Raw genomic sequence first — 121,896 nt, forward strand, 5'->3', positions numbered from 1 at the left:
GGGGCCCTAATGTGTGGTAAGTAGTTTGAAATCAAAATCTGTAAAAAATGGCCGGTGAAATCCGAAAGGTGCTCTTTGGAATGTGGGCCCCTTTGCCCACCTAGGCTGCAAAAAAGTGTCACACATGTGGTATTGCCGTACTCAGGAGAAGTTGGGCAATGTGTTTTGGGGTGTCATTTTACATATACCCATGCTAGGTGAGAGAAATATCTTGGCAAAAGACAACTTTTCCCATTTTTTTTATACAAAGTTGGCATTTGACCAAGATATTTATCTCACCCAGCATGGGTATATGTAAAATGACACCCCAAAACACATTGCCCAACTTCTCCTGAGTACGGAGATACCACATGTGTGACACTTTTTTGCAGCCTAGGTGGGCAAAGGGGCCCACATTCCAAAGAGCACCTTTCGGATTTCACCGGCCATTTTTTACAGATTTTGATTTCAAACTACTTACCACACATTTGGGCCCCTAGAATGCCAGGGCAGTATAACTACCCCACAAGTGACCCCATTTTGGAAAGAAGACACCCCAAGGTATTCGCTGATGGGCATAGTGAGTTCATAGAAGTTTTTATTTTTTGTCACAAGTTAGTGGAATATGAGACTTTGTAATAAAAAATAAAAAATAAAAAAATCATAATTTTTCGCTAACTTGTGACAAAAAATAAAAAGTTCTATGAACTCACTATGCCCATCAGCGAATACCTTAGGGTGTCTACTTTCCGAAATGGGGTCATTTGTGGGGTGTTTGTACTGTCTGGCCATTGTAGAACCTCAGGAAACATGACAGGTGCTCAGAAAGTCAGAGCTGCTTCAAAAAGCGGAAATTCACATTTTTGTACCATAGTTTGTAAACGCTATAACTTTTACCCAAACATTTTTGTTTTTATCAAAGACATGTAGAACAATAAATTTAGAGAAAAAAATTATATATGGATGTCGTTTTTCTTGCTAAATTTTACAACTGAAAGTGAAATATTTCATTTTTTTGCAAAAAAATCGTTAAATTTCGATTAATAACAAAAAATGTAAAAATGTCAGCAGCAATGAAATACCACCAAATGAAAGCTCTATTAGTGAGAAGAAAAGGAGGTAAAATTCATTTGGGTGGTAAGTTGCATGACCGAGCAATAAACGGTTAAAGTAGTGTGGGTCAGAAGTGTAAAAAGTGGCCTGGTCATTAAGGGTGTTTAAGCTAGGGGGGCTGAGGTGGTTAAAGAAGTAGTAAAAATAATCAAAACTTAATCTTTCCATAAACGAATGTGTATGGAGGTCTCTCCGCTCTCCCCGGATGATAAATGTCAGGAGAAAGAATGATCTTGCATGTTGGATGTTAACTTGTCGAATCCTTTGGTCTTGCAGGAGGAAAGACATTACTAAAGGTGCCTGGCAGTGGCCTATTTCCTTCTCGCCATTGACATTTTTATTGTTTTATAAATGTACGTGCCTTCTTTAGTCACCAACAATTTACTGTTTTCTACTCACCACCTTCCCTTCACACTTGGCCAGAAACATTCTTCTCTGAGGCTCCTTCAGCCATTCATGGTACCTGAAAGGCAGATAGTCGATTCTGTTGTATATCCTACCACAGATGGACATCAGTTCTTCGTGGTTTTCAGCAGTTGCAGGAAAAAAATCAATTTGTGGAAATTAATTTTCATCCAAAATGGTGTCACTATGAGATTTAGATGAGAGTTGAAGCTGAAAGAAGAGAAGAAGGGAATGCAACCAGGTAAAGTCCATCAAGTATGATACACCCTGTGTCTGCTAGAAAACATCCGGGAAAATTGAGGACCCTGCCAGACGGAGACATATAGAAAGCAGAATTCTTTACTTAGAGGATCCAGAAATAGAGGCTTTGTATCAAAATTAAAGGGGTTGGCTAATCTCGCACTTTAGTGGCATATACCTGTAACTAGAATATACCATCAATGTCTGATAGGCACGGGTCCCACCTCTGGAATGAGGCCCCAAAGTGAATGAGGGAACAAGAACGGCCACCCATTTCTATGGGAGTGCTGAAAATAGCTTGCTTGGTTCTTTTCGGGACTCCCAAAGAAGTGAACGGAAAGCACACCATGCATACATGGTGCACGCTCCTTAATTTTTATCCATTTTAAAGATAGGTGCAGGTCTCAAAGGTGAGACCTGCACCTATGGGGCATTGATCAGATGCTAAAACTCTATTCTTTGGATAGGGGATAAGTTTTAAAGGGGTTGCACATCTTGCACTTTGATGGCATATTGCTAGGATATGCCATCAAAGTGCAAGATGGGCCAACCCCTTTAAAACTTATCCCCTATCCAAAGAATAGAGTTTTAGTATCTGATCGGTGGGCGTTCGACGAATGGGACCCCAATCAATCCTGAGAATCGGAGTCCCAATTCCACCAAATAAATAGAGTTGTAGTTGTGCATGTGTACTGCTGCTCCATTCGTTCAATAATTGATTTCTTGGAATAGCCAAGTACAGAGATTGGTTATCTTCACCCATGTTACTGAGAATGAATGAAGTGGTCTACTGTCACTCCATTCATATGAGACTCCTATTCCCATTTATTTTTTGGATTGATAAGGTCCTAGTGGTCAGACAGCCACCAATCAGATGCTTATCCCCTATCATGTAGATACGTTTTATGCTTTGTGCAAACCCCTTAACCAATGAATACCATATTGTGGCACATATACCACTCCAACAGAGCCAAATACCACAGTCCGGCACAAAATACATCCCCAAAAACTTCCACTGGCTGGCAGTGATGAGGGCTCAGACGGTCCCCTGGGCATCGGCCCACCTGGAAGTTTCCCTGTAAGTTCTATGGCCAATCCATCCCTGTTAGCACAGGAGTTGCAATTAACAGCTACTCCTATTTCTCTGGGCTCCCACTGTTACTCTTATTTCTTTGTATTCTCATTCCAATTACGGTAAGTCAAGGCCCCAAGGTCTGCCATAGGTATAAACCTATTTGGCTCTTTCAGTGATACCAAATTATTAAGTAAAACTAAGTTCTGCATAACTTTGGTGCATCCACTGCCGGTCTAAATCTAGGCCAGCTTCCTTGCTGGTGTACATTTAGAACATTTTCTATGCCTAAAACAGGCGTAGAAAATGATGAATGAGACGCGCCTGGCAGGCCCACCCATTTCCCCGCCCAATAACCTTTGCGCCGCAATCTGCGACAGATATACACCAGAAAATTGGCATATATCAGTTGGTAAATGACTCTCTAAGTATTTAAAAGCATTATACATCAATCAAAAAAAACAAGTCCCTTAGTAGGACAAAAAAAAAGGAAATAAAGTTTAAATTTTAAAAAAAATGTCTCCCCGCCAAAAGTCTCCTGGTACTCAGATATCCCCAGGATTTACAGTAGCACTGAAATAAATGGACAATCCCAAGAATCATATGGCAAGTAACAAATATACAGAAGTAAACACATCGATAGATGAAAGAAATCTAATAACGTTGACAAACAGGTGACAGTTCAAACAGATGGAGGAGCCGGCAGTCAGGCAACAGAGCAGATGGAAGGTGGTCATGGTATAGAGATTAAGAACGGAGGAATAATGGTGAACAGAAATAAATCACACTAAAAGAAACTGTTGTAGAGGTTAGTGGAACCACATTCCTTTATATTCCAGAGGTGTTGCCCAGAAGGGTTCTTCAAACCAAAATACGACTTGAGAAAGGTTATATACCGAAGCACTGTTTTATGTTATCTGGATCTTAATGCCTAAGCTGGAAGGACTATATATTTTATACTGCTATCACACTGTTACTTTTTTGTGATTGAATAAAAATTCATTGCGCTATTACCTACGGGAGTATGCCCTGAAATTTCTATGCAGACCGACAAAAACTGAGCATAATCTGTAATACTACCAAGTAAGACCACAAGAGGGATCTAGGGCCCAGAAACAAATAAAGAACTGAAGATTATTATTTTTTTTTTTTACCAATTTCAGTGGTATCAACAATGAAAGGGTTAGGAAGAGCGACTGGTACCAAACTACCCTGGCACAACACAAATCTAGAGTAGAGGAAGGATACAAGGAATATTAAGGATTCTGGATACAGATGCACAAAGTTCACGCTATACTCAGCAACTAAGGAGCAGAGAACATAAATATTTTGACCATATTCAAACATACGCCTGGTGACACCCAACTTTCCAGTGCGACAATTCCACCAGTCTCATTATCGAACCAGTGAACAACAAAAGGGATCTCTGTAGACTTCCAGTATATTGGAATAAGAAGGCCACCATTAGGGACCTAATCCATTTCAAAGACTCCCTAGAGGTATGTGTCGCAGATAGAGAAAGGAGTGCCACTTCTGGGGAGGTGGGTAGAGTTGTGCCATGAAATATCATTGAGGTTACTAAAATATGTCATCCCAAAATTTATGAACATTAGGCTAAGACCACCAAATATGGAGAAAAGTGCCTATCCGGTCCTTGAATATGCAACATAGATTTGTTATAGAAGTGTTCATGTATTTCCATCTTGCTAGCGTTAATTACCACCTGGGGAGAACTTTGTGGGCTTTTTCTTGAATTGTAAAATATCTAGGGTTAGTCTTAGGAGAGCAGAGAATAAAAGCAATGCCATTTTGAGAAAATTTAAGATTTAGCTCACGCTCCCATTTCCTAGCAAAATAAAGAGAAGAAGGGGAATCAAGCGGGAGCTGTTTGTTTATCAAAGACAAGGTTCTTCTAGGTAATTGCAATCAATTCCAAAGATTCTCACACCATGTAAGATCTCTTGTCATAGGAGGGAGAGCCACAAGTGGCACATTGTCAATACAGAGATAAAGCAGGGCTCAGGACCGGCAGCACAAGGTCAATCCGGTAAACAAGCTGAGGTCGAGCACTAGAGGTCAGAACAATACAATGGCGCATCTTCACAGGACTAGACAAGCAAGAAACTATAGCTTAGGCTCCTTCATGTAATAAAAGGTACCCTATATACTTCATAGAGCACTGCCACTGAATAGGGACAGATGTGTACACTGACCATTTAAGAGCTGGGGAGAGTGCATGTGCCCCAAGGGAGTGAGCAGCAGAACAAAGGCAGGGACAGTGTCACGGATGGTGTACAGGAAACAAGACAATGCAATACAATAATGACTCACTGGATCCACAACTAAGGAACAAAAGGGAGACCCCTACATGAGACCTGCCACTCTCCCTAATTGCTCAGCCTATGCGAACACCCCAAAGGTGGATGGGCGCATATCCACGTACCTCGGCTATCTAATACCTGAAGACCCTACAATAGTGAGGGGACAAGACCACCGGCTCCCTACACTAGACACGGAGGGAGTCAGGGTCACCTGAAAATCCAGCAGACAGAAAATCACAAATAAAGGAACAGCACTTATCTTGCAGAGGACTGGGAAATAGAAACAGCAAGCACACACACTCCAGGAAGTTGTATAAGCCGCAACCTAATGCATCATGGGGAGGAACTTAAAGGGAAGCAATCAGTCCAACTGCATGACAGCTGAGATAGACACACCCCACCAGATCACCAACATTCAGGTCCGGACCAGGCACACGTCTCTTATCTGCCACACGCTTATATCTCTCACTCATGCTCTTTAGATTATCCTGAATCTTTTGCCAAATAGATGACAAAGACGAGGAGAATCTGTCCTCATCAGGTGTCACGGCTGTATGTGAGCAACAAGAGCATGCACAGAAAAGAGAGCTACTGACCGGACCCAAACTAGGGAGGATAAAGGGTGACCCCTGTCAGACCCTCAAAAGCTCTCCCTATGCTGCTAAGCCCATGCCCGGATCCAAATGGTGGAAGGAGGCATGCCCGCGTACCTAAGACTGATGACCACTGTAACCCCTACAATAGTGGAAGGGGCACGGCCACCGGTGCCCTGCTCAGTATATGGAGGGAACCGTGGTCGCCTCGGATCCAGTCAGAAAACACACAGATACACAGCAATGTCTGCACACTTAGCTGAAGGGCTGCAGCCGCAGTGAAGACGGATCCAAAGACAGGCTGGCAATATCCGGAGTACTTGCTGCAGCAGAACACAGGTCCAGTGAAAGGATAGCATACAAGGGAAGATACTCAAGCAAGAGCTACAACCCAAATGAGAAATATAATCCACACCTACAATAGGAGGAGGGGGAATATAAAGGCAGGGGAATCAAACGGAGGAGGAACAGCTGGGAGGAAGGAAACAGAAAACTCCTCCCAGCTCTAGTAGTGACATCATCACAGGGGTGGAGAAACAGAGCTGTGAGAACGTCCCAAAGCTCTGGTAGTGACATCAGGTAAACCAGAAGACCCCTCTCCCGAGAAAGTCCCAAACTGCGGATGAAACCCATATGCACCAAAAAATGGTGACTTATCAGAGGACTCCTGATGACGGTTATTTAAAGCAAACTCAGCAAGGGACAAAAAAGAACACCAATCCTCCTGATTCTCCGCCACAAAACAGCGCAGATATGTCTCCAGATTCTGATTGACGCGCTCTGTCTGGCCATTCGACTGCGAGTGGAAAGCAGAAGAGAATGACAACCGAACCCCCAAGCGAGAACAGAAACCCTTCCAGAATCTGGAAACAAACTGCGTGCCCCTATCAGAGACTATGTCTGAAGGAATACCATGCAATTTGACAATGTGGTCAATAAATGCCTGCGCCAGCGTCTTAGCATTGGGCAAACCAGGAAAAGGGATGAAATGCACCATTTTGCTAAAACGGTCCACCACCACCAGAATCACAGTCTTCCCCGAGGAACGAGGCAAGTCCGTTATGAAGTCCATGGACAGATGTGTCCAAGGACGGGAAGGAATGGGTAAGGGAAGGAGAGGACCTGATGGCCGTGAATGAGGGACTTTGGCACGAGCGCAAGTCTCGCAAGCTGCCACAAAACCCTCAACCGACTTACGAAGCGCAGGCCACCAGAATCTCCGAGCGATGAGATCCAGTGTGGCTCTTGCCCCCGGGTGCCCAGCAAGGACCGTATCGTGGTGTTCCTTAAAAATCTTGTGTCTCAAAGCGAGAGGCACAAACAACCTCCCAGGAGGACAAAGATCAGGAGCCTCTGACTGGGCTGCCTGCACCTCTGCCTCCAATTCAGGAAAAAGAGCAGAGACCACCACACCTTCAGCCAAAATGGGACCCGAGTCTTCAAAATTCCCACCTCCCGGAAAACAACGTGACAGGGCATCTGCCTTCACATTCTTAACCCCAGGGCGGAACGTGACAACAAAATTAAACCTTGAAAAGAACAAAGACCATCTGGCCTGTCTCGGGTTCAGACGCTTGGCTGACTCCAAGTAGGCCAGATTTTTATGGTCAGTAAACACGGTAATAGGGTGTCTGGCTCCCTCTAGCCAATGGCGCCATTCCTCAAAAGCCAACTTGATGGCCAACAATTCCCTATCTCCCACATCATAATTTCTCTCTGCGGAGGAGAGTTTCTTCGAGAAAAAGGCACATGGTTGCCATTTGGCAGGAGAGGAACCCTGAGACAAGACCGCACCCACCCCTACCTCAGAAGCATCAACCTCAACTATGAAGGGTAACGAAATATCAGGTTGTACCAGGATGGGAGCGGAAGCAAAACTCTCCTTGATATTAGAAAAGGCCTTACGCGCCTCTACCGACCAGGAAGAAAAATCTACCCCCTTTCTGGTCATATCAGTGAGTGGTTTAACAACCGAGGAATAATTCAAAATAAATTTCCTGTAATAATTGGCAAAGCCCAAAAAACGCATCAGCGCCTTCTGATTCTCAGGAAGCTCCCACTCAAGCACAGCGCGGACCTTCTCGGGGTCCATGCGAAAACCAGAAGCGGAGAGAAGAAACCCCAGAAATTGAATTTCTGGAACCGCAAACACACATTTTTCCAGTTTCGCGTATAATTTATTCTCCCGCAGGATGAGCAAGACCTGACGTAAATGTTCCTTATGAGTCTTGAAATCAGGAGAAAAAATCAAAATGTCATCCAAATACACTAATACAAATTTTCCCATTAAATGATAAAAAATGCTGTTCACGAAATGCTGAAAAACGGCTGGGGCATTCATCAAACCAAAAGGCATAACCAAATTCTCAAAATGGCCCTCAGGGGTATTGAAAGCCGTCTTCCATTCATCTCCTTCTCTGACCCTGACCAGGTTGTATGCCCCTCTTAGGTCTAATTTGGAAAAGACTTTAGCCCCAACAACCTGGTTAAACAGGTCCGGGATCAGAGGAAGCGGATAAGGGTCACGAATAGTGATACTGTTCAGCTCCCTGAAATCCAGACAAGGTCTTAAAGAACCATCTTTTTTCTTAACAAAGAAAAAACCAGCGGCAACAGGTGACTTTGAGGGTCGTATGTGTCCTTTTCTCAGACTCTCAGAGATATAAGCACGTATAGCGACCCTCTCAGGTTGGGAAAGATTGTATAAACGAGATTTAGGCAGCTTGGCGCCTGGGATGAGATTAATAGGGCAATCGTACTCCCTGTGCAGGGGCAAATCCTGAACTCCACTCTCAGAGAAGACATCCAAAAATTCAGAGAGGAAAGGTGGTACAGTCTTAGTAGAAACCTCAGAAACAGATGTCATGAGGCAATTCTCTCTGCAAAAGTCACTCCAACCATTTATTTGCCTCGCTTGCCAATCAATGGTGGGGTTATGTTTAGTGAGCCAGGGTAACCCCAACACTAGAGGAGTAGGCAAACCGCTAAGGACGAAACATGACACATCCTCAACATGAGCATCACTCACAATTAAACGGATATTGTGAACTATGCCCTTTAATGATTTCTGAGAAAGTGGAGCGGAATCAATAGCAAAAACAGGAATATCCTTTCCCAAAGTGCATACCTGGAAACCATGAGTTATTGCAAATTGATTATCAATGAGATTGACAGCTGCTCCACTATCCACAAAAATCTGACAAAGAATGCTTTTGCTCTCTAGCGCCACCCTAGCAGGCAGGACAAAACGGGAACTACAAGCAAACGGAAAACCTTCAATTTCCGCCTCAACCCTGCCAATAGTAACAGACGGAACATTTTTAAAAGATTTTTTCCTTTTTGTTTCTTTATTACTCCCAGAAAACTGCCTGAATCTCCTAGAGGGACAAACATTTGCCAAATGATTTATACCTCCACAACAAAAACAAACCCTCCCATGCGGGCTGAATCTTCTATTGTCAGAGGCAATCAACCCCAGCTGCATGGGCTCCTGCTCAGAAGGGGCTGACAGTGACTGAGACCCCTGCGCACAGAAAGAGACCGCTGCACTGTCCCGGGACTGAGTATGACAGGAAGGAGAGATCTCTTCTCTCTCTCTAAGACGCCTGTCAATACGAACGGCCTGAGACATAGCAGAATCCAAGGAGGTAGGTCTCTCATGAAAAGCAAATGCATCTTTCAATCCCTCTGAAAGACCATGGCAAAATTGACTTCGGAGTGCAGCATCATTCCAACCAGTATCAGCTGCCCATTTCCGAAATTCTGAGCAGTATATCTCTGCGGATTGTTTACCCTGGCATAACAGACGTAGTCTAGACTCAGCCAGAGCAATACGATCCGGATCATCATATATCCAGGGCTAAAAAGAATTCATCCACTGAACGGAGGGGCCGTGCCCCCTCCGGCAGCGAAAAGGCCCAGGATTGAGCGTTACCCCTGAGCAGCGATATAATGATCCCCACCCTCCGTTCTTCATCACCAGAGGAATGGGGAAGAAGGCGAAAATGGAGTTTGCAAGCCTCTCTAAAACGCACAAAATACTCACTACCCCCGGAGAACGTATCCGGGAGCGAGATCTTAGGCTCAGAACAAACTCCATGAACGCAAGCTGAACCGGTCACTTGAAACTGAGAAAAAGTCTTACGGAGATCAGCTACCTCCAATGAAAGACCCTGGAAGCGCTCAGCCAAAAGTGAAACCGGATCCATGCTTGAGACGGTTTTGGCGGCTTATGTCACGGATGGTGTACAGGAAACAACACAATGCAATACAATAATGACTCACTGGATCCACAACTAAGGAACAAAAGGGAGACCCATACATGAGACCTGCCACTCTCCCTAATTGCTCAGCCTATGCGAACACCCCAAAGGTGGATGGGCGCATATCCACGTACCTCGGCTATCTAATACCTGAAGACCCTACAATAGTGAGGGGACACGACCACCGGCTCCCTACACTAGACACGGAGGGAGTCAGGGTCACCTGAAAATCCAGCAGACAGAAAATCACAAATAAAGGAACAGCACTTATCTTGCAGAGGACTGGGAAATAGAAACAGCAAGCACACACACTCCAGGAAGTTGTATAAGCCGCAACCTAATGCATCATGGGGAGGAACTTAAAGGGAAGCAATCAGTCCAACTGCATGACAGCTGAGATAGACTAACGAGATGAGGAACTTAACCAAAACAAAGAAACTCAAGGAGGAGGATCTGGAAAGCTCCTGTCAGAGCTTCTCAACTGTCTGGTTGTGACAGACAGCCAGAAAGAGAAGACGGAAGTGCGGAGGAGCTGGAAGGTTACAGCCGTGTCTGGTGGGAGAGAGGAGATGCAAGCAGACAAAGACTACCGGCATCAGACAGTTGTATCAGTGGCGTAACTATAAGGGTCATAGCAGGCACGGTTGCAACCAGACCCACAAACTAGGGAAGCCCACAGACCACCTCACTACGATAACTGACCTCCTTTCTGATTTCGTTGATGGTTTGGAATAGAGCCAAAGTACTGTAATTCTGAGGCACTGAATTGGAGGAGACAGTGGAAGAATATTTATGATGACAGTGATCCCCATTGTCAGAAAGGAGATAATTAACCTTTAAATGCCAAAAGTAGCAGTAGGTAAGTATATAGTCAAGAACGGGAGGCCATGAAGAAAAATGCATATGTAGAGCTGCAAGGGATATAGGGGCACATTCATAAAGACCGGTGTTTCAGACGCCGGTCTTAATAAACCCCTAAGCTCTTTTTTTATACCTGGCGTAAGCGTGGAGAAGTTGTAGATTGCGGCGAAGCCGCGCAACTACTGTAACTGTGAGACTATATTGCATTCTATCACTACTATACTCCACCCTATCACTAAAGTTGATGTTTCATGCACTGACTGACACCAGAGAGCAAGTGCATGCATAGAACTGTACAGAAAGCACAATGTGGTGTAAAAGCCCCCTCCTTCAAACACCTTAGATGCTGCTATCACTATTTGGAAGAAGACAACTCCAGCCAGAGAATATGTAACTGCAGTTTAATCACTGGATGCTAGAGCTGCATCGATCTGTCACTTAAAGAGGACCTTTCATGGGTCCAGATATGGATATGTAGGGCATAGTGCAGGGATCTAGCTGCACTTACTATTTTTTCTGGACGCCGCTCCGTTCGCCCGTTGTGGCTCCCGTTGTATTCTCCCGCCTAGTATGCTAATTTTAGCATTGGAGGGAAATAAGGATAGTACTAGTGGCGGATGGGCAGGTGCACACCCCTCAGCACTCCCCATGCTGTGAGAGGAATTTAGGATGAATGGGTGGGGGACACTCTATATCTGGCAACACACGGACACGCCGGGTGAAATGGGTTGAGAATAATTTTATCGAAGTAAAACTAATATAAACAAGTATGCAATGGCTCAAAAAATCAATAAACTTGACGGTTATAAAAGGTATAAAATACAATCACACTCAATACATAAATGCTTGAAAATGTATAGTATGCGGCATATAGTCCAAATGGATTCAGAAAAGTAGGTTCGCATATAACATGTGGGTGGCGATACCAACAGACGTGTGCGAGACCAAATCAAATAGTGATCACTGTACACCTGTTGGAAAGGATCCTCTGTGTCACGGTAGCCAGTGCTGGTGCCTGGCAAATGAGGTGAAAGCTATTCAAATCCCTGTGGAATATAGAGTGTGCAGGTCTAAGAATATCGCGAGGTATTCGTACTCCGTAATCTGACAGTCGTATTAGAGTTAGTGTTGGAGTTTTAGACCAATCCCCACGTTTCAAACGTACTTAGGTTGGCAGTGATAACAAGGCTTGCAATAGGTGTCACTATATTTGTATTATATTAGAGTTGCATATGATATGACTTACCCCTCCAGGACTCATCGTATGTCCAAACTTTTTCGCTGGAAGTGAGTTGGAAGGTCCGGGATCCAGTCACTGCCTTGCCCTGCAACCTTGATCGGGGAACACAGGATTCACTCCTTGCTTTTCCCCGCAAGGACCTACGCGGCGTCCCAGGTGGTCCGCGGAACCCCTCGTGACGTATCACGTGACTCTGGAGGCGGGGGTAACTTTGGTCCCGTATTTGGAATAAGGTGGTTAGGCGGTAAACCCTGTTTTCTCTTGATGGGTCTTTGCTGTGGATGACCTCGGAGCGTCAATAATATTAAAACCGATATTGCTTGATCCCTCAATGTTCAGTGGCGGCACCAGCACTGGCTACCGTGACACAGAGGATCTTTTCCAACAGGTGTACAGTGATCACTATTTGATTTGGTCTTTCACACGTCTGCTGGTATCGCCACCCACATGTTATATGCAAACCTACGTTTCTGGATCCATTTGGACTATATGCCGCATACTATACATTTCTATACATTTTTATGCATTTATGTATTGAGTGCGATTGTATTTTATACCTTTTATAACCGTCAAGTTTATTGATTTTTTGAGCCATTGCATACTTGTTTATATTAGTTTTACTTCGATAAAATTATTTTTAACCCATTCCACCCCGGCGTGTCCATGTGTTGCCAGATATAGAGTGTCTGTGGCTCAGTATTCCCATATCAGCGTCTTCTTCTGGTCACTCATGCAGTAGGGCAGAATCTCTTCTACTAAACATTAGTCCCTATCTGCAGACAACTAGTGGGCTCTTAGTGCGCTTTTTTTTTTACACGGTTTCTAGCTGAACTACAACCATTTAGTGGAACGGACAATGCTGGAGAAACACAGCTTAACAGAAATATTGTTGCAGTTTCAGTCTGCCTTAGACTTGTACTGAGCCTCATTACAAGTCTATGGAAATGACTAAACAGTTTTCAAACATAAACAACAGTTTATGCAGAGCTTAACCAGACAGTCAAAAGGTCACTATGTCTGTTTTTTCCCTCTGAAACTTAACTCTGCATATTCTCCTACAGTAACTGTGGAAAAGTACTAACTTCTCAGTGCATAGATAGAAAGTCTCAAAGTCTCTCAGTATTAGTTGGCTGTGTATTAACCCTTTATACAGTGCAATAACAGTGCAAATGAACAGGTTATATTACAATACACATATAAAATGCAGTTCAATAATACAAAACAGTATAAATGAACATAACTGCATAAATCATAGGGCAAGTTAACCCTTCAAAGTGCAATAAAGTAGTGATTTGAGGGCTTTGCATAGTAGCAATAGAGGCAAATGTCCACAAATATCCATACTCCAAAGTACCCTTAATCCATGGTACTAGAATATCAAGTGTCCAAAATAACGTTAGTAGACAGAAGATGAAACAATAGGAATATGCCTGCTCCTCTAAATAACACTGATGCATCCTGAAGACCTCAAATAGGCTGGATGTAAAGGGGCTAAGGAATATAAACAAAAATTTCCAAATTGGACAGTTTTATGAAGATTCTCAATGTCTTATTTTAGTTTAGACCTTGGCAAGTAAGCTGGCAGCACCAGTTATGTGCAACCTGATGTCTTCTAAAATTGTTCATCTTTCATGCAGTGAAAAAGTAGATAATACCATGAATTTCAAACCAATGACAAAACCATCTTTGATACATTGATCAAGCTCTGCTGAGTTTGCTCATTAAATTTCTGCAAACTTTTTTGAAATACTATCTCACACGTCATTCTTTTTCCTATTGAGACGTTTCTATGAATGGAATTAGGCGACTCATGGAATTTTTATCTTAGAGATATAATGTCGGTAGGCATGGATCCCAGCCAGCATAATAGAACTGAATGGGATTATCCTGGTACATATGACGTCTTAAGATCACATGATTGGGGTAAGCCTATTTCAGCTCCATGGTATCAGAGATAAAAAGACCCTTCAGATGTAAATATAAAACCAAACTGATCATTAGAGAGAATGACGCCGTATTCTTATAAACGATGGCGCTGATTGCTCCCAGACTGATCTCAAGTGCACACAGATGTCTTCTGAAAAAAGCAAATGCATAAAACTGTTTTTTCCCCAGAGCAGTACTTCTGACTGGATTATAACAGAATTTCAATACATTTCATCTCTGTCTCAGCTCAACATGGACACTCAAGTTGTAGGATTTCCAATGAGATGAAAAATTGTCCTTCTTGTCCATAGCAACCAATCACAGCATAACTTTGATTTTTCAAGAGCACTATAAGAAATGAAAGTTGCAATCTGATTGGTTGTTAGGCAGTTTTCATGAATCTCCCCAGATGGGTCTTGGTGGTGCATGACCTACGAGACTCTCTTCTGCTGCCCTGGTCGTTCATGCTCTTATTTTCTGGGCTGTACCTTCCTGTACCTTTCATCTTTTTCATACAGAAGGACAAACACCCCATGTTTCTGTTGGAATTGCAAGGGGTTCTGATTAGTTTTATACAGTATTTGTCACGGTGGGCAGTGGAGAAAACCCCCCACCGTACGATGACTGGGGAATAAGGAAAGCAACTAGGCCTGAACACAAGGATAAGGGAGCAGGTCACCTCCTAATGCGTCCCTATACCTAGCCCTAACACCTCACCGTATGAGCGGACCTGGATGGTAGGACGGCTCATACACTGGATACCTAAGGCCCTGAGTCGCCCTGAAAATCCCTCACAAAGGAGCTTAGGAGAGGCACACTGTTCTTCCAGGACATGGAAGAACAGGAGTCTCAAAAGGCCTAGAAGCAGGGAAAGGAAAAGACCATATGCAGCAAGAGAAACGGCAGGTAAGAAAACAAGACAACACACCTACCTGCCGCTGCCACAACGACGGGAACCCGTGAATACGTACCGGAGCCCTAACACCAAACAGGACACCATACCAGCAACTCTCACAGGAATCCAGCACACCCGACTCCGCTAGGACCCCCATGCCTCAAGGTGCAAGGCAGACCTAGGTGGCACTGCATACAGGCTAGGAAGTCTAGCACCCATGCTGGAAAATATCACCAAACATACCAGACAAGGAACACCAAGCTAGACATTACAACACACCAAATCATAACCCCACACCAAACATACAACACATGTAAGGGAGGGAAGACATCGCTGGAGACCTCAATGTCCCACTAGGAGGCCCTCAATCTGGGAGATAAAATATGAAGACCAGGAGCATAACTCCAGCACACACCATGGCTGAAGTACCACTGAACCCTGGCCTCCAGCCACAGGTAAGATGAAGCACCTAGTGACCACGCCCAACAAGGTGGTTAACCCCTCCAGCACCAGAAAGAGGAGGAAACAACTGACAGGGGAAGTGCACACACCAGCATAAAAAGCTACACGTTGCCGCAGGCAACAACATGCAAGGCAACCATGTCACGGCACACACCACAAAGGCCGTGACACTGCCCCCACATGCTGAAACAGCAACACGTTGCCACAGGCAACAGCAAGCATGGCATAAGTGTCACACCAAAGGCCGTGACAGTATTCCTTTTGCCTTTGAAATTTAAAAGGCATTTAAAAAGAAAGGGCAGATATGTTACATTAGGCCCTAAAGCAATATAAGTAACAGTAAGGGCTTCTTCACATTACAGATTTTTCTTTCAGAAAGTTCCACTGAGGCTGACCTTTAGATTTTTACCTCTGATTTGCACTTTAACATTTTCACAGATTTACAAGCAGATTTCACACCACTCAATTGGGCTTCTCTATGGAGGCTAATGGCCATATTTGTATGGACATATCAATTAAGAGGCTTATATTAAAACATTTTGGTGCACATTTCAGTTTGTAAAAATCACCAAAATCTTTGTAAAATATCTACCAAATGAACATTCTCAAAGAGTATGCTGGGATATAAAATCAGACACCAGACAAGGCCCCTAAGTAAGTTTAGGACAAAGACTAGAATTAATGAACTTCAGACCAAACCCCTAATAATGTAAAACAACTCAGATATCAGCCTATAACCCAAAATTAATTCAGGCCTTTAAACCCTAAATAAATTCAGAATCTAACATCAGACACCAGGCTTGTTCTGAACAAGCAGGTAAAAAATACTTTTTTGGGAGAAGCACAATACCATATGGAAACTGATAAACAAGACAGGAGATGTGCGGCTGTATAGGGGTAGTAGTGGCAGTAGTAGCAATGGCAACTGCAGTACAGTATGGAGCCTGACAGACAAGGCATTAGACTATATAGGGAAGCAATAATGGCAGTAGTGGTGCAGCAGCTGCGGAAGTAGCTATACAGTATGGAAAATCATGGACACGCAAACCGGTGATAAATAGCCACTGTCAACTACAAATGTAACCGAGCTAATCTTGGTGGTTAACGCTTTAAGTAAACAATGGCAAGAAAATATTAATTTACTTTTCCATAGAATTTTAATGGCTTTTGTCCAGAGATAACACTGTGATGTGTTATCAGAGTCAATTTTAGCTCGGCTACATCTGTATGACAGGTTTATTCATTGGCATCAGTTGAAAGTGTGTAAAGAATTGCTGATTCATGCATTATATAGTTATGGGTTAACATATGGTTGACAGTGTTAATAAATATCGGATTTGTCATGCTTGTTTTAAATTTCAAAAACGTCCCAAATTGTCCCTTTGTCACGGATCAGAGGATATGAACCCATTGTGCCACTGACTATCAATACTCTGGAGGGGAGTAACTAAGAAACTACCCGGATTTCACTAGAGTCTCAGATGGTGAGGATAGGCTTCACCATCGGTAATTGCCAGGGGCTACTCCAGAGCGTAAACCAGTCAGTGGCAGCTGGTCCAGACAGGCAGGGTCATTACCAGGAGCAACAAGACAGTAACTGGAGGAAGAGGCAGAGATGTAGTAAGAACAAGTAATGGGTCAGGGCAGGCGGCACAGAAACAAGGTCAGACAATCCGGGTTGGCAATGGGAGAGGCGTTGCAAGCAGGTAGGGATTAGGACCTTGACTCTGAGGCGTCTGGGTAAAGGACTGAGCCACTTAAATACCTGCAGGAAAAACAGGGTAGGTTAAAGAGATCACAGGGCATGACTCACCCCCGCCCAGGGAGTGATGCGTACAGCCACATCAGCAGCCGAGTACAAGCAGTGTCCAGGTTAAATGGAAGTTGTGGAGCGTAATGTACATAGGTAATTCCAACCACACAGGCAGAGTCCAGAGCTGCAACAGAGGCTGGTAGTAAAGATCACAGATGAGCATGGCACCCGGGACCCCGGTGAGGAGTGGGGGAACAGCACCTTATTGGGGACAGATGCTTGCCGATGTTTTAGACACATGGTAGTATCAGAAAAAGCAGTGGCTTGTTCTGAACAAGGGGCCTAAAAAGTATGCCTTAACGGGGACAGAGGCCTGCTTGTGTTTATACACACACAAAGTAGTATCAGACAATGCAGTGACTTCTTCTGAACAAGCATCCAGACATTCCCCGCAGAAGCAGTATTGTATGGAACCTGATGGACAGGAGATATGTACTGTGTAGGGGTAGTAGTAGTAGAAGTACCTGCAATAGCAGCACAAAATAGAGCCTGGCAAACCAGGCATGAGATGTGCAGCAGTTTAAGGGTAGATGTAGCAGTAGTTGAGGTAACAGCAGCTGTCGCAACAGCAATAGCAATCCTGTATGTGACATGATGGACAGACTGACAGTGGCATCATTACGCCATGCAGGGAGCATGTGTTATTTCCCTCAAAAGCAGCCCAGACATAATGTTGCTGCCATTGTCACTGACTAGGGTTGCACCGGGTACCGATCTTTTGATACCCAATCAATACTTTTTGACCCGGATCGATTCAATTAGCTATTTTCCGATACTAGGCTGCACTACTAGAAAACATGTTCTCAGCACGCGCCATGTTCTCATCAGCACAGTGGAGAAGGAGAGAGTCCCTCCCCATTTTGACGCGGCAGCTGCTACCACCAGTGAGAAAAGCAGTGAGGAGGAGGCGAGGGGCTTTGGCCACTGCGCCACCAATGATTATAATTAAACCATTAATACAAATGTAGGCTGTGGGTGCCAGCTGTATCACATACCAGGTGCCCAACCTCAATGACAGGGTACGTGATCCGCCGAACCGGGGAAATTAACCTCTCGGATGCCCCCCCCCCAACCCCAATATTATAATAACTGGAAGTATTATCTTCATTGGTGGCAGTGGCCACTGGGTCCCCTCCCCTCCTCCTCAGTATCTTCATTGGTGGTGCAGTGGTAGCTTCTGATCGGAGCCCCAGCAGTGAAATCGTGGGGCTCCGATCGGTTACCATGGCAGCCAGGACGCTACTGAAGCCTTCCAAGCTCCCTTCTGCTGTTTGCACAAAGCCCAAGACAGCAGGGACAGTGTAAAATCATATTCACCCTAACATCAGGGGACTAATAGTTATTCAATAAAAAAAACAACAAAATATTAAAAGTTTAAATCACCCCATTTCCCAATTTTGCATATCAAATATATAAACAAGAAAAAAATTACATATTACATATCGCCACATCCAAAAAAGTCCATAAATGTCACGACTGTGACTGATCCAGACAGGTCTGGGAGGAGAAGGTCGCAGCGACTTGCTACTCGCGATAGCTTGTGAGTTTGCTCCTTGGTTCAGGGTATGTCATCTGGGTTTTGCCTTGTGAACCTTTTTGTCCTGACTGGGAGTTTGTAGGCATCCTTCTCAGGTGAGTCCTGTCTGCCACTCCCAGCTACTATATTAGTTTCACTTTCACTTGCAGTCATTGCCAGATATAGTCTTTACTTCCAGTTCTATTCTGACCTTTGAAGGAGATCGTTTGATGGTGTTGCTGTGGAGCTCTTGTCCGGCGTGGACTGTCGTGATTGGGATCGCCTTCTCTGCTCGTGACTGGATAAGTCTATCTCTGATATAGTTTGTTTGTTGCTGTCTTCCCCTGCTGTTCTCCTAGACATGAGTGATGGTGACTAGTGCTCCCATCGGCCTTTCCCCACTCTAGGCTTTTTAGGGTGACTGAGGGTTTAGGCAATCCTGCTCGCCGCACGGGTTCACACCCCGTCTAGGGTATCAGGGCAGACAGGTGTCAGCTTAGGGTTAGTCAGGGGTGGCCATACTATTCCCATCCGTAGATAAGGGTCCCCCTTCCCCTCCGTCTGGTGCGACACGACTGCTACTGGGGTAGCGGTCGTGACAGTATATCTGGCCTTTTAAAAAAAAAAAAAAAAAGTGACATTTCTTTTTTTTTTTTTTTTTTTTGCTTGCTGTTTTGCTTTGTATTTTTCTGTTCCACTATGGATCCGGTTACGGTTTTGGCGAATCAATTACAGGGATTATCCCTTGAAGTGGCAGGATTAAAAGCAACAGTGCTGCAGCAGCAGCCATCCTTGGGTTCCACCGTTGCTACGGGAAACCAAGGTACTCCTGAGCCAAAAGTGGCTTTACCTGATAGGTTCTCAGGAGGGAGAGACCAATTTGTAACCTTCAGAGAAGCTTGCAAATTGTTCTTCAGGTTACGCCCTAGATCCTCCGGCGGTGAGGAACAACGGGTGGGTATTGTAATTTCTCTCCTGCAAGGAGATCCGCAGGCTTGGGCTTTCTCCCTACCATCAAACTCTCTGGCCTTACGATCAGTGGAGGAGTTTTTTGAAGCCCTGGGTCTCGTATATGATGACCCGGACAGGGTCTCACTGGCTGAGTCTAAGCTACGTAGACTTCGGCACGAGAACCGCTCTGCTGAACTATATTGTTCCGAATTCCTGTGGTGGGCTACTGATACGTTATGGATCGACTCGGCCCTTAGGAGTCAGTTCTGCCAGGGGTTGTCTGAAAAATTTAAAGACGCGCTGGCGGTATACGAGGTCCCTGGGTCTCTGGAGGCTGCTATGTCTCTGTCCATAAGAATCGACAGACGACTCAGGGAGAGACTATTAAATTTTACGGAGGCCTCTATAGGGCAGGGATCGGTTTGTTATGATCCAGTCGAACCAATGCAAATAGGGGGCGCCACTAGACGGGTGAATCCTCATAAGTTCCGCTGTAGGTCAGAGGTTTGTTTTCGTTGTGGGGGGAGGGGTCATTTTGTAAAGGTTTGTCCCTCAGAACCCAAGAGACCACAAACAAAGGAGCCGCCGGGAAAACTAGAGTCCCCAGATTGTGCGGAGGATAACAGTCTGGGCGTATTCGTTTCCTCCATACGCATGTCTCAGTTTTTGTTGTCCGCTACCGTTGAGGCGGGCAATAAGACTGAGATCTGTTCCGTTATTTTGGACAGTGGGGCGGGGGTCAACTTGGTGGATTCACGGTTTGCTCAGGCTCTGGGTTTTACTCCAGAACCGATACGCAGAACTATTCCTGTTTTTGCCATCGACTCCTCCCCTCTTACTCAGAAAGAGTTAACTCAGATCATTCATAATATCCATCTGCAGGTAGGGGACCTCCATAAAGAGCATATCTCGTGTTATGTCCTGGATGGTCTTCCGGCTCCTATGGTATTGGGGCTTCCCTGGCTGGTGACTCACAATCCAGTGGTGGATTGGCAGGCCGGGGAGATTGTGGAGTGGAGTGAACATTGTAAGGACAACTGCTTGAGTAGTAGGTGCTCTACACTCTCTGTAACATATTTACCTGCCTTTCTGTCAGATTTTATGGATGTGTTCTCTGAGAAGGGTTGTCAGGGGTTACCACCTCATCGTCCATATGATTGCCCGATTAATCTACTACCTCGGGCCAAACTACCTAAAACCCGGTTATACAATCTTTCCGGCCCGGAGAGGAAGGCTATGAAAGATTATATTTCGGAGAGTTTGGCTAAGGGACACATCAGACCCTCTTCTTCACCTGTGGCTGCAGGGTTCTTTTTCGTTAAAAAGAAAGATGGGGGCCTACGTCCTTGCCTGGATTTCCGGGAATTAAACCGGATAACTATCCGAGATCCCTATTCTCTTCCTCTCATTCCCGACCTCTTTAATCAGGTTGCTGGTGCTAAATGGTTCTCCAAAATGGATCTCAGAGGAGCCTATAATCTGGTTCGCATCAAAGAGGGGGATGAGTGGAAGACGGCTTTTAATACTCCGGAAGGGCATTATGAAAATCTGGTCATGCCATTTGGTCTTACTAATGCGCCTGCGGTATTCCAACATTTTGTCAACAATATTTTTAGTCACCTTATCGGGAGATTTGTTGTGATATATCTTGATGACATCCTGGTCTATTCCCCGGATCCGGATACACATAAGATCCATGTGAGACAAGTGCTGCAGATATTAAGGGCCAACAAATTGTTTGCTAAGTTAGAAAAATGTGTGTTCGCCGTAAAAGAACTGCCATTTCTGGGGTATGTGTTGTCAGATTCAGGTTTCCGCATGGATCCAGAGAAAGTCTGGGCGATTATAGACTGGGATCTGCCTGAGAACCTGAAGGCATTGCAACGCTTCCTGGGGTTTGCCAATTTTTATAGAAAGTTTATAAAAAACTATTCCTTGGTGGTCAAACCACTGACGGACATGACCCGAAAGGGATCCGATTTTTCCAAATGGTCACATGTAGCCAAAACTGCCTTTGCATCTCTGAAAGAGAGATTCACCTCGGCCCCTATTCTCGTACAGCCAGATGTCTCGCTTCCTTTTATTGTAGAGGTTGACGCATCAGAGGTGGGGGTGGGAGCGGTACTATCTCAGGGCCTGTCCCCTGGTGAATGGCGTCCGTGTGCTTTCTTTTCGAAGAAATTGTCTACTGCTAAAAGGAACTATGATATTGGCAAGAGGGAACTTTTGGCTATTAAGTTGACTTTTGAGGAGTGGCGTCATTTTTTGGAGGGGGCGGTTTATCCCGTCACGGTGATTACTGATCACAAAAACGTATTATATCTGGAGTCTTCTAAACGTCTCACCCCTAGACAGGCTCGGTGGTTGTTATTTTTTACTAGGTTTAATTTTGTAATAACCTATCGTCCGGGGGCAAAAAATACTAAGGCGGATGCATTGTCTCAAAGTTTTCCTGGAGGGGGTGATGTTGAGGTACCAGAGCCCATTTTGGTCTCTGCTTTACACTCAGGTTTGGAGGGGAGGGTGTTGGAAGCTCAGGGGGACGCCCCGGCCTCCTGCCCCTCGGGTAAACTGTGGCAGAAAATTTACGACTGGAGATACTAAAAGAACACCATAACTCCACACTGGCAGGACACCCAGGTAGTAGGGAAACCTCTGAGTTAGTGTCTTGTCGGTTCTGGTGGCCTAAATGGCGCCAGGAGGTGTTGAATTTTGTGTCTGCATGTGCTACCTGTGCTCGTTCTCAGGTAGATCATACTCATCCGGCAGGGCGTCTTTTACCTCTGGCCATCCCCAACAGGCCTTGGACGCACCTGTCAATGGATTTCATTACGGATCTACCAGTATCAGCGGGGAAGACTGTTATTCTTGTAGTTGTCGACAGATTCAGTAAAATGGTGCACTTTATTGCTCTTGCCGCATTGCCTAATGCTAACACACTGGCTCAGGTTTTTATTGACCACATCGTGAAGCTTCACGGGGTCCCTTCCGATATTGTTTCGGATCGTGGTACCCAATTCGTTTCTAAATTTTGGAAAGCTTTTTGTTCTCGTTTAGGGGTTCATCTGTCGTTTTCTTCATCTTTCCATCCACAGTCCAACGGTCAGACTGAACGTACCAATCAAAACCTAGAGACATATTTGAGATGCTTTGTTTCCGAAAATCAGGAGGAATGGTCATCTTATTTACCGTTAGCCGAGTTTGCCATTAATAATCGTCGTCAAGAATCCACCGATAAGTCACCATTTTTTGGTGCGTATGGTTTCCATCCTCAGTTTTGTACGTTTAGTGAGGGGGGGCCGTCTGGGATTCCCGAGGAGGAACGATTTGCGTCTTCACTTTCTTCAGTGTGGCAGAGTGTGCAAGAAAGTTTGAAGAGAATTGGTGGTAGATACAAATGTGCGGCTGATAGGAAGCGCTCTGAAGGTCCGGACCTTGGGGTGAATGACTTGGTGTGGTTGTCTACCAGAAATATCAAGTTGAAGGTTCCCTCGTGGAAATTAGGTCCGAGATTTATTGGTCCTTATAGGGTAATTAAGATCATTAACCCGGTGGCTTTTCGTCTGGAGCTACCTCAGACTCTAAGGATCCATAATGTCTTCCACAGATCTCTGCTTAAGAGATATGTAGAACCTCCTGAACCATTGCCACTACCGCCTCCACCGGTGGTTGTTGATGGCAGTCTTGAGTTTCAGGTAGAAAAGATTGTTGATTCACGATATGTTCGCCGCTCTCTTCAGTACCTGGTGCACTGGAAAGGTTATGGTTCCGAAGAGAGAATGTGGGTTCCAGCATCAGAGATAAAAGCGGACAGACTCATTCGGGCTTTTCATAGCTCCCATCCTGAGAGGCCTGGTCTTGAGGGTCCAGGGGCCCCTCGTAGAAAGGGGGGTACTGTCACGACTGTGACTGATCCAGACAGGTCTGGGAGGAGAAGGTCGCAGCGACTTGCTACTCGCGATAGCTTGTGAGTTTGCTCCGTGGTTCAGGGTATGTCATCTGGGTTTTGCCTTGTGAACCTTTTTGTCCTGACTGGGAGTTTGTAGGCATCCTTCTCAGGTGAGTCCTGTCTGCCACTCCCAGCTACTATATTAGTTTCACTTTCACTTGCAGTCGTTGCCAGATATAGTCTTTACTTCCAGTTCTATTCTGACCTTTGAAGGAGATCGTTTGATGGTGTTGCTGTGGAGCTCTTGTCCGGCATGGACTGTCGTGATTGGGATCGCCTTCTCTGCTCGTGACTGGATAAGTCTATCTCTGATATAGTTTGTTTGTTGCTGTCTTCCCCTGCTGTTCTCCTAGACATGAGTGATGGTGACTAGTGCTCCCATCGGCCTTTCCCCACTCTAGGCTTTTTAGGGTGACTGAGGGTTTAGGCATCCTGCTCGCCGCACGGGTTCACACCCCGTCTAGGGTATCAGGGCAGACAGGTGCCAGCTTAGGGTTAGTCAGGGGTGGCCATACTATTCCCATCCGTAGATAAGGGTCCCCCTTCCCCTCCGTCTGGTGCGACACGACTGCTGCTGGGGTAGCGGTCGTGACAATAAAATGTGGAATGCACGCAGCTTTTTGGGGGTTTTATTTTTTCTGAGTGGTATGGAATGGTATTGAGTGTCAAAATCAAATCAAAATTTTGGTATTGTGACACCCCTATCACTGACCATGTTGCCCAGCTGTAGTTGGCAGGAAAGCATCTAGTTGGAATTTTGCTGCTTGATTTACATTAGAAATTGATCCATTGTGTGGCTTATGTCACCCAGGCTCATCATTTCTAAGACAGCATGGCAACACTTCAATTTACACATACCAAAGGAGGGAGGTGGAGTGAAAGCAACTAGTATTGGTCGAGCACCAAGGTGCTCAGGTGCTCGAGTAGAACACCTTGGGATGCTCGGGTGCTCTAACGAGAACACGAGCACAATGGAAGTCAATGGGAGAACCCAAGCATTAAACCAGGCATCCCCTGCTCTGAATTGGGGAGGGTGTCTGGTTCATAGAAAAAGGTCAGAAATTGATGGAAACACTACTGAAATGGTTCAGGAACAGCATGGGGAGGATGTCTGGATGCATCTTGAACTCCCAGGTCGCTGCTGGGAACGATGTTGTCCGAGTAGTACGCCACTTTTACAGACTGACAATAATATGCACATTCTTTCCTGTATATTTCCTTGTATATAAAGTGCATGTGCTGCCAAAAATTACAAGGAAGAGGCACTCTGATACAACCTGTATATTACATAAAGGAGGGCCTGATTCACATTGTGATACAATTGTTCAGGTAGTGGCTCTCCTACATTCAGAAAGCCTATGCATTAAGTGAAAGGGCTGCCAAAAATTACAAGGAACCGGCACTCCAATACACCCTTTATTACACATAAAGGAGGGCATCATACACACCCTTGCAAAATTATGATTGATGGCCTGCTGGTGACCCTCAAAAACTATTGGAGCAAGGGCCTGCCGATCTGACCTTCTAAAACATTAGGGTGAGGGCCTGCTGCTGATCTGACCTTCTAAAACATTAGGGGTGAGGGCCTGCTGCTGAGCCGACCCTCTAAAACATTAGGGGAGAGTGCATCCTGCTGATCTGACCTTCTAAAGCATTAGGGGCGACTGCTGCTGAGCTGACCATCTAAAACATTAGGGGTGAGGGTCAGCTGCTGAGCTGACCATCTAAAACATTAGAGGTGAGGGTCTGCTGCTGAGCTGACCATCTAAAACATTAGGGGAGAGTGCATGCTGCTGATCTGACCTTCTAAAACATTAGGGGTGAGTGCCTGCTGTTGATATGACCATCTAAAACATTAGGGGCGAGTGCCTGCTGCTGAGCTGACCCTCAAACATTAGGGGCAAGGGCCTGCTTCTGATATGACCTTCTAAAACATTAGGGGTGAGGGTCAGCTGCTGAGCTGACATCTAAAACATTAGGGGCGAGTGCCTGCTGCTGATCTGACCATCTAAAACATTAGGGGTGAGGGCCTGCTGGTGACCCTCTAAAACATTAAGAACAAGGGCCTGCTGGTGACCCCATAAAACATTATAGGCGAGGGCCTGCTGGTGACCCTCAAAAACATTAAGGGCCTGCTGGTGACCCTCAAAAACATTATGGTTGAGGGCCTGCTGGTGACGCTTAAAAACATTATGGGCGAAGGCCTGCTGGTGACCCTCTAAAAGATTATGGGTGAGAGCCTGCTGCTCAGCTGACCCTCTAAAACATTAGGAGCGAGGGCAGCCTAATAAGCATATTGATATGATGGAGGAGGAGGACGAGAAAAGGGAGATTAAACCATATACCCTTTTTTGTGGTGGAAGGGGTGCATGGGAATACAATGTATTCAATACACCATAAAAGCCACATTTAGAGTGCTTTTATGTTCAGCCGCTTTCCTCTGGTGGAGTAGAAAAGTCAGGGGCAATCCAGGCCTTGTTCCTTTTTATAAGAATCAACCGGTCAGCATTTTCAGTTGACAGGCGGATGTGCTTATCAGTTATTATGCCCCCAGCAGCACTAAAAACACGCTCTGACAAAACGCTGTTGGCGGGGCAGGCCAGCACCTCCAAGGTGTAGAGCGCCAGTTCATGCCACGTGTCCAATAGTTGTAAGGCACAGAGGGATCACTGAGGACACTGACACGGTCTGCTACATAATCTTTCACCATCTTCCAAAAATTTTCCCTCCTTGTGACAATAGGCCGTGAAACAGGTTGAGGGTGCTGGCGGGGTGTCCTAAAATTGTCCCAGGCCTTTAAGAGTGTTGCCCTGCCTCGTTGGAACTGCTGTATGTTCCCCTCGTCTCCCCTCCTCGGTTGCCCAAGGAACTACGTACTCTGCAGCCAGCGTTGTCAGGTACAAATTTTTGGAGCAATTTTTCCACAAGGATCTTCTGGTATTGCACCATTTTGCTCGGCCTCTCTACTACAGGAATGAGAAATGAGAAGATGTAGCGGGGGTTGAGAAGGGTGAAATACCAATAATCGGTGTTGGCCAAAATGCGTACAATGCGAGGGTCACGGGAAAGGCAGCCTAACATAAAGTCAGCCATGTGTGCCAGAGTCCCAACAGACAAGACTTTGCTGTCCTCATCAGGAGGATGACTCTCAATCTCCTCATCCTCTTCCTCCTATTCTACCCATCAACGCTGAACAGATGGAATAAAACTTCCATGGGTACTACCCTCTGTAGTGTAGGAAACCGTCTCCTGCTTCTCCTCCTCATCATCCAATTTGCACTGAGAAGACGAACTGAGGGTGGTCTGGCTATCACCCTGTGTACTGTCTTCCCCCATTTCCACATCTTCCACATGCAAAGTGTCTGCCTTAATTGTGAGCAGTGAGCGTTTAAGTAGACACAGAAGTGGGATGGTTATGCTGATAATAGCGTTTTACCGCTCACCATCTGTGTTGATTCCTCAAAGTTGCGTATAATCTCACCGAGGTCAGACATCAATGCCCATTTGTCACTTGTGAAGAGCGGAAGCTGACTGGAAAGACGACCATGTTGCAGCTGGTATTCCACTACTGCTCACAAAGCCTGGCCAACATGTTGAACGTGGAGTTCCAGCGTGTGCTCACGTCGCACAACAGTCGGTGAGCTGGCAATTGCAAGCGCTGCTGCAGCATTGCCAGACCGGCAGAAGCTGTCGATGACTTGCGGAAATGGGCACACGCGTGGCGCACCTTCACCAGTAGCTCAGGCAAATTGGGGTAAGTTTTGAGAAACCACTGAACCACTAGGTTGAACACGTGGGCTAGGCATGGTAGGTGTGTGAGCTTGCCGAGCTCCAAAGCCGCCGCCAAGTTACGGCCATTATCAGACACAACCATGCCTGGTTGTAGGTTGAGTGGCGAGAGCCACAGCTCAGTTTGGTCCCTTATCTCCTGCCACAGCTCTGCAGCGGTGTGCTGTTTGTCACCTAAACAGATCAGTTTAAGCTGGGCCTGTTGCCGCTTCCCCACTGCAGTGCTACACTGCTTACAGCTACTGACTGATGTCTGACGGGTGCTGCAAGATGATAAATCAGAGGTGGAAGTGGAGGAGGCGGAGGAGGAAAAGGGGGGGTTGCAGCCACAAATGTAGGTGGTAGTGGAAACCTTGATGGAAGTAGGGCCCTCAATCCCTGGCGTCGGTAGCACCTGTGCCATCCCAGGGAACAGATCGCTCCGGGCCTCCACAACGTTCACCTAGTGTGCCGTCAGGGAAATGTAGTGTTCCTGGCCAAAAGCACTTGTCCATGTGTCAGTCGTTAAGTGGACCTTCCCAATAACTGCGTTAGTCAGGGCACTGGTGATGTTACGGAATGCATGCTGGTGTAAGGCTGGGATTTCACACCGTGAAAAATATTGGCGGCTGGGGACAGAGTACCGTGGGACAGCCGCTGCCATCAGGCTGTGGAAAGACTCAGTGTTCAATCACAAGTCTAAATGGCAACATTTCTAGGGCCAGCAATTTGGAAAGGTGGGCATTTAGTGCTATGGTCTGAGGGTGGGTGGCTGGGTATTTGCGCTTTCGTTCAAAGGCCTGGGGTATAGACATCTGTACGCTGTGCTGTGACACAGAAATGGATGTACTAGTTGATGGTGCTTGCAAAGTTCCAGGTGCAGGGCGGGAAGCATCCGGACCTGCGTCTTGGACAGCGGATTGGCCAGCACATAACACAAGGGAAAAGGAGGCAGTGGTGTGACCCGCAGACACTGGTTGTGGACCCAGGCCTTCGGCCCACCTATTAGGGTGCTTTGATGTGGCGGATCATGCTAGTGGTGGTGAGGTTGCTAGTGTTCACGCCCCTGCTCATTTTGGTACGGCACAGGTTGCAAATGACAATTTTTTTATTGTCCGCACTTTCCTCAAAAAAGCACCAGACTGTGGAACACCTACCCCTTGGCAAGGGAGATTGCCGCAAGGGGGTGCTCTGTGGAACAGTTCCTTCTCCCTTTTGCCACCCCACTGCCTCTTCCAGCCTGTTGCGGTTCTGCGGATCCCTCCCCCTCTGTACTGCTGTCCTCGCTCGGCTTGCCACCTTCCCAGGTTGGGTCAGTTACTTCATCGTCCACCACCTCCTCTTCCACTTCCTCACTCTGGTCATCCTCCTGACTTATTGACCTAACAACAACCTCAGTAATTGACAACTGTGTTTCATCCTCATCATGAACCTCTTGAGACACTTATTGCGGTTGACTTATTGGCAACCGTGTCTCATCATCATCATCCACCTCGTGAAACACTAATTGCCATTTCCCACATCATCTTCTTCTTACTGTGGATGCACCAGAGTTTGGGAATCAGGGCACAAGATCTCCTCATGCCCTTCTTCAAGCGGTCTTGGCGAGAGGCCTAAATTAAGGAATGGCGATGAAAATCCGAGTGTGGGATCACTTGTTTGCCAAGACTCTCCATGGTGGTTGGAAGGAGTATCAGGGTGAGGATTCTGTTGACCAGACTCTTGGCTCCTGAGACTGGACTTTGTGGATGACAGGGTGGTGCTTAACCGACTGGAAGCATCATCTGCTGCAATCCAACCGACCACCTGGTCGCACTGGTCTGACTTGCAAACTGGGACATGAAGTTAGGTATCGTGGATGAGTGTGTTTCTTGTGCTCTGGCAGCAGGCACAGTTTCACCGCACCCAGGGCCAAATCCTCTGCATGCACCATCAGCAGCACGGCCACTTCCCCGTCCCTTACTGCTCGCCTTGTGTATATTAAATGGTATATATGCTTGCAAGTATGTCACACGTGCAGGTTTTGTAAGCGTATGCGCAAATAAAGTACACAGAATGTCACAGATATTTTTAGGTTGTGCACACGTTAAACAGGAGGTATAGCGCAGGTAATGTCGCTGTCACCACCACCTAATAAAAAATTACACTGAATGAACGTCACTGATATTTAGGATGGGCAAACGTTATACAGGAGATGTAGCGCTGGTAATGTCGCTGTCACCAGCAGCAAAAAAATTAGACTGTATGTCACTGATATTTTGGATACGCAAACATTATACAGGAGATGAAGCGCAGATAATGTAACTGTCCACAGCGGACACCGTCTACAGAAAAAGTACACTCGATGTTGCAGATATTTTTAGGCTGCGCACACGTTACACAGAAGGTGTAGTGCAAATAATGTCGCTGTCTGCAACGGCCAAACAATTGCAAGCTATTTAGCGAAGGTTGCGTTAAAAATATATATTGCTGCCACACACAACAATAGTCCTTAAAAGGACTTTTGGGTCTATAACAAGTATAAAGGCTAAAATATTCCTATTTCACTCCCTACACTATCTCTCCCTTCTGCTCTCCAGCTCTCCCTGACTAATACTGAGCCGAACACGTGTCATCTGGTGCTATATAGCACCCGATGACGTGTTCCGGCCAGCCAATCTCTGTAATGCCAGTAACCAACATGGCTACGGCATTACAGTGAATGTCAGTACTTACCAGCACGTTTATTGGCTGCGTAGTAGCCAACAAACGTGCGGTGAGGAGACTCGAGCAACGCGCTCGAGCACACATGGTATTCGGCTGAACAGCGCGATGTGCCGAGTATCGCGATGCTCAAGTTAAATTAGTGTTCGGCCAAGCATGCTCGCCTAACACTAGAAGCAACTCAAAAGATGAGGGAGCTAAAAAACTGTATGTTGGGGCCCTATATCTGGTGCTGTGGAACATACACTTTTGGTCAATAGCATAGCTCTCAATATTTCAAAAGGTGAAAGACGAATAACAGAAGTGGCACATGTAGGGCACCACAAGTAATTTAGTTCTACAAAGCCTTGCCTCTAACGCCACTCAATGCTTACCATATCTATACATGATGAATTCTACCCTGTCTCCCACATGTTATTAACTCCGCATTTGTGACCCCCCACGCTGTAGTTATTTCCACTTTTGTGACCCCCACACAGTAGTTATGACCATATTGTGCCCCCTCACAGTACTTATGCTCACATTTTGCCCGTACAAAGTAGTTATGCCCAAATTGTGCCCCTTTCATAGTAAAAATACCTTCATTGCACCCCCACACAGTAGTTGTGCCCTCATTACAGGAATTTTCCCATTTGTACTGTTACTAAAATAAAAAAAAACTGCAATAGTCATCTAGTCCCATTCCCACCATGATCGGAGTACATTCTGTGTTCCCCAGCAGGTGTGATGCCATAACACATTGCACCTGTTGGTTGCATAGGAGAAGAGTACAGGTCAATTCTCCAACCGTGGAATGATTCCCTAGGCTGCACACTCCTCCTACAAAGCCCAGTCACATCTTGCCTGCTGGGGAGTGCAGGGCAGTAAATGTTGTAGTGGGGAGCTAAAGGCTTCCTGCTTCACCATTGCATTCAACTGTATCCTGCACAATTGAAAGTGGGACATACCTAAGCCACACAGCGGTGCGGGACAGCCACTGTTCTCCGGGGCTCTCCCGCTGAATCCGGGACGGTTGGGAGGGATGTAAAAGTATTAGAGGTTAATTACCTATGTAATATTAGTCAAGTGTACTTTGGTGGAATCCATGAGCTGAGGCACTTTGTTTATGGCTTTCTACGGAGGCTATCAAAGCTAAAGTTAAGAGTACTGCCATCAGACGTGTAACAATTTTTCTTTCTATTAATTGGTAGGATTCACTGCTAATGGGGACGAGAGGATGTAAACTTGTGACCGGGCCTGTGCAAAAAGTGTGTGTTTAGTCCATGTCTACTCAGAATGGATAACATAAGACAATCTATTTCTTCCGTTCACAATTTCGGCCAACTTTAAACTGATCTTCTGTGTTGAGTTCCATGCTAATAATACAATTTGGGAAACTTTTCTGTTGTACAACACTGCCACCCCAAGGCCATTATTTCAATAGCAAAAGAAAGATGTTTTTTTAGTATATTCCAGACAGAGACTGTGAAAGCCATGGAGATTCCCACCCTGAAGATTTCCTAGAGCAAGCCCCCGACCCTGGTGTGTCGCAAGTCTCTCCTCCCCATATGGGTCAATGTGTTAGACTCAGTTTCATGTCATGCCAAATGTTCCAATTACTTAGTAATTTTATCTCACAGATGTGTACATAGATCAAGTGACAGAGAAGCTACAAGCTACGAAAGGGAATACAAAGTTCTGCAATATGGCACTACAGAGGAAGCCATATCTTCAAGCAACTGGGGAGAGAAAATAGGCTGCTGCCTAGAGCAGGCATGTGAAAAGATGCAGCAATGAACGCCAAGTCAGGTGTTCTCATATCAAAGTAGCAGGAGTTATGTCCAGGGACCTGAAGCCATGAATAAGATGGACAGTGTCAGGTTAATAGGAGCTCGTGACTAATACATAATATGGCAATATAGGACATTCACTATTGATTAGTCATTGTAGATGCCATAAGTATCCAGTAGGGGGAACAGTTGTGTCAGAGCTCTTGATAATCCAAGTCCGTACCCCCTGTTTAGTAAGTGAGTAACTCAGTGCAAGGCGATATAGAATCACATAGGCTCTTCCTTGCGGTTGATCTGCAGCTAGGTATGTCAAAAGGGGCTTTCCTTTAGTTTTAGCGATCCTGCAGGAACAATGTGTGTCTCCATATAATAGGATAGGAAGAAAACGTTCTTAATAGGTCAAATATTCTCCGGTAAACAGGAATGGTCTGTTTGGTATTCACCATGGCCCGCAATATAATAGTATTTGAAGCTATAGCTGTATTCTATATATGCTTTGCACAGTAGAGAATTAGCGATATGCCGCTCCAGAGTTAGAGCATTTGTTAGGCCGATCAAGGATTGTGTTAATGTGAATGGTAAGGTTTTCATCTACATTACCAGTCCAGATGTCCGCGGGAAGAATGTTGCCCGGCCGAGCTCTACCTGCCCATAGTGTGGCGTCCCACGTGAGCGGGAGCTACGGCGGGGTGCTTGTTCTTCAGGTTAAGGATCCTTTGTATCAAGCGGTTGGTGTGTTAAATAATATAGAAGAAATCCCAGCAGTCGTATCTCGACTGCTGGGATTTCTTCTATATCACAAGTGGAGATTGCTTCTATCCCGTGCGGCGTGCACTGAGTGAGTGCTGGCTGATCCATTCTCTTGGTGTGTTAAACAAGGCGGCCAGGCTTGTGAATGATGTCCGGTCTTTTTCCAAGGGCCGCTTGGATGTATAGGAAGCTATTTGTACTGCAGAAATACCATACGCGTTTCAAGACTTAATGCCTCTTCCTCAGTGGTCTGCAGTATATGGCTTCTATAGAACTTATATATAGGAGTTACATTTCTAAGGGTAGGGGTATCCCCGAAAAAAACAAGAGTATCCCTGAAAATGTGGAGTGGATCTTCCATAGCACGTATATGTAATAGATCCTCCGTGACACATATATGAAATAACTGGAGTTAGAGTATTCCCAGAACCAGACTTGACATATAAAAAATATATAGTTAGAGAAGACCCAGTTAACGTGCAATAAAAGGGGTTCGTGTAATTGACAAAGGTATGATTTTATATTTATAAAATTAAATTAGGTAAAAATGAAAGAATAATGTGGAAGGGTCTTGTTTAGGAACAAATACAGTACATTTGAGTTAATAATACATTGGCAGTATTAATTGGCAAATAGAGATATAGGGAAATGATCACATGGGTGCGTTTTGTGTGCGTTAGTGAAGTCCTTTAGGATCGTTTGGTGTAAATAGATAATTCAATATGTGGTAAAAGGTAAATAGGACGGAGATGGGGGCAGGTTATCAAGTGTTAATAATTGTTCTATTTTTGCATATTTTTGTGTGTATTAATATATATATAATTGAGAAAATGAGGAGGCAGCACACTGTATAGACGAGGGGTGCACGTCCGGCAGATGTGAACCCGCACCTGGGTCCAATGAATTAGAAATGAAAAATAGCCAGCAGCACTCCAGGAGATTAAAGGCAAACGGTGGTTTATTAGACCCAAAGTCAAGCGACGTTTCGACAGCTTGTTGCTGTCTTTGTCAAGCATAGTGCACATGTGACTCAAGAGCAGTATAAAAAGGGGTGTCAATCCAAAACATATTAACATTAATCATATACATAATGTTATAAATCAATATCTTACAATCTGAAGGTGATTACAAAATATACATATGTTAAAGTGCCAATGTCTGGCAAACATGGTGCATACACAATAATAGAGTATACATATAGTGTATCCTGTGTAATGTAGAAAGAAGCATAATTGGTGCAGGTGACAGTGTTGATTAAGTGAATAAAAAAACTCACTGTCCGGTGGGGAACTGTATGTTGCCTGAATCGTATGCAGTGGCGTCCCGGTTCTCACATTGCGCATGCGCGAGAGCAACAAATCTCGCGATAGCCGCAGTGGTCAAAGGCCGGGAGACAGCCTGTACCAAAATGGCCACAGCGGTCTCCCATACAATGTGCGCATGTCTGCTACGTACTGAGTGCCGCCCAGGGGAATATTGGGTGCCGCCCAGCGATCGCTATACTATCGTAGTCCTGGAGATAGATGATAAACACTAACAGCAGATAATGCGATCAGTGAAGGGAATAGGCGATACTGTCCACGGGTCCACCAGAAAAACTCACTGAGGTCACCGGGCAGACGCCGATCCATACTGTGATCGCAAATACAAGGGATCGCAAATACAAGGGATGGTGTGTCATCCAAAAGTGACGGATCAAAAATGAGAGCCATCAGTATATGAGGGAGAGATGAACGTCACCGGGATATAACCACGGACTGTCATCTAACCCTCGTCGGGGGGCGCCACCATCTCACAAGATAGGAAAGAATATAATAAATATCAAAATTGGTACAAAATGTAAATATATGAATTTAATGGGTGGACTTCCAATACTTCATGGGCAACAATATGTATAGAAACTATATAGAAGATAAATTGCATTATATATAACAAAGATAAACGGAACAGGAATAATCCACTGCAATAACGATGTATGACGTGTCATACAGAACCCCAATCACGGCAGTGAAGTTGAAAAAAACCTAAAAACAAAGGAGAATAATTTAGTATATATCTCATAGAAAAATTACTTGATTAAACATATATATATATGTACATGTGCATTAAACCCACAGCAGGAAATCGGATTACAGCAATCACAAGACAGAGACACTAATTGTGAACAGTAAAAAAACTGTGAACAGTACAAAAACCGTCACACCTTAAAGTCCACATTAAGCCCATTGGGTCTCAACGTATTTAACGTGTAAATCCAATATAATTCTCGTTTTTTGAGGAGAGCTTGGCGGTCTCCCCCCCCGCCTCCCTAATTCAATTTGCTCCAAAATGCGGAATCTCAGATCATTCTGGGTATGGCCCGCTTCCTTGAAATGTTTAGATACGGGTAGATCTAATTTCTCTTTCCTGATGGAATACCGATGTTGGTTTAGCCGTGTTTTTACATCCCACGTGGTCTCACCAACGTACCACTTCCCGCATGGGCAGGTAAGCTGGTAGACCACGTAGGATGAATCACAGGTCAGAAATTGCGTAATTTTCATCATCCCATTGGATGCCGGATTGAAGAATGTGTCACCTTTAAGCATTAGTTTACAATTTATGCAATGATAACAGGGGTAGCAACCAGTTCGAGTTGAGCCACACATTGTCCTCACACTCGCCCTGGTGCTGCCCACATCTGCCCTCACCAATCTGTCCTTCAAATTCCTCCCTCTCCTATAGGAGAACAGGGGGGGAGTTTGAAATTCAGCGACAAGGGGGAAACTATTCCCAATCAATTTCCAGTGTCTCCGAATGACGCCCGCTATTCGTGAGCTGTCAGTCGAAAAGCTGGAAATGAAAGGGATACGAGAGACCACGTGGGATGTAAAAACACGGCTAAACCAACATCGGTATTCCATCAGGAAAGAGAAATTAGATCTACCCGTATCTAAACATTTCAAGGAAGCGGGCCATACCCAGAATGATCTGAGATTCCGCATTTTGGAGCAAATTGAATTAGGGAGGCGGGGGGGGGAGACCGCCAAGCTCTCCTCAAAAAACGAGAATTATATTGGATTTACACGTTAAATACGTTGAGACCCAATGGGCTTAATGTGGACTTTAAGGTGTGACGGTTTTTGTACTGTTCACAGTTTTTTTACTGTTCACAATTAGTGTCTCTGTCTTGTGATTGCTGTAATCCGATTTCCTGCTGTGGGTTTAATGCACATGTACATATATATATATGTTTAATCAAGTAATTTTTCTATGAGATATATACTAAATTATTCTCCTTTGTTTTTAGGTTTTTTTCAACTTCACTGCCGTGATTGGGGTTCTGTATGACACGTCATACATCGTTATTGCAGTGGATTATTCCTGTTCCGTTTATCTTTGTTATATATAATGCAATTTATCTTCTATATAGTTTCTATACATATTGTTGCCCATGAAGTATTGGAAGTCCACCCATTAAATTCATATATTTACATTTTGTACCAATTTTGATATTTATTATATTCTTTCCTATCTTGTGAGATGGTGGCGCCCCCCCGACGAGGGTTAGATGACAGTCCGTGGTTATATCCCGGTGACGTTCATCTCTCCCTCATATACTGATGGCTCTCATTTTTGATCCGTCACTTTTGGATGACACACCATCCCTTGTATTTGCGATCCCTTGTATTTGCGATCACAGTATGGATCGGCGTCTGCCCGGTGACCTCAGTGAGTTTTTCTGGTGGACCCGTGGACAGTATCGCCTATTCCCTTCACTGATCGCATTATCTGCTGTTAGTGTTTATCATCTATCTCCAGGACTACGATAGTATAGCGATCGCTGGGCGGCACCCAATAATCCCCTGGGCGGCACTCAGTACGTAGCAGACATGCGCACATTGTATGGGAGACCGCTGTGGCCATTTTGGTACAGGCTGTCTCCCGGCCTTTGACCACTGCGGCTATCGCGAGATTTGTTGCTCTCGCGCATGCGCAATGTGAGAACCGGGACGCCACTGCATACGATTCAGGCAACAAACAGTTCCCCACCGGACAGTGAGTTTTTTAATTCACTTAATCAACACTGTCACCTGCACCAATTATGCTTCTTTCTACATTACACAGGATACACTATATGTATACTCTATTATTGTGTATGCACCATGTTTGCCAGACATTGGCACTTTAACATATGTATATTTTGTAATCACCTTCAGATTGTAAGATATTGATTTATATCATTATTTATATGATTAATGTTAATATGTTTTGGATTGACACCCCTTTTTATACTGCTCTTGAGTCACATGTGCACTATGCTTGACAAAGACAGCAACAAGCTGTTGAAACGTCGCTTGACTTTGGGTCTAATAAACCACCGTTTGCCTTTAATCTCCTGGAGTGCTGCTGGCTATTTTTCATTTCTAATTCATTGGACCCAGGTGCGGGTTCACATCTGCCGGACGTGCACCCCTCGTCTATACAGTGTGCTGCCTCCTCATTTTCTCAATTTGATTTCTGCACCAGAGGACGCTTTGCACCTACTATGGCTACACCTAGTGAAAACCTCGACCCAGATGTCTTCACTTACAGCAAGGAGGACGAACTGAGGATTCTACAGCGCACAGAGAGAAATACAACCTTCCTGTTCACGCCCTCATTATTGGATACCAAGAAACGTTTTGAGTATGATTCCAAACGTCTCATCAATCTGGAGCTCCATATGATTACGTTATGTGAGTACCACCAAAACCATAGGATCCCACGAGGTATGAGGTCACAGTTGCGACCGGATTTATTTCCAAATGATGCCGATTTCTGCACCAGATTCTCCCATATCTGCAACAAATTTGCATTTGACATGATATTGCTTAACATTGAATTCTTGCAGAAGGAGATTGTATCTATACAAGATTCTTTACAAAAGGTTACAGTGGCATTGAAGGCATTAATGTCAGCTGAAGATTATGCTCTATATATTGCGTCCTGCTCACCACACTTTGACAAATTAAGAAGTGAGTTGCAAGATAAAAAACGTCAAAAATGGTCACGTGACATGGAGGACTATACACGAGGCTTTGTATATGTATGGCAGCGTGATCCGAGGAGCTCTAGAGGAGGTGATAGAATACAGAATTATTCCGCGGATAAAAGATACACACGATCTCAACCTCAATCTCGCAGCAAAAGTCATAAACGGGGTGAATCCAATCTACAAGCAACATCATCAAAACCTTTTTTAGGACTGGGCATGGATCCCATAGAACCAGGAGGGGCGGGAAACGCCATAGAAAATGGCGAGGACAAGAACAAGAATCTCAGACCCCAGCGCCAGAAGGGGGTGAACAAGAAACGGACATAGTGGTAAACCTCTCTTCTTTGACATTGAATGATGCACAGCAATCCGTCTTGGACAGGGGTCTTTCTTTTTGCCCTGTGTCCAAGACTGATTGGTTCAACATAGAACTTGATATACATAGGTTCTTGCGGAGTATTAAGTTGAAAATTTGGTTCTCCACACAGAACCAGGTTGTGAGATGTGAAGGGGATAGACCCACTGAGTTGTCATTGAGCAATACAGGGCTTTATTTTAAAAGTAATTTCAACCCTGCTATAGATCACCCTGCCATTGAAGCCTTTTCTTTAGCTATACGGAGGGACCTCGATGAAATTAAACGTGCTTCTGACAATAATGATCTTAGATTTGCTAACATCACTGGCGGTGAGATCGCCGCGATGCGCTCTCTGGCCTCCGACCACAGCCTCACCATCAAATCTGCGGATAAGGGTGGTGGGGTTGTGGTCATGGACACCAGCGAATACATCCGGGAGATCCAGGGCCAGTTGGATGATCCACATGTATATAAACGTGCAACACAGGACCCTAAATTTGGTCTATTAAGGGAACTACGTGACATTTTAAATCAGGCCCGTGAGGCAGATATTATTGATGATAAATTGTTTTGTTATCTGTACCGTGATAAACCTTGTACGCCTTTATTGTACACCCTGCCCAAAATCCATAAGGGGGTGTCGCCCCCGCCGGGCCGCCCAATCGTTTCTGGCAGAGAGTCCCTCTTTTACAACGTTGCCATTTTTTTGGACAAAATGTTGAACCGTTTTGCTTCCTCCACTAAGTCGTTCATTAGAGACACGGGTGATTTTTTATCCAAGATAGACAACCTTGAAATCCCTGAGGACGCTATCCTGGTTTCGTTCGACGTGTGCAGCTTGTACACTTCGATCGACCATGAGCGCGGCCTACAAGCTGTAGGGGAATGCCTTGCCAACTCAGAATATTCCCTGGGATGTCGCACTTTTCTTCTTGCATTGCTAAGATTTGTTCTAACCAAGAACTATTTTCTGTTCCAGGACAATTTTTTTGTTCAGATGCGTGGAACCGCGATGGGGTCCAACGTGGCGCTCACTTATGCAAACATCTATATGGCCCACCTTGAGGAGTCATTTGTTTATGGCAGCCACCACTTCAGACAAGTTCTGGGGTGGTGGCGCTATATTGATGACATCTTCTTGGTGTGGACGGGCGACACGTTGGACCTCGTCGCTTTCCACGCGTTCCTTAATCAGATTGACCCCACTGTGAAATTTACCATGGTCCAGTCCAATGACAAACTTCAGTTCCTTGACACGGAGGTCCGGATCATGGGACGAGGTTTGAGCACAGATTTATTTGTGAAACCTACCGATAGGAACACCTTGCTACGTTATGATAGCCATCATCCCCGTCCCATGATCCGGTCTCTACCATTCAGCCAATTTCTGCGAGTACAACGGATAGTTAAGGACAAACAGGTGAGACACACCAGATTTGAGGAAATGGGCAATAAATTTGCCATGCGCGGATACCCTAAGAAACTAATTAGGGATAGTATTAAAAAAGTTGAAACTCAGTCTACCATCAATAAACCTCAGAGTGATCCCTCAATTCCTCGTATCCCTTTCATTTCCAGCTTTTCGACTGACAGCTCACGAATAGCGGGCGTCATTCGGAGACACTGGAAATTGATTGGGAATAGTTTCCCCCTTGTCGCTGAATTTCAAACTCCCCCCTGTTCTCCTATAGGAGAGGGAGGAATTTGAAGGACAGATTGGTGAGGGCAGATGTGGGCAGCACCAGGGCGAGTGTGAGGACAATGTGTGGCTCCACTCGAACTGGTTGCTACCCCTGTTATCATTGCATAAATTGTAAACTAATGCTTAAAGGTGACACATTCTTCAATCCGGCATCCAATGGGATGATGAAAATTACACAATTTCTGACCTGTGATTCATCCTACGTGGTCTACCAGCTTACCTGCCCATGCGGGAAGTGGTACGTTGGTGAGACCACGTGGGATGTAAAAACACGGCTAAACCAACATCGGTATTCCATCAGGAAAGAGAAATTAGATCTACCCGTATCTAAACATTTCAAGGAAGCGGGCCATACCCAGAATGATCTGAGATTCCGCATTTTGGAGCAAATTGAATTAGGGAGGCGGGGGGGGAGACCGCCAAGCTCTCCTCAAAAAACGAGAATTATATTGGATTTACACGTTAAATACGTTGAGACCCAATGGGCTTAATGTGGACTTTAAGGTGTGACGGTTTTTGTACTGTTCACAGTTTTTTTACTGTTCACAATTAGTGTCTCTGTCTTGTGATTGCTGTAATCCGATTTCCTGCTGTGGGTTTAATGCACATGTACATATATATATATGTTTAATCAAGTAATTTTTCTATGAGATATATACTAAATTATTCTCCTTTGTTTTTAGGTTTTTTTCAACTTCACTGCCGTGATTGGGGTTCTGTATGACACGTCATACATCGTTATTGCAGTGGATTATTCCTGTTCCGTTTATCTTTGTTATATATAATGCAATTTATCTTCTATATAATTTCTATACATATTGTTGCCCATGAAGTATTGGAAGTCCACCCATTAAATTCATATATTTACATTTTGTACCAATTTTGATATTTATTATATTCTTTCCTATCTTGTGAGATGGTGGCGCCCCCCGACGAGGGTTAGATGACAGTCCGTGGGTATATCCCGGTGACGTTCATCTCTCCCTCATATACTGATGGCTCTCATTTTTGATCCGTCACTTTTGGATGACACACCATCCCTTGTATTTGCGATCACAGTATGGATCGGCGTCTGCCCGGTGACCTCAGTGAGTTTTTCTGGTGGACCCATGGACAGTATCGCCTATTCCCTTCACTGATCGCATTATCTGCTGTTAGTGTTTATCATCTATCTCCAGGACTACGATAGTATAGCGATCGCTGGGCGGCACCCAATATTCCCCTGGGCGGCACTCAGTACGTAGCAGACATGCGCACATTGTATGGGAGACCGCTGTGGCCATTTTGGTACAGGCTGTCTCCCGGCCTTTGACCACTGCGGCTATCGCGAGATTTGTTGCTCTCGCGCATGAGCAATGTGAGAACCGGGACGCCACTGCATACGATTCAGGCAACATACAGTTCCCCACCGGACAGTGAGTTTTTTAATTCACTTAATCAACACTGTCACCTGCACCAATTATGCTTCTTTCTACATTACACAGGATACACTATATGTATACTCTATTATTGTGTATGCACCATGTTTGCCAGACATTGGCACTTTAACATATGTATATTTTGTAATCACCTTCAGATTGTAAGATATTGATTTATATCATTATGTATATGATTAATGTTAATATGTTTTGGATTGACACCCCTTTTTATACTGCTCTTGAGTCACATGTGCACTATGCTTGACAAAGACAGCAACAAGCTGTCGAAACGTCGCTTGACTTTGGGTCTAATAAACCACCGTTTGCCTTTAATCTCCTGGAGTGCTGCTGGCTATTTTTCATTTCTATATATATATATATATATATATATATATATATGTTTTTTATTATTTATATATTTATTCATAGTAAGTGTTATGAGTGAATATGTTGCGGAGGGGTCGGATCATCTTATATTTCACAGTAAGTATAACTATATGTGGTGTCCATATTGGTTCTTTATTCATGATATTCATATTACATTTTCTGTATATCCATCCAGGTACAAGTGTGGAGGGCTTGTATAGTGATACTGAAACTGATAGCGAATATAGGGAAGGGAGCCTGCCCAGAAGGGAAGATCAAGGTGCTGGTAGACAGCCTGACCACAAAGTTCTTGCAAAATGTTGCTGCTCGTCTGGATGCCGTCTCGCCTCCAGTTACTGCAGGGTTGCCAGTTGCGGCTACTCCGGCTATGCCCAACTTTGGTCCAAGGTTGCCTTCATCGTGTCCCTGCTGTCTGAGGAGGCCCTGGCCTGGGCAAATCCTATTTGGGAACTTGGAGGTCCAGAGACCACTAATCTGCAAATTTTTTATGGCTGCCTTCCGGCAGGTCTTTGAGGAGCCCGGCCGCACGTCCTCCGCTGCATCAGCTCTGCTACGTTTATGATAGGGTTCCTCACCTGTGGGTCAGTACGCCATCCAGTTCCGTACCCTGGCCGCCAAACTTGCATGGAACAATGAGGCTCAACTGACGGTGTTCTGGGAGGGCCTTTCTGACCAGATAAAGGATGAATTAGCTGGTCGCGACCGTCCATCTACTCTGAATGACCTGATTACTTTGGCTTCAATGATAGATATGCGTTTCAAGGAACGTTCTAAGGAGGTCGCATGTACCGGAGGACCACCTTGTGTTACCCCTTCCTTCCAGGAGACGGCCCTTCCTCTAGTGCTCAGCCAACCAGAAGAGCTGATGCAAATAGAGCGCCTTCGATTGTCTGACCAGGAGCGTCTACGCCGTAGAGCAGACAGACTGTGTTTGTATTGTGGAGGCAGGGGTCACTTCATGCGTAATTGTCCCTAGAAGCTGGGAGAACGCCTAAGATCTATTGGAGAGGTGATTCTTGCCTAAACTTTCTGTTCCGGTGACTCTCTCGCACAAGGGAGTCACACTGTCTGTGCCTGCAGTTTTGGACTCTGGGTCAGCCGGTAATTTCATTCAGCAAGCTCTGGTCCATCAGTACCAACTTCCTATCATCCATCTAGAAAGACCTCTGTATGAGGCCTCCGTTAATAGACTACCACTCCCTGAGCCTGTGCTCTCTGTGACTGTGCCCCTTAAGCTGCAAATTGGGATTCTGCATTCTGAGATGATCTCCTTCTATGTTGTCATGGAAATTTTTATTAGCATAGGATGACTATAGTGGACTTTCTCTTTAGCTTAGGAATGTTTTGTAGGTTTATTTTGTAAATGCCTCCCTGTGTAAAGTCTGACCGGATTACGGTTATAAGAGAGCGTGATCGGGTCAGGATGGTACCAGGTAAATTCTATAGATCAGCACTTGGGTTCCTACTCCCCTATGTGAAAGCTGCCACCATTGGTTTGAGGGGGATCTAATGGCTGCTGGATCTGAGAGCAAAGTTCTTAGTGAAAGCTGCCAGCGGGTCCTCATCAGCAACGGTGGGGTACAGCACGCTGATGCCGGTCTCACTAAACCATGGGGGCTCCAACATGAAACATTGGTTGGTGGGACTGGTGCCCATGTGAATGCTATATCACCTTTCTTGGTCGACCCTGTTTTAAAAGACCTTCCTCAGGGACTGATCCCCCCTTTCGGAACCATGTCTAACAGAGGTTCACTTTGGGTCAGTAGGAGATTTGTACTGGATTAAATGGATGTTGTCCAATTAGAGAGCAATATCACATGTTAAGTGATGGTGGTTTCTCATCTTCCTGTATATCATCACTTCCTGTATGTTTGTTAGGCCTCATGCACACGACCGTTGTGTGCATCCGTGGCCGTTGTTCCATTTTCCGTGATTTTCTGCGGACCCATTGACTTTCAATGGCTCCGTTGAAAACTCAGAAAATGCACCGTTGTTAATCCGCGGCCGTGATCCGTGTTTCCTGTCCATCAAAAAAATAGGACATGTCCTATTTTTTTGACGGACAATGGTTCACGGACCCATTTAAGTCAATGGGTCCGTGAAAAAACACGGATGCACACAAGATTGGCATCCGCGTCTGTGATCCGTGGCCGTAGGCTACTTTCACACAGACGGATCGCAGATCCGTCTGCATAAAAGCTTTTTCAGAGCTGAGTTTTCACTTCGTGAAAACTCAGATCCGACAGTATATTCTAACACAGAGGCGTTACCATAGTGATGGGGATGCTTCAAGTTAGAATATACTAAGAACTGTGTACATGACTGCCCCCTGCTGCCTGGCAGCACCGGATCTCTTACAGGGGCTGTGATCCGCACAATTAACCCCTCAGGTGCCGCACTGGCCACCAATGAATGTACAGTAACACAGGGGAGGGAGGGGGGGCCGCACTGGCCACCAATGAATTTAAAACTGGGGAGGGAGGAGGGTATGCCCCCTCCTGCCTGGCAGCACCTGATCTCTTACAGGGGGCTATGATACGCATAATTAACCCCTCAGGTGCGGCACCTGAGGGGTTAATTGTACGGATCACAGCCCCCTGTAAGAGATCGGGTGCTGCCAGGCAGCAGGGGGCAGTCATGTACACAGTTCGTAGTATATTCTAACTTGAAGCGTCCCCATCACTATGGGAACGCCTCTGTGTTAGAATATACTGTCGGATATGAGTTTTTACGATGTAACTCAAATCCGACGGTATATTCTAACATAGAGGCATTCCCATGGTGATGGGGACGCTTCAAGTTAAAATATACCATTGGATTGGAGAAAACTCCGATCCGATAGTATAATAGGGACTCCTGACTTTACATTGAAAGTCAATGGGGGACGGATCCGTTTGCAATTGCACCATATTGTGTCAACGTCAAACGGATCCGTCCCCATTGACTTGTATTGTAAATCAGGACGGATCCGTTTGGCTCCGCACGGCCAGGCGGACACCAAAACGACTTTTTCCTTCATGTTCGTGGATCCTCCAAAAATCAAGGAAGACCCATGGAAGGAAAAACGGACACGGATCACGGACCTACGGACCCCGTTTTTGCGCACCGCAAAAAAAAAACGGTCGTGTGCATGAGGCCTTACATGAAGGAAGTGGTCGGGTGACGGGCCTGCCCCTTTCTATTGTTACACCTTTTGTGGATATAAAATTAAGGGAAGAGACTGGGCAGGAGGAGGAGGGCTGAACAGAAGTCTACAATGAAACACCTTGTCGGACTTGAAGGGGGTTACCTTTCCTTACACAAAAGAGCTTGAAATATGTGCTTTTAAGCACAGGGGAAATTATTTGCGGTTGGCGAACTTTGGCGCACTTGTAACGCAGCTTGGAAATGTGCGTCTGATGCAAGCGAATTTCTACAACAAAGTGGCGAGCTAGGTATATCAAGGGAATAGACTGATTTTTTTCCTCTGCACAGCAGGTAAAATGGGAGAGAAAGTAAACTGTCATTTTGTCTGCTGCGTCAGAGGAAATTTCTGCTTGGTAATAGAACGTTTTCGCTCTCTTTGTGTAAGGACGAGGTAAGTGCTTCTCTGTTGAGTAATTTTTGGTGGATCTGAGTTGATTGTACAGAGATTGTATGGTGAGATTGTGATGTGTTTGCCGACCAGTACAGGGTATCGTGTTTTTTTTTCTCTGTTTGAGTGTAACTTTTGTTACTGTGATTTTGTAAGAGGTGATTTTGGTTTGTAGAGGCAGCATTTTGTTTTATTGTTTGTACAGGAGAGACAGCATTTAGAGAGAATTTTTATACTGTTAGCCTGTAAATCACCCCCAGAGTGGAGGTTTGCTCTGGTTACGAGGTTGGGGCACAGGGAATAGAGAAACTGTTTTGTTTAATTTGGTTTTTCTTTTGCTAGATATTGTAGACACCATCTTGTCTTCCTTTGTGGGTCAAGCCATGTGGTTTTGTCGGCCATCTTGTCTACCTTTGTGGATCAAGCCATGTGGTTTTGTCGGCCATCTTTGATTTCCTTTGTGTGAAGACCATGTGGCTTTAGCAGACATCTTGGTTAGTTTGGTGCTGAAGGTTTTAACAAGGAATTCATTTTAGTTTGAGCTGGTTCACTTTAAACTTTTAGTATTGGTGTCTATGGAAAGTGATTATTTTTTTTTTGCCTCAAATGTCAGTCTTGCCTAGAATAGGTATTTTGTCTTTTTGTAACCTTTCTATGTACAGTTTGATTTTGTTTGGGTAAGTTTTGTGCTGAATATCAGTTGAGTGTTCGGTTATGGTATAGCTCAGTGACCAGTCTGATAGGGGAATCATTGTGTGAACATTAGTGGCAGTTTAGCAGTGAAATTGTCCTATAGTTGATGATTCTGCTTAATGTTTGTATATCTGTGGCTGTTACACTGAATTGTAGAATTGTTTGGCATAGTTAATACGGGTACTACAGTGTAGAAGGGAGGTGCTTGTAGATCTGTGCCAAAAGTGTAACACCCCAGAGTTGTGTTACTACACGCCTCTACCCCGCTACTATCTCCTAAGAGCTGTTATATTGTCATCTGATGTAATTTACATTATGTCTTCACAAATGTGCATAGAAAACCATGTTAAATACTGTACAATTGTTTCCTTGTAATTTTCCAGGTTCACCAGCAGGTGGCAGCAACGCATTGGCGAGGTACTAGTCTTAGTTTAGTATATCTAGGCTGGAATGGATCATTCCAGCTTAGCTCCCCCTCTGTGGAGGTGTGGACTGTTCCCACATCCTGCAACATGGGTGGAGAAGGAAGTTAGAGTCAGTGTAGCCCACCCCCTGCTAGTGCTAGGGTGTGTATGTTAGGGGATCCCCTGTATAGGGAAGACAGCAAGGTTCTTGTCTCGGCTAAGACCTGATCAAATACCCAGTCTGAGCACTTTCAGCCTCAGATGGATAAAGAAGCAGAAAACTAACTACAACCTCCAGAGTTCCAGGAAGAAAGCGTCCCCTGAAAAACCATCTGAGAGTAAGTCCAGAGACCTAGGAGAAGCCATATCCTCCTAAGGCTAGTCTGTCCCCATACAGCAGAAGTTATAGAAAAGTGCAGAAGCTTAATTTCTGCCACAGTTACAGAGCTACCAAGCAGATGTCTTATCCTGCAAGCTCCCCACATATAGAGCAGAAGCATTTATTCCTGCCAATGATTGCCAAAACCTGCTGGGACCAGAGACCAAAGCTGTACACTGCTTAGATACAAGTTATCTTCAATAAAGAAACGTTTGAACTTCATCTAAAGGTCTGGACATCATTTCTGCTTCAAAATTCCTCTATTACTCCTACTATCACTACACTCAAATGTATTGCAAGTGAGCCAGGAGTCAGGAGTCCAGCCGTACCCATGTAGGAGACACCGTTGACACAATTATCACCACACTATAGAGACATTTTCGGCCATTACACCACTCTGGCATTCCTAATCTGGGACGTGCATTATAACACCTTGGAAGGGCCCTGGGGTAGTTCCCTGTGCACGCTGCAATTGGCCTTGCGACAAATACAGACTATTATCCACCCGTATCCTGGTCTACTGCATAAGTGGCGTCAGTGTACACCGTTCCTGGTCACTGCATTTTTTGGCGTCCTATGAACAGGATTGAATTGTGTGCCGAACAGGATCGAATTGTGTGCCTAACAGGATCGGATTGTGTGCCTATCCCTTCCACAAGGCCTACAGACTGTGCGAAAACCCTGAAAATTGACTATTGCCTTTATTCTGGTGCCAGAAAGCGCTAAATCGTGCACACCCGCACTTCAGGGCTTAATTCACCATATTTTTGTAATGGCGTCGCTTCTTCATGCCCTTTGGAAGCGGGAAAACTCATGAACTCCCTCTCAGGAGTGCGAAAATGATGACTACACCCCCCTAGAAGCGGGAAAACTCAAGCCTGCCCATTAAGGACTTTGCAATGTGAGCTAAGGGAGTGAAGACTCCTCCCTCTGGGCTCCACCCTCATTTCCTTCATTTCCTGCACTGATTGTGACAGAGGAGTCAAGGAAGATGGCGCAGCCCCCAAAGCCAAGATGGGACCAGATGGTCATCGGAGGCGAGCCAGTATATGAGGACCACCCCCAGAGATCAAAGTCTCCCAGCTGGTGAGGAAAAGTGGCCCCTCAGTCTTTGCCCAAATCTTGGAGGCTGTGGATACCTCCGCAGCTACTGAGCCAGCAGCCCAGCTGTCCTTCAATATGGCCACCGCACTCAAGCCTGCTCCCGCGGAAGCAGCTGCCACCACTGTCAATGCACAGGAGCAGATGACTGCATCTGCAACCTCACCGCCTGCACCAGTGACCGGCGTTCTGGCCCAGAAGCAAGCCACGACCCCTGCAGAATTGACTTCAGCTTCGGAGACAGCCGCGACTATGTCACTTACCATAGAGGTCCCCGCGCACCAGCAGGAGGCACCGAACCGGCCACCCGACCGCACCAACAGGTCGTAGCTATCCCGCTCCCTAAGGCCCCAGTCCAGTCCGTAGCTGCCCCTGCACCGCGCCCGGTGGTCCCCGACACTACTACTAGGCCCAGAGAGGCCCCGCTCCGCATGCCCGCTGGCGCGGCGTAGGCGGCCGGAGCTTTCACTCCACCGCCCAGCCGGACGGAACCCAGGCCCAATCACCTTAATCCAGAAGTTCCAATGGAGATCACCTGTCATGCCCAAAGCCAGTGGGAGTATAAGGCAGCCGTTTAAGAGTGGGTGAAAGAGGTACTGGATGATCCCCAGCCAGGGGACCCGAAACTCGACCGGCGCACAGGAACCATACTCTGGTTTTCTGTAGAGAGAGGAGTGGGCTTCCTCCAAGATAACTATTCGGGAGCCAATGTATTCGTGGGCCGCCGCTCTGTCAAGCGCATATACCTGCCGCAGGCTCGCCACAACTTATATGTGGGGGATCAGGTTGAATACACTCCAATGCGGTCAATTCAAGGCCCCTTTGTCGCAGGAGTGACCCTCCTGGCCAAGCCACAATCCCCTGCATTTACCCCTGAGACCTGTCAGGAAGACCCAGGCTCTTCCACGAGGGTGCGTTGTTTGCAGAAGACCACAGATGGCAAATTAAGGTTCAGGGAGCGGGCCCAGCCAGAACCAGAACCACTGATCCCTGACCTGGCAGCACCCCCAACACTGTGGGTGGGTCAGATAAACAATTCTGTCCTAACTTTCAACCCCAGGGTGCAACCGTACATTCTACCTTGGAAGCTCCCACAGGCACCCCCAGTTTGCCTTCCAGAGCCCCTCCAGCCGGAGGTATTGTCCACCTCTGCACCGGCTAGGGATCCAGGACTGCAGCAGGTCACCACAGTGTTCACCAGGCTGACTGCTCAGCCAAATCCCAAGAACACCACAAGAGGGCAGTGGCGCACCACAACAGCTGCAACACTTAACTACCAGAAACAAGAGCGCACCCTGATGAGCTTTAGCAGCTCAAGTAGTGAGGAGGATGTGCAAGTCCTTCTCTAAATGCCTCTTAATCCCAAATAAAGGACTATTGGGAGCCACAGTGTTGACTGGTCTTGAAGACTGAGAGACTGTTGGCCAGTTTTGTTATTTCCGTTGCCGCTAGTTACAGCCTCAGCTGGATGGCCACTCTTGTAAGGACTCCCCCCATCTTCAATAACTTTTTATACCCCAGTTTACACATTGTTTTATCCCCTTTCTGAAGTTATTTGAGAGCCTCATGGAACTATGGTTCTCATCATGCTGCTATTTCATATGTGTTTTATATAACATTTTATACCATCCTTTGGATTACAAATACACCTTCTATTGGATTACAATTAACTCTATTGTTTCCGGGGATTACAAGTGATTTTTGTTTCCAGAGGATTCCAATCCTGAAGCACCCAAAGAAAGGACTCAAACGTGTACCTGAGCTCTTTGTGATCTCTATTGTGATATTTATGCACTATGTTTTTGCACTAAAGTTTACAGGTTATGCAACGTTCAAGTACTTATGCCCATTGTGTGTATTCTTTTCTAGGTGCCGCAATATGAATTTATGCACTTTTTGTGAAACTGCACTTAACCTTTGCAGTTAGCCAGATCAGTAGAACCTTGCTTCCGTGTGCCTTGATGTACAGCTCTGTTCTCTTTATACGGACTGCCTCTTTGGACGTTAAATACTAATGGCCTATACCCGGGTAGGACAAGTGGTAAGTCCCAGGCAGGTCCAGAAACTACAAGGGTAACACCGCTGCGTCGGGAATGGCTATGGGAGTCATATACCCCTCCTTCCTGTTTGTTATATGTGCCAAGATTGGGACTACTAAACCCCCATCCTGGTGTGTCTTCCAGGAGTTTCATGGGATTATTATACCCTCCTCCTGTGACATTGCCATAAGCACATAGAGAAGCTGATACCTCCCCCTTCTGTGTTTGCCTAAAGCATTGAGCTACCCATAGTCACCATAGTGATCGTGCTAGAAGCCTTATATTTTGACTTTGGTGCAGGGAAGGGAATACAGGATAAAGCCACCCTTCTATTTGCGGGAATTTCATTACACAATTGTGGGACTAGAGAGTAAAGACACCCCCATGCTTCCTTTGGTGTTTTCGGAGCTCAGAACACTTCAAAGTTAGTCAATAGCAATTGCTTAGTGCAGACCGTTGGTTCACTGGTTATACCGAGAGGGAAACTGTTAATTTGGACACCCTACTTATGCAGGCAGGAACCTCAGGTTAGCTGTAATATGTTTGTCTTTGTTTGTCTTTATGTGTACTTCATGCAGAACTTTGTACTTAATTGGGTACCCAGAGCTCATTCCTCTTATCCTAAGCATAAGCCGAGGGCGGCTTAATTTAAAGTAAGGGGGAATGTAACACCCCAGAGTTGTGTTACTACACGCCTCTACCTATCTTCTAAGAGCCGTTATATTGTCATTTGATGTAATTTACATTATGTCTTCACAAATGTGCATAGAAAACCATGTTAAATACAATTGTTTCTTTGTAATTTTCCAGGTTCACCAGCAGGTGGCAGCAACGCATTGACCAGGTACTAGTCTTAGTTTAGTATATCTAGGCTGGAATGGATCATTCCAGCTTAGCTCCCCCTCTGTGGAGGTGTGGACTGTTCCCACATCCTGCAGCATGGGTGGAGAAGGAAGTTAGAGTCAGAGTAGCCCACCCCCTGCTAGTGCTAGGGTGTGTATGTTAGGGGATCCCATGTATAGAGAAGACAGCAAGGATCTTATCTTGGCTGAGACCTGATCAAATACCCAGTCTGAGCACTTTCAGCCTCAGATGGATAAAGAAGCAGAAAACTAACTACAACCTCCAGAGTTCCAGGAAGAAAGCATCCCCTGAGAAACCATCTGAGAGTAAGTCCAGAGACCTAGGAGAAGCCATATCCTCCTCAGCTAGTCTGTCCCCATACAGCAGAAGTTATAGAAAAGTGCAGAAGATTAATTCCTGCCACAGTTACAGAGCTACCAAGCAGACGTCCTATCCTGCAAGCTCCCCACATATAGAGCAGAAGCATTTATTCCTGCCAATGACTGCCAAAACCTGCTGGGACCAGAGACCAAAGCTGTATACTGCTTGGATACAAGTTATCTTCAGTAAAGAAACGTTTGAACTTCATCTAAAGGTCTGGACATTATTTCTGCTGCAAAATTCCTCTATTACTCCTACTATCACTACACTCAAATGTATTGCAAGTGAGCCAGGAGCCAGGAGTCCAGAGGTACCTAGGTAGGAGACACTGTTGACACAATTATCACCACACTAGAGAGACATTATCGGCCATTACACCACTCTGGCATTCCTAATCTGGGATGTGCGTTATAACACCTTGGAAGGGCCCTGGGGTAGTACCCTGTGCACGCTGCAAATGGCGTCGCGACAAATACAGACTATTATCCACCCGTATCCTGGTCCACTGCATAAGTGGCGTCAGCGTACACCGTTCCTGGTCACGGCAAAAGTATTGGGACAACTTCTAGAGATCGGTACCAGTGTCTTTTTTTGTAGCAACCATTGTGGTGTTTGTATTTCTGTACAATGGAAAGCATTATTAAATAAGTTGAAAAGTTGAAGGACACGGTGGCCATTCTTCAAGCTGTGCAGGGATCTACTGATCCATGGCTGCAGGCTCAGAATTGTGGAGCAAACCTGATCGGTACTAGAAAATCCCGCAAACCGAAAGGCAAGTATGCTATGATTTTTGCTGCTGGGTGGATAGCGGATAAATATCAGGAGTCTTGTAGGCTGAAGCTGAGTTTGGAAGGAGAAGTAGAAGATTTAAAAGTAGAGATTGGTAAATTGAGAACTCTTGTCCAGCAGGCAGCTGAAGCTAGCACTGAGTATAAATGTACTGTTAGGTGTAATACTGAGCTGCGCAAGGAGAATGCATGGTTCTCTGAAAGCCTGACGCACGCACAGGGTGCTGTAAGGGAATTGTCTGCTCTCTGCATGAGGACAGAAGTTGATCATTCTCAGTGCTTATTGCAGCCAGAGTCATTGAAGCAACCGTTAGAGAGTAATGTGCCTGGGGTTAGAGGCAATTTATGGGCTGTAAGTATGAAGAAGTCTGAGGACTGTGGGTCAGATATGGAGATGGAGATGGACAATTTGTCTGACCCTGGAGTTGGAAGTATTAACACAATGGCAGAAGATTCCTCAGATGAGTCCGTGGTAAGACACTCAATTCAGATGGTAGTATGATATCTAATCATGCTAGCATGGTTAATGTTGTGCAGCAAGGCAGATCACCATGTGCCCAGAGAAGGTATTGTGCAGGGAGACAAGCTATTCGTTGTTTTGCATGCAGAGAATTTGGGCACATTGCAAGATATTGTGACGTCGCTAATGGCAACAGACACAGGTATGTTAAGTACCCGAGAACCACACCTAGACGTAAAGTGGTTTATTCAGCAAGGTGGGGTAATGGTCCCAGACATGGTTCTTTGCAAAGGCATAAAAGCCAGGGACAGTTAAGGTCATGGATCCAGGAAGCCGATTTTAAATCCTAATATGAACGGTTCAAATGTGAAAATGTGAAGCTTGGAGAGGAAAGAGATCGGTTCATGGAATTCAGTAGAGTTTATAATTTTGTGTGCCAGAGAATGGTAAATTAAGAGATGGTCTAGAGGTCTTTGTAAACCATTTTACTGTTTGTATTTTAAAAAAATGGAGGAAATCTAAGGCCCCATTCACACGTTCGCAATTGGCATCTTTTTCGGTTTTATTTTCAGTCATTTCTGTCTATTTTTGTTTGGGTATTTCTTTGATTAATTACAGGATTAACCTTTGTATAGTGAGGCAAATTTTATATTTACCTTTTTCTGCAGTTCTATATTCGATCTTAGCATACTTTTTTCCTTCTATTTCTGTTTTCCAAGTGACAGTTCTCCACTCCAGGACTCTTTTCTCTTTAACAACCAGAGGTTTACCCCCGTATTTATTTTTACTTTATCAGCAGGAGATTTACTGGAGGAGCCACATTGAGCTGGAGAAAAGCGGGTCTCATTAATTGGGTAGCCTCAGCTGGCCAAACACAGGCGTAGCTCAGCTGTGTGTGTAAGCCCTTTAGGAGGCATAATGGGAATCCAGCAAAAGGAGCTCTGGCCTAAAGGCCCTGTGGGAGTGGAAATAGGCCGCTCTCAGTGCATGAGATTTCTAGCTGTCCGACATAGGCTGTGTAAAAGTCGGGGTCCGACAGACGTACCGTAAGTAGGAGCCGGGCGGTACCCTTCGTGTATGGTCAAAAGCGTGTCCCTGGACACAGGCAACACTTGTAATGGCTTGGTTAACCAAGGATGGGTTGTGGCAGATCCATGTTCGGGGGGGGGGGGGGAATAGTCCCCTCGTGGGGTCTGACGGCTGCTCAGTACATAAGATCTAGTTATGGGGTGAAGGCCACAAAGCCCCTTAAAGAATGGAGTAGGTGGTCCAAGGGAACTAATTGGATTATCACTCTGGAAGGTATTTTTGACGTATGGAGATGGGAAAATTGTATTACAGAGTTCAGGACAGGCTCCAGTCAGCAAAAATGTTGGAGGTAGCACAATAGTGGGATGGCTAACAGGACGCCCAATTGGTATGTTTAAATGCGGGAAATGCGTGGCATGTAGTCAAGTAAAGGTGACTAAGGAATTCACAAGCTCCAAGACCAACATGACATACAAAATCAAAGACTTCATCAATTGTCAGACAACAGGGGTAGTCTATCTAGCACAGTCTAGCTACCCACTTGACTACGTCGGAAAAATTAAAAGGGAACTAAGACGACGTATCCGTGACCACTGCGGGGACACAAACTGCATTACATTTCTGGGGATTGAGCACATTTCACAGATGAAAAGAGGAGGTGACTGGGACAATAAAATCCTGAGGAGAAGGGCAAGGTGGATCTTTAACATGCAATCCACGGCACCAGATGGACTGAATGAGGTGCTTTCCTTTAAGCTATTTATCTAACTACCCGTCCCTCCAATGTAAAAATAGCAGAACTAGGTGAGCCCTATCATTTACGCCCTATGAGCCACGGGAGTAAATTCAATAAATGAACTCATCCTTATATATGAAATATAAAAGTGAAAACAGGCACTCACCAGCTGGCAGGTCTATAAGTAGTAGCTTTATATAATACTAAAATATATATAAAATTGTACATAAAAATTACACATAAAAATACATAAATTGTTTAAAAAACATGAAATACACTGGGGACAGTATATCTGTGTATACAGTTGTATTACTATATATTCCCTGTAATGGCTGTCTAAATGGATATAATGCTCTTGGTCATTTCATACAGATGTGCAAGTATAATATATGTGCAAATAATACAAATCATACACTTATGAATGAATTGAGGTGGATATCCTGTGAAAAATAAGTGTCCTGTGAAAAATATATATCCTGTAAAAGATATAATTGTGCCGGAAACAGAAAAAATATATATAACAATCCTGTGTAGTTGGTGTTTAGTGAAGAAAGTCTTGTGAAGACCTAGTAGCAGTTCCTTAAATAAGAAGGTATAATTGTTTCCATTCGATATAGCAATTTTGTATCGATTCTTCTGTGTATCAGGTATACAATTAGGGTTAGGTACAATGTGGTCGGGTTTTTAAACTGGGGCGTCCCCCTAGTTGTTCAAACCCTCTTACCTTCCCTTGGTTGTGACTGTCCTCTATGGGGGTGCAACTCTGATAGACGCTGGATTCTTTGTGTCTCCCGGATTAACACGGGATCCGACACTGTAGAGTTGCTGCTCGCTGGTCTCGGCGTTCCACGAGGATGCTTCCTTGCGTGTCAGCAATCAGGAAGTGATCTGCAGAGTTCGCGTAGTCTCGCGATACCTCGGGCCAGCTTTGTTTGCACTAGAATCTTCCGAACTGTATAGTAATCTTCCAATGGTAGATATATTCGGGTTCAGGTGGGTAGTTTAACACTCGCAGGACCAGCCAGACGCGTTTCGAGGGTCCGCCCTCTTCCTTAGTGGCTAACTGAGGAAGAGGGCGGACCCTCGAAACGCGTCTGGCTGGTCCTGCGAGTGTTAAACTACCCACCTGAACCCGAATATATCTACCATTGGAAGATTACTATACAGTTCGGAAGATTCTAGTGCAAACAAAGCTGGCCCGAGGTATCGCGAGACTACGCGAACTCTGCAGATCACTTCCTGATTGCTGACACGCAAGGAAGCATCCTCGTGGAACGCCGAGACCAGCGAGCAGCAACTCTACAGTGTCGGATCCCGTGTTAATCCGGGAGACACAAAGAATCCAGCGTCTATCAGAGTTGCACCCCCATAGAGGACAGTCACAACCAGGGGAAGGTAAGAGGGTTTGAACAACTAGGGGGACGCCCCAGTTTAAAAACCCGACCACATTGTACCTAACCCTAATTGTATACCTGATACACAGAAGAATCGATACAAAATTGCTATATCGAATGGAAACAATTATACCTTCTTATTTAAGGAACTGCTACTAGGTCTTCACAAGACTTTCTTCACTAAACACCAACTACACAGGATTGTTATATATATTTTTTCTGTTTCCGGCACAATTATATCTTTTACAGGATATATATTTTTCACAGGACACTTATTTTTCACAGGATATCCACCTCAATTCATTCATAAGTGTATGATTTGTATTATTTGCACATATATTATACTTGCACATCTGTATGAAATGACCAAGAGCATTATATCCATTTAGACAGCCATTACAGGGAATATATAGTAATACAACTGTATACACAGATATACTGTCCCCAGTGTATTTCATGTTTTTTAAACAATTTATGTATTTTTATGTGTAATTTTTATGTACAATTTTATATATATTTTAGTATTATATAAAGCTACTACTTATAGACCTGCCAGCTGGTGAGTGCCTGTTTTTACTTTTATATTTCATACATTTTTGCTATATGGGATGAATAGGTGAATCATCCAAAAAACAGGAGCACCTTGACCATATTATCAGATACGGGTGAGCCACGATATATATACATCATCCTTATATATCTCTATCCCCCAGAAGGCACCACAGCAACTTTCTTTGCTATTGTGTCCTGCAATGGCCTCCCTATCCCAAGTGTGTATGAATGGCACTTTTAGGCAATACTATAATGTGGTGATTACTGTACTTTTGATCAGTGACATAGCCCCCCCTGTCTCAGCTGAATGAGTAGCAGGCTCACATTTACCATAGGCATTTATGGAGGATGTGATCTGTGAGCTAGATATAATATGCATTCACATAGTGAACGGCCTCAGTGGGGAGCGATCATGAGGCTATTTGTCTTTATTACATTTTGCTGAGATGAGCCCTGTGTTCTGTCCTACAGGATCGCCTCGATGTCTGCACACATATAGTTAAATGAAGGAAACAGCATAACTCAGCCTGCTGGGGACGCGCAGTCAGATCCCCATGGCAACAGGCACGCCCCCCCCATTCATCACGTCTGACACAGCAGGCAATCGCAGGCAAGCGAGCGCAGTAGTAGTAATTTACTCTGTAACCCGCCCCGGACTGCCCAGACATGACGACACAGATGGAAAAGGCGGCCGTGTATCCCTTTATAAGGTCAGTTGGTGCATTGTTACCTTGCCACTGCCGGAGAATGACTAAATGCCAAACCTAGATTTACTGCTTCCTGAGGAGGCCTATGAATATAGGCGAAATGCGTTGAAGCTATCTAGGGCAATTTAATGAGCAGGAGATAAGGGAATTGAAGTTAGGTCCGAGGTATCCTGAGGCTGGGGGTCGCTCTGTTCCCGACGGGTGCTCCGACATACAGCCAGCTAGCTATTCCCCGCCTGAAGACTAGGGCTGTTAGGGAAAGCTCTATTAGGCTAATGTATTAGATAGGAGACCGCAATATTCAGCAGAACCTCGCCTCATGAGATTGATAGCTGGGACCGTTATATTCCTCTCAGTGGTCTGAATCATTCACTACTATCTGACCTTTATTGAATTTTAATCTAAGACAAATAAAAGTTACTTTTTAATAAAAAAAAGGCATACTCAGCAATAACACTAGCACAATGGTGGCTGCAAAAGTCAATCGTGGTAATTAAGCAGGGCGTACAGAACGCGGTTTCAATCCGGAAGAACCAAATTATGTACACCTGGCCTGAGGGGAAAGCTGAGGATAGGGATACGATGCAGCAAGCAGAGGAGGCTCTATCTGGGCTGACTTTGTTGAAACAGGCCAGATCCACTAAACCTGGGCCTACTGAAACACAACCAGTACCCGAGGTAAGTGAGTCCCCAACTGTCACTTCCACCTCCACTACTGACAGGGTCGCTTCTCTCCCTCTCTCTCCCTCTCTCTCTCTCTCTCATCCCTCCCTCATCTCTCCAACCTTGAGACGATGCACCATGTTGAATCCAGCTTCTCTTCTTCCTGGTTTTGAGGACGATGAGAAGGGGGGTGGGAGTGGTTCAGAAAACAACAATCTTCAAACTTTTTACTAACCATTCTAACCTCTCAACTGTCAATCAATTTTTCGAACCTAGTTGGGAATCACGTCGAGAACCATCACGACTGCTTTTTCTTTGACGGTACTAGGGTCAGATTTTTGCAAAAAAAAAATCACGGCCGATCCATTGCCTGAATGTTCCGCTGTAGCCGTTTATTCCATCAGGGATTCCCCCAGGCAGCCCCACGGGTTATCACCCGATGTCCACCACCGGGTTCGGGAGTCTCTCCCGGACCCAGACTCAATAAGCAGTGCTCATTCTAGTCAACCAGGTGATTGGGTCATGCTAAAGAAACATCCGAGGATGGGACTAGAGCCGAGATATCTTGGGCCATTCCAGGTGCTGCTGATGACGCCAACCTCTCAGAAGTTCGAGGGATGAGACAACTGGATCCACACCAATCTCTGCAAGAAGATGCTCAACTACGTCAAAGAATGAAGAGTATCACTTTTGTTTATTTGTTTAGATTAATTTTTAGGGAGGGAAACGCACCTCAAACTAGCAAGGGCCACAAGGAGACATTTGTTGATAGAACATAACTGTCACGGCCTATGGTGTACGCTGTGACACTGTTGCCACACTTGCGGTGAGAGCATGCGGGGGCAGTGTCACGGCCTTCTGGGTGATTGCCGTGACATGGTTGCCACGCATGCTGTTGCCGGTGGTTACATGGTTTAGTATGCTTGTGTGTGCATTTCCCCTTTAAGTTGTAGCCTCCCTCTGTCTGGTGCTGTAAGGGTTAACTCCCTGACTGGGTGTGGTCACTTGGTTTATATCTTCTGTGGTTTCCTGGCTGGAGGCAGTTGTACTTTAGCTGTTGTTGGTGCTGAAGCTCTGCTCCAGTCCAGGGTGTTCCATCTGTCCAGTGAGGGCCACCCTTGTGGTCATCTATGTTATCCCGGTGTCTCTTTCCCTTCCTGTCCTTATTTGTATGGAGTGGGTTTTGTTCAGGGTGTTTGTTTGTCTAGTTTGGTGTTACATGTCTGGTGGTGTTTGGTGTCCAGCATGTTTACTAGACATTCCCCTGTCTCATGTTTTTGCAGCTATGGGTGTCTTGGGTTCTTGTGTGTTGCTCCCGGGGCTGGCGGCAGTCTTAGAGAGACATCCTTGCTCTGACGCTGTATCTTCTTACTTCCCCTTGTCCATGTCTCAGTGGTTTTGTCACTTGTGTTGTGTGCTGGCTGCATTCCTGTAGTGTACTGGCTGTGTGCTGGTTGGGAATGCTTGCTCGTAGCAACCTTGTGTGAACTGTGTCTGAGGTGGACTCAGTGTTCAGTGCGGTCTCTCTGAGCTGTATGGTTGCTGGTTTCTAGGTGGTTCCAGGGGCTGGCAGCAGTCTTTTAGAGACTTGCTTGCACTAACGCTGATTCTGTGCCCCCCCCCCCCCCGCCCTGTTGTTTTTTGGGTGTTCCTTTTAGCTTCCCCTTTTTTTGTTGGGGGGCTTTGAGGGGTGGGAGTGTCACGGCCTATGGTGTACGCTGTGACACTGTTGCCACACTTGCGGTTGCCCGCGGCAGCGTGTTGCTTTGAGAGCATGCGGGGGCAGTGTCACAGCCTTCTGGGTGATTGCCGTGACATGGTTGCTACGCATGCTGTTGCCGGTGGTTACATGGTTTAGTATGCTTGTGTGTGCACTTCCCCTTTAAGTTGTAGCCTACCTCTGTCTGGTGTTGTAAGGGTTAACTCCCTGACTGGGTGTGGTCACTTAGCTTATATCTTCTGTGGTTTCCTGGCTGGAGTCAGTTGTACTTCAGCTGTTGTTGGTGCTGGAGCTCTGCTCCAGTCCAGGGTGTTCCGTCTGTCCAGTGAGGGCCACCCTTGTGGTCATCTATGTTATCCCGGTGTCTCTTTCCCTTCCTGTCCTTATTTGTATGGAGTGGGTTTTGTTCAGGGTGTTTGTTTGTCTAGTTTGGTGTTACATGTCTGGTGGTGTTTGGTGTCCAGCATGTTTACTAGACATTCCCCTGTCCCATGTTTTTGCAGCTATGGGTGTCTTGGGTTCTTGTGTGTTGCTCCAGGGGCTGGCGGCAGTCTTAGAGAGACATCCTTGCTCTGACGCTGTATCTTCTTACTTCCCCTTGTCCATGTCTCGGTGGTTTTGTCACTTGTGTTGTGTGCTGGCTGCATTCCTGTGGTGTACTGGCTGTGTGCTGGTTGGGAATGCTTGCTCGTAGCAACCTTGTGTGAACTGTGTCTGAGGTGGACTCAGTGTTCAGTGCGGTCTCTCTGAGCTGTATGGTTGCTGGCTGCCTGGTTTCTAGGTGGTTCCAGGGGCTGGCAGCAGTCTTTTAGAGACTTGCTTGCACTGACGCTGATTCTGTGCCCCCCCCCCCCCCCCCGCCCTGTTGTTTTTTGGGTGTTCCTTTTAGTTTCCCCTTTTTTTGTTGGGGGGCTTTGAGGGGTGGGAGTGTCACGGCCTATGGTGTACGCTGTGACACTATTGCCACACTTGCGGTTGCCCGCGGCAGCGTGTTGCTTTGAGAGCATGCGGGGGCAGTGTCACAGCCTTCTGGGTGATTGCCGTGACATGGTTGCTACGCATGCTGTTGCCGGTGGTTACATGGTTTAGTATGCTTGTGTGTGCACTTCCCCTTTAAGTTGTAGCCTACCTCTGTCTGGTGTTGTAAGGGTTAACTCCCTGACTGGGTGTGGTCACTTAGCTTATATCTTCTGTGGTTTCCTGGCTGGAGTCAGTTGTACTTCAGCTGTTGTTGGTGCTGGAGCTCTGCTCCAGTCCAGGGTGTTCCATCTGTCCAGTGAGGGCCACCCTTGTGGTCATCTATGTTATCCCGGTGTCTCCTTCCCTTCCTGTCCTTATTTAAATTGTATGGAGTGGGTTTTGTTCATGTTTTTGCAGCTATGGGTGTCCTGGGTCCCTGTGTGGTTTGTGGTGTGTGCTGTGTCCTTAATGTTGGTGTGGACACCAGCACTTGTGCACGGGTTCCAGTCAGTGTGTCTGTGGCAGGTAAGTGTGTTACTAGTCTCGCTTACCTGCCATCTCCTTATGCTGTATGTGTTCCCCTCTCCTTGCAGCCTGGCCTCAGATAGAGACTCCCGTTCCTCCATTACTGGGATGAAAAGGTCGTCTCTTCCCTGCTCCTTGGTGAGGGATTACCAGGGCGACTTAGGGTTTCTAGGAATCCAGAGTATGAGTCGTCCTACCATTGGGGTCCGTTCATGCGGTGAGGAGTCAGGGAGAGGATTAGGGACGCTGTAGGAGGTGACCTGCCCCCCTATTACTCCTTTTGGCCAGGCTGATCCCCCTTTACCCTTTGACACCGCACGGTGGGGAGTTTCCCCCACTCCCCACCGTGACAATAACGATACATTCTTAGAGGGTAATATCAGCTATAGGTTTAATAGTAGTTCTGGCTCCTCGCTTGTTAATCCTGTACGGGTGACGGGCCTGCCCCTTTCTATTGTTACCCCTTTGGTGGCTATAAAATAAAAGTGAATAGACTGGGCAGGAGGAGGGGGAGTGCTCAACAGAAACTCAGGATGAAGATACCTTTGTCTGACTCCAGTTGAGTGTTACATTTCCTGACACAAAGGAGCTTGATACTTGTGCTTTTAAGCATGGGGGAAATTCTTTGTGGTTGGCGTACTTCGGCACAATTTTAGCGCAGCTTGGATATGGACATCTGATGAAAGCAAATCTCTACAACAATACTACATAGGGCAGTATACTATATATATACTACAGATGGCAGTATACTATATATATATATATATACATATATATACAGTCAGGTCCATAAATATTGGGACATCGACACAATTCTAACATTTTTGGCTCTATACACCACCACAATGAATTTGAAATGAAATGAACAAGACGTACTTTACTAAAGACAGACAGACTGTCAGCTTTAATTTGAGGGTATTTACATCCAAATCAGGTGAACGGTGCAGGAATTACAACAGTTTGCATATGTGTCTCCAACTTGTTAAGGGATCAAAAGTAATGGGACAATTGGCTTCTCAGCTGTTCCATGGCCAGGTGTGTGTTATTGCCTCATTATCCCAATTACAATGAGCAGATAAAAGGTCCAGAGTTCATTTCAAGTGGTCTATTTGCATTTGGAATCTGTTGCTGTCAACTCTCAAGATGAGATCCAAAGAGCTGTCACTATCAGTGAAGCAAGCCATCATTAGGCCGAAAAAACAAAACAAACCCATCAGAGAGATTGCAAAAATATTAGGCGTGGCTAAAACAACTGTTTGGAACATTCTTAAAAAGAAGGAACGCACCGGTGAGCTCAGCAACACCAAAAGACCCGAAAGACCACGGAAAACAACTGTGGGGGATAACCGAAGAATTCTTTCCCTGGTGAGGAAAACACCCTTCACAACAGTTGTCCAGATCAAGAACACTCTCCAGGAGGTAGGTGTATGTGTGTCAACGTCAACAATCAAGAGAAGACTTCACCAGAGTGAATACAGAGGGTTCACCACAAGATGTAAACCATTGGTGAGCCTCAAAAACAGGAAGGCCAGATTAGAGTTTGCCAAACGGCATCTAAAAAAGCCTTCACAGTTCTGGAGCAACATCCTATGGACAGATGAGACCAAGATCAACTTGTACCAGAGTGATGGGAAGAGAAGAGTATGGAGAAGGAAAGGAACTGTTCATGTTTCTAAGCATACCACCTCATCAGTGAAGCATGGTGGTGGTAGTGTCATGGCGTGGGCATGTATGGCTGCCAATGGAACTGGTTCTCTTGTATTTATTGATGATGTGACTGCTGACAAAAGCAGCAGGATGAATTCTGAAGTGTTTCGGGCAATATTATCTGCTCATATTCAGCCAAATGCTTCAGAACTCATTGGATGGCGCTTCACAGTGCAGATGGACAATGACCCAAAGCATACTGCAAAAGCAACCAAAGAGTTTTTTTTAGGGAAAGAAGTGGAATGTTATGCAATGGCCAAGTCAATCACCTGACCTGAATCCGATTGAGCATGCATTTCACTTGCTGAAGACAAAACTGAAGGGAAAATGCCCCAAGAACAAGCAAGAACTGAAGACAGTTGTAGTAGAGGCCTGGCAGAGCATCACCAGGGATGAAACCCAGCGTCTGGTGATGTCTATGCGTTCCAGACTTCAGGCTGTAATTGACTGCAAAGGATTTGCAACCAAGTATTAAAAAGTGAAAGTTTGATTTATGATTATTATTCTGTCCCATTACTTTTGGTTCCTTAACAAGTGGGAGACACATATGCAAACTGTCCACCAATGCTTTTAATACTGGGGAGGGAGGGGCCGCACTGGCCACTGATGCTTTTAATAATGGGGAGAGAGGGGGGTCTGGCCCCTGCTGCCTGGCAGCACCCGATCAGGGGGCTGAGATCCGCACAATTAACCCCTCAGGTGCGGCACCTGAGGGGTTAATTGTGCGGATCACAGCCCCCTGTAAGAGATCGGGTGCTTCCAGGCAGCAGGGGGCAGTTATGTACACAGTTCTTAGTATATTCTAACTTGGAGCGTCCCCATCACTATGGGAACGCCTCTGTGTTAGAATATACTGTCGGATCTGAGTTTTCACGATCTAACTCAAATCCGATGGTATATTCTAACATAGAGGCGTTCCCATGGTGATGGGGACGCTTCAAGTTAAAATATACCATCGGATTGGAGAAAACTCCGATCCAATGGTATATTAATAGGGACTCCTGACTTTACATTGAAAGCCAATGGGGGACGGATCCGTTTACAATTGCACCAATATTGTGTCAATGTAAACGGATCCGTCCCCATTGACTTACACCGCCAGGCGGACACCAAAACGCTGCAAGCAGAGTTTTGGTGTCCTCCTCCAGAGCGCAATGGAGGCGGAACGGAGCCAAACTGATGCATTCTGAATGGATCCGCATCTATTCAGAATGCATTGGGGCTAAACTGGAGCCTTGAAACGGATCTCACAGCCGGACCCTGAAACGCCAGTGTGAAAGTAGCCTTAGTGAAGTGCGCATGCGCGGCGCACAAACCAATCAGCACACACTCCACACAAACACAGCAGGGACCACCCAATGCACCGCGCCACTGGCCAATAAAAACACGGCGCATCACATGCAGCCCGGACAGCCTACAGCAGCGCGGCCGTCCAATCAAAGTCGCCGCCCCGACCGCCCACAATTGCGCCAGCCAATAAACACACGGCGCACCACACGCTGTACGGACCGCCCACAGCATGGAGCCGTCCAATCACACCATCCCCACAACTGTGCCGCTGGCCAATAACCGCCTCTTATGGTGTGTGGTGTCAGTTGGAGCAGAGTGCATAAGAAGCGCCGCCATTACATGCACAGTGACAGAAATTGCTCTCAGATACACACTGCAGCTGCTACAAGCAGTATTAGCCAGCACCACCAATCAGTGCCAGCAATAATTGCCACCAGTCACAGTAACAGCAGTCAGTGCCAGCCCTATCAGCCACCAGTGACAGTAGTCTCAGCACCACCAGATAGTGCCAGCTCTATCAGCCACCAGTCACAGTGCCCGCCGTCAGTGCGAGCTGTATCAGCCACCAGTCACAGTGCCAGTGGTCTCAGCACCACCAGTCAGTGCCAGCAGTCAGTGCCAGCCGTATCACCAACCAGTCACAGTGACAGCAGTCTCAGCATCAACAGTCAGTGCCAAGTGTATTAGCCACCAGTCACAGTGACAGTGGTTTCTGCACCACCAGTTAGTGCCAGCTCTATCAGCCACCAGTCACAGTGACAGTGGTTTCTGCACCACCAGTTAGTGCCAGCTCTATCAGCCACCAGTGACAGTGCCCGCCGTATTAGCACCACCAATCAGTGCCAGCTCTATCAGCCACCAGTCACAGTGCCAGTGGTCTCAGCACCACCAGTCAGTGCCAGCGGTATCAGCCACCAGTCACAGTGCCAGCAGTCTCAGCACCACGTGGCACTGCCAGTCGTCTCAGCCACCAGTCAGCGCCAGCTGTTTCAGCTATCAGCTGCAGTCTCAGCACCACCAGTCAGTGCCAGCAGTTCGTGCCAACCATCTCAGGCACCAGTCACAGTGCCCACAGTCTCAGCACCACCAGTCAGTCCTAGCAGTCAGTGCCAGCTGTATCAGCCACCAGTCACAGTGCCAGTGGTCTCAGCACCACCAGTCAGTGCCAGCCATATCAGCCACCAGTCACAGTGACAGCAGTCTCAGCACCACCAGTCAGTGCCAAGCGTATTAGCCACCAGTCACAGTGACAGTGGTTTCAGCACTACCAGTTAGTGCCAGCTCTATCAGCCACCAGTCACAGTGCCAGTGGTCTCAGCACCACCAGTCAGTGACAGCTGTATCAGTCACCAGTCACAGTGCAAGTGGTCTCAGCACCACCAGTCAGTGGCAGTCATATCAGCCTCCAGTCACAGTGACAGCAGTCTCAACCAAAAGTCAGTGCCAGTGACGCATATTACAGCTACGTATAAGTCAGTATTACAGTAAGAGAAAATATTCTAAAATTATAAAAGTACAAGCCTATATTACTTGGAATTTTTACTAACAACATGCCACCCAAAAAAAAGGACACATCAAGTAGGACAAAAGACACAGACAATGAAACCCTACATAACCAAATTCTCCTGGAGAAACAGTCAAGTCAGCAAGTAAAAATCAAAAAAAGAAAGGCTGAAAAACAAAGAAAAAAATGAGCAAATAGATCAATTCAAGAAAAAGAAGATGAGTGTCACAAAAACGCTAAAAGAGAAAGATTCAGAAGAGCAAATAGATCTATAGAAGAACAGGAAAATCAGCGTAAAAAACAATCTCTAAGAGAAAGACAAAGACGAGCAAATAGATCTATTGAAGAAAAGGAAAATGAGCGTCTGAAAAATGTGAAAGCACACAGAGCTAGGAGAGCAACACTACGTCAGCAACAAGCAATAAAAAGAGGCAGGATAACAGATCTACAAACAGACACAACACATTTATCAACAGCCACACAGGAGAGGATAAATGATATAAGAGAAAGACAAAAACGTAAGAGACATGCTGAAAGAGAAAAAGCTAGGAGAGCAAGTCTTACATCAGAAGAACGACAATTACAATGTTTGCGGCAAGCACAATTAGGCTACTTTCACACTTGCGTTCGGGGCTCCGCTTGTGAGTTCCGTTTGAAGGCTCTCACAAGCGGCCCCGAACGGATCCGTCCAGCCCTAATGCATTCTGAGTGGATGCAGATCCGCTCAGAATGCCTCAGTCTGGCTCCTCTTGGCCTCCGTTCCGCTCAGCAGGCGGACACCTGAACGCAGCTTGCAGCGTTTTGGTGTCCGCCTGGCCGTGCGGAGGCAAACGGATCCGTCCAGACTTACAATGTAAGTCAATGGGGACGGATCCGTTTGAAGTTGACACAATATGGCTCAATTTTCAAACGGATCCGTCCCCCATTGACTTTCAATGTAAAGTCAAAACGGATCCGTTTGAATTATCATGAACAAAAAAAAAAAAAAAATTTTTTTTTTCTTTTTTTTTTCATGGTAATGCAAACGGATCCGTTCTGAACGGATCTAAGCGTTTGCATTATAGGTGCGGATCCGTCTGTGCAGATACCAGACGGATCCGCACCTAACGCAGGTGTGAAAGTAGCCTAACAGAGACTGGCCCGAAGTAAACGAGTGTAAAATAACGAATCCCGGGCAACAATAGAAAGAATGGCAATGATAAATGATATAGTTAATATTAATGAGGGTAACATTATACCCCACACATGTGGAGATTTAAATCAGATATGCAATTTTTGTCAAGCAAAACATTTTGAAGGAGAAAGACCATCTGATCAAAAATTTACAGTGTTGCTCAAAAGGAAAAGTAAATCTTCAACCAATTCGAACAAATCCGTTTATACAGCAGCTCATGATGGGTCAGCATCATTACAGCAAAAATTTCATGCAAAATATAGGTCAATAAATAGTGCTCTAGCATTTGCATCTATGGGAGCTAACATTAGTCCGCCTTCTGGCTATGGGCCATACTGTTTTCGAATCCATGGTTGGATTTGTCACAGAGCAGGAACACTGCATCCTCAACAGGGTGAAAACAGACAGTTTGCACAATTCTACATTTTAGATCCCTCTGAAGCTGCAGAACAAAGAATGCAAATTTCTGCCAACTCAGGAATAAATACAGAGCTTATGCAAACATTAACTACATTTATGGCACAATTCAATCCTTATGGCCTGCAAAATGTTGTACCAAGTTGAAAAAGAATATGAAGAGAATGCCGCCAAAAATGACAATGTTATTAAAGTGGGGTGGCGTCTGGAATGACGCTGGTGCTGGGGAAAACGTTGACTGATTGGGAGAGAGTCCAGAATAGCTGCCGGGATTTGTGTAAAGTGAAAGAATGGGTTCGGAGCAAGATCTGGCCTCGGCCAGAAGAAAGAGCCCGTCTGACCCCAGAGGATCAGAAGTTGTTAAGGCAGTGGGACAAGCTGACAATTACCCAAGGCCTCCTGTGCCAGATCATATACTTACAGTCAGAGCTGCAGTACCGGCAACAGATTGTCATTCCTATGTCGTTGGGACCGGAGGCCACCAGGGAAGCTCATGAAAAGGGAGCTCATTTTGGGAGCGACAAAATGTTCAAGTGGCTCCAATGGCTGGTATACTGTCCAGATCTGGCCAACATGGTGGCCGTGGCATGTCTTAAGTGTCGATCCTGTGGGTTGAGTAAGAGTACTGAACAGCGGGCTCCTGTGCAGACCATCTGCACCTCAGCACCCCTAGAACTTCTGATGATCGATTATGTACAGATCGGGTACTCTACAGTACCTCGGGACACTCATACTGTCTAGTCATGACAGATCACTTTGCCAAGTATGCAGTGGCTGTGCCTACCAGAGACCAAACCGCAGAGTCGGCCGCCGAAGCTGTCTGTAAACACTTTATACAGGTGTTCGGGTGTCCACGGAGGATACACTCTGACCAGGGAGCATGCTTTCAGGGCACTCTAATGAGTGAACTGTACCAACTGTATGGGATTGAACGCTCCCGCACCACTCCTTATCACCCACAAGGAAACGGGGCATGAGAAGGCTTCAATCGCACCTTGCTTTAGATGCTGCGGACTCTGGAAGACAGTCAAAAAGCCCAGTGGCCCATGTACCTACCTGAGTTGATGTGGGCCTATAACAGAGTACACAGTACCACCGGGTACTCTCCACATATGCTCATGTTTGGACGAGCCGGACGGGAGATTGAAGATCTCAACATGCCCAACCCGATCGAGCCCCCACCGAGAAGTACCACCGCATGGGTGCAGGAGCACCGCCGCTGGCTGAGAGCGGTCCACAAGGTTGTGGGGGAGCGCCTGGGACAGGTAGTACACCCTAACCCAAGACCAGTGCAGAAAGATGGGTATGTCCCGGGTGATCGGATTATGGTCAAAGCCAAACAGCCATCTGGGAAGTTCGATGGATGGTGGGAGGCATTTCCATACACGGTGAAGAGAAGGGTAGACCCCGCTATTCCGGTCTATGAGGTAGAGCAAGTAGGGACAGGAGGGCCCTCACGGAACTTACACCGAGTATGCCTCCGAGTATGGAGGAAAGTCCCTCAGATGAGGAAGAGGAGGAATGGTGGGTTGTCCCTGCCCAGATGTCCACAGAGGTGCAATGCTGATCAGTCAACAGCTCCTCTCTTGTCAAATATGCCTGATGTCCACAGTACTTCTGAAACCTTCAATCTGAGAAGGTCAGCGAGGCCCAATGGTGTGCTTCCACAGCGCTATGCCCAGGAAGAGTTTGTATGGGGAGAGTTGCCGAGGACGACAACTTCAAGTGGGGTGGCATGTGAGATTGTGGATAAACTCTGCCTGTATAATGTTTATGTTTAAATTGTATTGGAGCTGTCATTTGGCATTCCGGGCACTAGAGGCCACTGTTTTGCAGCACAGTCAGCACACTCTGGGATCTGCATATGCAAAGCAGATGATGACTCATGCAAGCTGCTTCTGAAAATCAGGATGTCTGAGCTGATCTGACAAGGTGGAATGATTGTGCTGTGAGGGACTGAATCCGATTCCATCCTGGCTTGCGGATGTCCGGCAGTGAATGGACACTCAAAGGAAGGAGAGTATCTGTTTTCCCCTGTCTGGATCCAGCTCTTTGAAAGAGAGGTTGTCCCAGGAAGACCAGTTCCAGTGTATGGACAGAAAGCCTTATCATCAAGCAAGGCCACACGGTTGCTGAGAGCTTGGTGGCCATCCCGTGTAAGCGGCATCCTAGGGCCCAGAATGGACACAGGTCAGTACACCTGATTACCAATTGTACTATACTGTTTGGCGCCTAAAGTAGCAGAGACTAGCCTAGGCCTTGTATTAGCTAGTTAGTTAGGGTTATAGCTTTGGTAGGCCTTATTGTACTAGACTTCAGCTCAGTAATTGACTTGCAGGCTCTGCTGCATCTGCCACCGGTTAGGTGTGTCCTCTATAGCGGCACAGCATGACTTGTAGGCTCTGCTGTGTGCGCCAACGGGCTAGGTCTGTCACTCGGACAGGGATGGTGACTGTGGGCCTGGGGTATTACTTATTATGCTTGTACTTGTGTTATTACTGTTTCCAAAGTAAAGTTTCTGTTCTTGCATATAAAGCTGGTGTCAGTGTCGCTTTCCTTGTCTGTGACTTCACTGTATCCTGGGGAGCCCAACCCGGTACACGGCTTACAAGACAGCCACAGCAAAAAGGATACAACACAGAGTTGTGATAGGGAGAGAGAGTTACAGCAAATTGGACACATCCACTGAGCTCTGAAAGAGAGATAGCTGCAGCAGAAAGGATACACCTATGAGCTGTAATAGGGAGACAGATGCAGCAAAAAGAATATGACCCTGAGCTGTAATAGGGAGAAAGCTGCAGTATAAAGGAGTCATCCCCCTGAGCTGCGATAGTGAGAGAGATGCACTATCTTTGCACTATCCAACCTGTAATAAAACCTCTGCTTTGATTTGGTTTGATTGAAGTTTTGCACATTTGGACCCTCTAAGTAAATAACCCTAAAGTCTTTTAATAAATAACCATTATGAATCCTGCATGCTATATGTTTTAAACAACTCTGTTCTCATAGACACAGGGTGTGTCATACTTGGTGAACTTTGCCTGGTTTCATAACCTTCTTCTTCTCTTCTTTCAGCAGATGCACTCAACTGGATTGTGCATTGACACCATGTCGGTTGAGACATCTGTTCCACAAATTGATTTTGTACCTGCAGCAGCTGAAGACTATGAAGAAGTGATGTCCATCTCTGGTGGGATATACAACGGAACGGACTATCTGCCTTTCAGGTACCATAAATGGCTGGAGGAACGCCAGAGAAGAATGTTTCTTGGCAAGTGTGAAGGGAAAGTGGTGAGTAAAAGGAAATATATTCTTGGTGCCTGAAGAAGGAACATTTATAAAAAATATATATATATCAATAGGGAGAAGGAAATAAGGCACCAATGGCCGACAAAGGTTTGAGTACATTAAAATACCAAATGACTCATCCTTCCCCCAAAACTGAAAGTGAGGATCCCCATACATATAAGGCTACTTTCACACTTGCGTTAGGAGCGGATCCGTCTGGTGTCTGCACAGACGGATCCGCTCCTATGATGCAAACGCTTGCATCCGTTCAGAACGGATCCGTTTGCATAACCATGAACAAAAAAAAAAAAAAAAAAATTTTTTTTTTTTTTTTGTTCATGATAATGCAAACGGATCCGTTTTGACTTTACATTGAAAGTCAATGGGGGACGGATCCGTTTGAAAATTGAGCCATACTGTGTCATCTTCAAACGGATCCGTCCCCATTGACTTACATTGTAAGTCTGGACGGATCCGTTTGCCTCCGTACGGCCAGGCGGACACCCGAACGCTGCAAGCAGCGTTCAGGTGTCCGCCTGCTGAGCGGAGCGGAGGACAAACGGAGCCAAACTGATGCATTCTGAGCGGATCCGCCTCCACTGAGAATGCATTAGGGCTGGACGGATCCGTTCGGGGCCGCTTGTGAGCCCCTTCAAACGGAGCTCACAAGCGGAGCCCCGAACGCTAGTGTGAAAGTAGCCTTAGAGATAGAGATGAGTGAATCGAAGTTGATAAAGTGGAATTTGATCCGAATTTTGGACCAAAATTTCACTTTTGTTTTTCCTAAAATGGCTGCTGCACGTGTTAGGACATGGAGCAAAGAACTCTGGGAACGAGGGATCACCCACAATGCCATACATGCAGCCAATCAGCAGCCAGCCAGCCAGCCCTGTGATGTTACAGCACTATAAATAGCCTCAGCCATCTTGAATTCTGCCATTTTCCAGTGCTCTTAGTGCAGGGAGAGACGTCAGCAAGTGCTAGGGACAGTGCTAGGAAAGACTTTATTGTGCCGGAAAAAAACGATATACAAGTTCAGGGAAAGATTATTCAAGGTGTAGGGAAAGGATATGGAGGAATCATTCCACAGCATTTATGTAAAACAGTAGGGGAGATGACAGCCTGAGTAATAGGAGCAATTCTATTACACCTTGCTGCATTTATTGGGGATCTAATTTGCAGTTTTACTGCTGGTTTTAGGTTTGCATTATATGATATATCCTTGGTTGTTATTGGGGTGCAAGTTCTGTGTGATACAGCCATTTACGGGGTGTATTAATAGGAAATATATGTACGTCATATTAACCGTTCTGCGGTGCATTTAAATTGTTCTATAGACAAATCTAGCTAAGGCTACTTTCACACCTGCGTTAGGTGCGGATCCGTCTGGTATCTGCACAGACAGATCTGCACCTATAATGCAAACGATTGTATCCGTTCAGAATAGATCAGTTTGCATTATGAAGAACAAAGTCAAAACGGATCCGTCCTGACTTACATTAAAAGTCAATGGGGGATGGGGGGCGGAGCTAGCGCCTGAAGCTGATGGTTGCCTGAGGCTGCAGCTCCGTACTAAATATCACCCTTACAGCTCTTATAATTAGCCCCCAGACATAAAAATGGTCAAGATCGGTGGCTCAAAGGCTGGAGAATCCTCGGATTCGAACAGACAGGTGGCAAACAAAGGTGACATGGATAAATTTGTCAAGAAAGCCGCCGCTGCATTTGTAGCCCGAGACAACAAAATGGCGCCGGTTTCACCACGCGCCGCCGGCTTTACAAAGAGAGACAAGGAGTCATCGCCGGAGGTAGAAGACCCAGCAGACAACCTCCCGATCTCCAGATCCTACCTCAAAGAAGCACTGTCGGCGACCCTTGCGTCTGCACTGGAACCCCTGAGCACAGACCTCTCTGCCATCAAACAAGATGTCCGACATATCGGGAGGACAGTAGAGGTACTAGAAGAATCGCATGCGGTCTTGGTGAATCACCAGATCCAAGTTGCTGGCCGACTATCCTCAGTTCAAAGCAATCTATACGCATTATACTGCGCAGTGGAGGATCAAGAAAACCGCGGAAGACGCAACAACTTGCGTTTTCGCGGTATCCCAGAATCGGTCACCGCAAGCGATATCCCGCAGACAATCATCCAAATCTGCCTTTCCTTACTGGGCCCGGATTCTGCACATGAGGTAATCCTGGAAAGGGCACATAGAGCCCTCCGACCTAAACCAGCACCAACGGCCCCCCCCAGGGACATCATATGCAAATTTCTAAGCTTCCAAGTAAAGGAAGCTATCCTCTCCAAAGCGCGATCCACCAGAGATCCAACCTGGGATGGTTTCGATATCTCTATTTTCCAGGATCTGGCCCAGACCACTTTGAGAAAGAGAAGAATTCTGAAGCCTTTGACGGACTGGCTCAGAACACATAATATTCAATACAGATGGTCCTTCCCCTTCGGTCTGTCCTTTTTTCATGATGGCCGCAGGATGAATATCACCTCCCACACGGACTTGGACCAAGTCTATGTTCAGCTTAACATAGCCCCCCTAGGAATCCAAAATTGGGACGTAATCCAGGACCTTTCACTCCTCCCGGATCTTCAGGTTCCTATTCCGTGGGAGAAGCAACGTACCCCCAAGAACGCCAGAACCAGAAGAGATCCTTCATTTTCCACTCCGAGGAGGCTAACCATGGGGGATTGAGAATATTATCTGCTCATCCTAGCACTTATCATGGTATCATACCACTCACCTGATCAGCAGTATTTGTAAGATGCATGATAATCTTTCTCATAACTCTTTCACCCATCTCCTTACTCATTTACCTCTGTATATCTCTCCTCTGTCCCCCCATATATGCGCTCTTTCACACCTATTCATCACAATAGGTCTGACCATTCCCGTTCTATTCTCAATTGCTATATTCTTGTCTGGTCATACATCCTGGCATAGGGTGATGACTACAGTCACTATATATCCCCCCTTACACCTTCACAATGGAATTCAAAGTGTTATTGCTGAATTGCATTATTATGTGGTTTCCCCTTCTCTCATACTTTATGAGGTTTTGTTTTATGTTTCCGTTTTGTGGATGTCTCCATACATTTATTATTTTTTTATACCTGCCAAATTGCTATGTTCACACATCTAAACTGCTTTACAGTGTTCATACAATGTTGAGGCCTAGTTGGTATGTCTTCCATATAAGGAGCCAGGGTCTTCAGTGGCCCCACACACAAACTGTTGCGAAATGGCTGATTTAACAGTTGCGTCCTTTAATGTTAAAGGTTTTAATGCCCCCTCCAAGAGGTGTCAAATTTTCTCTCTACTCAAGAAAAAAGACGCCGCTATATTATTTCTTCAAGAGACCCATTTTAAATTTAACCGTTATCCTGATCTATCTCGCTCTAGTTTCCCTGTGTGGTTCCACTGCGGCTCAGGCTCCTCCTCTTCCAAGGGAGTCAGTATTGGTTTCAGCAAGAATACAGTTTTCCAATACTCCTCGCATATTCAAGACGCAGAAGGAAGATATTTAATGTTAAAAGGTTCTATAGCGAATCGTATATACACATTAATTAATATTTACGCCCCCAATGTCAATCAGGCATCTTGGTTTGACTCTATCTGCCCGATTATAGAGAGTCTTTCCAGGAAGGCATTGTTGTCATGGGAGGGGACTTTAATGTTGCCTTGAATCCCATCCTAGACTCTTCAACAAAAAAGTCTGCCCTCTCTCAAAAGAAACTTAACTCCATAAATAAAATATTTCACGATTCGAACCTGGTTGATACATGGAGAATTTTTAACCCCTTTGAAAGGGATTTTACCTTCTTTTCTAACGTCCATGGCTCATACCAGAGGCTAGATTATCTATTTATTTCCAAATCTCACCTCCAATTATGCTCCAAAACCCGTATAGATTCCATTTTACTATCCGACCATTCCCCTATTTTTATTACGATCTCCACCCCCCTAGTAACACCCAAAACTATTAATTGGAGATTGAACGAACAATTAATTTCCTCAAAAGAAAATAAAGCCAAAATTCAGAATTCCCTCAATGAATTCTTCTCCCTAAATGCCCTCTCTGACACCTCTCCTCACGTTCTCTGGGACACTCATAAGGCCTTCATAAGAGGTCAACTCATTAGCCTTGGGGCCTACCATAAAAAACTAAAGAAGGCCAGAATCGACAACCTCTTATCGGAAATTAGTAAACTGGAGGCAATTCATAAAAAATCTCTGTCGGAATCTCACCTCTTTAAACTCAATACCCTCCGTTCTGATCTAAAAAATATCCTTAATTCAATCTCAGCTAAATACCTTCTTAACTCTCAGTTTAAGTTTTTTGCCCACGGCGATAAAGCGTCCAAATTCGTCATGAACAGGTTAAAAAAGAGGAGGAACCACAACTACATATGCAAAATTCATAATAATAAAGGAGAAGTAGTCACGACTTCCAGAGAAATAGTCTCCCAATTTCAATCCTTCTACCAATCCCTTTATAACCTACCCCAACCCTCTACCTTAGACAACGGTCTCCCAGTTAATGAAGCTATTAACAAATTCCTGGACTCACTCTCTCTCCCGAAACTCGACTCTTCTACTAAAAAGATACTAGAATCCCCTTTTTCCATGGATGAACTGAAGACGGCTATTAAATTGCTCCAAAAAAACAAAGCCCCAGGACCTGATGGCCTCACTGCCCATTACTATACTACTTTTAGCGAAGTCATAGCCCCTTTCCTGTTAAAAGTATGTAACCAATCACTTAAAGGCACCCCTCTCTCAGTAGATATGACAAGAGCCCTTATAACCATTATCCCTAAAGAAGGTAAGGACCCAGCTCACTGTGCTAATTATCGCCCCATTTCCTTGCTTAACCTAGATTTAAAAATCCTGGCCAAATTGTTAGCGAATCGCCTATCCCCTATTCTCCCGTCTTTAATACACAAAGACCAAACAGGATTTGTGATTGGCAGGGAAGGCAAAGACAATTCTGTCAGAGTTCTCAACGCCATTCACCACGCCACCAAGCTATCTCACCCCCTAGTCCTTCTCAGCACCGACGCCGAAAAAGCGTTTGACAGGATTAGTTGGGATTTTTTACGCCTTACGCTGTCTAAATTTGGCTTTCCAACACCTTATATTGACGCAGTCTTTTCCATGTATTCCAACGCCTTGGCGTCGGTGCTGGTGAATGAAACTACCTCCCCCCCTTTCTCCATTAGAAATGGCACGCGCCAAGGGTGTCCACTTTCCCCTCTGGTTTTCGTACTTTCTATGGAACCACTCCTTCAAGCCTTCCGTCAAAATGACGAAATTAGAGGTATTAAGCTTGGAGACCACGAACACAAAATCGCAGCATTTGCGGACGACCTGCTTCTCCTAACTTCCAACCCTAAGACATCCCTCCCCTTAATTTATGACATCTTCGAAAAAATTAGCCCCCTTTCGAATCTTAAAATAAATATGAAGAAATCTCACATTCTAAGCTTAGGTCTAAACTCCCGTAATAAAGCCGACTTAGCAGCTCATTCACCATTTAATTGGGATACCCCTCACATCACTTATCTAGGCATTAAAATAAGCACTGACCTTTCCAAATTATTTCAACTCAACTTCCTCCCTATGTTTAAATCCTTGCAAGATCAATTAAACAACCTCCACCCTCAAACATTATCCTGGTTTGGCCGGAAAAATATATTTACCTCACTAGTCCTCCCCAAACTTAACTATTTACAACAAGTCCTCCCTCTCCCAATACCAAAATCCTTTTTTCAAGCCTTAGACAAGGAAATCAGATCATTCATATGGAGCCGCAAGAAAGCTCGCATTAGTTTCTCTACTTTACAGAACCCCAAATTCTCCGGGGGTATCAACCTCCCAAACCCCTCACTATATAATTCAGCTACATTATTAACCAGAGTGGTAGATTGGTTCAGAGATCCTACCTATAAATCCTGGCCTAGAATGGAGGCTGCAATGGCCAAAACCTCTTTCAGAACCCTCTTGATTCTACCTCAACAGGACCGAACCAAGTTTAAATCCACCAGTCCATCTATTACTGCTACTCTTGAAGCCTGGAATAAATTCCAAAACTCGGATCATGGGATCCCTTTGCCCTCCCCCCCTAACTCAAGTTAGAGATTTAATAGACTTAGCCACACCAGAATTGAAACAGAGTCTCCCCATACGGACCCGTAAGTCTGAAATCCCAGTGATCTCCCTTTTTGGGGAAGATGGCAATGTGATTCACAAAGCTCACTTTGACTCACTCCTCCCCGAAGCCAAACCATTTTCTTCTCTATATTTGTATATATCTGCCAACTTAACAAAATGGGTCCCCTATCAGGCACTATTGAGACCCCTCACATGGTTCGAAAGTCTTATTGATTCCAAACAACCCCCAAGAAAATTGATCTCTCAGCTATATAGAAGATTGAATAGCCCCATTTGTCCCCTTAAATTGTGTTTCATTGGTGCCTGGGAAAAAGACCTGAATACCCCACTTTCTGAAGATGACCAATTGAAGCTCTTTAAAGAACCCCACAAATCCTCCAGATGTGTGAGGATTCAGGAAAATGGGTACAAAATTCTGTCTAGGTGGTACAAAACACCCGACATTACATGTAGGTATAGCTCTAATGGATCTGATGTTTGCTGGAGGTGTGGAGAGGGGGTGGGAAAATTTTTCCATATTTGGTGGTCCTGCCCACCACTGCAAAAATGGTGGTCTATGATCTTCAAACAATGCAATTTAATCTGTGAAACCGAAATTTCGCCCTCGCCTCAACTGGCTCTATTAGGCCTTCCCCATCCTCACGCTACCACCGGCATCACTCCATTGTATAAAAAACTGCTTTCAGCAGCTCACCTCTTAATCCCCAGATTTTGGCTTTCATCAGATCTTCCTCCACTGGATTTTTGGATAAATAAGGTGGACTCCATATACAGGTTCGAAGACATGTCCGCTTGGGAGAATCACTCTCATAGTAAGTTTGAGGCCCTTTGGAAGCCGTGGGCACTATTCAGACATTTCAAGGAGGCCTAATAAGTGTAAACGCAATTATACTAATATACAAATATACATAAGCGCATATGGGCGGCTTGAGACACTAACATTTAAAAGTTACTAATGCTCAATTATTTGCTATGTATGGGAATTGACATCCATTATGTTTATTTGTTAACCTACTGTTTTTACTTTATTGATGACTAAACAGTACTTCACAATGTACGGATAGTTACTATCTTCTGATGTGGAATATCTGTACTGTAACTTTATATCTTTCAATAAAGCTTTTGAAAAAAAAAAAAAAGTCAATGGGGGACGGATCTGTTTTCAATTGCACCATATTGTGTCAGTGAAAACAGATCCGCTCCCATTGACTTACATTGTAAGTCAGGACGGATCCGTTTGGCTCCGCATCGCCCGGCGGACACAAAAACGCTACATGCAGCGTTTTGGTGTCTGCATCCAGAGCGGAATGGAGGCGGAACGGAGCCAAACTGATACATTCTTGAACGGATCCTTATCCATTCAGAATGCATTGGGGCTGAAATTACCCGTTTTGAACTGTTTGTGAGATCCCTGAAACGGATCTCACAAACGGAATTCAAAACGCCAGTGTGAAAGTAGCCTAATTAGCAGATATTAATATATATCTGGGTTAAAATCTAAAACTATGCTCCAGCAAAAAATAACTCTTAAAACTAATAATCTTTATTTCAATCACTTTAAAAACTGGGAGTGGACATCCCAAATAGAAACAGACTGCTATCAGTGCAGGTCTTATATATACAGACCAATAATAAGCACCCAGGGAAGAGAGGTGGGAAATCTATCCCTTTGCTCTCCATATTCTATTCCTCAGCCCAGGGTTGGCCCCTAATGGTGGGGACTCCCTGTCCTCGAACCTGGGCTAGTATTGCCCTCACGAGACCCTGGGGGGATACCAAAAAGAATGTGGATAATCACAGTTCCCTAGTTAAGGTGCTTAAAAAAAATAAGATAAATACAAAAAACACCCAACCCTGTTAGAAGGGCCTAAGGGTGGATCACATTCACACTAACAGTCACGATATTGTAAAGGACCCAGGAGTGAATGCGTAATCCACACGTTGATTTAAATAATGCAAACAAACCCCGACGCGTTTCTCCCATTCATGGATTCATCAGGGGGTCAAAAGGATTTGTGTGAGGGATGCCAGTATAAAGGTAGTATGGCATCCACAACTAGAAATAAATACCAATAGATATATGATAGGGCATCGATAGCCGATGGCAGGAAGAGCAATCTATTATTTACAGACAAATTGTAGTAATATGACCAAAGCCAGCCCCAGTCTGTAATTATGCCAGTCACAGAAGTCTACCGCAGGTATCTGTAAACAAAAAATACATAGGGAGGAGATGGTATCTCAAATAAACCTCCAACAGATTCCCATAAATATGAAAAAACTTACAGTCTGCATAAGATATAGCATGAAACATCACAGGTCCAATAGGGGATGTCATAAAATCCTTTAATCCATAAGGATGGCCCGCGCTGTAACAAAACAACAATTGCTAGCAAGCCAACTCAACTGTCAGATAGATGGGGTATAAACGCCCCAACTTACAATTATCTGTGTCCAGATACGATGGTCTCCGTGCCTCCTTCATCAGCATGCACTCTGGTAAGATGGGCGCCCCCTTATATACGCTGCCCCATTCACAGGTGCCCACCATGAGTTTAAAATACGGACGCCGAAGATTACTTCCGGTCATGTGATGTACATGAATGCGCAACTACCGGCCAGAGGAACGCGTGATGACAGAAGATGATGCGCTCACGTGATAGCCTCCGGTCACGTGATATCTCAAAATACCGGTCAGTGGAACGCATAGGGATTGGCGATACTAGATGCACAGGATCACCCAATGCGTACCACAGCTCGTCATCGAGAAATAGCCAGCCAGGTAAAGGTGCCGATGCTCAGCTATGTTGCGCATAACATTTATGAGTAATAGCCCGAGTCTGATCACATATTAACGCTAACCCTTATTATGGTCATAGCAAAGGTAAAATAAATAGATGTCATATAGAAAAAAAGTTTAAGTGAGCCAAATAGATATCATACTATTTAGTACATAAATATGAAAAATGTACAACGGGTATATATATAAATGGATTAGGACCGGGCTAGAACACATGGCGGAAAGATGAACAAAGAAAGAGAAATAGAGTGAATGTGGCAGATGAGAGTCCCTCCACTGAAAAACCATCAAACTCAACCTAAAAGGTATAGAGGTTGTCATAATCTCGCAAGCGAAAAATCCAATCCAACTCTGATACAATCAAATTAAGATGCTTCTCGCATCAGACCATGTTTGGAACAATCAGAATTCACCCGGCCAGGCCATTAGAGGACAGGAGATAGTACAGTATCAATTACATCCAAATATTAACCACTTCAGCCCCCAGTGCTTAAACACCCTGAAAGACCAGGCCACTTTTTACACTTCTGACCTACACTACTTTCACCATTTATTGCTCGGTCATGCAACTTACCACCCAAATGAATTTAACCTCCTTTTCTTCTCACTAATAGAGCTTTCATTTGGTGGTATTTCTTTGCTGCTGACATTTTTACTTTTTTTGTTATTAATCGAAATTTAACGATTTTTTTGCAAAAAAATGTCATTTTTCACTTTCAGTTGTCAAATTTTGCAAAAAAAACTACATCCATATATAAATTTTGCTCTAAATTTATTGTTATACATGTCTTTGATAAAAAAAAAATGTTTGGGTAAAAAAAAAATGGTTTGGGTAAAAGCTATAGCGTTTACAAACTATGGTACAAAAATGTGAATTTCCGCTTTTTGAAGCAGCTCTGACTTTCTGAGCACCTGTCATGTTTCCTGAGGTTCTACAATGGCCAGACAGTACAAACACCCCACAAATGACCCCATTTCTGAAAGTAGACACCCTAAGGTATTCGCTGATGGGCATAGTGAGTTCATAGAACTTTTTATTTTTTGTCACAAGTTAGCGGAAAATGATGATTTTTTTTTTTTTTTTTTTTCTTACAAAGTCTCATATTCCACTAACTTGTGACAAAAAATAAAAAGTTCTATGAACTCACTATGCCCATCAGCGAATACCTTGGGGTCTCTTCTTTCCAAAATGGGGTCACTTGTGGGGTAGTTATACTAGCCTGGCATTCTAGGGGCCCAAATGTGTGGTAAGGAGTTTGAAATCAAATTCTGTAAAAAATGACCTGTGAAATCCGAAAGGTGCTCTTTGGAATATGGGCCCCTTTGCCCACCTAGGCTGCAAAAAAGTGTCACACATCTGGTATCTCCGTACTCAGGAGAAGGTGGGGAATGTGTTTTGGGGTGTCTTTTTACATATACCCATGCTGGGTGAGATAATTATCTTGGTCAAATGCCAACTTTGTATAAAAAAATGGGAAAAGTTGTCTTTTGCCAAGATATTTCTCTCACCCAGCATGGGTATATGTAAAATGACACCCCAAAACACATTCCCCACCTTCTCCTGAGTACGGCAATACCAGATGTGTGACACTTTTTTGCAGCCTAGGTGGGCAAAGGGGCCCATATTCCAAAGAGCACCTTTCGGATTTCACAGGTCATTTTTTACAGAATTTGATTTCAAACTCCTTACCACACATTTGGGCCCCTAGAATGCCAGGGCAGTATAACTACCCCACAAGTGACCCCATTTTGGAAAGAAGACACCCCAAGGTATTCCGTGAGGGGCATGGCAAGTTCCTAGAATTTTTTATTTTTTGTCACAAGTTAGTGGAAAATGATGATTTTTTTTTTTTTTTTTCATACAAAGTCTCATATTCCACTAACTTGTGACAAAAAATAAAAACTTCCATGAACTCACTATGCCCATCAGCGAATACCTTGGGGTCTCTTCTTTCCAAAATGGGGTCACTTGTGGGGTAGTTATACTGCCCTGGCATTCTAGGGGCCCAAATGTGTGGTAAGGAGTTTGAAATCAAATTCTGTAAAAAATGACCTGTGAAATCCGAAAGGTGCTCTTTGGAATATGGGCCCCTTTGCCCACCTAGGCTGCAAAAAAGTGTCACACATCTGGTATCTCCGTACTCAGGAGAAGGTGGGGAATGTGTTTTGGGGTGTCTTTTTACATATACCCATGCTGGGTGAGATAAATATCTTGGTCAAATGCCAACTTTGTATAAAAAAATGGGAAAAGTTGTCTTTTGCCAAGATATTTCTCTCACCCAGCAGGGGTATATGTAAAATGACACCCCAAAACACATTCCCCACCTTCTCCTGAGTACGGAGATACCAGATGTGTGACACTTTTTTGCAGCCTAGGTGGGCAAAGGGGCCCATATTCCAAAGAGCACCTTTCGGATTTCACAGGTCATTTTTTACAGAATTTGATTTCAAACTCCTTACCACACATTTGGGCCCCTAGAATGCCAGGGCAGTATAACTACCCCACAAGTGACCCCATTTTGGAAAGAAGAGACCCCAAGGTATTCGCTGATGGGCATAGTGAGTTCATGGAAGTTTTTATTTTTTGTCACAAGTTAGTGGAATATGAGACTTTGTATGAAAAAAAAAAAAAAAAAAAAAATCAGCATTTTCCACTAACTTGTGACAAAAAATAAAAAATTCTAGGAACTCGCCATGCCCCTCACGGAATACCTTGGGGTGTCTTCTTTCCAAAATGGGGTCACTTGTGGGGTAGTTATACTGCCCTGGCATTTTCCAGGGGCCCTAATGTGTGGTAAGTAGGTAAATGACCTGTGAAATCCTAAAGGTGCTCTTTGGAATATGGGCCCCTTTGCCCACCTAGGCTGCAAAAAAGTGTCACACATGTGGTATCGCCGTATTCAGGAGAAGTTGGGGAATGTGTTTTGGGGTGTCATTTTACAAATACCCTTGCTGGGTGAGAGAAATATCTTGGCAAAAGACAACTTTTCCCATTTTTTTATACAAAGTTGGCATTTGACCAAGATATTTATCTCACCCAGCATGGGTATATGTAAAATGACACCCCAAAACACATTCCCCAACTTCTCCTGAGTACGGCGATACCAGATGTGTGACACTTTTTTGCAGCCTAGATGCGCAAAGGGGCCCAAATTCCTTTTAGGAGGGCATTTTTAGATATTTGGATACCAGACTTCTTCTCACGCTTTGGGGCCCCTAGAATGCCAGGGCAGTAAAAATACCCCACATGTGACCCCATTTTGGAAAGAAGCCACCCCAAGGTATTCAATGAGGGGCATGGCGAGTTCATAGAAATTTTTTTTTTTGGCACAAGTTAGCGGAAATTGATATTTTTAATTTTTTTCTCACAAAGTCTCCCGTTCCGCTAACTTGGGACAAAAATTTCAATCTTTCATGGACTCAATATGCCCCTCACGGAATACCTGGGGGTTTCTTCTTTCCGAAATGGGGTCACATGTGGGGTATTTATACTGCCCTGGCATTCTAGGGGCCCTAAAGCGTGAGAAGAAGTCTGGAATATAAATGTCTAAAAAATTTTACGCATTTGGTTTCCGTGAGGGGTATGGTGAGTTCATGTGAGATTTTATTTTTTGACACAAGTTAGTGGAATATGAGACTTTGTAAGAAAAAAAAAAAATAATTCCGCTAACTTGGGCCAAAAAAATGTCTGAATGGAGCCTTACAGGGGGGTGATCAATGACAGGGGGGTGATCAATGACAGGGGGTTGATCAATGACAGGGGGGTGATCAGGGAGTCTATATGGGGTGATCACCACAGTCATTGATCACGCCCCTGTAAGGCTTCATTCAGACGTCCGGATGCGTTTTGCGGATCCGATCCATCTATCAGTGGATCCGTAAAAATCATGCGGACGTCTGAATGGAGCTTTACAGGGGGGTAATCAATGACAGGGGGGTAATCAATGACAGGGGGGTGATCAGGGAGTCTATATGGGGTGATCACCACAGTCATTGATCACGCCCCTGTAAGGCTTCATTCAGACGTCCGGATGCGTTTTGCGGATCCGATCCATCTATCAGTGCATCCGTAAAAATCATGCGGACATCTGAATGGAGCTTTACAGGGGGGTGATCAGGGAGTCTATATGGGGTGATCACCACAGTCATTGATCATGCCCCTGTAAGGCTTCATTCAGACGTCCGGATGCGTTGTGCGGATCGGATCCATCTATCAGTGCATCCGTAAAAATCATGCGGACATCTGAATGGAGCTTTACAGGGGGGTGATCAGGGAGTCTATATGGGGTGATCACCACAGTCATTGATCATGCCCCTGTAAGGCTTCATTCAGACATCCGGATGCGTTTTGCGGATCGGATCCATCTATCAGTGCATCCGTAAAAATCATTCGGACATCTGAATGGAGCTTTACAGGGGGGTGATCAGGGAGTCTATATGGGGTGATCACCACAGTCATTGATCACGCCCCTGTAAGGCTTCATTCAGACGTCCGGATGCGTTTTGCGGATCCGATCCATCTATCAGTGGATCCGTAAAAATCATGCGGACGTCTGAATGGAGCTTTACAGGGGGTTGATCAATGACAGGGGTGTAATCAATGACAGGGGGGGTGATCAGGGAGTCTATATGGGGTGATCACCACAGTCATTGATCATGCCCCTGTAAGGCTTCATTCAGACGTCCGGATGCGTTTTGCGGATCCGATCCATCTATCAGTGGATCCGTAAAAATTATGCGGACATCTGAATGGAGCTTTACAGGGGGGTGATCAATGACAGGGGGGTAATCAATGACAGGGGGGTGATCAGGGAGTCTATATGGGGTGATCAGGGGTGATCAGGGGCTAATAAGGGGTTAATAAGTGACGGGGTGGGGGGGGTGTAGTGTAGTGTAGTGGTGCTTGGTGGGACTTTACTGAGCTACCTGTGTCCTCTGGTGGTCGATCCAAACAAATGGGACCACCAGAGGACCAGGTAGCAGGTATATTAGACGCTGTTATCAAAACAGCGTCTAATATACCTGTTAGGGGTTAAAAAAAACACATCTCCAGCCTGCCAGCGAACGATCGCCGCTGGCAGGCTGGAGATCAACTCTCTTACCTTCCGTTCCTGTGAGCGCGCGCGCCTGTGTGCGCGCGTTCACAGGAAATCTCGGCCATCGCGAGATGACGCATATATGCGTGACTCTGCGCAGGGCTGCCACCTCCGGAACGCGATCCTGCGTTAGGCGGTCCGGAGGTGGTTAATCCACGCTATAATCGGGTGGATCAAATTAACAACTTGCAAAAAGCAGGCAAATGTCAGTCTCTCATTAATGCCCAGGGGGGACTGGGATCGGAATCGATGTATCCATTCACCTTCCATTCACCTTCCTTTTGCAGGATTTTCCTATCCCAGTAAACCCCCCGGGGAGATAGTGGAACAAGCTCAAGTATGGAGAACCTCAAACATCTCGGATCCCCCCATGAAGCTCATTGACATGTGATGCGACTGGCGTGACATTCTTTTTGACTACGTCGTTAACGTGTTCACATATCCTTCTCCTGACCTCTCTCACTGTTTTCCCTATATAGTCCATCGGACAGGGGCACTGACAGATCTGCACTGATAACCGTCTGTTTGTATTTGGGATGTCCACTCCCAGTTTTTAAAGTAATTGAAATAAAGATTATTAGTTTTTGCTGGAGCATAAATTGTTCCATAGTTTATTTTGCCATTCTGGGGTGTAGTTGCATCGTACCGCGGTCAAGTTACATTGTTCTACAGCTTTTTGGGGTGTATTCATTTCCTTTTAATTTACTTATTTTATCATACGGTATGTCAGACAGACAGGTGACAGGGCCTTCAAAGGGAACTGGCATTGGCCAAAATGTTCTTGGGGGGGGGGGGGGTGACAGCAGGAGTCGCAGCGAGAGGCCAGTGTCATCTAGCGGTCGTGTCTTGACCAGCAACCCAGCGGTGCTTGAATGGGTGACTCTATCTTCTACTTTGTCGCAAGTGACATCAGCCAAGAGTCAGTGGGTTCTTCAGACACCACGCGTAGTTGGCATGGCCCAGGAGCAGGCACCTGTCCTCAACCTGCCTTTGTCCTTTTCTGTACCCTTTGTTAGAGAAGTATTATATGCCGTAGGCTCCTCTCCACTTTTCAGGGGGGGAACTGCTCCATGTCCTTCATTAAGAAATCGAATCCTGGCTTTCTCCTCAACAAACTCACAATCAGAACCATGGTGACCGACAATGAGAAGAACATGGTATTGGCGCTGCGTCAATAAAGGCTGAACCATGCGCCCTGCAAGTGTTCAATCTGATTGTAAAGCGGTTCCTGAAGTCTTCCTCCCATCTACAAGACATCCTGAAAATGGGCAGGAAACTTTGCATGCACTTCAGCCACTCATACACCGCCAAGCACACCCTCCTTGAGCTGCAGCGGCAGAACGGCATCCCCCAACATAGGCTGATATGCAACGTTTCCACCCGTTGGAATTCCCCCCTGATATGTTAAACTGATTAGATGAACAGAGAAAGGCCATAAACAAATTCTTGATGATACAGGCGGACATAGGTATTCCCCTGTGTAACTTCGGTGTTAGCCAGTGGCAGCTGATGCGTGACAACTGCCCTTTGATCGGACCTTTGAGGAGGCCACTTTATTTGTCAGTCGCCAGGACTATGGAATGAACAACGTCCTCAACGTCCACTGATTTATGTACTGGAACAGATGCTGCTAAATCTAGCTGGCCAGGGGACAGGAGACATGGCAACTATATCTCACAGCCACATGAGCCCTGTGGGGGCTGAACTAGAAGAGGAGGAAGAGGACATTCGAGCACAAGCAATGTGTAGAGAAATGGCTGGTTTTTCTACACAGGTGACAGGAAAGGAGGAGCAGGAGCAGCCAGAGAAGCTACAGGGCAATGAGGAACAGGAAGCAGAGGACCCAGACACACAGCGGCAGTATACAGTGTAGATTGAGGCAGGAAGTTCCTCCAATTCACTTTTGCTAATGGTCCTCATGCTGCTGCTACCTCAACACTATGTCAATGGGCCACTCTGTGGTCTCCTCATGCTGCTGCCACATCACCATTCTGTGGTCTCCTCATGCTGCTGCCACCTCAACACTATGTCAATGGGCCACTCTGTGCTCTTCTCATGGTGCTGCCACCACCACACTCTGTCACTGGGCCACGCTGTGGTCTCCTCATGCTGCTGACACATCACTACTCTGTGATCTCTTCATGCTGCTGCTACTTCAGCACTATGTCACTAGGCCACTCTGTGGTCTCCTTATGCTGCTTCCACATCACCACTCTGTGATTTCTTCATGCTGCTGCCACATCACTACTTTGTGGTCTCTTCATGCTGCTGCCACTTTAACACTGTGTCACTGGGCAACTCTGTGGTCTCCTGCTGATGCAACCTCAACACTATGTCACTGGGCCACTCTGTGGTCTCTCATGCTGCTGCTTCATCACCACTGTGTGGTCTCCTCATGCTGTTGACACCTCAACACTATGTCACTGGGCCACTCTGTGGTCTCCCCATGCTGCTGCCACATCACCACCCTGTGGTCTCTTCATGCTGCTGCCACATCACTATTCTGTGGTCTCCTCATGCTGCTGCCACATCACTACTCTGTGGTCTCCTCATGCTGCTGCCACCTCCTCACTTGGTCACTGGGACACTCTGTGGTCTCCTCATGCTGCTGCCACATCACTACTCTGTGGTCTCTTCATGCTGCTGCCACTTCAACACTATGTCACTGTGCCACTCTGTGGTCTCGTCATGCTGCTGCCACCTCAAGACTATGTCACTGGGCCATTCTGTGGTCTCTTCATGCTGCTGCAACATCACCATTCTGTGGTCTCCTCAAGCTGCTGCCACTGCAACACTGCGCCACTGGGCCACTATGTGCTCTCCTCATGCGGCTGCCACATCCCCACTATGTCACTAGGCCTCTCTGTTGTCTTCTCATGCTGCTGCCACTTCACCACACTGTGGTATCCTCATGCTACTGCCAACTAAACACTATGCCATTGGGCCTCTCTTTGGTCTCCTCATGCTGCTGCCACATCACCAGTCTGTGGTCTCATCATGCTGCTGCCACCTCAATACTATGTCACTGGGCCACTCTGTGCTCTCCTCATGCTGCTGCCGCCTCCCCACTCTGTCACTGGACCACTTTGTGGTCTCCTTATGCTGCTGCCACACCACTACTCTGTTGTCTCCTCATGCTGCTGCGTCCTCAACACTATTCAAACAAAACAATAGCTGATCTTAGGGAGACCAGCTACAGAAAACACTGTGGAGCCTCATTTAAGAGTCTCGACACAGCAATCCAAAGTGCAAAGCTCCCTGAGAAACAGTGATATGCAAAATAACCATGGAGCCCCAGTTAAGGGTCTTCAACACAGTGAAAGCCAGATATCCCTCAAAGGAAGGAAAACCGAGCAAAGGGGTGTCCCCATTACAGAGATCACCAAATCCACCATATTAAGTGGCCCCTATGTCAAGATCCCGCTTTTTTACAAGCTTTAAGGATGTGACGGGGAAAACCTAAGCTAGTTATCCATCCACAGACAGCTGTTTCGGGGTGTTGCCCCTCATCAGTGTGGAGTAGGATTCTGGCTAACCGGGAGCAATGCCTTGGGGGCCACTTAATATGGTGGATTTGGTGATCTCTGTAATGGGGACACCCCTTTGCTCGGTTTTTCTTCCTTTGAGGGATATCTGGCTTTCACTGTGTTGAAGACCCATAACTGGGGCTCCACGGTTATTTTGCATATCACTGTTTCCCAGGGAGCTTTGCACTTTGGATTGCTGTGTCGAGACTCTTAAATGAGGCTCCACTGTGTTTTCTGTAGCTGGTCTCCCTAAGATCAGCTATTGTTTTGTTTGAATAGTCTCCAAGGCATTGCTCCCGGTTAGCCAGAATCCTACTCCACACTGATGAGGGGGCAACACCCCGAAACAGCTGTCTGTGGATGGATAACTGGCTTAGGTTTTCCCTGTCACATCCTTAAAGCTTGTAAAAGAGCAGGATCTTGACATAGGGGCCACTTAATATGGTGGATATGGTGATCTCTGTAATGGGGACACCCCTTTGCTCAGTTTTCCTTCCTTTGAGGGATATCTGGCTTTCACTGTGTTGAAGACCCATAACTGGGGCCTCCACGGTTATTTTGCATATCACTGTTTCCCAGGGAGCTTTGCACTTTGGATTGCTGTGTTGAGACTCTTAAATGAGGCTCCACTGTGTTTTCTGTAGCTGGTCTCCCTAAGATCAGCTATTGTTTTGTTTGAGTAGTCTCCAAGGCATTGCTCCCGGTTAGCCAGAATCCTACTCCACACTGATGAGGGGCAACACCCCGAAACAGCTGTCTGTGGATGGATAACTGGCTTAGGTTTTCCCTGTCACATCCTTAAAGCTTGTAAAAGAGCGGGATCTTGACATAGGGGCCACTTAATATGGTGGATTTGGTGATCTCTGTAATGGGGACACCCCTTTGCTCGGTTTTCCTTCCTTTGAGGGATATCTGGCTTTCACTGTGTTGAAGACCCATAACTGGGGCTCCACGGTTATTTTGCATATCCTCAACACTATGTCACTGGGCCACTCTGTGGTCTCCTCATGCTGCTGCCACCTCCCCACTCTGTCAATGGGCCACTCTGTAGTCTGCTGTTGCTGCTGATACCTCACCACAATGTCAGTGGGCCACTCTGTGGTCTCCTCATGCTGCTGCCATCTCACCACAATGTCATTTGGCTACTCTGTGGACTACTCATGCTGTTCCCACCCTCCCTACTTTATGACTGGACCACTATTTTGACTTTTTGGCCTGGTTGACATCATAAATTATTTGACCCTTCTTCTACTCTGTCAGAAGGACGGAAAAATGAGACCACAACGGATCCTGTCTATGTAGATGTTGTAAAGCCTGTATGACATGGTCCCATCAGAATTGGCTTATGATTTGGTAGCCAAAAGCAGGAGTGGGTACAAAACACAGAAGACATGCAAATATTCCATTCATGTGTCATCTCTGTTTTGGATCCACTTCTGTTTTTTGGGGGCTTTAGCAATACTGATGGATTACTGACCAAACGCTGACCGAGTGAAGGCGGATGCTCAACAGACAAGATCCGTTTTTTGGGGGTTATTGTTCTGACGAATCAGAGAAAGGGCAAAATACTTAGTGATGTCAATACAAACTTACTGCTGACACCCTCTCTACTCCATAAGGGGGGGCTCTACTTTTATAAGCATTTAATAGAACAGGTTCTGTAGACATCTATGTGGAATCAGCTGACAAGGGTGTAAAAGGAGTGCACTTCTTCTTGGTGCTTACATTGACCTGTAAGGCTGAGCTTATACTTGAGTTATTTGGTCAGTTCCCCGTGACTGCTGAAATAAGTGAAGTGTGCACTAATTCTAAGAGCGACGCCTGTTATTTTCGTGTCATACTGACTCAGTATTGTTTCACTACCACAGTATACTACCTATGTGCGTTAGTGCAAGACATAGTTTTCTACACCACTATACAGGCTCTCTGAAGCTAGGAAATTGCTGTTTTTTAACGCGATTTGCCACAAATACATTCAAATCGAATCATTTCGGAAAATTAGGCGAAACCAACCTAATCAAAATTTTGAGAAATTCGCTCATCTCTAATTAGAGAGTAAGCAGGTCCTTCCTTTTAGAAAAGCTCTTAAAAACAGGCATGGGGGTTGAAAAAAGTCTAGCATTATGATTTTTATAAAAAAAAAATTAAATAACAAAAAAAGAATTATTGATGTGTTCCACTCTGTAGAGGGTAAAATGCTTTGGCCATTAACTTTAGCTTTCATTTTTAAGACAATTTTGCTTTTATTTGGTCAATTTTAAGATGTATTTCTCTTTTTTCTGAACTAATTGGACAACTTGAAAAACAATCCTTTCTTTTCATTATGAAAAGAAGAAACATTTGTCTCCTCCAAATCAAAATTGAAAAATAAAATGGCAAAGATTATACAAAATATCAAATCTTTAAAAAAATAAAAGAGATAAGTATAGACATGCAAAAACCATTAAAATTAATGAAAACAAAGTTTAAATGAATGTTGCCTTAATTTCTGATTTCCTATCAAGACCTCCACTTGCAGTTAACAAATGCTTGAAATGCCCCCGGGCTGAAGGATTGGTGTAATGTATCACTGGGGGTCATAGCAATTGGCAGAAAAAAATTGGTGGGAGTCCCCATTTCTGATCTTACAAATGCCAGACAACTGATCCTCCATATCCTGTAGGGTTATTATTATCTTGGATAGGATGGTGGAGGCTCAGGGCACATTTGCTTTCTGCTTTTGATCTGGGACAATTTTCATATTGATGGCTGATCCTCCAGTGAGGGAGAATGTCTTGTCCTGATTGGCTCACAGGCTGGCGAAGAGGATTTTGGCAGGCCCTTGAATGTGTGGCTTACTCAGAGACCGCAGGCACCCTTCTTGCAATGAGCCTGGTAGAGAGCTGCAGAGTATAAGAGTGGTAGTGCAGATTAGAGTTGCAACTGTCATGGTGTTTGTCCACCCCACCACTTCCTGAGGCTGTGCAGTGTAAAGGATGGAGTACACTGTAGTGTGGTGCAGTATAATAACGAGATTTGGTTTTACTGTGACAGATCCACAATACTTTACTGAAGCCGGTCACCAGGTGATCCCCACATGCTATTCACATTAAATACAGGATTTACAATTGACTCAAGTAGTTCCAAAAGTTAGTATATGAAGACTAGCTTCTCTCTCTTACAATCACACTGTACAGTCTCTCCTTTTTCTGGTCAAAAGGGATGCACTTTCATCCGATATATAGGTGTATGTATGAGTGCATTAAATCCACAGTATCCTCAAGAGAATGCAGTGTCTGAACACACAGTCAGCTCTTCATAGGTGTTCAAACACAAACATAGGTACCAGGGCTCTATTACAGCACATGAGGTGGTATCACTGGATCCTTTTAGGAAAATTGAAACACCCCGTCCCCTGTCCTCCTTATCCTGGTCTTCTTTGTGGCAGCCAGCCGACATCCCTAAGCAGTACAGTGTCCTTGTTATCATCAGCTGCTGCTTTTTCTGCTCAGACTCCTCCATTTCCTTGTTCTCTGCTTCATAATGAGACATTCATAATAGAATGTGTGGCCAGAAAACAAGTCTATGTGCTCAGCAATTATCTTGTGTGAAAGCTGAACTCCTACCTGGTCAAGTTGCTGGTGGAGCAGTTGCTGCCGTAACACTTAGTTGTGGCAAATGTAGGGCAGTTCCGCACCATCGCCCAATTTAATTCTGTTTTACAGTATTACTACTTTCGGCCAACTATCCATAAAAAATGGTCTCATTTTTAAAATGTCATGCAGTTTTGCACACACTAGGCAACATCATCAGATCCAATAGGAAAATAGAACTGGCCAGCAATGGGAACAAGACTGTCGTCCTTCTCCCAATCTTCTTGGTGGCAGCCAGTCTGCATCCACAACCAATACAATGTAATTTTCATAGTCATTATTAGTTACTTGTTCTCCTTCTCAGACTCTGCCTCCTACTTCTCCATTCTGTCATCAGTCATTGATCATAGAATGTGTGGCCAAAATACAGCCACATACTGTAAGTTCAGCATTTCAATTGTTAGCAAGCTGATCTCCCACCTGCCCAAGCTTGACGCAGTGCAATTGCTGTAGTATAACATAGTTGTGGCAATTGCAGTGCACTTATGCGCCTTCATTAAAATTTAATTCACAAGTGTTCAAACCAAGTCCACTGGTCCAGCAATCTTTAGTCCACAGCCAGCTCATCGCAGGTGTTCAAACACAAACATAGGTACCAGGACTCTATTGCAGCACATGAGGTGGCATCACTAGATCCTTCAGGAACATAGACCTATCCAGCATTTGAAACAAGTCTGTGCTTGTGCGCCTTTACCAAAATTGTCTGTATAAATTGTCTCATTCTGGAAATATGGCGCACTCCTGCTCTGTCAAATTTTATTCAGTAAGCAGGCATTACTCCCTTGGGCCTGCAGTCCATAAAATTTGTCTCATCATTCTCCAATGCTCTTACCCAAATTTTATTAATTAGACAGTAGTACTTCTGGCAAGTGTGATCGCAGTGACAGTGTCCTAATAGTTCTGTAGTTGAGTGAGCCGACTCGAGGTCAAGACACAGACACATGCAATATGTGTTTCTCATAATGGCCTCTCTCTTTATTGCAGTATTTTTCCGTTCTGAACTGCACTGCTACTCCTAAAAAAGGGAGAATGTTTGAGCGCTTGTTCAGAACAAGCCACTGCTTTTTTCAATGCTATTGTCTATGTATAAATATGATCTGTCCCCAACAAGGATTTTTTATTTTTATTTTAAAAAGGATAACAAATACGATGGTGCAGGATAATAAATACAGGCTGTTTGTTAACATTGTTAATCACGTTTACCCATAGTGATTGATATATATATATATATATATATATATATATATATGTATATATGTATATATATATATATATATATATATATATACAGTACAGACCAAAAGTTTGGACACACCTTCTCATTCAAAGAGTTTTCTTTATTTTCATGACTATGAAAATTGTAGATTCACACTGAAGGCATCAAAACTATGAATTAACACATGTGGAATTATATACATAACAAACAAGTGTGAAACAACTGAAAATATGTATATTCTAGGTTCTTCAAAGTAGCCACCTTTTGCTTTGATTACTGCTTTGCACACTCTTGGCATTCTCTTGATGAGCTTCAAGAGGTAGTCCCCTGAAATGGTTTTCACTTACAGGTGTGCCCTGTCAGGTTTAATAAGTGGGATTTCTTGCCTTATAAATGGGTTTGGGACCATCAGTTGCGTTGAGGAGAAGTCAGGTTGATACACAGCTGATAGTCCTACTGAATAGACTGTTAGAATTTGTATTATGGCAAGAAAAAATCAGCTAAGTAAAGAAAAACAAGTGGCCATCATTACTTTAAGAAATGAAGGTCAGTCAGTCAGCCGAAAAATTGGGAAAACTTTGAAAGTAAGGGCTATTTGACCATGAAGGAGAGTGATGGGGTACTGCGCCAGATGACCTAGCCTCCACAGTCACCGGACCTGAACCCAATCGAGATGGTTTGAGGTGAGCTGGACCGCAGAGTGAAGGCAAAAGGGCCAACAAGTGCTAAGCATCTCTGGGAACTCCTTCAAGACTGTTGGAAGACCATTTCAGGTGACTACCTCTTGAAGCTCATCAAGAGAATGCCAAGAGTGTGCAAAGCAGTAGTCAAAGCAAAAGGTGGCTACTTTGAAGAACCTAGAATATGACATATTTTCCGTTGTTTCACACTTGTTTGTTATGTATATAATTCCACATGTGTTAATTCATAGTTTTGATGCCTTCATAGTCATGAAAATAAAGAAAACTCTTTGAATGAGAAGGTGTGTCCAAACTTTTGGTCTGTACTGTATATATATATCAATGTTACATTATTAACTTTTGCTGTCAAGTTTAAAAAAGGAGGGGGAGAGAGAGGAAAAAAATTGAAAAAGACTTAAAGGGGTTCTACAGCTTTTTTTTTTTGGGCTGATTGTCATGGATCCGACACCTGGGGCCCCAGCTGATAAGCTGTTTGAGAAGACAGTGGCAGTATTGTCATGGCCTTCTTGATGTTTACCTTTTGCCCAGTTAAGTCATAACTAGAATCACTCGCCTGGGCGCAGCTAAGCTCCATTGAAGTGAACGATCAGTGAAAAAAGCTGCAGAACCCCTTTTAAAAAGAGAGAAAGACAAGAGAGAAAAAAATGAGACCAAGGAGACCTGAGTGTCATATAACAATTTTCAGGCCAATTAAAGCATTTTTGATGCAGGTAGAATCAATTCTTAGCCAAATTGTTTTTTTTTAATGCTTCATTAAAATCAGACCCAAAAATGAATTTCAAGAATTTTGCTCATCTCTAGTAAAGACCTTAAAGTACAGGGTGGGCCATTTATATGGATACACCTTAATAAAATGGGAATGGTTGGTGATATTAACTTCCTGTTTGTGGAACATTAGTATATGTGAGGGGGGAAACTTTTCAAGATGGGTGGTGACCATGGCGGCCATTTTGAAGTCGGCCATTTTGAATCCAACTTTTGTTTTTTCAATAGGAAGAGGGTCATGTGACACATCAAACTTATTGGGAATTTCACAAGAAAAACAATGGTGTGCTTGGTTTTAATGTAACTTTATTCTTTCATGAGTTATGTACAAGTTTCTGACCACTTATAAAATGTGTTCAATGTGCTGCCCATTGTGTTGGATTGTCAATGCAACCCTCTTCTCCCACTCTTCACACACTGATAGCAACACCGCAGGAGAAATAAAAAGTGTCCTAGTGTAGACAAGCTTTGAGTTACTATGTTTGGTTTGAGATAAGAAAATTAATGGTCATCATGGGTGGATTAGGGGCCCACCATGGACTTTTTACTTCTGCCTTCCAAGGCTAAATCCCCTTTTATGTAAGTGCACCACATTATGGGTGTCAGGTCCGAGCATTCCTAGATGAAAAGTTTCCTGGAAAGTGGATTGGTCGTCGTGGGCCAGTTGAATGGCCCCCAAGGTCTCCCGATCTGACCCCTTTAGACTTTTATCTTTGGGGTCATCTGAAGGCAATTGTCTATGCTGTGAAGATACGAGATGTGCAGCACCTGAAACTGCGGATACTGGAAGCCTGTGCTAGCATTTCTCCTGTGGTGTTGCTATCAGTGTGTGAAGAGTGGGAGAAGAGGGTTGCATTGACAATCCAACACAATGGGCAGCACATTGAACACATTTTATAAGTGGTCAGAAACTTGTAAATAACTCATGAAAGAATAAAGTTACGTTAAAACCAAGCACACCATTGTTTTTCTTGTGAAATTCACAATAAGTTTGTTGTGTCACATGACCCTCTTCCTATTGAAAAAACAAAAGTTGGATTCAAAATGGTCGACTTCAAAATGGCCGCCATGGTCACCACCTATCTTGAAAAGTTTCCCCCCTCACATATACTAATGTGCCACAAACAGGAAGTTAATATCACCAACCATTCCCATTTTATTAAGGTGTATCCATATAAATGGCCCACCTGTACACTAGAAACTCTGTCATCTACTCTATGCTCATCCTGCTCTTCTCCCTATGGACCGTCAGGTGGGCTTTGAGTCATTCATACTAGTTGATGATGGAACTACTGCTGTGGTGGAAGGTCTTCGGGTAGCCCCCTGGATAAAAGGACGTGGGGTGGCTGGATTGATTCAGAGGTTTTGCTTGGATACTCTGCATTCTGACCACCCGGAGGTTAAAAGAATTCGACTGACCCGGGCAGAGAATCCACCAACTGCTATGTTGACTAAATACAAAGTGATCAACTCTAAGGTAGGTTCAACTGTTTTCACTTATTATTAACAAGATGGCTATCTATCTATCTATCTATTTACTGTATGTTGTTTTAATGCTTCCTATTAAGGATGAGTGAATCAATTCGTAATAAACTAGGTTTGTTACTAATTTAAAAAATGGATCCCCCAAACGAATCTGAAGCTTTTGAGAGTTGTTTTAGATTAATCACATACAACACCATTTTGCTGGAGAAAAAAAAGTTCAGTTCATCAAAGCTTCTTTACTGTAAGAACTGTAAATCTCTGGAATAGACTTTCTCAGGACTTGGTCACAACAGGAACAGTGGACGGTTTAACATAAAGGGTTTAGATGAATTCTTAAAAGTAAATGACATTAATGCTTATGAAAATGTGTAGAAATCTGAGTCTCACTTCCTTCTGGGATTCACATCCCCACCTATCCCTTGGTTGAACATGATGGACTTATGTCTTTTTTCAACCATATTAATTATGTAACCATGTTAACTATGTAATTACAGATTCTTGCCAAAATAGTCATTATTTTTTGGAAAAAGTTTCTTTCACAACTGTGTTAGTGAAGGCAAACTGCATCACATCATCCAGTTAAAAAGATGTGTTGTGTATCAAAAATATTGCATTAAATACCATTGGTGTTTGTGGAAGGAGAGGGATTCGGTGCATTTAATTGTACCTCTAACTTAGAATTTTAGAAAAAACACTTGCAATTTTGCTTATACAATTTTTAATAATCTGCAACTCATGACTTTTCATAGGCCTAACAATAAAATGTCTGGAAAACAGACAAGCACAAAATGAAAGATCCAGGCCTCATCCTCCCAAAATCAGAATGTGCCTAGTAACACCAGACTTCCAATAGTAGTATTATTAATAGTAGGAAACACTTCTGGCTCTTGAAAGGCACAATATTATTATTGAGGACAAAGAAGATGGGATTGTAAAGTGGGTGTCTTACTTCTCCTCTGAATCACAGCAGGATGATATGGAGGTCACCTCTAAGTCTGACACCATGCGTTGAAGCCAAGGGTCACAGCATTCCTCCTGCTCCTCCTCCTTTCAACCCCAGAGAAGCCTTTCAGTTGCATCCTCTCTGTCAACTCTGTTTCCTCCCATCGGGGCATATTTTTTTCCCCCTAAAATGAGGCAACAAAACACCACCACGCACTACAGGATATGGTCAAGAGAGTCTGCTGATGAGTTGTGTGAGAATAGTCAGTGTTTGGACGACAATGAGAAGTGGGTTCAGGGGGAGACAGGGTAACCCATGCATAGCTGTGTTGGTGGTGATGGTAGTAGCAGCAGTATACACAGTGGTGGTGATGGTAGGGGCAGTGGCAGCATTACTAGCGCTTGGGGCAAATTCAGAGCAAGGAATTTAAAGGGGGACCAAGGAGTCCATGATGACATTACACAGTCTGATAAAAGTGGTGAGGTTAAGGACTATGGCAATGATTGTGTGTTGGTCAGGATCTAGAAGCCAGATTGGGGTTCTGAGGAGGAGGTAACATCAAGGAAGGAGGGCAGTGACAGTGGTGGCCATGAAGAGCAGAGGTAACGTATGGCCTAAACCTCCCAAAAAAACTGCAATAAAAATGTTGGTGGCAGCAGTTATGGCACCTGTAAGCATGATGGTGGCAGTTGGGGCAGTGGCACTCTGGGCAAACGCAAATCCAGGAGTTGGGAGGGGGATCAAGGAGCCCACCATGAGATACTGCAGTCTAATAAAAGTGGCGGGGAGGATGAGGACTATGATGATGAGTGTGTGTTTTATAAGACTTGGGAGGTGAATCAGGGTGCCAAGGAGGAGACATCAGAGATGAGTCTTTGTCATCATCATCAGCAGCTGCTTCTTCTCCTGCTTGGACTCCTCCTCAACCTCTTCCTCCACTCCTTTATGACACATCCATAATATAATGTGCTGCCATGAGAAGACTATTCTTGATTCATCAGTTACCATGTGGGCAAGCTGAACTCCCACCTAGCCAAGTTGCTGGCATCACTGAGACTTCTGGCCAGGCATCTGAAATGCTGCAGTTTTGTGCCTTAGCTAAAATGTCATTGTTTTATAAAATGGAATAGTTAGCGGCAGCATTTGCCTAATCCCATAACTGAGACTTCTAGCCAGGCATCCGTAGTGGCACAGTTCCCGCACTTTCACCAAAATGTAATAACTTTTCTGTAAAATTGAATATTTAGCAGCAGCTTTTGCCTGACTGTGGCTTTTCCCTTGCACATACCCTGTTCCCTCACCCCATGGACTTCTAAGATGGCAGACATAAAGAGTGTCTGGAACTGGCCCTGTACTGTCTTGTCTAGCCTCAAGTGTTATCTCAGAGAGGGTTTTAAGCATGGCAGGTGGCATCATGAACCTAAATAGACAAAGTTGTCCTCCACCAGTGTTCAAAACGTCACTTTTGTCAAAATGAACAAGGCATAGATCTGTGAGGATTGATGAATAGATCTGCTTTTGTTAATGGTAACTCATCAAGCCACTGTCTGCCTGCATACCATCATGTTCTGTATCGTAGGGTTGCTGCTGCCACCATCATGCCACTGCCACTGTCTGCCTGCCTACTATCATTTGCCATAACATATGACTGCTGAGCCGTTAGACCACTGCCGGTCCCTGCCTGCCTACCATCATGTACGATACCATATGGCTGCTGCTGCAGTCACCGCCACAGCTGCTATTCCCTTCTGCTAGTCCCATACTGCCACTTCCTTTACCCTGACTACCACTACCATTATCGCTACACAGTTGCCACCACTACTACTACTACACACATCTACAGTCTGTTCCATGCTGTGCTTTTACTTCTGTCGCAACCATTGCCTTCACATGCCACAGTTAGTCTTCCCTTTCCACATCCACACTGTACTGCTGCTGCTCCCAATTAAAAGGGACAGTTTTTTCAGGCTTGTTCAGAACAAACTACTCTTTCTTCTAACAATTAGCACTTCTGCTTGTGTGTATATAAATACAGGCAAGCATGCTACCCCTGTTAAGGTCTAATATTTGGATGCTTGTGTAAAAAGCCATGCTTTATTTTGAAAATTAACATTTGTGCAAACCTAAATACAGGTAGACATTAAGCCCCTGTCATTGCATAATTTTTGGACGCTTTTTCCAAACAAGCCATAACATAGTGTGCGAGTAAACACTATCTGCCCCAATAAGGGATGATTTTTGGAAGATTCCTAATATGAAAAAGCAGAGCAAATGCAATTACCCATAGCTATACATGTCAGTGTCACATTATTTGCTATTGCCGTCATTACATTCAAGATCTTAGAGATAAGAGCAAAGAGCAAAATTTTTTATAAATTAAAGGCGTTATCCAAGTTATCCAATATCATAAACAGCTCCCCCCATGTGCCTGGCCCCTCACAGGGAATATATTTACCCTGCTCCCCACTCCCTGTGCTGCTGATGCTTTTCCCTGTACACGGATGAAAACATCCAGTGTCGGGGGGGGGCACATGGGGGTGGGAGCGCTGTGATATGGATAATCCCTTTAACTCGGCTTAGGCAGGGTGCTGAATCTCCTTATAGAGACCAGTCCTGTATGGAGCCTCCAGCCACTTCCAAGAGGTGGCGCTAGAGAGATGATTCTCTTGTTTAGGAGATACTTCTTTATACTGTATATTAATTTGACATGGAGCATTACCAATAAGTCTCCATACCATGAAGTACTTCCAATAGGTCTCCATACAAGACTGGTCTCTTTATTGAAATTCAGCACCGTGCCTAAGTCAAATTCAAGGCATTACACCCAGCCAGAATTCTACTCTGTACTAAAGGTAGTCCCTTCTAAGGGGTGGCGCTAGCGAGATTATATCCTCCTTGGGAGATAACTCTTTGCATAAAAAAAAAAAAATACAAAAATATAGCATCTCTTCCTAAAAAGGAGTCCTAGGAGACTAGAGGGTGTCATATACTAATTTTCAGGGAATTGGAGCAACATCGATGCGTGCTGAATTATTCGGACATGAATCATTTTTTTTTAAGATTCCGCAAATCGGACACAAAGTTCAAGAAATTTGTTCATCCTTATTTTCTATTGTCACACCCCATGTCTAAGTCTCCAGCATAAAGGGGAATTTTACATTTCTCTTCTTCTTTAGTAATGTAGTGCCTCCACCTTGGTAGGAGCTAGCAAGGTATGCAGGAGAATTTATCTCTTGCGGACCCCTACTAATCCAGATACTGATGACCTATCCAGAGGATAGGTCATCAGTTAAATAATCTTGAAAAACCCCTTTAATAATCAGTCGTGTTGCTTTACCAGTCTAACTGCCTCTCAGTAAGTCATCCTTTGCAAAACCAAATGTCCGTTACTTACTGCTCCAAGGAGAACTGGAAAATGAAGTTCTGCTTCCTCCCTCAACAGCTGCAGAGAATTCTTCTTACTGATGAACATCCACGTTACCAGTAACTGCTCTTATAAATCTTTTACAGTGATAACACTATATTTTTGCTTCTTTTCTCTATTTTGGCATCTTATTTTACATATAGTCTCCTTGTTCTGTCTTTCTAACCATTTATTTTTTTCAATTGCATCTTCCTAATTCAAACTACTTTTCTCTGTCCATTGTGTTCCCCATTAGGCTGTGATGTCTGTATTCATTCCTACTGATCAATTGGAAATGAAACTTAAGTTACTGGAATCTCGAATTAACAATTTGGACAGCTCCAAAGACCTATCTGTTCTGGAACCAAAAGAAATTCTCGGATTCTTTGAGGAGTCTAAAACAAGACAACAACTGCTTCCTGGTGGTTTACTAGTTCAAGGCTGGCTTCCTCTTACCACTGCTAAGTCCAACCTAAATCTTATACTGAAACGACAGATTGTCTGGATTTATTCACATCCTGGGGATTTGATTAGCACAGCTTCCTCTTCTAAGGTCACAACCAGCTGTGATGGTACCCATGCCTATCTAGAAGGATTTCTCAGCCTTGGTACCCCTCCATATCCAGTGCCTTTTGCAGAGGGAGTACACCGTCTAGATATTGACATGTTTGGAAATGACCCATCTTGTGCCAAGGTTCATGTTGTAGAGCAGTTGAAGATTGGAGTACAAGCATCACCGGCAGGGAGCAGTGTAATCTGTATCCTATATGCAGATGAGAGTCTCCGAACTGAGCTTGGCCAACTGTGTGAAGGGCTGACTCCATTCCGTTTCTCAAGGGAACAGATGATAATGGAAATGGAGATCTAGGATTGATTAATTTCCACTTCCCTGTTTTAGGTGTAATTTTGCATCACAAAATATCTATCAACTGATCCCATTTATTACTATTGTTATAAAAATTAAAATGATGTGCTACATGCTTAGGAAAACATGGATTCCTTTGGATCAGTTTTCCATTACTTAAATTACAGTGATATGTTTGTAACATGGTTCTCTCTACTCTAAGCAAGGTGTTTTACTAATAGTCTTGATTAAAAATCTTCTATTACAGTATTTTGTGTACACATCTCCTGTGCTGACACATGATATGTGTCTCTATGGTTGCAGTCTGATCCTGCATTCATGTGTTACTCTGCTATTTCTGATGATTTTGAGAGTTACATTAGATGACAAAATATTTTCTAAACATAAATAGGTGACTCAGGTCCTTGGAATCCTACCAATTAGGATAACTGGTGTTCTTTAAAAGCTATGTACACCTTTGGAGGTAATTTTTATTTATGATTGCATTTTACTCATTTTTGGCTAAAAATCATATTTTTAATTGGCCTTTTTTAGAAAATATTGAGCCATTATATCACAAACAGTTAACTGTTTTTTTTAACTGTGCGACTGGTATTCTCACTCTCACTTTATGCCAGTCATCTAATAAACCTTATCTCTAATTTACTAAAAGGTCATAAATAGAGTTGAGCGAACACCTGGATGTTCGGGTTCCAGAAGTTCTGCCGAACTTCCCGGAAATGTTCGGGTTCGGGATCCGATGTCGACCCTAACTTCACCCCGAACCCGAACCCCATTGAAGTCAATGGGTACCCGAACTTTTGGGCACTAAAAAGGCTGTAAAACAGCCCAGGAAAGGGCTAGAGGGCTGCAAAAGGCAGCAACATGTAGGTAAATCCCCTGCAAACAAATGTGGATAGGGAAATGAATAAAAATAAAAATAAAATAAATAAAAATTAACCAATATCAATTGGAGAGAGGTCCCATAGCAGAGAATCAGGCTTCATGTCATAGCAGAGAATCAGGCTTCATGTCACCCACCACTGGAACAGGACATTGTCAGATATTTTTAGGCCCCGACACCCAGACAGAGGAGAGAGGTCCCATAGCAGAGAATCAGGCTTCATGTCATAGCAGAGAATCATGCTTCATGTCACCCAACACTGGAACAGGCCACTGTCAGATATGTTTAGGCCCCGGCACCCAGACAGGAGAGAGGTCCCATAGCAGAGAATCAGGCTTTATGTCATAGCAGAGAATCATGCTTCATGTCACCCAACACTGGAACAGGCCACTGTCAGATATTTAGGCCCCGGCACCCAGACAGAGGAGAGAGGTCCCATTGCAGAGAATCAGGCTTCATGTCACCCACCACTGTAACAGGCCACTGTCAGATATTTAGGCCCCGGCACCCAGACAGAGGAGAGAGGTCCCATTGCAGAGAATCAGGCTTCATGTCACCCACCACTGGAACAGGCCACTGTCAGATATTTAGGCCCCGGCACCCAGACAGAGGAGAATGATCCCATTGCAGAGAATCAGGCTTCATGTCACCCACCACTGGAACAGGCCACTGTCAGATATTTAGGCCCCGGCACCCAGACGGAGGAGAGGTTCATTCAACTTTGGGTTGCCCCGCAATATAATGGTAAAATTAAAAAAAGAGGATTGAATGAAGTGCCCTGGAGTACAAGAATATATTGTTAAGGGGATGTAGTTATAAATGTCTAATCTGCACCAGGGATGGACAGGTCCTGTGGGATCCATGCCTGGTTCATTTTTATGAACATCAGCATGTCCACATTGGCTGTGGACAGGCGGCTGCGTTTGTCTGTAATGACGCCCCCTGCCGTGCTGAATACACGTTCAGACAAAACGCTGGCCGCCGGGCAGGCCAGCACCTCCAAGGCATAAAATGCTAGCTCTGGCCACGTGGACAATTTGGAGACCCAGAAGTTGAATGGGGCCGAACCATCAGTCAGTACGTGGAGGGGTGTGCACACGTACTTTTCCACCATGTTAGTGAAATGCTGCCTCCTGCTAACACGTTCCATATCAGGTGGTGGTGCAGTTAGCTGTGGCGTGGTGAAAAAACTTTTTCACATCTCTGCCATGCTAACCCTGCCCTCAGAGGAGCTGGCCGTGACACAGCTGCGTTGGCGACCTCTTGCTCCTCCTCTGCCTTCGCGTTGGGCTTCCACTTGTTCCCCTGTGACATTTGGGAATGCTCTCAGAAGCGCGTCTACCAACATGCGCTTGTACTCGCGCATCTTCCTATCACGCTCCAGTGCAGGAAGTAAGGTGGGCACATTGTCTTTGTACCGGGGATCCAGCAGGGTGGCAACCCAGTAGTCCGCACACGTTAAAATGTGGGCAACTCTGCTGTCATTGCGCAGGCACTGCAGCATGTAGTCGCTCATGTGTGCCAGGCTGCCCAGAGGTAAGGACAAGCTGTCCTCTGTGGGAGGCATATCGTCATCGTCCTGCGTTTCCCCCCAGCCACGCACCAGTGATGGGCCTGAGCTGCGTTGGGTGCCACCCAGCTGTGAACATGCTTCATCCTCATCCTCGTCCTCCTCGTCCTCCAGTAGTGGGCTGTCACGGCCATGGTCATGGTCGTGACTCCTGAACCGCATGCGGTTGCCTGCGGTTTGGTTCTGGTGTTTCAACCACAGGTGAGGGCCGCTAGTGTGCTGCCTCACTTGTGGTTGCCGCGGGCAACACGTTGTAGTTTTGTATTGCCGCTGTAGGAGGTGACCTGCTCCCTAATCCTGTCTTCCTGGCCGAGCAGCCTAACATCATCTGGCATCGCACGGCTGAGGATTTCCCCCATCCTTAGCCGTGACAGTATGACCACAGTCGCTTCTCACGTGGCGTCCCTCGAAAGAGGGGGCAGCATGTACCGCCATCTGCGGAAGGGGTGCAAGCGCGTTCTCCGGAGGGAGAGCGTTATAGGGGTATCACCGGTTACGGCGCGGTGAGTGGCATTCCCCGCCATTCCTTTTTCACCGTGTCCGTGCTGGTATCTCCTTGTTTGTTATTCCCCTCCCCCCCTCCCATTGTTTTTGTGCCTCACCAACCTTCCCCTTTTGTTGTTGGGAGGGGCTTTGAGGGGTGGGAGTATTCGTCCCTCGAAAGAGGGTGAAGCATATACCGCCGTCTGCGGAAGGGGTACATTCTTGTGTCGCTGGTGTGGGCTGCAGGCCTCGTCGGACTGGCTGTGTTGTGTGCTGGGAGAGGATGCAGCTGACAACGACTTTCTGGGAACCATGTCCTGAGAGTGGACGTTCCCTTCTCCTATCCCCTTGTGTTAGTCTCTCACCAGTTTCCTTTTTTTGGTGGGGGGGCTTTGAGGGGTGGGAGTGTCACGGCCATGGTCATGGTCGTGACTCCTGAACCGCATGCGGTTGCCTGCGGTTTGGTTCTGGTGTTTCCACCACAGGTGAGGGCCGCTAGTGTGCTGCCTCACTTGTGGTTGCCGCGGGCAACACGTTGTAGTTTTGTATTGCCGCTGTAGGAGGTGACCTGCTCCCTAATCCTGTCTTCCTGGCCGAGCAGCCTAACATCATCTGGCATCGCACGGCTGAGGATTTCCCCCATCCTTAGCCGTGACATGGGCCCTGTCTGGCCACATTTGTACCTGGCCTCTGCTGTTGCAAAAAACCTCCCTCTGAGTCACTTCGAAGATACTGGCCTGAAAGTGCTAAAAATGACCCCTCTTCCTCCTCCTCCTCCTCCTCCTGGGCAACCTCCTCTTCCATCATTGCCCTAAGGCTGGGTTCACACTTGAGCGTTTTACAGCGCGTTTTTCAGCGCTGTAAAACGCTCAACACATGAAAACCAATGCTTCCCTATGGCCCTGGTTCTCACTTGAGCGTTTTACAGCGCTGAAAAACGCGCTGTAAAACGCCCTACGCTCAAACAAGTACTTGAGCTTCTTTGGGGCGTTTTACATCGCGTTTGTCGCGCGTTTGCGCCCATAGGAAAGCATAGGAACGCGCATATATGCTTTTTTGAGCGTTTCTAACCATACAAACGCGCCTACGAACGCGCGTTTGGCACATAGCAACAGGCCATAAAAGGACACACCCCCTAGTGAGAGGCTAATGTGCAGCATGAGCAACATGGAGGAAGCAGGCTGTGATAGTGAGACTGTGATCAGGCTTGTGCGTTCAAAACGCTGCCTGTATGACATCCAGGATGCCAATTTCAAAAACAGGATAAGCAGGAAACAGGCATGGGAGGACATTGGCCGTACCATCTGGCCACAGTGGATGAGCTTATCAAAAACTGCAAAAGAAGGGCAAGGTATTGACATGTGTGTTCTGAGTGTAAAAAGGAACTCCTTGTGTGCACTGGTGTAAAAACTATATATGTAATAGTCCAGCCCAGCTCTACCTGCAGCCCTCCAGCTGTGGTCTAACTCCAACTCCCAATATGCTGTGCTGTATTTGACTTGCTGTAGCCTGTCCAGGCATGCATGGAGTTGTAGTTTTGCTACAGCTGGAGGGCTGCAGCTTCACCCTCCCTGTTCTAGTATATGGGCAGTCAATGTTTCCCGTCACCCACATTCTGGCACAATGTAGTGGGGCAGTATGCTCAATTTGCACTTGTTCCACTGTGTTTCGCCAGATGGTGCTGTTCCAATCTGGAAATGTATTGGAAATTCAAATTGTGGCCTACATTTGTGGGTCGGATTGGTGGTATAAAGTTGATATGGATATTGTCGACGGTTAAACATTATTGTGCTTGTGGGCTATTGCAGCACTGGCACATTATAGGTGAGTGTATGTGTTCAGTCCCAGTATTGGCCACATAAATGGGACCCCTAATTCCGCCCACATTGATTTCCCTGGTTAATGGCCGAGTATTGGGCCCATAAATGGGACCCCGAATTCCGCCCCCATTGTTTTCCCTTGTTAATGTAGGAGTATTGGTGGGCACTATTGGGGCTTCTACAAGGGCCACTATATAGGTCAAAAAAGGCCATTGCACACATTCACTCGTCAAATTTTTTAATGCAGGCATTACACTAATCCAATAAACTAAAATGGAATAATAACTGAAAACGAATCAGTCTTTGCTGGGTGATAAACCAACATATTTGAACATTATATGGCTTGCATTTGCCAAGGTAACTCCCCCTGTGGTGACATGAAATATGCAGTGAACTGGTCCCGAATAGCAGCACCATGTGTGGTCCCACGAACACCGCTGCGAATAGTACTCTCCATGGAATGGCTCAAAGAATGCTCAAAATTGAAGCCATCCCTTTCTCTGACAAAATTGTGAAGAGCACATGCTGCCTTCACAGCCGAGATGGCGGTCTCCAATTTAAGATGTATGGGTGAATGCAGAACTCGCCATTTGTTGGCTAAGATACCGAATGCACATTCCACCACCCTGCGTGCTCTTGTCAGACGATAATTAAAAACACGGCGCACAATGGAGAGACCACGGCTGGAGTATGGCCTCATAAGATGCTCACCTAGAGCAAATGCCTCATCCCCTACAAAAACAAATGGCATAGACGGAGAAGTGGTGCCAGGCAGTGTGGTGTTCCCGGGAAGGTCAAGGGAATTACTGAGCATTTGTCCAAAGTCTGAATGGGCAAAGACAGCAGAGTCCGAGCTGCTGCCATAGGAACCCACATCGATGTAACGGAAACAATAGTTAGCATCACATACCGCAAAAAGAACTATAGAAAAGTATTTTTTATAATTAAAGAACTGACTGCCACTCTTCATTGGCTTCAGAACGCGGATGTGTTTGCCGTCAATTGCTCCTACACAGTTTGGGAAATTGCATGTTAGCTGAAAAGTTTCCGATATTTTCAGCCACTCCTCCTTGTTTGGTTGGCCCATGACAGCAGCATGTAGGACATGCCAAATGGCGAAGCAGGTTTCCTTCACGATTACACTGGCTGTGGATTTCCCAATCAGGAAGGTGTAGTGAAGACTGATCAAAGAGTGGCCAGTAGCTAGATAGCTGTAAAAAAAGGTAGTTAAAATGTATATTAAATAAAGTATGATGCATTTTTGTTTCATATAGTCAACCTGTTGAAAAGCAAGTGGAAGAGCCTAAAAGATGCTTTTGTTCGCCATCGGCGAAAGGAGAGGGAGCAGAGGAGTGGAGCTTCTCCAGGTGCACGGTCGAGCTATGTGCACGCCGACCAAATGTCATTTCTGATCCCATGCACAGAAATGCGTAGGCGAGTCCAGTGCATACACATGCAGGAGAGGGTGTGGTATGACATGCATTCACTTTCAAATCTTGCACATACTTATGTATATTTTCATGTTCACAGCACCCATAGTAGCTGGTCCCAGCCACAACAGCAGGAGGAGGAAGCCGGTGAGGGCAACCGAGACAGTGAGGCCTGTGCATCAACGGGGCCACTAAGTCCTCCACCACCCGATCCCACCCCTACATTCCAAACCCCCACACAGCCTGCACCACCTGTTGCGGAACCGGAAAACATCAGGGTTCACCGCCAAAAACGGAGAAGACCATCACGCCAGGAGGACCGGCTGATAGCTTGCCTGGATGCGCTTGCCCATCCTGCCCCCAAACTGTCGTGTGATGGCCTGTTCCTCTTAAGTTTGGAGGAGAAAATGCTGCAAGTCCCCAGAAATCGCATCAGCGAAGCTAGGGCCACATTAACTCGGGTGCTTGACAGCTTCATCCCAGGTTCAGACATCACACAGGCCAGCAATGCCCCACAACATCCACCACAACATCCACCACAACATCCACCACAACATCCACCACAACATCCACCACAACATCCACCACCCACTCACACATACACCTCTCAAACATACCCCCAAACTAACATCCCACACCCTCACGACACATGGCACACACAACCCCACTCCTCTTACAGCTATCCCTCCACCAGCATGGGCAACAACCCCTCCACCACCGCTCCAATGCTATCTGGCCAGCATTCGGGTGGACTCAGAGAGGCCATGCGGGATCCGGAGCCACATTTGAGCTTTCCCCATTACCACAATTTATAAATTTGTTGGGTCTTGATTTTGTGGGTCGGGTTTGTTTGTCTTTTTTTTGTGGTGGTTGAAACTTGCCGACGGTCGTTAGCCAAACAGTTTTGTTGTTTCTGTTCAAACACACTATCTGCATTATTTGAGGAACTGGACCATGTTTGGTACCATTTTCCAAAATTAAATTCATTTGCCAAGTTTGTGTGACTCTTATTTTGAATGGAGTGGGTCCGTATGGTAAAATGTGCGTAAACTAGGTAAGTATGGTATCTATATGTCAAATTTCAAAAGCATACACATCAAATCCACCCCCCGTTAAAACAAACAAACGTCCCAACCAACCGTGGAAAAAAACAAAAGGCCACACTAATATCCAGGCACCACACAATGCAAATGCTTTTATAAGGCCACTATTATTAGAGTCTACTTACCGCAAAGTAATAATCAGTCTTTCCGCGGGTGGGATACTGTCCCGCATGAAGGTGTCCTCACGTTCTAAATGGGTGCCCAACAACCCCAGGAGCTCATCAAAGCTGTTCCAAACCCAAATGGCGAGGGTTAACATTCACAAAATACTACAACTAGTACCTTCACAATTGCAACCACACTACTATAAGTATTGTATATGTACAAACCTGGTGATGGACATCCGCGTGTATGAAAAAAATTTGTCCTCATGGGCCCGGAGGCCCACGTACAGTGCCCAAAACTGTCCCCTTTCAGTTCGATTGGCAATGACAGGATGGACCCAGAAGCGTCGCCTGCTCTCTCTCCTTCGCCGCAAACGTCCAAGATGTATTGCTGCAACAATTGCCGCAATTGGTCGCCTTTGGGAAAATTCCATGACTGCAAACAATCCACTCTCCCAAAACCCATGAAATTCCACAGCTGCATATCTCTATCATTAGACACCTTTCTTCATATAGCCAGGGCCTGATTTTCATAGGTCAACACTGCTGTCCATCATACAAACGCGCGTAAAACGCGCGTTGGCTATGGGCAAAAACGCTCACAAAAACGCGCCTAAAACGCGCGTCAAAAACGCGCGTAAAACGCGCATATCAAAAACGCTCAGGTCTGAACCCAGCCTCAATGTTTTCTCAAGGAGACATAAAAGTGGTATTGTAACGCTGATAACGGCGTCATCGTCACTGGCCATGTTGGTGGAGTATTCAAAACAGCGCAACAGGGCACACAGGTCTCGCATGGAGGCCCAGTCATTGGTGGTGAAGTGGTGCTGTTCCGCAGTGCGACTGACCCATGTGTGATGCAGCTGAAACTGCACTATGGCCTGCTGCTGCTCGCACAGTTCCACCTGGTGGGCACGTCGCATATGAGGCGGTGAGCGGGAAGGCCGAAGTTACGCTGTAGCGCAGACAGGCGAGCAGCGGCAGGATCTGAACACCGGAAGCGCGCACGGACGGCCCGCACTTTATGCAGAAGCTCTGACATGTCAGGGTAGTTGTGAATGAACTTCTGCACCACCAAATTCAGCACATGCGCCAGGCAAGGGATGTGCGTCAAACCGGCTAGTCCCAGAGCTGCGACGAGATTTCGCCCATTATCGCACACCACCAGGCCGGGCTTGAGGCCTGCTGACGTTTACCCCGGGCTGTGCTGAAGTTGGTGGTGAAGGTGTGTGGCTGACTGGATGAGCAGGTGGAAGAAGAGGAGGAGGAAGCCGAGTAGGAGGAGGAGGCTACAGGAGGCAAAGAATGTTGCCCTGCGATCCTTGGTGGCGGAAGGACGTGCGCCAAACAGCTCTTTGCCTGGGGCCCAGCCGCCACTACATTTACCCAGTGTGCAGTTAGGGAGATATAGCATCCCTGGCCGTGATTACTGGTCCATGTATCTGTGGTTAGGTGGACTTTGCCACAGATGGCGTTCCGCAGTGCACACTTGATTTTATCGGATACTTGGTTGTGCAGGGAAGGCACGGCTCTCTTGGAGAAGTAGTGGCGGCTGGGAACAACATACTGTGGGACAGCAAGCGACATGAGCTGTTTGAAGCTGTCTGTGTCCACCAGCCTGAATGACAGCATTTCATAGGCCAGTAGTTTAGAAATGCTGGCATTCAGGGCCAGGAATCGAGGGTGGCTAGGTGGGAATTTACGCTTTCTCTCAAATGTTTGTGAGATGGAGAGCTGAACGCTGCCGTGTGACATGGTTGAGATGCTTGGTGACGGAGGTGGTGGTGTTGGTGGTACATCCTCTGATTGCTGGGCGGCAGGTGCCAACGTTCCTCCAGAGGCGGAGGAAGAGGCCGAGGCAGCAGCGAAGAGGTAGCAGGAGGAGCCTGAGTGAGTTCCTTGTTTTTAAGGTGTTTACTCCACTGCAGTTCATGCTTTGCATGCAGGTGCCTGGTCATGCAGGTTGTGCTAAGGTTCAGAACGTTAATGCCTCGATTCAGGCTCTGATGGCACAGCGTGCAAACCACTCGGGTCTTGTCGTCAGCACATTGTTTGAAGAACTGCCATGCCAGGGAACTCATTGAAGCTGCCTTTGGGGTGCTCGGTCCCAGATGGCGGCGGCCAGTAGCAGGCGGACTCTCTTGACGGCGGGTGTTCTGCTTTTGCCCACTGCTCCCTCTTTTGCTACGCTGTTGGCTCGGTCTTACCACTGCCTCTTTGTCCGAACTCTGAAAGTCAGTGGCACGACCTTCATTCCATGTGGGGTCTAGGACCTCATTGTCCCCTGCATAGTCTTCCACCCAGTCTTCCTCCCTGACCTCCTGTTCAGTCTACACACTGCAGAAAGACGCAGCAGTTGGCACCTGTGTTTCATCATCAGAGACGTGCTGAGGTGGTATTCCCATGTCCTCATCATCAGGAAACATAAGTGGTTGTGCGTCAGTGCATTCTATGTCTTCCACCGCTGGGGAAAGGCTAGGTGGATGCCCTTGGGAAACCCTGCCAGCAGAGTCTTCAAACAGCATAAGAGACTGCTGCATAAGTTGAGGCTCAGACAGTTTCCCTGATATGCATGGGGGTGATGTGACAGACTGATGGGCTTGGTTTTCAGGCGCCATCTGTGCTCTTTCTGCAGAAGACTGGGTGGGAGATAATGTGAACGTGCTGGATCCACTGTCGGCCACCCAATTGACTAATGCCTGTACCTGCTCAGGCCTTACCATTCTTAGAACGGCATTGGGCCCCACCAAATATCGCTGTAAATTCTGGCGTCTACTGGGACCTGAGGTAGTTGGTACACTCGGACGTGTGGCTGTGGCAGAACGGCCACGTCCTCTCCCAGCACTAGAGGGTCCACTAACACCACCACGACCATGTCCGCGTCCGCGTCCCTTACTAGATGTTTTCCTCATTGTTACCGTTCACCACAATAAGAAAAAAATTATTTAGCCCAATGTATTGAATTCAAATTCAGGCCTTTTTTTACAGGCACCTAACACTATCTGGCTATCTATTTAGGTACCGTATTACACTAATACAGGCACAGCAGTAACCACAGATTTAGCTGAATATAAATTGTAGGCCTAGTATTTAGGCGGTGGATGACAGGTATATGTTTACGGACAGAATTAGACTTGGAGATGCACGGTAGCGTTTGAGGTTATTGAGAATGAACCTATCCGCACCTTCAATCTAATATACCCTTTTATGGATAGATTTAAATTTGGCCTGATACAGCAGAAACCACTGATTTAGGGAATTGCTAAGTTGGGAATTGTATTTCAACCCAGAAAAAAATATATCCTTTGCCAGACAGCAGACAGTATTACAATTGGCTAGCCACAGCTGAAACACCAGATTTAGGGTACTGCTATTTTGGCAATTGTATTTCACCCCTCAATAAAATAGCAAGCACAGCCAAGCAAGCCCCTGATGTAGGATATAGCAAAAAAAAAATAAAAAAAAAATTGATGGTTAAATGTACTTGGTGGCAGCTTGTGCTGGCGCACCACAAGACACAAAATGGCCGCCGATCACCCCAGAAAAAAGTGACAGAAAAAAGCACTGGGCAGCCTTAAAACAGTGAGCAATTAAATAGCAGAGGTTGAATGATACACAGCTGTACATCGATCACTTCAGTAATTGTTTTTGAAGACTAAATCCCTGCCTAATCTCGCCCTAACAGCAGCAGCTGCATCCTCTCCCTACACTGATCAGAGCAGAGTGACGTGCTGCGCTACGTGACTCCAGCTTAAATAGAGGCTGGGTCACATGTTGCACTGGCCAATCACAGCCATGCCAATAGTAGGCATGGCTGTGATGGCCTCTTGGGGCAAGTAGTATGATGCTTGTTGATTGGATGCTTTGCAGCCTTTCAAAAAGCGCCAAGAAAGCGCCGAACACCGAACTTTTACGAAAATGTTCGGGTTCGGGTCCGTGTCACGAACACCCCAAAATTCGGTAAGAACCCGAACTATACAGTTCGGGTTCGCTCATCCCTAATTACTATGAGTCAACGTATGACATAATTATTATAAGGTATACATAGGTATATACAGAAGAATGTGATATTTAATGTAAGATCAGCACATTGTAGGATAAACCATGTATTTAGATTATGGTTCCATCATCTCTTTTCTATTTTTGTACAAAGACATGTAGAGTTTGAGCATGCCTGGTATAGGAGACAGAAACTATAATTGTTAAAGTAACAGGATCCTATTCTCATATGTCTTGAGTAGAGTTGAGCGAACACCTGGATGTTCGGGTTCAAGAAGTTCGGCCGAACTTCCCGGAAATGTTCGGGTTTGGGATCCGAACCCGACCCGAACTTCGTCCCGAACCCGAACCCGAACCCCATTGAAGTCAATGGGGACCCGAACTTTTCGGCACTAAAAAGGCTGTAAAACAGCCCAGGAAAGGGCTAGAGGGCTGCAAAATGTAGTTAAATCCCCTGCAAACAAATGTGGATAGGGAAATGAATTAAAATTTAAATAAAATAAATAAAAATTAACCAATATCAATTGGAGAGAGGTCCCATAGCAGAGAATCAGGCTTCATGTCAGCAGAGAATCAGTCTTCATGTCATAGCAGAGAATCAGGCTTCACGTCAGCCAAAACTGGAACAGTCCATTGTCATATATTAAGGCCCCGGCACCCAGACAGAGGAGAGAGGTCCCATAACAGAGATTCAGGCTTCATGTCAGCAGAGAATCAAGCTTCACTTCACCCAAAACTGGAACATTCCATTGTCAGATATTTTGGCCCCGGCACCCAGACAGAGGAGAGAGGTCCCATAGCAGAGATTCAGGCTTCATGTCATAGCAGAGAATCATGCTTCACGTCATCCAAAACTAGAACAGTCCATTGTCAGATATTTAGGCCCTGGCACCCAGACAGAGGAGAGAGGTCCCATAGCAGAGATTCAGGCTTCATGTCATAGCAGAGAATCATGCTTCACATCACCCAAAACTGGAACAGTCCATTGTCAGATATTTAGGCCCTGCCACCCAGACAGAGGAGAGAGGTCCCATAGCAGAGATTCAGGCTTCATGTCATAGCAGAGAATCATGATTCACGTCACCCAAAACTGGAACAGTCCATTGTCAGATATTTAGGCCCTGGCACCCAGACAGAGGAGAGAGGTCCCATAGCAGAGATTCAGGCTTCATGTCATAGCAGAGAATCAGGCTTCACGTCACCCAACACTGGAACAGGCCACTGTCAGATATTTTTAGGCCCCGGCACCCAGACAAAGGAGAGGTTCATTCAACTTTGGGTTGCCCCGCAATATAATGGTAAAATGAAAATAAAAATAGGATTGAATGAGGAAGTGCCCTGGAGTACAATAATATATGGTTAAGGGGAGGTAGTTAATGTCTAATCTGCACAAGGGATGGACAGGTCTTGTGGGATCCATGCCTGGTTCATTTTTATAAACGTCAGCTTGTCCACATTGGCTGTAGACAGGCGGCTGCGTTTGTCTGTAATGACGCCCCCTGCCGTGCTGAATACACGTTCAGGGAAAACGCTGGCCGCCGGGCAGGCCAGCACCTCCAAGGCATAAAAGGCTAGCTCTGGCCACGTGGACAATTTGGAGACACAGAAGTTGAATGGGGCCGAACCATCAGTCAGTACGTGGAGGGGTGTGCACACGTCCTGTTCCACCATGTTAGTGAAATGTTGCCTCCTGCTAACACGTTCCATATCAGGTGGTGGTGCAGTTAGCTGTGGCGTGTTGACAAAACTTTTCCACATCTCTGCCATGCTAACCCTGCCCTCAGAGGAGCTGGCCGTGACACAGCTGCGTTGGCGACCTCTTGCTCCTCCTCTGCCTTCGCATTGGGCTTCCACTTGTTCCCCTGTGACATTTGGGAATGCTCTCAGTAGCGCGTCTACCAATGTGCGCTTGTACTCGCGCATCTTCCTATCACGCTCCAGTGCAGGAAGTAAGGTGGGCACATTGTCTTTGTACCGGGGATACAGCAGGGTGGCAACTTAGTAGTCCGCACACGTTAAAATGTGGGCAACTCTGTTGTCGTTGCGCAGGCACTGCAGCATGTAGTCGCTCATGTGTGCCAGGCTGCCCAGAGGTAAGGACAAGCTGTCCTCTGTGGGAGGCGTATCGTCATCGTCCTGCGTTTCCCCCCAGCCACGCACCAGTGATGGGCCCGAGCTGCGTTGGGTGCCACCCCGCTGTGAACATGCTTCATCCTCATCCTCCTCCACCTCCTCCTCATCCTCGTCCTCCTCGTCCTCCAGTAGTGGGCCCTGGCTGGCCACATTTGTACCTGGCCTCTGCTGTTGCAAAAAACCTCCCTCTGAGTCACTTCGAAGAGACTGGCCTGAAAGTGCTAAAAATAACCCCCCTTCCTCCTCCTCCTCCTGGGCCACCTCCTCTTCCATCATCGCCCTAAGTGTTTTCTCAAGGAGACATAGAAGTGGTATTGTAACGCTGATAACGGCGTCATCGCCACTGGCCATGTTGGTGGAGTACTGGAAACAGCGCAACAGGGCACACAGGTCTCGCATGGAGGCCCAGTCATTGGTGGTGAAGTGGTGCTGTTCCGCAGTGCGACTGACCCATGCGTGCTGCAGCTGAAACTCCACTATAGCCTGCTGCTGCTCGCACAGTCTGTCCAGCATGTGCAAGGTGGAGTTCCACCTGGTGGGCACGTCGCATATGAGGCGGTGAGCGGGAAGGCCGAAGTTACGCTGTTGCGCAGACAGGCGAGCAGAGGCAGGATGTGAACGCCGGAAGCGCGCACAGACGGCCCGCACTTTATGCAGCAGCTCTGACATGTCGGGGTAGTTGTGAATTAACTTCTGCACCACCAAATTCAGCACATGCGCCAGGCAAGGGATGTGCGTCAAACCGGCTAGTCCCAGAGCTGCGACGAGATTTCGCCCATTATAGCAAACCACCAGGCCGGGCTTGAGGCTCACCGGCAGCAACCACTCGTCGGTCTGTTGTTCTATACCCCGCCACAACTCCTGTGCGGTGTGGGGCCTGTCCCCCAAACATATGAGTTTCAGAATGGCCTGCTCACGTTTACCCCGGGCTGTGCTGAAGTTGGTGGTGAAGGTGTGTGGCTGACTGGATGAGCAGGTGGAAGAAGAGGAGGAGGAAGCAGAGTAGGAGGAGAAGGCAACAGGAGGCAAAGAATGTTGCCCTGCGATCCTTGGCGGCGGAAGGACGTGCGCCAAACAGCTCTTCGCCTGGGGCCCAGCCGCCACTACATTTACCCAGTGTGCAGTTAGGGAGATATAGCGTCCCTGGCCGTGCTTACTGGTCCACGTATCTGTGGTTAGGTGGACCTTGCCACAGATGGCGTTGCGCAGTGCACACTTCATTTTATCGGATACTTGGTTGTGCAGGGAAGGCACGGCTCTCTTGGAGAAGTAGTGGCGGCTGGGAACAACATACTGTAGGACATCAAGCGACATGAGCTGTTTGAAGCTGTCTGTGTCCACCAGCCTGAATGACAGCATTGCATAGGCCGGTAGTTTAGAAATGCTGGCATTCAGGGCCAGGGATCGAGGGTGGCTAGGTGGGAATTTACGCTTTCTCTCAAATGTTTGTGAGATGGAGAGCTGAACTCTGCCGTGTGACATGGTTGAGATGCTTGGTGACGGAGGTGGTGGTGGTGTTGGTGGCACATCCTCTGTTTGCTGGGCGGCAGGTGCCAACGTTCCTCCAGAGGCGGAGGAAGAGGCCGAGGCGGCAGCAGCAGAAGAGGTAGAAGGGGGAGCCTGAGTGAGTTCCTTGTTTTTAAGGTGTTTACTCCACTGCAGTTCATGCTTTGCATGCAGGTGCCTGGTCATGCAGGTTGTGCTAAGGTTCAGAACTTTAATGCCTCGCTTCAGGCTCTGATGGCACAGGGTGCAAACCACTCGGGTCTTGTCGTCAGCACATTGTTTGAAGAACTGCCACGCCATGGAACTCCTTGAAGCTGCCTTTGGGGTGCTGGGTCCCAGATGGCGGTGGCCAATAGCAGACGGACTCTCTTGGCGGCGGGTGACCTGCTTTTGCCCACTGCTCTCTCTTTTGCTACGCTGTTTGCTCGGTCTCACCACTGCCTCTTTCTCCGAATTCTATAAGTCAGTGGCACGACCTTCATTCCATGTGGGGTCTAGGACCTCATCGTCCCCTGCATAGTCTTCCACCCAGTCTTCCTCCCTGACCTCCTGTTCAGTCTGCACACTGCAGAAAGACGCAGCAGTTGGCACCTGTGTTTCGTCATCATCAGAGACGTGCTAAAGTGGTATTCCCATGTCCTCATCATTAGGAAACATAAGTGGTTGTGCGTTAGTGCATTCTATCTCTTCCACCCCTGGGGAAGGGCTAGGTGGATGCCCTTGGGAAACCCTGCCAGCAGAGTCTTCAAACAGCATAAGAGACTGCTGCATAACTTGAGGCTCAGACAGTTTCCCTGATATGCATGGGGGTGATGTGACAGACTGATGGGCTTGGTTTTCATGCGCCATCTGTGCGCTTTCTGCAGAAGACTGGGTGGGAGATAATGTGAACGTGCTGGATCCACTGTCGGCCACCCAATTGACTAATGCCTGTTACTGCTCAGGCCTTACCATCCTTAGAACAGCATTGGGCCCCACCAAATATCGCTGTAAATTCTGCTGGCTACTGGGACCTGAGGTAGTTGGTTCACTGGGACGTGTGGCTGTGGCAGAACGGCCACGTCCTCTCCCAGCACCAGAGGGTCCACTAACACCACCACGACCATGTCCGCGTCCCTTACTAGATGTTTTCCTCATTGTTACCGTTCACCACAATAAGAAAAAAATTATTTAGCCCAATGTATTGAATTCAAATTTAGGCCTTTTTTTACAGGCACCTAACACTATCTGGCTATCTATTTAGGTACCGTATTACACTAATACAGGCACAGAAGTAACGACAGATTTAGCTGAATATAAATTGTAGGCCTAGTATTAAGGCGCTGGATGACAGGTATCCCTTTTACGGACAGAATTAGACTTGGAGATGCACGGTAGCGTGTGAAGTTATTGAGGATGACCCTATCCGCACCTTCAATCTAATATACCCTTTTATGGATAGATTTAAAGTTGGCCTGATACAGCAGAAACCACTGATTTAGGGAATTGCTAAGTTGGGAATTGTATTTCAACCCAGAAGAAAAACTGTGCTTTGGTGGACACTAAATGAATTGACCAGACTCAGCAATAAACACAGATTTATATGAATATAAATTTTAGGCCTATTATTTAGGCGCTGGGTGACAGGTATACGTTTACGGACAGAATTAAACTTGGAAATGCACGGTAGCGTGTGAAGTTATTGAGGATGACACTATCCGCACCTTAAATCTAATATACCCTTTTATGGATCGATTTAAACTTTGCCTGATACAGCAGAAAAAAATTATTTAGGGAATTGCTAAGTTGGGAATTGTATTCAACCCAGAACAAAAACTGTGCTTCGGCAGACAGCAGACAGTATTACAATTGGCTAGCCACAGCTGAAACACCAGATTTAGGGTACTGCAACTGCTATTTTGGCAATTGTATTTTATCCCTCAATAAAATAGCAAGCACAGCCAAGCCCCTGATGTAGGATATAGCAAAAAAATAACCACACTATTGATGGTTAAATGGACTTGGTGGCAGCTTGTGCTGGTGCACCACAAGACACAAAATGGCCGCCGATCACCTAAGAAAAAAAGTGACATAAAAACGCTCTGGGCAGCCTAAAAACAGTGAGAAATTAAATAGCAGCAGTTCAATGATCCACAGCTGTAGATCGATCACTGAATTAAGTGTTTTTGCAGAGTTAATCATTGCATAATCTGGCCCTAACAGCAGCTGCAACCTCTCCCTACACTGATCAGAGCAGAGTGACGTGCGGCGCTACGTGACTCCAGCTTAAATAGAGGCTGGGGCACATGCTGCACTGGCCAATCACAGCCATGCCAATAGTAGGCATGGCTGTGATGGCCTCTTGGGGCAAGTAGTATGACGCTTGTTGATTGGCTGCTTTGCAGCCTTTCAAAAAGCTCCAAGAAAGCGCTGAACACCGAACCCGAACCCAGACTTTTACGAAAATGTTCGGGTTCGCTCATCCCTAGTCTTGAGTCTAGAGACATTTCTCTCTAAACCATAGAAGGTCAGAGAATAGAAGAATAAGATTTTTGTATATTCTTTATACAGATAATATTGCTGGGAAATATGATGAAATCTGTTGTATTTAATATTTTCTATTTTTCTATTTTTTCCAGTAGAAATTTTCTTAAGAAGCAGCATTTGACCGAAATGAGTAAAATCTTCCTTCCATAGCAATTTTCTCCACATTACTAAATAACTTTCATAATTGCATGGAATATCTAATAATCAAACTTTTAATCTATGTAACAATGTTTGACTAACAGAATAATACTAAATGTAAGATATTAAAGATGTAACTTACTTTTGGAAAAGCATTAGCATGGTTTGTCTTGTGTGCAGCCATGGTGGAAAGCTTGAGGTCAGTTGATTGATAGAGGCACATGATGACATTTGTGTTGTCTCAGAATAGGTTAATGGTATGGAAAGATCAAAATTCTAGAAATTCAAGTTTAAGTTTATGGAAAATACTAAATAGTTATTGTTTGTGGTTCACAAATGAAGTATTTCAGGTTTATAACTGAAATTTGTTTTATAATGCGCATTACAAAATATACACACGTATGGGTTCTATTACATAATTTTTTTTTTTTTTTTTTTTTTTTAATTTTTAATTTTTTATTGAAAATTATAGAACATACAGATAAAGTACATGCTATAAAAACAACACATCTTGTAAAAGATACATAATGGATGACAGGAGAAATACATGAGACAAGCATTATATTTCTTGGATACAGAGTTACAATAAGTATCATATTATGAAGGGCTTATAGACCCCTAAAAACCACCCATCAGTGTGGATTAGGTCAGTTCCCCTTTTTTTTTTTTAAGTGCCTATGATATATTTTTTGATATAAGGACATTAAGGTATTTAGGTAAAATTCCTAAAATTGGACCATGCTTTCCAAATTGATCTGAAGGAGCTAAACCTCCGGTTCTCCCAAGCTGATATCTCTTCAAACCTGTATATTTGGTCTAACTTCTCTGTCCATTGAGATATGGAAGGTACATCTGATGATAGCCAAAATTTTGGAATAAGGAGACGAGCTGCGCTAAGCATACAGTTAAAAAGGCGAGTGGGGGCCCCCCCAGGAAGGGAAGGATAAGATCCCAATAGTGCCAATTGGGGTGACACCGAGATCTTCGTTTTACAAATATTATTAGCTATATTAAAGATTTCATTCCACCATTTCTGTATCACAGGGCATGACCACCAAATATGGTAAAATGAACCTCTTTGATCCCCGCACCTCCAGCATTTGTCCGACCCATTCAGGCTATATAGGCAAGTGATGTCTGGAGTCCTATACCAGCGAGTCAAGACTTTGTAACCGTTTTCTTGGGTTCGGACACACCTGGAAGATCTGTGTGGTATTAATAGTAGCCGTGAGATCTCATCTTGAGAAAATGACACTCCCAAGTCTCTCTCCCAATGGCCTATAAAGGCGGGTTTAACCATATTTAATGGCGTAATCAGTTTTTTGTATAGTCTAGAGATAAGTTTGGTGTGTCTACGATGTTCCACCAATAGGCTTTCAAACCACGTTAGTGGGCGTAATAGAGCTTCCATAGGAATATTTTTAATAATAAAGGAGCGAAGAAAAGTAAGTAGGTGTGGGAAAGGTTTACATTCTGGGAGAACATAGAGAATCTCCTCGTTACTTAATAATGTGCCCCCATCTCCATATAAGGAGAGGATTTGAATTGTAGAATTCTTAACTGAGGGAGGTAGACAGTCTCTTAGAATGGGAGAAGCATGCGCCATTATGTCTTTTATCTGGAGCAGAGGTGATGGAAGTGGGATTGCATATTGTGAGGATTGAAGCCAGTTCCATGCCGACAATGTCGTCTTTACTATAGGATTGAGGGATCTATTCAGAACAGGAAATTTGACTTGTCCCACTAAAAGACCAGAGATGCACGAGCCCATGTCACTCTGTTCCATGCAAACCCACGGCTTGTTCACAGGGCTCCTCAACCAATCCACTACCCTTGACAATAATACAGCTTTCCCATATATCTCCGGGTCCGGCAGACCTATTCCTCCTTTAGCCTTAGGTCTACAGAGAACAGAGCGAGCGAGTCGAGCCCTCTTTCCCTCCCAGACAAATGAACTAATTTCACGTTTAAGTTTAGTATAATAAGTCTTAGGAACTGGAACAGGCAATACCTGTTGAAGGTAGGTCAGTCTGGGTAAGACTAGGGAAGTGACGATATTTTTTCTGCCGAACCATGAGAGTGTAGGGTTCTTTAGTAGTAACAACTGATCTGCAATTGATTTTAATAGGGGGTAGTAATTCATATGAAATAATGAAGTGGGATTTGGGCCAATCTTAACTCCAAGATACGTAATATAAGGGGTATCCCAATTAAAGGGAGAGCTATTTTTCAATATATTTTTTGTTGAAGAAGGGAGATCTATACTTAATATATGGGACTTGCTCATATTAATCTTAAAGTTAGAATAAAGACTAAATTGTTCTAGGGTTTTATATATCAGAGGCAAGGTTATAGTCGGGTTAGTGTTTATTATCAAGAGATCATCTGCGAATGCAGCTACCTTATGTTCCTGATGGCCAATTTTAATACCCTCAATCCCTTTTTCTCTCCTAATTGACTGTAATAATGTTTCCATTACCAAGACAAAAATCAGTGGTGAGAGGGGGCATCCCTGTCTGGTGCCGTTACGGATATTGAAGGGCTGGGATAGAGTATCATTAATAATAATGGAGGCTGATGCATGGGTGTATAATGAGAAGATAGCTTTAATATATGGATCTGGAAATTTAAAGGCATGAAGAACTTCTTCCATATATTCCCAGCTAACCCTATCAAATGCTTTTTCCGCGTCCGTGCTAAGGAGGACCAGAGAACGACGTAGCCTCTTAGCATAATATATTGCATTTAGAACTTTAGCCGTGTTATCTCTGCCCTCCCTACCACGGACGAAGCCCACTTGATCATCTTTGATTAGAGTTGGAAGAAAGTTGGACAGACGAGATGCTAGCATTTTAGCTAAGATTTTTAAATCCAGATTTAATAGTGATATAGGGCGATAGTTAGCACATAAGGAGCTATCCTTCCCTTCTTTTGGAATAAGCGTAATATTTGCCCTAGTCATGTCAGGGGTAAGCGGTACACCAGACAGGGAGCAGTTGTATATTTTTAGTAGGTACGGGCTTAATATATTTCGAAAGGTACGGTAATATAAAGCAGGGTAGCCATCTGGGCCAGGGCGCTTCCCATTAGGGAGTTGTTTAATTGCTGTCAGTATCTCTTCTAGTGTGAATGGGGCTTGGAGAGCTTGGGATTGACTCTCAGATAGGGATGGTAAAGAGAGTGAGGTAAGGAATGTCTTAACTGATTTTTCCGGAGATGGAAGGGGAGAATTAATGTCCTTTCTTTCAGCGTCATTTATATTATAAAGTGAGTAGTAAAATTTATGAAACTGACTGGCTATTTCTGGTGTAGAGAAAACCTCTCCTATATCTGGGGATTTAATCTTGTGTATATAGTTATGTGACTTTCTCTGTTTCATACGCTGCATCATGAATTTTGACGCTTTGTCCCCATGTGCGTAGTATTTAAACTGTGTATGGAGGTAATATTTCGCTGAGGAAGTATTGAGAATGTTTTTTAGTTTAGATCTAGATTCTGTAAGTTCCTCAAGGTGGGCCTGTGACAGGGATTTTTTATGTAGAGTCTCTAACCGTTGGATCTGAGCCAATAATATATCAACTTGTTTTTTCCTCTGTTTTTTAATTCTTGCTCCTAGGTTAATAAATTGGCCCCTCATGTAGGCCTTATGGGCATCCCATAAGATATGTGGAGAGGTTTCGGGGAGGGAGTTGAGAGAGAAGAACTCTTCTAATAATGGTTGGATGGTTTTTAAATTATCTTCCGTCGTAATAAGCTGTTCATTTAACCGCCACTTAAATGCT

General features: G+C 45.4%; 1 protein-coding gene across 1 annotated transcript; it reads left to right on the forward strand.

The window, feature by feature from the left end:
* The first annotated feature begins 56,455 nt into the window (after nt 1-56,455).
* On the forward strand, nt 56,456-100,471 carry LOC120987262 (histidine N-acetyltransferase-like). The gene is made up of 4 exons (XM_040415847.1): nt 56,456-56,553; nt 69,586-69,801; nt 94,976-95,200; nt 99,811-100,471. Exons 2-4 carry the CDS (start codon nt 69,589-69,591, stop codon nt 100,420-100,422), a joined length of 1,050 nt encoding a protein of 349 aa, XP_040271781.1. The 5' UTR covers nt 56,456-56,553; nt 69,586-69,588; the 3' UTR covers nt 100,423-100,471.
* Nucleotides 100,472-121,896: the final 21,425 nt, after the last annotated feature.

Source organism: Bufo bufo, chromosome 1, assembly GCF_905171765.1.
Source record: "Bufo bufo chromosome 1, aBufBuf1.1, whole genome shotgun sequence".
Lineage (NCBI taxonomy): Eukaryota > Metazoa > Chordata > Amphibia > Anura > Bufonidae > Bufo > Bufo bufo.

What these genes read in the sequence shown, in the direction of transcription:
- LOC120987262 (XM_040415847.1), top strand. Translation starts at nt 69,589, where the DNA reads ATGCACTCAACTGGATTGTGCATTGACACCATGTCGGTTGAGACATCT. An exon ending in GCAAGTGTGAAGGGAAAGTG is followed by an intron (nt 69,802 to 94,975) that starts GTGAGTAAAAGG and finishes ATGGACCGTCAG; the next exon opens with GTGGGCTTTGAGTCATTCAT. An exon ending in ACAAAGTGATCAACTCTAAG is followed by an intron (nt 95,201 to 99,810) that starts GTAGGTTCAACT and finishes GTTCCCCATTAG; the next exon opens with GCTGTGATGTCTGTATTCAT.